The sequence below is a fragment of the Chiloscyllium plagiosum genome, unplaced genomic scaffold, assembly GCF_037043375.1.
Source record: "Chiloscyllium plagiosum isolate Xiang-an unplaced genomic scaffold, Cpla_swu_hap1 HiC_scaffold_5, whole genome shotgun sequence".
Classification (NCBI taxonomy): Eukaryota; Metazoa; Chordata; class Chondrichthyes; order Orectolobiformes; family Hemiscylliidae; genus Chiloscyllium; species Chiloscyllium plagiosum.
The window spans coordinates 98,167,016-98,311,194 of record NW_028270143.1 but is presented as its reverse complement, the minus strand read 5'-3'; the positions used below and the strand labels follow the sequence as shown (position 1 = coordinate 98,311,194).

General features: G+C 43.0%; 1 protein-coding gene across 4 annotated transcripts; it reads left to right on the top strand.

Moving 5' to 3' along the window:
- The first annotated feature begins 32,673 nt into the window (after nucleotides 1-32,673).
- Nucleotides 32,674-109,135, top strand: cul2 (cullin 2). Of its 4 annotated transcripts, none has more exons than XM_087987525.1 (21): nucleotides 32,674-32,897; nucleotides 35,887-36,012; nucleotides 54,527-54,629; nucleotides 59,263-59,357; nucleotides 71,302-71,407; nucleotides 72,273-72,355; nucleotides 79,014-79,110; nucleotides 79,703-79,813; nucleotides 79,910-80,084; nucleotides 83,450-83,574; nucleotides 87,735-87,842; nucleotides 89,975-90,034; nucleotides 91,220-91,348; nucleotides 91,593-91,679; nucleotides 92,670-92,825; nucleotides 96,382-96,459; nucleotides 97,305-97,371; nucleotides 99,382-99,584; nucleotides 102,544-102,645; nucleotides 106,318-106,434; nucleotides 108,439-109,135. In XM_087987525.1, the coding sequence occupies exons 2-21, from the start codon at nucleotides 35,894-35,896 to the stop codon at nucleotides 108,568-108,570; spliced, it is 2,253 nt and encodes a 750-aa protein (XP_087843651.1). In that variant the 5' UTR covers nucleotides 32,674-32,897; nucleotides 35,887-35,893; the 3' UTR covers nucleotides 108,571-109,135. The 4 variants fall into 4 exon arrangements, with proteins under 4 accessions (XP_087843651.1, XP_087843653.1, XP_087843652.1 ...); XM_087987527.1 differs by having other exon boundaries at nucleotides 32,675-32,897; nucleotides 79,910-80,072; XM_087987526.1 differs by having other exon boundaries at nucleotides 32,677-32,897; nucleotides 79,910-80,072; nucleotides 83,447-83,574.
- Nucleotides 109,136-144,179: the final 35,044 nt, after the last annotated feature.

The window sequence follows — 144,179 nt, the reverse complement described above, 5'->3', positions numbered from 1 at the left end:
TGTGTGTGTGATCCGGATTGAGAGAGTGTGTGTGTGTGATCCGGATTGAGAGAGTGTGTGTGTGTGTGATCCGGATTGAGAGAGTGTGTGTGTGATCCGGATTGAGAGAGTGTGTATGAGTGTGTGATCCGGATTGAAAGAGTGAGTGTGTGTGTGTGTGTGATCCCGATTGAGAGAGTGAGTGTGTGTGTGTGATCCGGATTGAGAGACTGAGTGTGTGTGATCCGGATTGAGAGAGTGTGTGTGATCCGGATTGAGAGTGTGTGTGTGTGTGTGATCCGGATTGAGAGAGTGTGTGTGCGATGCGGATTGAGAGAGTGTGTGTGCGATGCGGATTGAGAGAGAGTGTGTGTGCGATGCGGATTGAGAGAGTGTGTGTGCGATGCGGATTGAGAGAGTGTGTGTGCGATGCGGATTGAGAGAGAGTGTGTGTGCGATGCGGATTGAGAGAGTGTGTGTGTGCAATGCGGATTGAGAGAGTGTGTGTGTGCAATGCGGATTGAGAGAGAGTGTGTGTGCGATGCGGATTGAGAGTGTATGTGCGCGATGTAGTTTGAGAGTGTGTGTGTGCGATGTGGATTTAGAAAGTGCATGCGCAATGCGGATTGAGAGATTGTGTGTGCGTGATGCGGATTGAGAGAGTGTGTGTGTGCGATGCGGATTGAGAGCGTGTGTTCACGATGCGGATAGAGAGTGTATGTGTGCGATTCGGATTGAAAGAGAGTGTTTGTGCGATGCGGATAGAGAGAGAGTGTGTGTGCAATGCAGATTGAGAGATTGTGTGTATGCATGATGCGGATTGAGAGAAAGTGTGTGCGCGATGCGGATTGGGAGAGTGGGTGCGCGATGCGGTTAGAAAGAGTGTGTGTGCGATGCGGATTGAGAGAGTGTGTGTGCGCGTTGCGGATTGAGAGAGTGTGCGTGTGCGATGCGGATTGAGAGAGTGTGTGCGCGATGCGGATTGAGAGAGTGTGTGTGCGTGGTGCGGATTGTGAGGGAGTGTGTGTGTGATGCGGATTGTGAGGGAGTGTGTGTTCGATGTGGATTGGGAGTGTGTGTGTGCGCGATGCGGATTGAGAGAGTGTGTGTGCAATGCGGATTGAGAGATTGTGTGTGCGTGATGCGGATTGAGAGAGAGTGTGGGTGCGATGCGGATTGAGGGTGTGTGCGATGCAGATTGAGAGAGTGTGTGTGCGCGATGTTGATTGGGAGAGAGTGTGTGTGCAAAGCGGATTGAGAGAGAATGTGTGTGATGCGGATTGAGAGAGAGTGTGTGCGCGATGCGGATTGAGAGAGTGTGTGTGAGTGTGTATAATGCGGATTGAGAGAGTGTGTGCGCGCGATGCGGATTGGGAAGTGCGTGTGCGCGATGCGGATTGGGAGAGACTGTGTGTGGAATGCGGATTGAGAGTTTGTGTGTGCGTGATGCAGATTGAGAGAAAGTGTGTGCGCGTTGTGGATTGAGAGCGTGTGCGCACTGCAGATTGAGAGAGTGTGTGTGCGCGATGCGGATTGAGAGAGTGCATGTGCAATGCGAATTGAGAGTGAGTGTGTGCGATGCGGATTGAGAGATCGTGTGTGTGCGATCCGGATTGTGAGAGTGTGTGCGCGATGCAGATTGAGAGAGTGTGTGTACGATGCAGATTGAGAGAGAGTGTGTGCGCGATGCACATTGAGAGAGTGTGTGTGCGATGCAGATTGAGAGAGAGTGTGTGTGCGATGCAGATTGAGAGTGTGTGTGTGCGCGATGCGGATTGGGAGGTGTGTGTGCGCGATGCGGATTGGGAGAGACTGTGTGTGCGATGCGGATTGAGAGAGTGTGCGCGATGCGGATTGAGAGATTGTGTGTGTGCGATGCGGATTGTGAGAGTGTGTGTGCGATACGGATTGAGAGTGTGTGCGCGCGATGCGGATTGAGAGAGTGTGTGTGCGATGCAGATTGAGAGAGAGAGTGTGTGCGCGATGTGGATTGAGAGAGTGTGTGTGCGATGCGAATTGAGAGTGTGTGCGTGCGATGCGGTTTGAGAGATTGTGTGTGCGATGCGGATTGTGAGAGTATGTGTGCCCGATGCGGATTGAGAGAGTGCGCGTGCGATACGAATTGAGACTGTGTGCGCGCGATTGAGTGAGTGTGCGTGCGATGCAGATTGAGAGAGAGTGTGTGTGCGCGATGCGGATTGAGAGAGTGCGTGTGCGATGCGAATTGAGAGTGTGTGCGCGCGATGCGGTTTGACAGATTGTGTGTGTGCGATGCAGATTGAGAGAGAGAGTGAGTGCACGATGCAGATTGAGAGAGAGTGTGTGTGCGATGCGGATTGAGAGAGTGTGTGTGCGATGCGGATTGAGAGAGAGTGTGTGTGCGATGCGGATTGAGAGAGTGTGTGTGTGCAATGCGGATTGAGAGAGAGTGTGTGCGATGCGGATTGAGAGTGTATGTGCGATGCGGATTGAGAGATAGTGTGTGTGCGATGCGGATTGAGCGAGAGTGTGTGTGCGATGCAGATTGAGAGAATGTGTGTGTGTGATGCGGATTGGGAGGTGTGTGGGCGCGATGCGGATTGGGAGAGAGTGTGTGTGCGATGTGGATTGAGAGAGTGTGTGTGCGCGTTGTGGATTGAGAGAGAGAGTGTGCGCGTTGTGGATTGAGAGCGTGTGTGTGTGTGATGCGGATTGAGAGAGTGTGCGCGCGATGCTGTTTGAGAGAGTGTGCGCGCGATGCGAATTGAAAGAGAGTGTGTGCGATCTGGACTGAGAGAGAGTGTGTGTGCGATCGGAATGAGAGTGAGTGTGTGTGCGATGCGGATTGAGAGAGAGTGTGTGTGCAATCCGGACTGAGAGAGACTGTGTGTGCTATGCGGATTGACAGAGAGTGCGCGTGCGATGCGGATTGAGAGATTGTGTGTGTGTGCGCAATGCGGATTGAGAGAGAGTGTGTGTGCGATGCGGTTTGAGAGAGTGTGTGCGATATGGATTGAGAGAGTGTGTGTGTGCGATGCGGATTGAGCGAGAGTGTGTGTGCGATGCGGATTGAGAGTGTGTGTGCGCGATGTAGATTGAGTGTGTGTGTGTGTGTGCGATGCGGATTGAGAGATTGTGTGTGCGCGATCCGGATTGAGAAAGAGTGTGCGTGCAATGCAGATTGAGAGATTGTGTGTATGCATGATGCAGATTGAGAGAGGGTGTGTGTGCGATGCGTATTGAGAGAGAGTGTGTGTGCGATGCGGATTGAGAGAGTGCGTGTGCGATGCGGATTGAGAGAGTGTGCGTGTGCGATGCGGATTGAGAGAGTGTGTGTGCGCGTTGCGGATTGTGAGAGTGTGTGCACGATGCGGATTGGGAGAGTGTGTGTGCGATGTGGATTGAGAGATTGTGTGTGTTCGATGTGGATTGGGAGTGTGTGTGTGCGCGATGCGGATTGAGAGAGAGTGTGTGTGCGATGCGAATTGAGAGAGAGTGTGTGTGCGATGCGGATCGAGAGTGTGTGTGTGCGATGCGGATTGAGAGAGAGTGTGTGCGATGCAGATTGAGAGAGAGCGTGTGTGCGCGATGCGGATTGGGAGGTGTGTGTGCGCGATGCGGATTGGGAGAGTGTGTGCGATGCGGATTGAGAGTTTGTGTGTGCGTGATGCGGATTGAGAGAGAGTGTGTGCGCGTTGTGGATTGAGAGCATGTCCGCACTGCGGATTGAGAGAGTGTGTGTGTGTGATGCGGATTGAGAGAGTGTGTGTGCGCGATGCAGATTGAGAGTGTGTGTGCGATGCGGATTGAGAGAGTGTGTGTGCGCGATGCAGATTGAGAGAGTGTGTGTGCGATGCAGATTCAGAGAGAGTGTGCGTGTGCGATGCGGATTGAGAGAGTGTGTGTGCGCGTTGCGGATTGTGAGAGTGTGTGCACGATGCGGATTGGGAGAGTGTGTGTGCGATGTGGATTGAGAGATTGTGTGTGTTCGATGTGGATTGGGAGTGTGTGTGTGCGCGATGCGGATCGAGAGATTGTGTGTGTGCGATGCGGATTGTGAGAGTATGTGTGCGCGATGCGGATTGAGAGAGTGCGCGTGCGATACGAATTGAGACTGTGTGCGCGCGATTGAGTGAGTGTGCGTGCGATGCAGATTGAGAGAGAGTGTGTGTGCGCGATGCGGATTGAGAGTGTGTGCGCGCGATGCGATTTGACAGATTGTGTGTGCGATGCAGATTGAGAGAGAGTGAGTGCGCGATGCGGATTGAGAGAGAGTGTGTGTGCGATGCGGATTGAGAGAGAGTGTGTGTGCGATGCGGATTGAGAGTGTGTGTGTGCAATGCGGATTGAGAGAGAGTGTTTGTGCGATGCGGATTGAGAGTGTATGTGCGCGATGTAGTTTGAGAGTGTGTGTGTGCGATGTGGATTTAGAAAGTGCGTGCGCAATGCGGATTGAGAGATTGTGTGTGCGATGTGGATTGGGAGTGTGTGCGCGCGATGCGGATTGAGAGAGTGTGTGTGCGATGCGGATTGAAAGATTGTGTGTGCGTGATGCGGATCGAGAGAGAGTGTGGGTGCGATGCGGTTTGAGAGTGTGTGTGCGATGCGAATTGAGAGATAGTGTGTGTGCGATGCGGATTGAGAGAGAGTGTGTGTGCGATGCAGATTGAGAGAATGTGTGTGTGTGATGCGGATTCGGAGGTGTGTGTGCGCGATGCGGATTGAGAGAGTGTGTGTGCGCGTTGTGGATTGAGAGAGAGAGTGTGCGCGTTGTGGATTGAGAGCGTGTGTGTGTGTGATGCGGATTGAGAGAGTGTGCGCGCGATGCTGTTTGAGAGAGTGTGCGCGCGATGCGAATTGAAAGAGAGTGTGTGCGATCTGGACTGAGAGAGAGTGTGTGTGCGATCGGAATGAGAGTGAGTGTGTGTGCGATGCGGATTGAGAGAGAGTGTGTGTGAAATCCGGACTGAGAGAGACTGTGTGTGCTATGCGGATTGACAGAGAGTGCGCGTGCGATGCGGATTGAGAGATTGTGTGTGTGTGCGCAATGCGGATTGAGAGAGAGTGTGTGTGCGATGCGGTTTGAGAGAGTGTGTGCGATATGGATTGAGAGAGTGTGTGTGTGCGATGCGGATTGAGAGAGAGTGTGGGTGCGATGCGGATTGAGAGTGTGTGTGCGCGATGTAGATTGAGTGTGTGTGTGTGTGCGATGCGGATTGAGAGATTGTGCGTGCGCGATCCGGATTGAGAGAGAGTGTGCGTGCAATGCAGATTGAGAGATTGTGTGTATGCATGATGCAGATTGAGAGAGGGTGTGTGTGCGATGCGTATTGAGAGAGTGTGTGTGCGATGCGGATTGAGAGAGTGCGTGTGCGATGCGGATTGAGAGAGTGTGCGATGCGGATTGAGAGAGTGTGTGTGCGCGTTGCGGATTGAGAGAGAGTGTGGGTGCGATGCGGATTGAGAGTGTGTGTGCGCGATGTAGATTGAGTGTGTGTGTGTGTGCGATGCGGATTGAGAGATTGTGCGTGCGCGATCCGGATTGAGAGAGAGTGTGCGTGCAAAGCAGATTGAGAGATTGTGTGTATGCATGATGCAGATTGAGAGAGGGTGTGTGTGCGATGCGTATTGAGAGAGTGTGTGTGCGATGCGGATTGAGAGAGTGCGTGTGCGATGCGGATTGAGAGAGTGTGCGATGCGGATTGAGAGAGTGTGTGTGCGCGTTGCGGATTGTGAGAGTGTGTGCACGATGCGGATTGGGAGAGTGTGTGTGCGATGTGGATTGAGAGATTGTGTGTGCACGATGTGGATTGGGAGTGTGTGTGTGCGCGATGCGGATTGAGAGAGAGTGTGTGTGCGATGCGGATCGAGAGTGTGTGTGTGCGATGCGGATTGAGAGAGCGTGTGTGCGCGATGCGGATTGGGAGGTGTGTGTGCGTGATGCGGATTGGGAGAGTGTGTGCGATGCGGGTTGAGAGTTTGTGTGTGCGTGATGCGGATTGAGAGAGAGTGTGTGCGCGATGCAGATTGAGAGAGAGTGTGTGTGCGCGATGCGGATTGAGAGAGTGTGCGATACGAATTGAGAGAGAGTGTGCGTGTGCGATGCGGATTGAGAGAGTGTGTGTGCGCGATGCGGATTGTGAGAGTGTGTGCACGATGCGGATTGGGAGAGTGTGTGTGCGATGTGGATTGAGAGATTGTGTGTGTTCGATGTGGATTGGGAGTGTGTGTGTGCGCGATGCGGATCGAGAGATTGTGTGTGTGCGATGCGGATTGTGAGAGTATGTGTGCGCGATGCGGATTGAGAGAGTGCGCGTGCGATACGAATTGAGACTGTGTGCGCGCGATTGAGTGAGTGTGCGTGCGATGCAGATTGAGAGAGAGTGTGTGTGCGCGATGCGGATTGAGAGAGAGCGTGTGCGATGCGAATTGAGAGTGTGTGCGCGCGATGCGATTTGACAGATTGTGTGTGTGCGATGCAGATTGAGAGAGAGTGAGTGCGCGATGCGGAGTGAGAGAGAGTGTGTGTGCGATGCGGATTGAGAGAGAGTGTGTGTGCGATGCGGATTGAGAGAGTGAGTGTGTGCAATGCGGATTGAGAGAGAGTGTGTGTGCGATGCGGATTGAGAGTGTATGTGCGCGATGTAGTTTGAGAGTGTGTGTGTGCGATGTGGATTTAGAAAGTGCGTGCGCAATGCGGATGGAGAGATTGTGTGTGCGCGATGCGGATTGAGAGAGTGTGTGTGCGATGCGGATTGAGAGCGTGTGTGTGTGATCTGGATTGAGAGAGTGTGAGTGTGTGTGATCCAGATTGAGAGAGTGTGAGTGTTTGTGATCCGGATTGAGAGAGTGAGTGTGTGATCTGGATTGAGAGAGTGTGAGTGTGTGTGTTCCGGATTGAGAGAGTGTGAGTGTATGCGTGATCCAGTTTGGGAGAGTGTGAGTGTGTGCGTGATCCGGATTGAGAGTGTGTGTGTGTGTGAGATCCGGATGAGAGAGTGTGAGTGTGTGTGATCCGGATTGAGGGAGTGAGTGTGAGTGTGTAATCCGGATTGAGAGAGTGAGAATGTGTGTGTGAGATCCCGATTGAGAGAGTGTGAGTGTGTGTGATCCGGATTGAGAGAGTGAGCGTGTGATCTGGATTGAGAGAGTGTGAGTGTGTGTGATCCGGATTGAGAGAGTGTGAGTGTGTGTGTGATCCGGATTGAGAGTGTGTGTGTGTGATCCGGATGAGAGAGTGTGTGAGTGTGTGTGATCCGGATTGAGAGAGTGTGTGTGTGTGTGTGTGTGAGCTCCGGATTGAGAGTGTGTGAGTGTGTGTGATCCGGATTAAGAGAGTGTGAGTCTGAGTGTGTGTGTGATCCTGATTGAGAGAGTGGGTGTGCGATCCGGATTGAGAGAGTGTGTGAGTGTGTGTGATCCGGATTGAGAGAGTGTGTGCGTGAGATCCGGATTGAGAGAGTGTGTGAGTGTGTGTGATCCGGATTGAGAGAGTGTTTGTGTGTGATCCGGATTGAGAGAGTGTGAGTGTATGTGCAATCCGGAGTTTGAGAGTGAGTGTGTGTTCCGGATTGAGAGAGTGTGAGTTTTTGTGATCCGGATTGAGAGAGTGAGTGTGTGATCTGGATTGAGAGAGTGTGAGTGTATGTGATCCGGATTGAGAGTGTGTGAGTGTATGCGTGATCCAGATTGGGAGAGTGTGAGTGTGTGTGTGATCCGGATTGAGAGTGTGTGTTTGTGAGATCCGGATGAGAGAGTGTGAGTGTGTGTGATCTGGATTGAGAGAGTGAGTGTGAGTGTGTAATCTGGATTGAGAGAGTGAGAGTGTGTGTGAACCGGATTGAGAGAGTATGAGTGTGTGTGTGATCCGGATTGAGAGAGTGTGAGTGTATGTGATCCGGATGAGAGAGTGTGTTTGAGTGTGTGACCCGGATTGAAAGAGTGAGTGTGTGTGTGTGTGTGATCCCGATTGAGAGAGTGTGTGTGTGTGATCCGGATTGAGAGTGTGTGTGTGTGAGATCCGGATTGAGAGAGTGTTTGTGTGAGATCTGGATTGAGAGAGTGTGAGTGTATGTGTGATCCAGATTGAGAGAGTATGAGTGTGTGTAATCCGGATTGAGAGAGTATGAGTGTGTGTGTGATCCGGATTGAGAGAGTGTGAGTGTGTGTGATCCGGATTGAGAGAGTGTGTTTGAGTGTGTGATCCGGATTGAAAGAGTGAGTGTGTGTGTGTGTGTGATCCGGATTGAGAGAGTGTGTGTGTGTGTGATCCAGATTGAGAGAGTGTCTGTGTGTGAGATCCGGATTGAGAGAGTGTGAGTGTGTGATCCGGATTGAGAGATTGTGTGTGTGTGATCCGGATTGAGAGACTGAGTGTGTGTGATCCGGATTGAGAGATTGTGTGTGTGTGATCCGGATTGAGAGAGTGTGTGTGTGTGTGATCCGGATTGAGAGACTGAGTGTGTGTGTGTGTGTGTGTGATCCGGATTGAGAGTGTGTGTGTGTGATCCGGATTGAGAGAGTGTGTGTGTGTGATCCGGATTGAGAGAGTGTGTGTGTGTGTGATCCGGATTGAGAGAGTGTGTGTGTGATCCGGATTGAGAGAGTGTGTATGAGTCTGTGATCCGGATTGAAAGAGTGAGTGTGTGTGTGTGTGTGATCCCGATTGAAAGAGTGAGTGTGTGTGTGTGATCCGGATTGAGAGAGTGTGTTTGAGTGTGTGATCCGGATTGAAAGAGTGAGTGTGTGTGTGTGTGTGATCCCGATTGAGAGAGTGTGTGTGTGTGATCCGGATTGAGAGAGTGTGTGTGTGTGAGATCCGGATTGAGAGAGTGTTTGTGAGAGATCTGGATTGAGAGAGTGTGAGTGTATGTGTGATCCAGATTGAGAGAGTGTGAGTGTGTGTAATCCGGATTGAGAGAGTATGAGTGTGTGTGTGATCCGGATTGAGAGAGTGAGTGTGTGATCTGGATTGAGAGAGTGTGAGTGTGTGTGATCCGGATTGAGAGAGTGTGAGTGTGTGTGTGATCCGGATTAAGAGTGTGTGTGTGTGATCCGGATGAGAGAGTGTGTGAGTGTGTGTGATCCGGATTGAGAGAGTGTGTGTGTGTGTGTGTGTGAGATCCGGATTGAGAGAGTGTGAGTGTGTGTGATCCGGATTGAGAGAGTGAGTGTGAGTGTGTAATCCGGATTGAGAGAGTGAGAGTGTGTGTGTGAGATCCCGATTGAGAGAGTGTGAGTGTGTGTGATCCGGATTGAGAGAGTGAGCGTGTGATCTGGATTGAGAGAGTGTGAGTGTGTGTGATCCGGATTGAGAGAGTGTGAGTGTGTGTGTGATCCGGATTGAGAGTGTGTGTGTGTGATCCGGATGAGAGAGTGTGTGAGTGTGTGTGATCCGGATTGAGAGAGTGTGTGTGTGTGTGAGCTCCGGATTGAGAGAGTGTGAGTGTGTGTGATCCGGATTAAGAGAGTGTGAGTCTGAGTGTGTGTGTGATCCAGATTGAGAGAGTGTGTGTGCGATCCGGATTGAGAGAGTGTGTGAGTGTGTGTGATCCGGATTGAGAGAGTGTGTGCGTGAGATCTGGATTGAGAGAGTGTGTGAGTGTGTGTGATCCGGATTGAGAGAGTGTTTGTGTGTGATCCGGATTGAGAGAGTGTGAGTGTATGTGCAATCCGGAGTTTGAGAGTGAGTGTGTGTTCCGGATTGAGAGAGTGTGAGTTTTTGTGATCCGGATTGAGAGAGTGAGTGTGTGATCTGGATTGAGAGAGTGTGAGTGTGTGTGATCCGGATTGAGAGTGTGTGAGTGTATGCGTGATCCAGATTGGGAGAGTGTGAGTGTGTGTGTGATCCGGATTGAGAGTGTGTGTTTGTGAGATCCGGATGACAGAGTGTGAGTGTGTGTGATCTGGATTGAGAGAGTGAGTGTGAGTGTGTAATCTGGATTGAGAGAGTGAGAGTGTGTGTGTGAGATCCGGATTGAGAGAGTGTGAGTGTGTGTGAACCGGATTGAGAGAGTATGAGTGTGTGTGTGATCCGGATTGAGAGAGTGTGAGTGTATGTGATCCGGATGAGAGAGTGTGTTTGAGTGTGTGATCCGGATTGAAAGAGTGAGTGTGTGATCCCGATTGAGAGTGTGTGTGTGTGTGTGATCCGGATTGAGAGACTGAGTGTGTGTGTGTGTGTGATCCGGATTGAGAGTGTGTGTGTGTGATCCGGATTGCGAGAGTGTGTGTGTGTGATGCGGATTGAGAGAGTGTGTGTGTGTGTGATCCGGATTGAGAGAGTGTGTGTGTGATCCGGATTGAGAGAGTGTGTATGAGTGTGTGATCCGGATTGAAAGAGTGAGTGTGTGTGTGTGTGTGATCCCGATTGAGAGAGTGAGTGTGTGTGTGTGATCCGGATTGAGAGACTGAGTGTGTGTGATCCGGATTGAGAGAGTGTGTGTGATCCGGATTGAGAGTGTATGTGTGTGTGTGATCCGGATTGAGAGAGTGTGTGTGTGATCCGGATTGAGTGTGTGTGTGTGTGTGTGTGTGTGATCCGGATTGAGAGTGTGTGTGTGTGATCTGGATTGAGAGAGTGTGTGTGTGATCCGGATTGAGAGTGTGTGTGTGTGTGTGATCCGGATTGAGAGAGTGTGTGTGTGATCCGGATTGAGTGTGTGTGTGTGTGTGTGTGATCCGGATTGAGAGTGTGAGTGTGTAATCTGGATTGAAAGAGTGAGGGTGTGTGTGTGAGATCCGGATTGAGAGAGTGTGAGTGTGTGTGATCCGGATTGATGGAGTATGAGTGTGTGTGTGATCCGGATTGAGAGATTGTGAGTGTGTGTGATCCGGATGAGAGAGTGTGTTTGAGTGTGTGATCCGGATTGAAAGAGTGAGTGTGTGTGGGTGTGTGTGATCCCGATTGAGAGAGTGTGTGTGTGTGATCCGGATTGAGAGAGTGTGTGTGTGTGAGATCCGGATTGAGAGAGTGTTTGTGAGAGATCTGGATTGAGAGAGTGTGAGTGTATGTGTGATCCAGATTGAGAGAGTGTGAGTGTGTGTAATCCGGATTGAGAGAGTATGAGTGTGTGTGTGATCCGGATTGAGAGAGTGAGAGTGTGATCTGGATTGAGAGAGTGTGAGTGTGTGTGATCCGGATTGAGAGAGTGTGAGTGTGTGTGTGATCCGGATTGAGAGTGTGTGTGTGTGATCCGGATTGAGAGAGTGTGTGTGTGTGTGTGTGTGTGTGAGATCCGGATTGAGAGAGTGTGAGTGTGTGTGATCCGGATTAAGAGAGTGTGAGTCTGAGTGTGTGTGTGATCCAGATTGAGAGAGTGTGTGTGCAATCTGGATTGAGAGAGTGTGTGAGTGTGTGTGATCCGGATTGAGAGAGTGTGTGCGTGAGATCCGGATTGAGAGAGTGTGTGAGTGTGTGTGATCCGGATTGAGAGAGTGTGTGTGTGTGTGATCCGGATTGAGAGACTGAGTGTGTGTGTGTGTGTGTGTGTGATCCGGATTGAGAGTGTGTGTGTGTGATCCGGATTGAGAGAGTGTGTGTGTGTGATGCGGATTGAGAGAGTGTGTGTGTGTGTGATCCGGATTGAGAGAGTGTGTGTGTGTGATCCGGATTGAGAGAGTGTGTATGTGTGTGTGATCCGGATTGAAAGAGTGAGTGTGTGTGTGTGTGTGATCCCGATTGAGAGAGTGAGTGTGTGTGTGTGATCCGGATTGAGAGACTGAGTGTGTGTGATCCGGATTGAGAGAGTGTGTGTGATCCGGATTGAGAGTGTATGTGTGTGTGTGATCCGGATTGAGAGAGTGTGTGTGTGATCCGGATTGAGAGAGTGTGAGTGTGTGTGATCCGGATTGAGAGAGTGAGTGTGAGTGTGTAATCTGGATTGAGAGAGTGAGAGTGTGTGTGTGAGATCCGGATTGAGAGAGTGTGAGTGTGTGTGATCCGGATTGAGAGAGTATGAGTGTGTGTGTGATCCGGATTGAGAGAGTGTGAGTGTGTGTGATCCGGATGAGAGAGTGTGTTTGAGTGTGTGATCCGGATTGAAAGAGTGAGTGTGTGTGTGTCTGATCCCGATTGAGAGAGTGTGTATGTGTGATCCGGATTGAGAGTGTGTGTGTGTGTGTGTGAGATCCGGATTGAGAGAGTGTTTGTGTGAGATCTGGATTGAGAGAGTGTGAGTGTATGTGTGATCCAGATTGAGAGAGTGTGAGTGTGTGTAATCCGGATTGAGAGAGTATGAGTGTGTGTGTGATCCGGATTGAGAGAGTGTGAGTGTGTGTGATCCGGATTGAGAGAGTGTGTTTGAGTGTGTGATCCGGATTGAAAGAGTGAGTGTGTGTGTGTGTGTGTGTGTGTGATCCGGATTGAGAGAGTGTGTGTGTGTGTGTGATCCGGATTGAGAGAGTGTGTGTGTGTGAGATCCGGATTGAGAGAGTGTGAGTGTGTGATCCGGATTGAGAGATTGTGTGTGTGTGATCCGGATTGAGAGACTGAGTGTGTGTGATCCGGATTGAGAGATTGTGTGTGTGTGATCCGGATTGAGAGAGTGTGTGTGTGTGTGTGATCCGGATTGAGAGACTGAGTGTGTGTGTGTGTGTGTGTGTGTGTGATCCGGATTGAGAGTGTGTGTGTGTGATCTGGATTGAGAGAGTGTGTGTGTGTGATGCGGATTGAGAGAGTGTGTGTGTGTGTGATCCGGATTGAGAGAGTGTGTGTGTGAGATGCAGATTGAGAGAGTGTGTATGAGTGTGTGATCCGGTTTGAAAGAGTGAGTGTGTGTGTGTGTGTGATCCCGATTGAGAGAGTGTGTGTGTGTGTGTGTGATCCCGATTGAGAGAGTGAGTGTGTGTGTGTGATCCGGATTGAGAGACTGAGTGTGTGTGATCCGGATTGAGAGAGTGTGTGTGATCCGGATTGAGAGTGTATGTGTGTGTGTGATCCGGATTGAGAGAGTGTGTGTGTGATCCGGATTGAGAGAGTGTGAGTGTGTGTGATCCGGATTGAGAGAGTGAGTGTGAGTGTGTAATCTGGATTGAGAGAGTGAGAGTGTGTGTGTGAGATCCGGATTGAGAGAGTGTGAGTGTGTGTGATCCGGATTGAGAGAGTATGAGTGTGTGTGTGATCCGGATTGAGAGAGTGTGAGTGTGTGTGATCCGGATGAGAGAGTGTGTTTGAGTGTGTGATCCGGATTGAAAGAGTGAGTGTGTGTGTGTGTGATCCCGATTGAGAGAGTGTGTATGTGTGATCCGGATTGAGAGTGTGTGTGTGTGTGTGTGAGATCCGGATTGAGAGAGTGTTTGTGTGAGATCTGGATTGAGAGAGTGTGAGTGTATGTGTGATCCAGATTGAGAGAGTGTGAGTGTGTGTAATCCGGATTGAGAGAGTATGAGTGTGTGTGTGATCCGGATTGAGAGAGTGTGAGTGTGTGTGATCCGGATTGAGAGAGTGTGTTTGAGTGTGTGATCCGGATTGAAAGAGTGAGTGTGTGTGTGTGTGTGTGTGTGTGTGATCCGGATTGAGAGAGTGTGTGTGTGTGTGTGATCCGGATTGAGAGAGTGTGTGTGTGTGAGATCCGGATTGAGAGAGTGTGAGTGTGTGATCCGGATTGAGAGATTGTGTGTGTGTGATCCGGATTGAGAGACTGAGTGTGTGTGATCCGGATTGAGAGATTGTGTGTGTGTGATCCGGATTGAGAGAGTGTGTGTGTGTGTGATCCGGATTGAGAGACTGAGTGTGTGTGTGTGTGTGTGTGTGATCCGGATTGAGAGTGTGTGTGTGTGATCTGGATTGAGAGAGTGTGTGTGTGTGATGCGGATTGAGAGAGTGTGTGTGTGTGTGATCCGGATTGAGAGAGTGTGTGTGTGAGATGCATATTGAGAGAGTGTGTATGAGTGTGTGATCCGGTTTGAAAGAGTGAGTGTGTGTGTGTGTGTGATCCCGATTGAGAGAGTGAGTGTGTGTGTGTGATCCGGATTGAGAGACTGAGTGTGTGTGATCCGGATTGAGAGAGTGTGTGTGATCCGGATTGAGAGTGTGTGTGTGTGTGTGTGTGATCTGGATTGAGAGAGTGTGTGTGTGATCCGGATTGAGTGTGTGTGTGTGTGATCCGGATTGAGAGTGTGTGTGTGTGTGATCCGGATTGAGAGTGTGTGTGTGATCCGGATTGAGAGAGTGTGTGTGTGATCCGGATTGAGACTGTGTGTGTGATCCGGATTGAGAGAGTGTGTGTGTGATCCGGATTGAGTGTGTGTGTGTGTGTGTGTGATCCGGATTGAGAGTGTGAGTGTGTAATCTGGATTGAAAGAGTGAGAGTGTGTGTGTGAGATCCGGATTGAGAGAGTATGAGTGTGTGTGTGATCCGGATTGAGAGAGTGTGAGTGTGTGTGATCCGGATGAGAGAGTCTGTTGAGTGTGTGATCCGGATTGAAAGAGTGAGTGTGTGTGTGTGTGTGATCCCGATTTGAGAGTGTGTGTGTGTGATCCGGATTGAGAGAGTGTGTGTGTGAGATCCGGATTGAGAGAGTGTTTGTGAGAGATCTGGATTGAGAGAGTGTAAGTGTATGTGTGATCCAGATTGAGAGAGTGTGAGTGTGTGTAATCCAGATTGAGAGAGTATGAGTGTATGTGTGATCCAGATTGAGAGAGTGTGAGTGTGTGTGATCCGGATTGAGAGAGTGTGTTTGAGTGTGTGATCCGGATTGAAAGAGTGAGTGTGTGTGTATGTGTGATCCGGATTGAGAGAGTGTGTGTGTGTGAGATCCGGATTGAGAGAGTGTGAGTGTGTGATCCGGATTGAGAGATTGTGTGTGTGTGATCCGGATTGAGAGACTGAGTGTGTGTGATCCGGATTGAGAGATTGTGTGTGTGTGATCCAGATTGAGAGAGTGTGTGATCCGGATTGAGAGACTGTGTGTGTGTGATCCGGATTGAGAGAGTGTGTGTGTGTGTGATCCGGATTGAGAGAGTGTGTGTGTGATCCGGATTGAGAGAGTGTGTATGAGTGTGTGATCCGGATTGAAAGAGTGAGTGTGTGTGTGTGTGTGATCCCAATTGAGAGAGTGAGTGTGTGTGTGTGATCCGGATTGAGAGAGTGTGTGTGTGATCCGGATTGAGTGTGTGTGTGTGTGTGTGATCCGGATTGAGAGTGTGTGTGTGTGATCCGGATTGAGAGAGTGTGTGTGTGATCCGGATTGAGTGTGTGTGTGTGTGATCCGGATTGAGAGTGTGTGTGTGTGATCCGGATTGAGAGTGTGTGTGTGTGTGATCCGGATTGAGAGAGTGTGTGTGTGTGATCCGGATTGAGAGAGTGTGTGTGTGTGAGATCCGGATTGAGAGAGTATGAGTGTGTGTGTGATCCGGATTGAGAGAGTGTGAGTGTGTGTGTGAGATCCGGATTGAGAGAGTGTGAGTGTGTGTGATCCGGATTGAGAGAGTATGAGTGTGTGTGTGATCCGGATTGAGAGAGTGTGAGTGTGTGAGATCCGGATGAGAGAGTGTGTTTGAGTGTGTGATCCGGATTGAAAGAGTGAGTGTGTGTGTGTGTGTGATCCCGATTGAGAGAGTGTGTATGTGTGATCCGGATTGAGAGAGTGTGAGTGTGTGTGATCCGGATTAAGAGAGTGTGAGTCTGAGTGTGTGTGTGATCCAGATTGAGAGAGTGTGTGTGCGATCTGGATTGAGAGAGTGTGTGAGTGTGTGTGATCCGGATTGAGAGAGTGTGTGCGTGAGATCCGGATTGAGAGAGTGTGTGAGTGTGTGTGATCCGGATTGAGAGAGTGTGTGTGTGTGTGATCCGGATTGAGAGACTGAGTGTGTGTGTGTGTGTGTGTGATCCGGATTGAGAGTGTGTGTGTGTGATCCGGATTGAGAGAGTGTGTGTGTGTGATGCGGATTGAGAGAGTGTGTGTGTGTGTGATCCGGATTTAGAGAGTGTGTGTGTGATCCGGATTGAGAGAGTGTGTATGAGTGTGTGATCCGGATTGAAAGAGTGAGTGTGTGTGTGATCCCGATTGAGAGAGTGAGTGTGTGTGTGTGATCCGGATTGAGAGACTGAGTGTGTGTGATCCGGATTGAGAGAGTGTGTGTGATCCGGATTGAGAGTGTATGTGTGTGTGTGATCCGGATTGAGAGAGTGTGTGTGTGATCCGGATTGAGAGAGTGTGAGTGTGTGTGATCCGGATTGAGAGAGTGAGTGTGAGTGTGTAATCTGGATTGAGAGAGTGAGAGTGTGTGTGTGTGAGATCCGGATTGAGAGAGTGTGAGTGTGTGATCCGGATTGAGAGAGTATGAGTGTGTGTGTGATCCGGATTGAGAGAGTGTGAGTGTGTGTGATCCGGATGAGAGAGTGTGTTTGAGTGTGTGATCCGGATTGAAAGAGTGAGTGTGTGTGTGTGTGATCCCGATTGAGAGAGTGTGTATGTGTGATCCGGATTGAGAGTGTGTGTGTGTGTGTGAGATCCGGATTGAGAGAGTTTGTGTGAGATCTGGATTGAGAGAGTGTGAGTGTATGTGTGATCCAGATTGAGAGAGTGTGAGTGTGTGTAATCCGGATTGAGAGAGTATGAGTGTGTGTGTGATCCGGATTGAGAGAGTGTGAGTGTGTGTGATCCGGATTGAGAGAGTGTGTTTGAGTGTGTGATCCGGATTGAAAGAGTGAGTGTGTGTGTGTGTGTGATCCGGATTGAGAGAGTGTGTCTGTGTGTGATCCGGATTGAGAGAGTGTGTGTGTGTGAGATCCGGATTGAGAGAGTGTGAGTGTGTGATCCGGATTGAGAGATTATGTGTGTGTGATCCGGATTGAGAGACTGAGTGTGTGTGATCCGGATTGAGAGATTGTGTGTGTGTGATCCGGATTGAGAGAGTGTGTGTGTGTGTGATCCGGATTGAGAGACTGAGTGTGTGTGTGTGTGTGATCCGGATTGAGAGTGTGTGTGTGTGATCTGGATTGAGAGAGTGTGTGTGTGTGATGCGGATTGAGAGAGTGTGTGTGTGTGTGATCCGGATTGAGAGAGTGTGTGTGTGATCCAGATTGAGAGAGTGTGTATGAGTGTGTGATCCGGTTTGAAAGAGTGAGTGTGTGTGTGTGTGTGATCCCGATTGAGAGAGTGAGTGTGTGTGTGTGATCCGGATTGAGAGACTGAGTGTGTGTGATCCGGATTGAGAGAGTGTGTGTGATCCGGATTGAGAGTTTGTGTGTGTGTGTGATCCGGATTGAGAGAGTGTGTGTGTGATCCGGATTGAGTGTGTGTGTGTGATCCGGATTGAGAGTGTGTGTGTGTGATCCGGATTGAGAGTGTGTGTGTGATCCGGATTGAGAGAGTGTGTGTGTGATCCGGATTGAGAGTGTGTGTGTGATCCGGATTGAGAGAGTGTGTGTGTGATCCGGATTGAGTGTGTGTGTGTGTGATCCGGATTGAGAGTGTGAGTGTGTAATCTGGATTGAAAGAGTGAGAGTGTGTGTGTGAGATCCGGATTGAGAGAGTATGAGTGTGTGTGTGATCCGGATTGAGAGAGTGTGAGTGTGTGTGATCCGGATGAGAGAGTCTGTTGAGTGTGTGATCCGGATTGAAAGAGTGAGTGTGTGTGTGTGTGATCCCGATTGAGAGAGTGTGTGTGTGTGATCCGGATTGAGAGAGTGTGTGTGTGAGATCCGGATTGAGAGAGTGTTTGTGAGAGATCTGGATTGAGAGAGTGTGAGTGTATGTGTGATCCAGATTGAGAGAGTGTGAGTGTGTGTAATCCGGATTGAGAGAGTATGAGTGTATGTGTGATCCAGATTGAGAGAGTGTGAGTGTGAGTGATCCGGATTGAGAGAGTGTGTTTGAGTGTGTGATCCGGATTGAAAGAGTGAGTGTGTGTGTATGTGTGATCCGGATTGAGAGAGTGTGTGTGTGTGAGATCCGGATTGAGAGAGTGTGAGTGTGTGATCCGGATTGAGAGATTGTGTGTGTGTGATACGGATTGAGAGACTGAGTGTGTGTGATCCGGATTGAGAGATTGTGTGTGTGTGATCCAGATTGAGAGAGTGTGTGATCCGGATTGAGAGACTGAGTGTGTGTGTGTGTCATCCGGATTGAGAGTGTGTGTGTGTGATCCGGATTGAGAGAGTGTGTGTGTGTGATCCGGATTGAGAGAGTGTGTGTGTGTGTGATCCGGATTGAGAGAGTGTGTGTGTGATCCGGATTGAGAGAGTGTGTATGAGTGTGTGATCCGGATTGAAAGAGTGAGTGTGTGTGTGTGTGTGATCCCAATTGAGAGAGTGAGTGTGTGTGTGTGATCCGGATTGAGAGAGTGTGTGTGTGATCCGGATTGAGTGTGTGTGTGTGTGTGTGATCCGGATTGAGAGTGTGTGTGTGTGATCCGGATTGAGAGAGTGTGTGTGTGATCCGGATTGAGTGTGTGTGTGTGTGATCCGGATTGAGAGTGTGTGTGTGTGATCCGGATTGAGAGAGTGTGTGTGTGTGTGATCCGGATTGAGAGAGTGTGTGTGTGTGATCCGGATTGAGAGAGTGTGTGTGTGTGAGATCCGGATTGAGAGAGTATGAGTGTGTGTGTTATCCGGATTGAGAGAGTGTGAGTGTGTGTGTGAGATCCGGATTGAGAGAGTGTGAGTGTGTGTGATCCGGATTGAGAGAGTATGAGTGTGTGTGTGATCCGGATTGAGAGAGTGTGAGTGTGTGAGATCCGGATGAGAGAGTGTGTTTGAGTGTGTGATCCGGATTGAAAGAGTGAGTGTGTGTGATCCCGATTGAGAGAGTGTGTATGTGTGATCCGGATTGAGAGAGTGTGTGTGTGTGAGATCCGGATTGAGAGAGTGTTTGTGTGAGATCTGGATTGAGAGAGTGTGAGTGTATGTGTGATCCAGATTGAGAGAGTGTGTGTGTGTGTAATCCGGATTGAGAGAGTATGAGTGTGTGTGTGATCCGGATTGAGAGAGTGTGAGTGTGTGTGATCCGGATTGAGAGAGTGTGTTTGAGTGTGTGATCCGGATTGAAAGAGTGAGTGTGTGTGTGTGTGATCCGGATTGAGAGAGTGTGTGTGTGTGATCCGGATTGAGAGAGTGTGTGTGTGTGTGAGATCCGGATTGAGAGAGTATGAGTGTGTGTGTGATCCGGATTGAGAGAGTGTGAGTGTGTGTGATCCGGATGAGAGAGTCTGTTGAGTGTGTGATCCGGATTGAAAGAGTGAGTGTGTGTGTGTGTGATCCCGATTGAGAGAGTGTGTGTGATCCGGATTGAGAGAGTGTGTGTGTGATCCGGATTGAGTGTGTGTGTGTGTGTGTGATCCGGATTGAGAGTGTGTGTGTGTGATCCGGATTGAGAGAGTGTGTGTGTGATCCGGATTGAGTGTGTGTGTGTGTGTGTGATCCGGATTGAGAGAGTGTGTGTGTGATCCAGATTGAGAGAGTGTGTGTGTGTGTGATCCGGATTGAGAGACTGAGTGTGTGTGTGTGTGTGTGTGTGATCCGGATTGAGAGTGTGTGTGTGTGATCCGGATTGAGAGAGTGTGTGTGTGTGATCCGGATTGAGAGAGTGTGTGTGTGTGTGATCCGGATTGAGAGAGTGTGTGTGTGATCCGGATTGAGAGAGTGTGTATGAGTGTGTGATCCGGATTGAAAGAGTCAGTGTGTGTGTGTGTGTGTGATCCCAATTGAGAGAGTGAGTGTGTGTGTGTGATCCGGATTGAGAGAGTGTGTGTGATCCGGATTGAGAGTGTGTGTGTGTGTGTGTGTGATCCGGATTGAGAGAGTGTGTGTGTGATCTGGATTGAGTGTGTGTGTGTGTGTGTGTGTGATCCGGATTGAGAGTGTGTGTGTGTGATCCGGATTGAGAGTGTGTGTGTGTGATCCGGATTGAGAGAGTGTGTGTGTGTGATCCGGATTGAGAGAGTGTGTGTGTGTGTGATCCGGATTGAGAGAGTGTGTGTGTGATCCGGATTGAGACAGTGTGTATGAGTGTGTGATCCGGATTGAAAGAGTGAGTGTGTGTGTGTGTGTGATCCCAATTGAGAGAGTGAGTGTGTGTGTGTGATCCGGATTGAGAGAGTGTGTGTGTGATCCGGATTGAGTGTGTGTGTGTGTGTGTGATCCGGATTGAGAGTGTGTGTGTGTGATCCGGATTGAGAGAGTGTGTGTGTGATCCGGATTGAGTGTGTGTGTGTGTGATCCGGATTGAGAGTGTGTGTGTGTGATCCGGATTGAGAGAGTGTGTGTGTGTGTGATCCGGATTGAGAGAGTGTGTGTGTGTGATCCGGATTGAGAGAGTGTGTGTGTGTGTGAGATCCGGATTGAGAGAGTATGAGTGTGTGTGTGATCCGGATTGAGAGAGTGTGAGTGTGTGTGTGTGATCCGGATTGAGAGAGTGTGAGTGTGTGTGATCCGGATTGAGAGAGTATGAGTGTGTGTGTGATCCGGATTGAGAGAGTGTGAGTGTGTGAGATCCGGATGAGAGAGTGTGTTTGAGTGTGTGATCCGGATTGAAAGAGTGAGTGTGTGTGTGTGATCCCGATTGAGAGAGTGTGTATGTGTGATCCGGATTGAGAGAGTGTGTGTGTGTGAGATCCGGATTGAGAGAGTGTTTGTGTGAGATCTGGATTGAGAGAGTGTGAGTGTATGTGTGATCCAGATTGAGAGAGTGTGAGTGTGTGTAATCCGGATTGAGAGAGTATGAGTGTGTGTGTGATCCGGATTGAGAGAGTGTGAGTGTGTGTGATCCGGATTGAGAGAGTGTGTTTGAGTGTGTGATCCGGATTGAAAGAGTGAGTGTGTGTGTGTGTGTGATCCGGATTGAGAGAGTGTGTGTGTGTGATCCGGATTGAGAGAGTGTGTGTGTGTGAGATCCGGATTGAGAGAGTGTTTGTGAGAGATCTGGATTGAGAGAGTGTGAGTGTATGTGTGATCCAGATTGAGAGAGTGTGAGTGTGTGTAATCCGGATTGAGAGAGTGTGTTTGAGTGTGTGATCCGGATTGAAAGAGTGAGTGTGTGTGTATGTGTGATCCGGATTGAGAGAGTGTGTGTGTGTGAGATCCGGATTGAGAGAGTGTGAGTGTGTGATCCGGATTGAGAGATTGTGTGTGTGTGATCCGGATTGGGAGACTGAGTGTGTGTGATCCGGATTGAGAGATTGTGTGTGTGTGATCCAGATTGAGAGAGTGTGTGTGTGTGTGATCCGGATTGAGAGACTGAGTGTGTGTGTGTGTGTGTGTGTGTGATCCGGATTGAGAGTGTGTGTGTGATCCGGATTGAGAGAGTGTGTGTGTGTGATCCGGATTGAGAGAGTGTGTGTGTGTGTGATCCGGATTGAGAGAGTGTGTGTGTGATCCGGATTGAGAGAGTGTGTATGAGTGTGTGATCCGGATTGAAAGAGTCAGTGTGTGTGTGTGTGTGTGTGATCCCAATTGAGAGAGTGAGTGTGTGTGTGTGATCCGGATTGAGAGAGTGTGTGTGTGATCCGGATTGAGTGTGTGTGTGTGTGTGATCCGGATTGAGAGTGTGTGTGTGTGATCCGGATTGAGAGAGTGTGTGTGTGATCCGGATTGAGTGTGTGTGTGTGTGTGAGATCCGGATTGAGAGAGTATGAGTGTGTGTGTGATCCGGATTGAGAGAGTGTGAGTGTATGTGTGATCCAGATTGAGAGAGTGTGAGTGTGTGTAATCCGGATTGAGAGAGTATGAGTGTGTGTGTGATCCAGATTGAGAGAGTGTGAGTGTGTGTAATCCGGATTGAGAGAGTGTGTTTGAGTGTGTGATCCGGATTGAAAGAGTGAGTGTGTGTGTATGTTTGATCCGGATTGAGAGAGTGTGTGTGTGTGAGATCCGGATTGAGACAGTGTGAGTGTGTGATCCGGATTGAGAGATTGTGTGTGTGTGATCCGGATTGAGAGACTGAGTGTGTGTGATCCGGATTGAGAGATTGTGTGTGTGTGATCCAGATTGAGAGAGTGTGTGTGTGTGTGATCCGGATTGAGAGACTGAGTGTGTGTGTGTGTGTGTGTGTGATCCGGATTGAGAGTGTGTGTGTGTGATCCGGATTGAGAGAGTGTGTGTGTGTGATCCGGATTGAGAGAGTGTGTGTGTGTGTGATCCGGATTGAGAGAGTGTGTGTGTGATCCGGATTGAGAGAGTGTGCATGAGTGTGTGATCCGGATTGAAAGAGTCAGTGTGTGTGTGTGTGTGTGATCCCAATTGAGAGAGTGAGTGTGTGTGTGTGATCCGGATTGAGAGAGTGTGTGTGATCCGGATTGAGAGTGTGTGTGTGTGTGTGTGATCCGGATTGAGAGAGTGTGTGTGTGATCCGGATTGAGTGTGTGTGTGTGTGATCCGGATTGAGAGTGTGTGTGTGTGATCCGGATTGAGAGTGTGTGTGTGTGATCCGGATTGAGAGAGTGTGTGTGTGTGATCCGGATTGAGAGAGTGTGTGTGTGTGTGATCCGGATTGAGAGAGTGTGTGTGTGATCCGGATTGAGAGAGTGTGTATGAGTATGTGATCCGGATTGAAAGAGTGAGTGTGTGTGTGTGTGTGAGATCCCAATTGAGAGAGTGAGTGTGTGTGTGTGATCCGGATTGAGAGAGTGTGTGTGTGATCCGGATTGAGTGTGTGTGTGTGTGTGTGATCCGGATTGAGAGTGTGTGTGTGTGATCCGGATTGAGAGAGTGTGTGTGTGATCCGGATTGAGTGTGTGTGTGTGTGATCCGGATTGAGAGTGTGTGTGTGTGATCCGGATTGAGAGAGTGTGTGTGTGTGTGATCCGGATTGAGAGAGTGTGTGTGTGTGATCCGGATTGAGAGTGTGTGTGTGTGTGTGAGATCCGGATTGAGAGAGTATGAGTGTGTGTGTGATCCGGATTGAGAGAGTGTGAGTGTGTGTGTGTGATCCGGATTGAGAGAGTGTGAGTGTGTGTGATCCGGATTGAGAGAGTATGAGTGTGTGTGTGATCCGGATTGAGAGAGTGTGAGTGTGTGAGATCCGGATGAGAGAGTGTGTTTGAGTGTGTGATCCGGATTGAAAGAGTGAGTGTGTGTGTGTGATCCCGATTGAGAGAGTGTGTATGTGTGATCCGGATTGAGAGAGTGTGTGTGTGTGAGATCCGGATTGAGAGAGTGTTTGTGTGAGATCTGGATTGAGAGAGTGTGAGTGTATGTGTGATCCAGATTGAGAGAGTGTGAGTGTGTGTAATCCGGATTGAGAGAGTATGAGTGTGTGTGTGATCCGGATTGAGAGAGTGTGAGTGTGTGTGATCCGGATTGAGAGAGTGTGTTTGAGTGTGTGATCCGGATTGAAAGAGTGAGTGTGTGTGTGTGTGATCCGGATTGAGAGAGTGTGTGTGTGTGATCCGGATTGAGAGAGTGTGTGTGTGTGAGATCCGGATTGAGAGAGTGTTTGTGAGAGATCTGGATTGAGAGAGTGTGAGTGTATGTGTGATCCAGATTGAGAGAGTGTGAGTGTGTGTAATCCGGATTGAGAGAGTGTGTTTGAGTGTGTGATCCGGATTGAAAGAGTGAGTGTGTGTGTATGTGTGATCCGGATTGAGAGAGTGTGTGTGTGTGAGATCCGGATTGAGAGAGTGTGAGTGTGTGATCCGGATTGAGAGATTGTGTGTGTGTGATCCGGATTGGGAGACTGAGTGTGTGTGATCCGGATTGAGAGATTGTGTGTGTGTGATCCAGATTGAGAGAGTGTGTGTGTGTGTGATCCGGATTGAGAGACTGAGTGTGTGTGATCCGGATTGAGAGTGTGTGTGTGATCCGGATTGAGAGAGTGTGTGTGTGTGATCCGGATTGAGAGAGTGTGTGTGTGTGTGATCCGGATTGAGAGAGTGTGTGTGTGATCCGGATTGAGAGAGTGTGTATGAGTGTGTGATCCGGATTGAAAGAGTCAGTGTGTGTGTGTGTGTGTGATCCCAATTGAGAGAGTGAGTGTGTGTGTGTGATCCGGATTGAGAGAGTGTGTGTGATCCGGATTGAGAGTGTGTGTGTGTGTGTGTGATCCGGATTGAGAGAGTGTGTGTGTGATCCGGATTGAGTGTGTGTGTGTGTGTGTGTGTGATCCGGATTGAGAGTGTGTGTGTGTGATCCGGATTGAGAGAGTGTGTGTGTGATCCGGATTGAGTGTGTGTGTGTGTGTGATCCGGATTGAGAGTGTGTGTGTGTGATCCGGATTGAGAGAGTGTGTGTGTGTGTGATCCGGATTGAGAGATTGTGTGTGTGTGATCCGGATTGAGAGAGTGTGTGTGTGTGAGATCCGGATTGAGAGAGTATGAGTGTGTGTGTGATCCGGATTGAGAGAGTGTGAGTGTGTGTGTGAGATCCGGATTGAGAGAGTGTGAGTGTGTGTGATCCGGATTGAGAGAGTATGAGTGTGTGTGTGACCCGGATTGAGAGAGTGTGAGTGTGTGAGATCCGGATGAGAGAGTGTGTTTGAGTGTGTGATCCGGATTGAAAGAGTGAGTGTGTGTGTGTGTGTGTGATCCCGATTGAGAGAGTGTGTATGTGTGATCCGGATTGAGAGAGTGTGTGTGTGTGAGATCCGGATTGAGAGAGTGTTTGTGTGAGATCTGGATTGAGAGAGTGTGAGTGTATGTGTGATCCAGATTGAGAGAGTGTGAGTGTGTGTAATCCGGATTGAGAGAGTATGACTGTGTGTGTGATCCGGATTGAGAGAGTGTGAGTGTGTGTGATCCGGATTGAGAGAGTGTGTTTGAGTTAGTGATCCGGATTGAAAGAGTGAGTGTGTGTGTGTGTGATCCGGATTGAGAGAGTGTGTGTGTGTGATCCGGATTGAGAGAGTGTGTGTGTGTGAGATCCGGATTGAGAGAGTGTGAGTGTGTGATCCGGATTGAGAGATTGTGTGTGTGTGATCCGGATTGAGAGACTGAGTGTGTGTGATCCGGATTGAGAGACTGAGTGTGTGTGTGTGTGATCCGGATTGAGAGTGTGTGTGTGTGATGCGGATTGAGAGAGTGTGTGTGTGTGATCCGGATTGAGAGAGTGTGTGTGTGTGTGATCCGGATTGAGAGAGTGTGTGTGTGATCTGGATTGAGAGAGTGTGTATGAGTGTGTGATCCGGATTGAAAGAGTGAGTGTGTGTGTGTGTGTGATCCCGATTGAGAGAGTGAGTGTGTGTGTGTGATCCGGATTGAGAGACTGAGTGTGTGAGATCCGGATTGAGAGAGTGTGTGTGATCCGGAGTGAGAGTGTGTGTGTGTGTGTGATCCGGATTGAGAGAGTGTGTTTGAGTGTGTGATCCGGATTGAAAGAGTGAGTGTGTGTGTGTGTGTGATCCGGATTGAGAGAGTGTGTGTGTGTGTGATCTGGATTGAGAGAGTGTGTGTGTGATCCGGATTGAGTGTGTGTGTGTGTGTGATCTGGATTGAGAGTGTGTGTGTGTGATCCGGATTGAGTGTGTGTGTGTGATCCGGATTGAGAGTGTGTGTGTGATCCGGATTGAGAGTGTGTGTGTGTGATCCGGATTGAGAGAGTGTGTGTGTGTGATCCGGATTGAGAGAGTTTGTGTGTGATCCGGATTGAGTGTGTGTGTTTGTGTGTGTGTGATCCGGATTGAGAGAGTGTGTGTGTGATCCGGATTGAGAGAGTGTGTGTGTGATCCGGATTGAGTGTGTGTGTGTTTGTGTGATCCGGATTGAGAGTGTGTGTGTGTGTGATCCGGATTGAGAGAGTGTGTGTGTGTGTGTGATCCGGATTGAGAGAGTGTGTGTGTGATCCGGATTAAGTGTGTGTGTGTGATCTGGATTGAGAGAGTGTGTGTGTGATCCGGATTGAGAGAGTGTGTGTGTGACCCGGAATGAGTGTGTGTGTGTGTGTGTGATCCGGATTGAGTGTGTGTGTGATCCGGATTGAGAGAGTGTGTGTGTGATCTGGATTGAGAGAGTGTGTGTGTGTGATCCGGATTGAGAGAGTGTGTGTGATCTGGATTGAGAGAGTGTGTGTGTGATCCGGATTGAGAGTGTGTGTGTGTGATCCGGATTGAGAGAGTGTGTGTGTGTGATCCGGATTGAGAGTGTGTGTGTGTGTGATCCGGATTGAGAGAGTGTGTGTGTGATCCGGATTGAGAGAGTGTGTATGAGTGTGTGATCCGGATTGAAAGAGTGAGTGTGTGTGTGTGTGTGATCCGGATTGAGAGACTGAGTGTGTGTGATCCGGTTTGAGAGAGTGTGTGTGATCCGGATTGAGAGTGTGTGTGTGTGTGTGAACCGGATTGAGAGAGTGTCTGTGTGATCCGGATTGAGTGTGTGTGTGTGTGTGTGATCTGGATTGAGAGTGTGTGTGTGTGATCCGGATTGAGAGAGTGTGTGTGTGATCCGGATTGAGTGTGTGTGTGTGATCCGGATTGAGAGAGTGTGTGTGTGTGATCCGGATTGAGAGTGTGTGTGTGATCCGGATTGAGAGTGTGTGTGTGTGATCCGGATTGAGAGAGTGTGTGTGTGTGATCCGGATTGAGAGAGTGTGTGTGTGATCCGGATTGAGTGTGTGTGTTTGTGTGTGTGTGATCCGGATTGAGAGTGTGTGTGTGTGATCCGGATTGAGAGAGTGTGTGTGTGATCCGGATTGAGTGTGTGTGTGTTTGTGTGATCCGGATTGAGAGTGTGTGTGTGTGATCCGGATTGAGAGAGTGTGTGTGTGTGTGATCCGGATTGAGAGAGTGTGTGTGAGATCCGGATTTAGTGTGTGTGTGTGTGTGTGATCCGGATTGAGAGAGTGTGTGTGTGATCCGGATTGAGTGTGTGTGTGTGTGTGTGTGATCCGGATTGAGTGTGTGTGTGATCCGGATTGAGAGAGTGTGTGTGTGATCTGGATTGAGAGAGTGTGTGTGTATGATCCGGATTGAGAGAGTGTGTGTGATCCGGATTGAGAGAGATTGTGTGTGTGATCTGGATTGAGAGAGTGTGTGTGTGTGATCCGGATTGAGAGAGTGTGTGTGATCTGGATTGAGAGAGTGTGTTTGTGATCCGGATTGAGAGTGTGTGTGTGTGATCCGGATTGAGAGAGTGTGTGTGTGTGATCCGGATTGAGAGTGTGTGTGTGTGTGATCCGGATTGAGAGAGTGTGTGTGTGATCCGGATTGAGAGAGTGTGTATGAGTATGTGATCCGGATTGAAAGAGTGAGTGTGTGTGTGTGTGTGAGATCCCAATTGAGAGAGTGAGTGTGTGTGTGTGATCCGGATTGAGAGAGTGTGTGTGTGATCCGGATTGAGTGTGTGTGTGTGTGTGTGATCCGGATTGAGAGTGTGTGTGTGTGATCCGGATTGAGAGAGTGTGTGTGTGATCCGGATTGAGTGTGTGTGTGTGTGATCCGGATTGAGAGTGTGTGTGTGTGATCCGGATTGAGAGAGTGTGTGTGTGTGTGATCCGGATTGAGAGAGTGTGTGTGTGATCCGGATTGAGAGAGTGTGTGTGTGTGTGTGATCCGGATTGAGAGAGTATGAGTGTGTGTGTGATCCGGATTGAGAGAGTGTGAGTGTGTGTGTGTGATCCGGATTGAGAGAGTGTGAGTGTGTGTGATCTGGATTGAGAGAGTATGAGTGTGTGTGTGATCCGGATTGAGAGAGTGTGAGTGTGTGAGATCCGGATGAGAGAGTGTGTTTGAGTGTGTGATCCGGATTGAAAGAGTGAGTGTGTGTGTGTGATCCCGATTGAGAGAGTGTGTATGTGTGATCCGGATTGAGAGAGTGTGTGTGTGTGAGATCCGGATTGAGAGAGTGTTTGTGTGAGATCTGGATTGAGAGAGTGTGAGTGTATGTGTGATCCAGATTGAGAGAGTGTGAGTGTGTGTAATCCGGATTGAGAGAGTATGAGTGTGTGTGTGATCCGGATTGAGAGAGTGTGAGTGTGTGTGATCCGGATTGAGAGAGTGTGTTTGAGTGTGTGATCCGGATTGAAAGAGTGAGTGTGTGTGTGTGTGATCCGGATTGAGAGAGTGTGTGTGTGTGATCCGGATTGAGAGAGTGTGTGTGTGTGAGATCCGGATTGAGAGAGTGTTTGTGAGAGATCTGGATTGAGAGAGTGTGAGTGTATGTGTGATCCAGATTGAGAGAGTGTGAGTGTGTGTAATCCGGATTGAGAGAGTGTGTTTGAGTGTGTGATCCGGATTGAAAGAGTGAGTGTGTGTGTATGTGTGATCCGGATTGAGAGAGTGTGTGTGTGTGAGATCCGGATTGAGAGAGTGTGAGTGTGTGATCCGGATTGAGAGATTGTGTGTGTGTGATCCGGATTGGGAGACTGAGTGTGTGTGATCCGGATTGAGAGATTGTGTGTGTGTGATCCAGATTGAGAGAGTGTGTGTGTGTGTGATCCGGATTGAGAGACTGAGTGTGTGTGTGTGTGTGTGTGTGTGTGTGATCCGGATTGAGAGTGTGTGTGTGATCCGGATTGAGAGAGTGTGTGTGTGTGATCCGGATTGAGAGAGTGTGTGTGTGTGTGATCCGGATTGAGAGAGTGTGTGTGTGATCCGGATTGAGAGAGTGTGTATGAGTGTGTGATCCGGATTGAAAGAGTCAGTGTGTGTGTGTGTGTGTGATCCCAATTGAGAGAGTGAGTGTGTGTGTGTGATCCGGATTGAGAGAGTGTGTGTGATCCGGATTGAGAGTGTGTGTGTGTGTGTGTGATCCGGATTGAGAGAGTGTGTGTGTGATCCGGATTGAGTGTGTGTGTGTGTGTGTGTGTGATCCGGATTGAGAGTGTGTGTGTGTGATCCGGATTGAGAGAGTGTGTGTGTGATCCGGATTGAGTGTGTGTGTGTGTGTGATCCGGATTGAGAGTGTGTGTGTGTGATCCGGATTGAGAGAGTGTGTGTGTGTGTGTGATCCGGATTGAGAGATTGTGTGTGTGTGATCCGGATTGAGAGAGTGTGTGTGTGTGAGATCCGGATTGAGAGAGTATGAGTGTGTGTGTGATCCGGATTGAGAGAGTGTGAGTGTGTGTGTGAGATCCGGATTGAGAGAGTGTGAGTGTGTGTGATCCGGATTGAGAGAGTATGAGTGTGTGTGTGACCCGGATTGAGAGAGTGTGAGTGTGTGAGATCCGGATGAGAGAGTGTGTTTGAGTGTGTGATCCGGATTGAAAGAGTGAGTGTGTGTGTGTGTGTGTGATCCCGATTGAGAGAGTGTGTATGTGTGATCCGGATTGAGAGAGTGTGTGTGTGTGAGATCCGGATTGAGAGAGTGTTTGTGTGAGATCTGGATTGAGAGAGTGTGAGTGTATGTGTGATCCAGATTGAGAGAGTGTGAGTGTGTGTAATCCGGATTGAGAGAGTATGACTGTGTGTGTGATCCGGATTGAGAGAGTGTGAGTGTGTGTGATCCGGATTGAGAGAGTGTGTTTGAGTGTGTGATCCGGATTGAAAGAGTGAGTGTGTGTGTGTGTGATCCGGATTGAGAGAGTGTGTGTGTGTGATCCGGATTGAGAGAGTGTGTGTGTGTGAGATCCGGATTGAGAGAGTGTGAGTGTGTGATCCGGATTGAGAGATTGTGTATGTGTGATCCGGATTGAGAGACTGAGTGTGTGTGATCCGGATTGAGAGACTGAGTGTGTGTGTGTGTGATCCGGATTGAGAGTGTGTGTGTGTGATGCGGATTGAGAGAGTGTGTGTGTGTGATCCGGATTGAGAGAGTGTGTGTGTGTGTGATCCGGATTGAGAGAGTGTGTGTGTGATCCGGATTGAGAGAGTGTGTATGAGTGTGTGATCCGGATTGAAAGAGTGAGTGTGTGTGTGTGTGTGATCCCGATTGAGAGAGTGAGTGTGTGTGTGTGATCCGGATTGAGAGACTGAGTGTGTGAGATCCGGATTGAGAGAGTGTGTGTGATCCGGAGTGAGAGTGTGTGTGTGTGTGTGATCCGGATTGAGAGAGTGTGTTTGAGTGTGTGATCCGGATTGAAAGAGTGAGTGTGTGTGTGTGTGTGATCCGGATTGAGAGAGTGTGTATGTGTGTGATCTGGATTGAGAGAGTGTGTGTGTGATCCGGATTGAGTGTGTGTGTGTGTGTGATCTGGATTGAGAGTGTGTGTGTGTGATCCGGATTGAGTGTGTGTGTGTGATCCGGATTGAGAGTGTGTGTGTGATCCGGATTGAGAGTGTGTGTGTGTGATCCGGATTGAGAGAGTGTGTGTGTGTGATCCGGATTGAGAGAGTTTGTGTGTGATCCGGATTGAGTGTGTGTGTTTGTGTGTGTGTGATCCGGATTGAGAGAGTGTGTGTGTGATCCGGATTGAGAGAGTGTGTGTGTGATCCGGATTGAGTGTGTGTGTGTTTGTGTGATCCGGATTGAGAGTGTGTGTGTGTGATCCGGATTGAGAGAGTGTGCGTGTGTGTGTGATCCGGATTGAGAGAGTGTGTGTGTGATCCGGATTAAGTGTGTGTGTGTGATCTGGATTGAGAGAGTGTGTGTGTGATCCGGATTGAGAGAGTGTGTGTGTGACCCGGAATGAGTGTGTGTGTGTGTGTGTGATCCGGATTGAGTGTGTGTGTGATCCGGATTGAGAGAGTGTGTGTGTGATCTGGATTGAGAGAGTGTGTGTGTGTGATCCGGATTGAGAGAGTGTGTGTGATCTGGATTGAGAGAGTGTGTGTGTGATCCGGATTGAGAGTGTGTGTGTGTGATCCAGATTGAGAGAGTGTGTGTGTGTGATCCGGATTGAGAGTGTGTGTGTGTGTGATCCGGATTGAGAGAGTGTGTGTGTGATCCGGATTGAGAGAGTGTGTATGAGTGTGTGATCCGGATTGAAAGAGTGAGTGTGTGTGTGTGTGTGATCCGGATTGAGAGACTGAGTGTGTGTGATCCGGTTTGAGAGAGTGTGTGTGATCCGGATTGAGAGTGTGTGTGTGTGTGTGATCCGGATTGAGAGAGTGTCTGTGTGATCCGGATTGAGTGTGTGTGTGTGTGTGTGATCCGGATTGAGAGAGTGTGTGTGTGATCCGGATTGAGTGTGTGTGTGTGTGTGTGTGATCCGGATTGAGAGAGTGTGTGTGTGTGATCCGGATTGAGAGTGTGTGTGTGATCCGGATTGAGAGTGTGTGTGTGTGATCCGGATTGAGAGAGTGTGTGTGTGTGATCCGGATTGAGAGAGTGTGTGTGTGATCCGGATTGAGTGTGTGTGTTTGTGTGTGTGTGATCCGGATTGAGAGTGTGTGTGTGTGATCCGGATTGAGAGAGTGTGTGTGTGATCCGGATTGAGTGTGTGTGTGTTTGTGTGATCCGGATTGAGAGTGTGTGTGTGTGATCCGGATTGAGAGAGTGTGTGTGTGTGTGATCCGGATTGAGAGAGTGTGTGTGTGATCCGGATTGAGTGTGTGTGTGTGTGTGTGATCCGGATTGAGTGTGTGTGTGATCCGGATTGAGAGAGTGTGTGTGTGATCTGGATTGAGAGAGTGTGTGTGTATGATCCAGATTGAGAGAGTGTGTGTGATCCGGATTGAGAGAGATTGTGTGTGTGATCCGGATTGAGAGAGTGTGTGTGTGTGTGATCCGGATTGAGAGTGTGTGTGATCCGGATTGAGTGTGTGTGTGTGATCCGGACTGAGAGAGTGTGTGTGTGATCCGGATTGAGAGTGTGTGTGTGTGATCCGGATTGAGAGTGTGTGTGTGTGATCCAGATTGAGAGTGTGTGTGTGTGATCCGGATTGAGAGAGTGTGTGTGTGATCCGGATTGAGTGTGTGTGTGTGATCCGGATTGAGAGAGTGTGTGTGTGATCCGGATTGAGAGTGTGTGTGTGTGATCCGGATTGAGAGAGTGTGTGTGTGATCCAGATTGAGAGAGTGTGTGTGTGATCCGGATTGAGTGTGTGTGATCCGGATTGAGAGAGTGTGTGTGTGATCCGGATTGAGTGTGTGTGTGTGATCCGGATTGAGAGTGTGTGTGTGTGATCCGGATTGAGAGTGTGTGTGTGTGATCCGGATTGAGAGAGTGTGTGTGTGATCCGGATTGAGAGAGTGTGTGTGTGATCCGGATTGAGAGAGTGTGTTTGTGATCCGGATTGAGTGTGTGTGTGATCCGGATTGAGAGTGTGTGTGATCCGGATTGAGAGTGTGTGTGTGTGATCCGGATTGAGAGAGTGTGTGTGTGATCCGGATTGAGAGAGTGTGTGTGTGATCCGGATTGAGTGTGTGTGATCCGGATTGAGAGTGTGTGTGTGTGATTCGGGTTGAGAGAGTGTGTGTGTGATCCGGATTGAGAGAGTGTGTGTGTGATCCGGATTGAGTGTGTGTGATCCGGATTGAGAGAGTGTGTGTGTGATCCGGATTGAGAGTGTGTGTGTGATCCGGATTGAGAGTGTGTGTGTGTGATCCGGATTGAGAGTGTGTGTGTGTGTGTGATCCGGAATGAGAGAGTGTGTGTGTGATCCGGATTGAGAGAGTGTGTTTGTGATCCGGATTGAGTGTGTGTGTGATCCGGATTGAGAGAGTGTGTGTGATCCGGATTGAGAGTGTGTGTGTGTGATCCGGATTGAGAGTGTGTGTGTGTGATCCGGATTGAGAGTGTGTGTGTGTGATCCGGATTGAGAGTGTGTGTGTGTGATCCGGATTGAGTGTGTGTGTGTGATCCGGATTGAGTGTGTGTGTGATCCGGATTGAGAGCGAGTGTGTGTGTGATCCGGATTGAGTGTGTGTGTGATCCGGATTGAGAGCGAGTGTGTGTGTGATCCGGATTGAGAGCGAGTGTGTGTGTGATCCGGATTGAGAGCGAGTGTGTGTGATCCGGATTGAGAGAGTGTGTGTGTGATCCGGATTGCCAGGCGGCCAGGGGTCGCTCTCCCTCTGCCTGTGTGAGTGCGGGCGCCGCCGTTGCCGCACACACAGACAGACAGACAGACAGACACTGACACAGACACAGCGACAGAGGGTGAGACGCCGCTGGGAGCTGCCCGGCCCCAGAGCTGAGCGGCCGCCGTGGATTCCGTGAAGACGATCCGGTGGAGGCCGGGCTCGGACGGTGAGGAGCCGCCCGGCGGGGTTTCGGGCTTGGGTTTGTCCGCGGCCTCGGACCGGTTCTGTGGAGCCGGTGTCCTCCTGGGCCCGAGAGGAGGGCAGCGCAGGGCAGTACCGGAGATGAGGCCTGTCCGCCCTCGGTGTCAGCTTCACGGTGACTCGGCGCCTTCGAGCTGCTCTTGGGCCGGACCCGAGCGGTTAGGCCCCGGGGCTGAGGGCACGGGAGGGTACGGCAGGGGAGTGGAGCTGGCTCAGGGAGCCTGTGCTTCGGGCCCTGGGGAGGGGCGGAGAGGGAGGCTTTGGGGGGCCTGGGCCGGGCTCCAGAGAGAAGCTTCGGGGCAGCTGAGAATTAATCCCCATTTCCCACTTCAGCCCTGACTCTGACAGCACTCTCCCCCCCCCCCTTCATTCCCCATCACCCCACATTCCCCATACCCGCCAAATCTGCTCAGAGATCCCCCTCCACCCCATCATCCTCCATAATATCCAGCTCCAAACCCTTTCAGCACCTCCCATCATCAATCCCCAATACCCACTGCCAGTCCCCCTTCGCCATCATCAATCCCCCTTACCCACTGTCAGTCCCCCTTCTCCATCATCAATTCCCCTTACCTGCTGCCACTCCCCCTTACCCACTGCCAGTCCGCCTTCTCCATCATCAATTCCCCCTTACCCACTGCCAGTCCGCCTTCTCCATCATCAATTCCCCCTTCCCCACTGCCAGTCCGCCTTCTCCATCATCAATCCCCCTTACCCACTGCCAGTCCCCATTCCCCATCATCAATCCCCCTTACGCACTGCCAGTCCCCCTTCTCCATCATCAATCCCCCTTACGCACTGCCAGTCCCCCTTCTCCATCATCAATCCCCCTTACCCACTGCCAGTCCCCCTTCTCCATCATCAATCCCCCTTACCCACTGCCAGTCCCCCTTCTCCATCATCAATCCCCCTTACCCTCTGCCAGTCCCCCTTCTCCATCATCAATCCCCCTTACCCACTGCTAGTCCCCCTTCTCCATCATCAATCCCCCTTACCCACTGCCAGTCACCCTTCTCCATCAACAATCCCCCTTACCCACTGCCAGTCCCCCTTCGCCATCATCAATTCCCCTTACCCACTGCCAGTCCCCCTTCGCCATCATCAATCCCCCTTCTCCATCATCAATCCACCTTACCCACTGCCAGTCCCCCTTCTCCATCAATCCCCTTACCCACTGCCAGTCCCCCTTCTCCATCATCAATCCCCCTTACCCACTGCCAGTCCCCCTTCTCCATCATCAATCCCCCTTGCCCACTGCCAGTCTCCCTTCTCCATCATCAATCCCCCTTACCCATTGCCAGTCCCCCTTCTCCATCATCAATCCCCCTTACCCACTGCCAGTCCCCCTTCGCCATCATCAATCCCTCTTCCCCATCATCAATCCCCAATACCCACTGCCAGTCCCCCTTCTCCATCATCAATCCTCCTTACCCACTGCCAGTCCCCCTTCTCCATCATCAGTCCCCCTTGCCCACTGCCAGTCGCCCTTTTCCATCATCAATTCCCCTTATCCACTGCCAGTCCCCCTTCTCCATCATCAATCCCCCTTACCCACTGCCAGGCCCCCTTCCTGATCATCAATCCCTCTTCCTGATTATCAATCCCCCTTACCCATTGCCTGTCCCCCTTCTCCATCATCAATCCCCTTCCTCTTCATCAATACCCCTTCCCCACTGCCAGTCCCCTTACCCACCATCAAACTCCTTTCCCCACTGCCTGTCCCCCTTCCCCATCATCAAATCCCCTTACCAACTATCAGTCCCCCTTCCTGATCATTGACTCCCCACTTTCCCACCCTCGACTCCCACTTCTCCACCCTCGACTCCCACTTCTCCACCATCGACCTCCACTTCCCCATCATCAATCCCCCTTACTTGCCACCTCGGAAGAATCATAAACTGTGAGGAGGACAGTGTTAGAGTCCAAAAGGACATAGTTTGTGGCACAATTCTCAAGGGGTCGGAAGGGTGCAGGATCAGAGAGACCTAGGTGGATATGAGCACAGATAGTTCCAAGTAGTAAGATAGGTGGAGTGAACACCCCTTCCCCACCGTCAAACCCCCCTTTCCCCGTCACCAAATGTCCCCCTTCTCTCCCATCAGTTCCCTCTTCCCTGTCATCAGTACCTCTTTCACTTCATATGTGCTGCCCCTCCCATTAATCCTGCTGCCCCACCATCCATCTTTCTCCCCCACAATCAATTTCCCCTTCCCCATCATCAATCCCTTGTCCCCATCATCAGTCCCTCATACCTGAGCATCAGTCTGTCTATTCATCATTATCATCACTCCCTCATCATCATCCTGCCCCGAGTCTTTAGTCTCTTAATCCATCATGAACCTCCACCCCCGTATCCCATCCCAGACTGCTCCTCTCTCCTCAACCCGGTCCCCCACCACCCAACCCAGTCCCTGGCACCCACTCTGGTCCCCCATCTTTTCCTTGTCCGGTCTCTTCCCCCATACAGTGTTTCCTAACATGATCTCTTTTCCAACTCCTGCCCCCTTCCTTGGTCTCTCCCCCACCCTGGTGTCTTCCCTGGTCTGTTCCCCCATCAACCCACCATCTCTCCCTGACCTGGCCCATACCCACCCGACCCACTCTCCACTAACCCTCACTTCCAATCTTCTCAAAACCCTTGTCACCTTGCCATCTTCTCTAACATAGAACACAGAACGTTACAGCACAGTACAGGCCCTTCAGCCCTCGATGTTGCGCCAACCTGCGAAATTAATCTGATGCCCATTTAACTTCCCCCATCCTGAGCATCTATTATTCTCTCCAGCACTTAGTGCCCTAGTCTCCTACCCACCTCTCTGCCTTCCTCCTCTACCTTGAGCTAAAAGCTGGAACTGTAAATAATCTCTTTTAAATTAAGTCCTAAATTCATTTATGATATATTTTCTTTAAATTTGAAAACTTAATTGCAATTTCACTTTTCTTTTCAAATGCAGTCATAAAATGTCCCTGAAACCACGTGTGGTGGATTTTGATGAAACATGGAACAAACTCCTGACAACAATCAAAGCAGTTGTCATGCTGGATTATGTTGAGAGATCTACATGGAATGATCGATTCTCGTATCCTTCATTTCTTAATGGCAAAATGAAAGATTTATGATTTTTCACGTAATATCAGTGTTTTAAAATGATGGAATGGTATAATAGTTGCTGGTCATCAAAAATGTTTGGACATTACTAGAAGCTAAATGGTAATCACAGAAATGTTATGATGCAGAAGGAGGCCACTTAGCCCATCTTGTCTGCACCAACTTGTTAAATGAGCAATCTCCCACTTTTTCCCCTACTATTGGAAGTTATTTTTATTCAAATAATCCACCAACATCCTCCTGAATGTCTCAGTTGAACCTGCTCTCACTACACTTCCAGGCAGTGCTTTCTATACTTCATCTACTCACTGAGTGAAAAGGATTTTCCTCACTTCATCCTCATTTCCTTTGCAGATCACTTTAAATCTTTGCCTTCTTTCTGCTTTACCCTTTACAAGCGTGAACAGTTTCTCCGCATCTACTTTTAACTTTTGAAAACTTGTATCAAACTTCCTCTTAGCCTTCTCCCTAAAGAGAACAGTTCTTCAGTCTGTCCTTGTAACTGAAGTTCCTCACTCCTAGAACTACTCTTGTAATTGATTCTGCATTCTCTTGAATGCATTCTTATCTTTCCTATAATGTGCTGCCTTGAACTCAACGTTCCAGCTGAGGGCTAACAGGTATCTTACACAAGTTGTGTTCCCATCTTGCTTTTGTACTCTATAACCTATTAATAAAGCTGAGGATACCGTATGCTTTACTGCTCACTCCACTATCTTACCACTTGGAACTATCTGTGCTCATATCCACCCAGGTCTCTCTGATCCTGCACCCTTCCGACCCCTTGAGAATTGTGCCACCAACTATGTCCTTTTGGACTCTAACACTGTCCTCCTCACAGTTTATGATTCTTCCGAGGTTTGTGTCACCTGCAAACTTTGAAATTGTCCCCTGCACAGCAAGATCCCGATCATTAATTATATATCAAGAAAAGCAAGGGTCCTACTATTGACCCTTGGGGACTCCACCACAAACCTTTCTCTAGCCCAAGAGATATCCACTGTTCATTACTCTCAATTTTGTATCCACATTTCTACTGACACATTTATTCCATGGCCTGTAACTTTCCTCACAAGTCTGTATTGTGGCGCAGTATCAAACACCTTCTGAACGTCCATGTGCATGTGTCAACAGCTTTACCTTCATCAAGCCTTTCTGTTGCCTCTTCAAAAAATTCTAACAAATTTTTTCAAGATGATTTCTGTTTTAGAAATCCACACTAAATTTTCCTAATCAGCCCAAATGTTTCTATGTAACTCCTAATTCTATTCTGAATAATTGACTCAAGAGGCTTCCCCATCACTGAAGTTAAACTGACTGGCCTGTAATTGCTGGGCTTATCCTCACAGCCTTTTGGCAACAAGGCCATAATATCTTCAACTTTCCAGTCTTCTGGCACTTCCCCTGTGTCTGAGGAAGACTGAAAGACTGTGAGAGTGTCCCCGCAATTTCCACTCTTAGTTCCTTCAGAATCCTTGATGCATCTCATCCAGTACTGCTGCATGAACTTTCAGTACCAGCAGGCTATCCAACATTTCAGCCTGATTAATTTTGAATACTTCTAGTGACTGAGCTCCCTGCTCTGTCACCATAGCCTGGATAGCACGTCTGCCTCTTTGGTAAAGTTAGGTGCAATGTATTCATTTAACAGCTCAGCTGTGCCCCTTGCCTCCAGATATAAATCCCCTTTCTCATCCCTAATCAACCCTGTTTCTCCATTTACCACGCTTTTACGATGTTTATGGCTGGGATGACTTTGGCACACCTCTTTATGTTGGCTGCCATTCTTTTCTTATAATTCCTCTACTTTATCACATTCCCACTGAGCCTTTGTAATTTCTCTTGATTCTCAATTTTATTTTTGACCTGAAACTTGTTGGAAGCACACTTTTTCTTCATTATTTTAATTTATAACTCCTTTGTAATCAAGTGAGTTCTGGATTTATCTGTTCAAACTTTCCCTTTTGAGGCAATACACCTTGACTGTTTCTGAACCATCTCCTCTTTGAAGGTAGCCCATTGTTCAGTTACCGTTTTTCCTGCCAGCCTCTCATTCCAGGCAATCCTAACAATTCTGATCTTATCCCATTGAAGCCCACTTGCCGCCATTTGATTTTCTTACCGTGGATTGTTGTATCTCATTCACCACTATCATCATGAACCTTACAATACAATGATTAGTGTCTCCTAAATATTTCCCAACTGACACTTGATCCACTTTGCCCACCTCATTTCCAAGACCAGGTCCAACCTTTTTGTTGAACTGGAAACATGGTGCTTTAGGAAGCTCTCCTGTGCCCGATTCTGGAATGCCCTCGACATCCAGCAGATGCCAAGTATCTCAGTCTTTGTTTGGGTTATTGAAGTCTGCCATTATAACTTGTCCATAATGTTGGCATATCCCTATAACTTCCTGCAGATTTGTTCTTATATGTCCTTTCCATTCGTACGTGGTCTATACCTAGCAATGTGTTCGTACCCTTTTTGTTCTTTAGTTCTCATCAAATTGATTTAATGTCTGGACTTTTGCAAGATCCTTTTGATCAGCATTGCAATACCTATCTTAACCAACATTGCCTCCCCTTCACCTTTCCTTACTGTAATATCTTGTTGAATTTCTTGTACCCAGGAGTATTTAACATCCAATCTTGCTCTTCCTTGAGCTAAGTCTGTCTTACCGCCATAACATCAAAATTCCACGAGGCAATCTGCACCTGGAACTGCTGTGTTAGCATATTTACTGTACTTACTACACTATGTATATTCACATACATGCTTAGTAACCCTGTCGGCAATGGCAATGTCAGCAACTATTGTAGCTTCCGTTAGTGGCAGAAATGTTTTGTGTAGCAAGAATTTTTAAAATGGTTTCCTCAGCAATCTTCACTCAAAACAGTTGTGAATCTTTTCTCTATCCTGGTGTGTTGTTGGTGGTCCATTAAATACATTTAAGATGAAGAGAGGTAGACATTTGGAATCTCAGGCTATATGGGGAGCAGGTAGTGAAGTGGAATTGAGGCAGAAGATTCGCCCTGGTCATATTGAATGGCAGAGCACTCTTGAGAGGCTATATTCTGTACCCCTGCTCCTATTTCTTATACTGTTATGAATGTATGTTATAATCATGTGTATTTGTTATCTTAACATTTGGGCGGGGTTTTTTGGAAACTATTTTTTGTTCTTTGGAGTATCTTTTTAATCTCCTTTTTGCTCCAGGATCTACAGATCGGCAAAACAAAATATTGCAAATGCCGGAGACTTAAAATAACAGCAGAAAATACAGGAGAAACTAAAGTTCCTTTGATCCTGTCCACTTGGTCAATTTCCTAACTTGATCAGTAATTTGCCTTCAAATTTGTGAGCATTAACTTTAGCTGACAGCCACTTATGAGAAATATTAACAAGCGCCATCTAGAATTCCAATTAAACAACATTGATAGATATTCCCCTTCCCATTTAATTCACTCCAAAAAATTAAACCAGACTACCTCAGACATCTTTACAAATCGACAGTGACTCTCTGATCAGCTGAAAATGTTTAAGTCATTCCTTCACCCACTTTTACCTGCAGACTCTCACCATTTTCCCAATGGACTAAATGATCATAACTTCCTGTTTTTTTTCCCTCTCTCTCTCTCTCTCTCTCTCTCTCTCAAGTAGCAGAGTGACTGGGAATTTTGAGTTTTAATTTAGAAACTGAGGAAATAAAATTTTCCCGTGCTCTTTCAGTATTACATTCTCAAAAGTGGTCAACCACAAAACGAAATCACCAGTAGAAATGTACTTCCAAATATATTTCCAACGTCACAGACTGGAAATCCAGCCTGTCGTTTACAAATAGTTATCTGAGGTGCTTAATTGGTTTCTTTTCAGTTTTGGTTATGTATGATTGAGGTCATTTGAAAACAAGAAGGGGAAGGCACCAAACTGTACGAATAAAAACAAAACTGTGGCCTATGTGTAGAAATAAAAATAGAAAGTATTGGAGAACTGTGGCAGGTCTGGCAGCATCTCCAGAAAGAGAAGGAGGGTTAATGTTTCAAATCCAATTTGACTCCTCTTCAGAACTGAACATTTTCTGACATTGGAAGTATATTGAGAATATATTTCTGTTCATCATTTTGCTATATTGTAGACTTTCATAAATGTAGTACTGAAGAGGTGAAGGATTATTTAACCTAAATATAACTTTTCAGTTATTTTACTTATTCCCAGTCATTTTCCATCCTTAATGAGAGAAGGAGAGAGAAAGATATGCCAGAGAATTATAGATCATTATCTTATCAGTAGGAAATGGCTGAGTTTGTAACTTAAAGTAGGTTGACTGGATGTGCAGACCAGAACCAAAGAAAATTATAGCACAGACAGAGGCCTTTCAACCCATTGTATCAGTGAGCTGAGAGGCTAAAAACGAATCAGCTGACCATTGTAATCCTGCCTTCCAACTCCTTATCCATCGTCTTGCAGGTTATAGCAAGATCACTGTAACTCATATACTATGGTCCTTGATTCCCCCGACTTAAGGAAATAATTTTCTTGAAATTACCTGACCTGTGGAAATCACAAGTTCTATTTAAACAAGTTCAGGGCTTCCATCTCAACCAGCGCTGGGCAGCAAACTTTAGTTTTTGCTCATGTCCTCTCTCATTCTTCTTGAAATCACCTTTAGTTTGTATCCCTTGTAATCTCTGATAGGGGTACAGGTCTTTTCTGACTACACTATCTGGGCCTCTTAAGTAACTTTCCTGAGTAACTCACTCTCAGGAAAGACCTCCTTGCCGATTCAATATATTTTCATAGCTGCAACTTTCAAGCTCTGGTGAAATCCTTTGAAATTTCCTCTGCATTGTTTCCATGGCAGTTTGTCTTTCCTGCAATGCAGCATCCAGAACTGTACACAAAATTCCAGGTGTGGCTTAACTAGCTAATTTAGATAGTTCCGGCATTACGCTCCTGCTTTTGTATTCTGTACCTCATCCAATGATGGAAAGCATTGCACATGCTTTCTTTACCATCCAAATGCATGTCCTGCCACCTTCAAAAACTTGTGGTCATGAACTCCAGTGTCTCACATTTCCCCCACCCACATTGGTATCCTGCCATTTGTCATGTTTTCTTTATCTTTGTTTGTCTTCCCTAATTGCATTGTCTCATATTTCTCCAGATTTAATTTGCCACTTCTTCCACTATGTCCAAAATGCTTACCTGTTGTGACCTTACCATTTAACTGGCTTCATTTCCTAAGATTAAATCCAGAATTATGCCCCCTTTGTGTGGGATGTTCCATGCTGGCTAAAGGATTTCTCTTGAATGGTGTCCACGGATTTAATGTCCTCTGTGCTTTTCACACTGTTTATATCCCAGTTGATATTTAGGGTAGTTAAAATCCCCAAACATTATTGCCCTATTTATTGTAATCAAATATTTGCCTATATAAATGCTCTTCTGCCATCTCCCACTATTTTTGAGGGTATATTGTACATTCCAAGTAGTGTGGCTGCCCCTTTTTTAAAGAGTTCAGTCCATGTGGTTTAATTTGATGCTTCATTAGCATATCAGCCCTCTTCACCGTTGCAATTTGATTCCTTAACCAAAAATGCTATCAGAGAGACCCAGCATGGATTGTGAAGGGTGGGTCATGCCTGAGGAATCTGATTGAATTATTCAAACAAACTGATTAAAATAGTGAGAAGGAAATATTGCTTATTTGGAACTTTTGAAGGTACTTTTTAAAGTGCTTCATAAGGGACAGCCAGCTAAAATGGATTCTTCTGGATTTGAAGGTCAGTTAGGAACTTGGCTGTCTGGAAGGAGTCAAAGATTAAGGATGGTCCTTTAGGAACATAGGAATTAGGAGCAGGAGTAGGCATTCAGCCCTTCGAGTCCGCTCCACCATTTAACATGATCCTGGCTGATCTTATCCTGGTCTCAACTCCACTTTCCTGCCTGCTCCCCATAGCTGTTTATCCCAACTTTAATCAGAAACACATTTATTTCTTTCTTGAATCCAAAGAGTCTCTTCCTGTGCTGTATGAGTACGATTGGTTGATTCTGCTTCCACTGCACTCTGGGGCAGGGAGTTGCACAGATTCATAACCCTCTGAGAGAAGTAGTTTCTCCTCATCTTAGTTTTGAATCTGTCTCCTCTCACTCTGGTGAACCTTCTCTGAACTGTCTCCAGTGTCAGCCCATCCTTCCTCAAATAAGGAGACCAAAACTGGACACAATACTGACATTGCTAATCAAGGACAGTATTACGGTGGTAGAAAGGACGTGGAGGACTTGTCTACTGAGGTAGTATGGACTGAGGTTAGAAACCGAAGAGGAGAGGTCACCTTGTTGGGAGTTTTCAATAGGCTCCCAAATAGTTCCAGAGATGTAGACAAAAGGATAGCAAAGATGATTCTCGATAGGAGCAAGAGTGACAGGGTAGTTGTTGTGGAGGACTTGAAATTTCCAAGTATTGAATGGAAATACTATAGTTCAAGTACTTCAGATGGGTCAGTTTTTGTTCAATGTGTTCAGGAGAGTTTCCTGACACGGTGTATAAACAGGCCAGTGGGGGCAAGGCCACATTGGATTTGGTACTGGGTAATGAACAAGGCCAGGTGTTAGATTTGGAAGTAGGTGAGCATTTTGGCGATAGTGACCACAGTTCGGTTATGTTTACTTTAACAATGGAAAGGGATAGATATATACCACAGGGCAAGAGTTATAGCTGTGGAAAGGCAATTCTGATGCTATTAGGCAAGATTTAGGATGCATTGGATGGGGAAGGAAACTGTAGGGGATGGGCACAATTGAAATGTGGGGCTCATTCAAGGAACAGCTGCAGTGTGTCCTTGATAAGTATAAAGTTAAAAATCACACAACACCAGGTTATAGTCCAACAGGTTTAATTGGAAGCACACTAGCTTTTGGAGTGACGCTCCTTCATCAGGTGATAATGAAGGAGCATCGCTCCGAAAGCTAGTGTGCTTCCAATTAAATCTGTTGGACTATAACCTGGTGTTGTGTGATTCTTAACTTTGTACACCCCAGTCCAACACCGGCATCTCCAAATCTTGATAAGTATGTATCTGTCAGGCAGGGAAGAAGTTGGCCGAGCGAGGGAGCCGTGGTTCACTAAAGAAGTTAAATCTCTTGTCAAGAGGAAGAAGAAGGCTTATGTTAGGATGAGGTATGAAGGCTCAGTTAGGGCGATTGAGAGTTACAATTTAGCTAGGAAGGACCTAAAGAGAGAGCTTAGAGGAGCCAGGAAGGGACATGAGAAGTCGTTGGCCGTTAGGATCAAGAAAAACCCTAAAGTTTTGTACAGGTATCTCAGGATTAGAAGAATGACTAGAGTAAGATCAGGGCCAATCAAGGACAGTAGTGGGAAGCTGTGCGTGGAGTCAGAGGAGGCAGGGGAAGTACTAAATGAATATTTTTTGTCAGTATTCACACTGGAAAAAGATGATGTCATGGAGAATACTGAGATACAGGCTATGAGACAAGAGGGGATTGAGGTTCACAAGGAGGAGGTGTTAGCAATTCTAGAAAGTGTGAAAATAGATAAATCCCCTGGGCCAGATGGCATTTGTCTTAGGATTCTCTGGGAAACCGGGGAGGAGACTGCAGAGCTTTGATCTTTATGTCATCATTGTCGACAGGAATAGTGCCAGAAGACTGAAGAATAGCAAATGTTGTTTTCTAGTTCAAGAATGGGAGTAGCGACAACCCTGGTAATTATAGACCAGTGGGCCTTACTTTCGTTGTGGGTAAAGTGTTGGAAAAGGTTATAAAAGATAAGATTTTTAATCATCTAAAAAGGAATAAGTTGATTAGGGATAGTCAACATGGTTTTATGAAGGGTAGGTCATGCCTAACAAACCTTATTGAGTTTTTTGAGAAGGTGACCATACAGATGGATGAGGGTAAAGCGGTTGATGTGGTGTATATGGATTTCAGTAAGGCATTTGATAAGGTTCCCCTTGATAGGCTATTGCACAGAATTGAGGGTGATTTAGCGGTTTGGATCAGAAATTGGCTAGCTGAAAGAAGACAGAGGGTAGTGGTTGATGGGAAATGCTCATCCTGGAGTTCAGTTATTCGTGGGGTACCGCAAGAATCTGTTTTAGGTCCATTGTTGTTTGTCATTTTTATAAATGACCTGGATGAGGGCATAGAAAGATGGGTTAGTACATTGCGGGCAACACTAAGGTCGGTAGAGTTGTGGATAGTGCTGAAGGATGTTGCAGGTTATAGAGGGACATAGGTAAGCTGCAGAGCTGGGCTGAGAGGTTACAAATGTAGTTTAATACAGAAAAGTGTGTGGTGATTCACTTTGAAAGGAGTTACAGGAATGCAGAGTACTGGGCTAATGGTATGATTCTTGGTAGTGTAGATGAGCCGAGAGATCTTGGTGCCCAGGTACATAGATCCCTGAAAGTTACCACCCAGGTTGATAGGGTTGTTAAGAAGGCATATGGTATATTAACTTTTGTTAGTAGAGGGATTGAGTTTCGGAACCATGAGGTCATGCTGCAGCTGTACAAAACTCTGGTGTGGCCGCACTTGCAGTATTGCATACAGTTCTGGGTCACCACATTATAGGAAGGATGTGGAAGCTTTGGAAAGGGTTCAGAGGAGATTTACTCAGATGTTGCCTGGTATGGAGGGAAGGTCTTACGAGGAAAGGCTGAGGGACTTGAGGCTGTTTTCGATAGAGAGAAGAAGGTTAAGAGATGACTTAATTGAGACATATAAGACAATCAGAGGATTAGATAGGGTGGACAATGAGAGCCTTTTTCCTTGGATGGTGATTGTTAGCATGAGGGGACATAGATTTAAATTGAGGGGTGATAGATGCAGGACAGATGTCAGAGGTAGTTTCTTTACTCAGAGTAGTAGGGAATGGCTTGCCTGCAACAGCGGTAGATTCGCCAACTTTCAGGGCATTTAAATGGTCATTGGATAGACATATGGATGAAAATGGTAGGTTAAGTGAGCGTCAGATTGGTTTCACAGGTCGGTGCAACATCAAGGGCCAAAGGGCCTGTACTGCGCTGTTATGTTCTATGTTCTAATATTCCAGGTGTAGTCACAGCAATGCCTTATGTAATTATAACAACACTTTTTTTCTTTTATAATCCAGGCTTTATGCAATAAATGCCACTATTCCGCTTACCTTTCCTATTATCTGGTATAGCTGCATATCTACTTTAAGCGATTCATGTACAAGGTCACCTAGGTCCCTTTGGAATGATGCACTTTGAATCTGTTCCCACTTAAGTAATAATTTGCCTTTCTATTTTTCCAGCCAAAATGGAAAACCTTGCAATTATCCACAGCAAACTTCATCTGCCACGTTCTCACCCATTCTCCCAGCCTATCAATATCCATCTATAAACTCTAACTCCTCATCACAGCCTGCTTTCCCAACTATTGTAGTGTCATTTGCAAATTTTGTTATGTTACACCTTTATCTGCATGTGTATCATTTATATAGATTGTAAAGAGTTGAGGTCCCAAAACTAAACACTGTGGTACCTCACTAGTTATAGTTTGCCATCCAGAGAAAGGCACATTTATCCCTATTCTCTGCTTTCTATCAGTCAGCCAATCCTCTGTCCAAGCCAATACTCTACTCTTAGCCCCTGGGATCTCACCTTCTGGATCAATCTTTTATGTGGTATCTTGTCAATGCCTTCTGGAAGTCTACATATCCCACATGCACTGGATCCCCATTATCCACCTTGCTAGTTACATCCTCAAAGAACTCCAGCAATGTTGTCAAACATGATTTGCCCTTCATGAAACTGTGCTGACGCTGTTGAATTGAGTTATGCTTTTATAAATATTCAGTTATTTCCTTCTTTATGATTGACTCCAGCAACTCCCCACTACAGAGGTCAACTAGTTGGTCTATAGTTTTCCACTTTTTGCCGATCTCCTTTTTTGAAGAAGGGGGTCACATTATCATGTTTCCAATCTAACGGTCCTTTCCAGACTCCAGGAAATTTTGGAATATCATAACTTATGCATTGACTATCTGTGCTGCCACCTCCTTTAATACCCTCAGGCGCAGGCCATTAGGCCTCAGGGAATTATCTGCCTGTAATCCTACCAGTTTACTTAATACCTTCTCCCTCATTATAGTAATTTCACAAAGTTCCTCTGTGGTAACTACAATTTTTGGGAAGAAATTATTATGTTTCACTTTGAAACCAGAGACAAAATATTGGTTTAGTACCACTGCCATTTCTGAGTTTCCCATTATTACCTCATCATTTTCATCCTCTAAAGGACTAACATTTATTTTCTCTTCCTTTTTATATATTTATGGGAACTTTTGGTATGTTATTCTTGATGTCCTTGTTAAGCCATGGATGATTTTTCACCTGTTTATAATTCCTCTTTCTGTCAGGGTTATATTTTAATTGAGAAGTATTTAGTATCTCCCTAAATATTTGCCACTGTTCATCAACTGTCCTCGCCTTTAATATTTTTGCCCAAACAACTTGGGCCAACTCCTTCCTCAAGCCTGTATAATTACCATGGCCCAACACTCCAACTCTCATATGTGAGTCTGTCCTCAGTCTTTCAGTCCGAATTTGAAACTCTTGCATGTTGTGGTCACTTCTTCCTAGAGAATCCTGAAGTACAAGACCATTCATCAATTCTTCCTTCTTACGTAATACCAAATCTAAAATAACCAGTTCTCTGGTTGTCTCCATGACATGTTGCTCAAAAAAAAAACAAATCCTCATACTCTGTGAATCCTTCTTCGAGGCTACTCTTGCCAAGTTTATTAATCCAATCAACATTCATGTTCAAATCATCTATAATTACTGCTGTGCCTATCAGGAATCCCTCCAGTGTGGAAACAGTCCCTGTGGAGCTGTGGAACTTATTTAAAAGTTTTGTACCTAAATGCACACAGTTTTTGGAATAAAGTTGATGAGCTGACAGCACAAACAGAAACAAATGGGTTTGAGCTGGTGGGGATTACTGAAACGTAGTTACAGAAGGATCAGGACTGGGACGTAAATGTCCAAGGGTACTCTGTATTCCGAAAGAAAAGACAAGGAGGAGGTGGAGGTGCTTTACTGGTTAAGGATGATATCAAGAAATGTGCTTGTAATTATTGAGTGACTGACTATCACTGCTTGCCTGAATTGTGGAGTCTGGTAATATTCTGTACTTGGGCTTCAGTCATTTACTATACTGTATTGATTAACCGTTATGATAATTCAACAGCAAACCACATATCGAAATTTGTGATGACATAAAATAAGATGACTTTGTAAATTACATAGATGGAAGTCTAAACTGCAAAGGGAGATTGATAAATTAAGTAAATAGGGAATTTATTGAAACAGCAGAAGATGCTTGAGCAGCTACACAGCTTACTTCTGTTCCTTTGTTCATATACAAAAAAAAGTCAACAACAAAAGGAAGCGAGTGACTGTTTTCTTAGGTAGTGTGCAGATTTTCTGTTTTGCAGCAAGAATATAATGAATCAGGCTGTGACTAGTGCATACTACAAGCATCAGTACTTGGGTACCCGGCTGTTCAGAAGATATATCGAAGATTTGGCTGAGGAACCGCATATAATATTTCCAGGTTCAGGGATGACAAAGTCAGGTGGAAATGACAATGAGGAAGATACAAAGCGGCTTCGAGAGATTTGGACAGACTTGATGAGAGGGCGAGAGCAAGGCAGATGGTATATCATGTGGAAAATGGGAAGTTATCAATCTTCGGAAGGGTAGATGTGCAGAGTATTTCTTAGAAGAGTAAGAATTTAGGAAGTGGAGATGTACCAAGGGATCTGGGCGACGTTCCCTCTAAGGAATGTGGCCACTCAGGTGCTGGGAAGTTCCATGAATGCCGAATGGTGTGCCGACACATTGGCATCTGCTTGTGGCATGTTGAACCCAGGTGTTCTCGTTAGTAAGATTCTGAAGGCTGTTATGGAGGTTCAGCAGGAACTTTGAGGTGAATGGTGTGCTAGTCTTCATTGCAAGTTGATTTAAATAGGGGTGTAGCAAGGTTTTCCTTTAACTGTTTTGAACTTTTGTTCAATTGAACCTGGAGTACTGTGTGCACTTTTGCTCCCCTTACCTTAGGAAGGATATTATTGTAATTGAGAGTGCAACAAGTGTTCGCTTGACTTGTTCCTGGGACACTAAGGCTGTTGTCTGAAGAGAGATTGGGAAAACTGAGCCTACATTCTCTGCAGTTTAGAAGAATGAGAGGTGATCTCATTGAAACTTACAGCATACTTAAGAGGGTTAGAAAACGTTGATGCAGGTAAGATGTTTCCATTCGTTAGAGAGTCTCGAAACAAGAGACAATTTCAAATAAGGGCCAAGCCTCTTAGGAGTGAGCTGATGATTTTGTTTACTCAGAAGGTTGTGACTCTTCGCAATCCTCTGTCCCAAAGCTCAAAATTGAATGTATTTAAAGTAGAGATTTAAGGATTTTTAAATATCAGTGACTAAAAGGAGAATGGCAATAGTATTGGAAAATGCATTGAAGTGGATGATTAACCACCGTGGGCGGCACGGTGGCCCAGTGGTTAGCACTGCTGCCTCACAGCGCCTGTAGACCCGGGTTCAATTCCCGACTCAGGCGACTGACTGTGTGGAGTTTGCACATTCTCCCCGTGTCTGCGTGGGTTTCCTCCGGGTGCTCCGGTTTCCTCCCACAGTCCAAAGATGTGCGGGTCAGGTGAATTGGCCATGCTAAATTGCCCGTAGTGATAGGTTAAAGGGGTAAAGGTAGGGGTATGGGTGGGTTGCGCTTCGGCGGGTCGGTGTGGACTTGTTGGGCCGAAGGGCCTGTTTCCACACTGTAAGTAATCTAATCTAATCTAACCATGATTGTATTGAGTGGTAGAGTGAGCTCAGTAGGCTGTTCTCTAGATTAGAGTCTAGATTAGGCTGTTCTCTATTCTGGAGAAAGTGAGGTCTGCAGATGCTGGAGATCAGAGCTGAAAATGTATTGCTGGAAAAGCGCAGCAAGTCAGGCAGCATCCAGGGAACAGGAGAATCGACGTTTCGGGCATAAGCCGTTCTCTATTCTACCTACTCCCATTCATTTGCTCACAATATCTTTGCTATTATAGTTTCTTTAATCTGCTGGACACTTACCACTGTCTTGTTTCTGGAGGAAATCGATTTTGTTTGAATTATAATGAAAGAAAGATAGTAGATAATTAGAAGCCTAGCCTAACAAATGCCTTTTTAATGCTAACTTGAAAAAACAATGTGCTACATCTTTTGTGAAGCTGAAATAATATTTTAAAGTCCAGCATTTTGTCATCACGAAAATAAAAGTATCAAAGAAATGTGAGAAATATATTGCCTGTGTTGTGGGGAAAATCAGCAGCCTCAGAGTCAGAGTTGGGGTTCAACAACAGAGTTTATTGTACAAGGAAATATCGGAGCTCTGGGGAGAGAGAGACACCAACAGCACAGTGGTCAGCTGTGAGTCTTCTCTCAACCAGGAGCAGATGTCGAGATACTTTTATACATTTTGTGATATAATAGGTCAGTGATGAGGTTATTGTCTCTGTAACATAGTTTGTTTGTTGTAAACTTTGCAGAATCGTAAATAGTTTTGGTGCAGTCATTGTCAGTTCCAGTGCATCCTTTGTTAATTTCAGCGCAGTCATTGTCAGTTTCAATGTCTGCGCGGAAGTCCATTGCTGTAGTAATGGGCACTAATCACTCTTCCTGAGAAGGTCGATTACTGCAGCCTTAATTATCACTCTGTATCAAACTATTAGCACTTCTGTCAAAGCTGTCGGCAGACACTTCAGCGGGCAGTATACACTATTGATGTGTCCTCTCTCCCCCACCTGCCTTAAACTAATCAACTACGTTGTGAGTGCATTGTACTGGCATTCTGCTGGCCCCAGGCAGTATCTATGTTTGCTCTGCTGTCTCTCTGCATATTGTGGTCTGACGGCCATCCTGTGTGTCAAGTGGCCAACTTACGGTTCAGCGGCCATCTTGCGTGTCTCCCCTCTTTGTGGTCAAGGAGGTGACTTTGGACATCTCCCGCAGACCACCCAATTTACATGTAGAGGTGGGTCATCTCTAGGAGGTCTTCCTCCTGAGGGGTATTATGGAGTGCCAATTTTGTTGGGGGCTCTTCCATGGTAACACTTGCTGCTGGTACATTTCTGGTCAGTATCGCATTACAGCAGAGCTTTAAACACCAGAGGCCCACACAGAATGCCAGCATGAGTGCAAATGAGGAGAACTATCCCGTGTGCCAAGATTGATCTATCAACCAATTTAGCCTACTGTCTGTAATTGTGGCTCCCTGTCAAATTATCTAGTTGGTCTCGGATATTCTTGACGGCTTCTGTAATGTTTTAAGAGTCATCAATAACATGGGTGATACAATTGTGACCAATAATTGTACAAACTCCTCCTTGCTGTGCTAATTGATAATCAACTACGTAATGCATCTGCTATGTGGAGAGTCTGAGTTCAGCCAGCTCTGTACTAATTGCTTCCAGAGCTTTGACATATTATTGCCTAAGATAGTCAGGCCACATACAAGGTAATTTCAGCTTTTAGCGTTGACAACCCCTGCTGCGCCTCGCAAAGATAGAGATCCCAAGAATCCATAGCTCAATGATGACCCCAAAGTGGTGGGCACCTGCCAGTCTGCACAGGACCCCTGACTGATGGAGCGGGCCACTATCCTTCTCCGAACATGTCCCTCGCTGGGGCATGGTACAGTAAGGGGTGCAGTTGTCCCTACCGTGAACAGGTTTGGGAGGTCTGGTGTGTCTGTCGTATAAGTCCCCTTAAATAGAAAAACAAATCCCTTAACCGCTCCTGTGTCTACTAGCATTTCACATTATCTCCCTCCTATCACTGTGGCACATAAATTCTCCCTCTCCCTTACCCTCACGAATGGGGGCATCTAGTTGTCAGCTCTGCTGACCTTGGGATTCTTGCGGTTCCACAGTGTTCCAGATGGTATTGAGGGGTGCCCCATGCCTTTCCCAGCACCCTGCTTCTATGTATCCTATTCTCTTGCAGTGGCTGCAGTATTTTGCATTGTTCCCTGCTCTATTCCCTCCCTTTGGGGCCCTACATTCTCGAGTAAAGTGTCCCTGTCAGCCACAGTTGTGGCAGGATAGTTTTATTCCACTCTTGTCTCCATTCCAGTAGTCCACTTTGTCAGGTCTTGCCTTTATCGCAGGAGCTTCTGCCTCCTGCACCCCGCTAGCCCACTCAACCAGATCATAATAATCCTGGGACATTATTACTTCCATTTTCAGGATGGTTTGGTGGGCACTAGAGAGCCAATATCTAAAAGCTTGGATGAATGCCTCGTTTCCCCCCCCACCAATCTGGGTTCGCTTGCCCTGAGCATTCCTGATAGACCCTAAATAATCGTTCCCCATATTCAGAGGCTCCTTTCCCTTGAAGTTGCTTATTGATCATGATCTGCCCCAGTTTGTGGGAGCATTTCCAAACACCCTCTGGATTTCTTCTTTAAAATTGGCGAAGGGGACCTGCTGGGCATCTATCTCAGCTGTAAGGGCAAAGGCATGTGTCTACCGTCATCCCCTAAAGTCTTAGGCTGCTGTGGCATCGGGTCTGCCATCTACCTGAATCCATTTATCTCCTGGGCAAGCTCACCCGGACCAGCTGGTGTATGTCTCTCAGGTGTAGTTGGTGCCCTACCTATACACTATCCAGCTCTTCCCAGAATCTGGTGTTTGCACTTCTAGGCTGTAATTTGCCCAGGGAGGCCATAATCTGCTGCCTCTCCCAGGGGTGAAGTGTTTATAATTCACTTTGGGCTGTGAGTCTGTTCCTCCTCTGGTAACCAGTGCTAAGTTATACTCTTGCACAGTTCAACTAACAGAGGGAGCAGTTGGTCCCTTCTGGATGGTTTCAGAGGAGGGAAGAGAGTCAGTCTCACTTTCCTCCTGTACTTTTTCTCATCTTTGCTCTCGCTCCTTTATCCTATCCCCCAGCTCCTCAATTTGTTCTTGGCTTTTTCTCCACCTGCTAGTGGAGACACCTACTTGTTCAGTTAGGCCTGCTAATTGGTACACTAACATTACCCCTATCTTCTTAGTTTTATTTTGTTTTTGTTTATCTATACAGTCTCTCTGTTTAGCTGATGTCTGGGATGGATCCCAACCACTTTTCTTCATTTACTCTGTCAACCTTGTATGTCTCAATAAGGGGACCTGCAGTATCCCCCTTAAAACTTTGATCTGCCATTTAGCAGATTGTGTACTCCTGGATACCACCAACAGTAAAGTGTACCGAACCAGTCGGGACTTCTCTACCCCCGGCCAATAATATTGTCCCAGCACCGTCTGTATAGCTGCAGTAGCCTCTGAGCAAGGTGTGCTCTCTACCAATGGGAGTTCTCTAACCTCCCGGCCGCCGCTACTAGTCGGTACCTACTAGTCAGCTGGGAATGCTGGCTTAGTAGGGTGTGCTGTCTACCGGGACTTGTATTACCCACCTCTACTGACCCAACTTCTCCTGATAGGCCCAGAAGCCTACCTCTAGCCCAGTGTGCTCTCTACTAGTGAGACTCTTTACCCTCCTGGCCACCGCCACTATTCAAGCTCTGTTGTTCTACCATGGACTGACAGTGTATCACAGTTACTCACAATGTCCATGCTCCCCACCTTGGTAATGTGCACTCCACTGAGGTTTGGCTCTTGGTCAGAGTGATCAGCTACTCTTCCCCACCACATTGGAAATTACAAACGCAAACAGCACCCAACTTTTAACTTAAATTCTAACTGGACTCTGCGTCGTTTGCCCCAACAGAGTCCAATGTTACCTGACTTTGCCACTTGTGCTTCACAACTCCTAGTGCCCTTGGTGCCTCAATTCCCACTTCAAATCCCAACCTTCATGGGGGGGGGGGGGGGGGGGGCGAGGCGAGGCGAGGCGAGCTACCCCTCTTAACATCCAGTTTAGGGCAGAGTCTTTGAGACAGGCACTACCTTGTCCTCTGGCTGTTTCAGCACAAGCAGCAGATTCTTACAACAGTTAATACAGTTAAATACGTATTCTCCATGGATATGCACTGAAATTTTTTTTAACTACGCACTTTAGCAAACCAGACATTGCAATTGGTATGCCTTTTAAATTGTGTCATTGGCCTGGTCTGACTCTTCCCATTTGCAGATTCTTACCCCGGCTCCCCGATTCTGGCCTTCAACCAGGGCAACAGTAATAAGAACTCAGCTCACAGTACCAATTGTTGTGCGGAAAATCACCAGCCTCGGAGTCAGATTCGGGGTTCAATGGCAGAGTTTATTGTACAAGGAAATACCGGAGCTCTGGGGAGAGAAAGACACTAACAGCACAGTGGTCAGCTGCGAGTCATCTCTCAGCCCAGAGAGGATTTCAAGACACTTTTATACATTTTGTGATATAATAGGTCAATGATGAGGTTATTATCTCTGTAACATTGTTTGTTCGTTGTAAACTTTGCAGAATCGTTGATAGTTTCGATACAGTCATTATCATTTCCAGCACAGCCATTGTTAATTTCAGTGCTGTCATTGTCAGTTTCAATGTCGGCATGGAAGTCCATTGCTGTAGTAATGGGCACTAATCGCTCTTCCTGAGAAGGACGGTTGCTGCGGCCCTGGCTATGATCACTTTGTATTGAGTCCGTATCAAACTCATCGCATTTCTATCAAAGGTGTTGGCTGAACCTAGACACTTCAACGGACAGTGAACGCTATTCATGTGTATTTTCTCCCCCACCCGCCTTAAACTAATCAACTAGGTTGTGAGTGCATTGTGCTGGCATTCTTGTGGTTCAGTGGCCATCTTGTGTGTCCATGTGCCTAGTGTCAGCCTGCCCGTGCCGTCTCCCACTTTTCCTGGCATTGTAATTAAGATAATACATTCACAACTTCATGGTGAACCATGCACAGGCAATTTGTGAAAAATAATAGGGTGTGTATAGGTCAAAGTTGAAAGCAGATCAACAAGTGATCTGTTTGTTTGATTGTAAATAATGAAAAGATTTTGAATTTTATTTATAAGTACAGTAAGAAAGTAAGTAGCAGGAATTTAATTAACAGCTCCTAAATTATTATGTAATATGCAGATTTTGTACATACTGAAAGAAGCAGTTATCAATGCAAATAACTAATTGGTGGGTATCAAATAAACCATATATAATTCAAACTAAAAATAACTCAATTGCTGATTAGCTTGTGAAAAGACTATGTTGGCTGAAATATAAGTAGCAATGAAAATTGTTTTTTTTTTGCATCGTTTGTGTACAAGTTCTTTTTGGTTGGGAAAAGACAAATTTCAGTCCTCACCAGGCACAAGTTTAATAAAAGTTTAGTTTGTAAGCTGTATCTCAAGAAATCATTCATAAAATTTAAGATTTACTTTTGATGATTATTAAACATGTTTTGTTAACTATTTTCCCCTGCCTGTTGCAATGAAGACCCTTAATATTCTCTTCAGAGACATTTATGCTTTGTGTGTTGCCTACCCAGAACCTCTGGGAGAACGACTCTACACAGAAACAAAAATCTTTCTGGAAAATCACGTCCAACATTTGTACAAGGTAATTTTTTCAGTTTTATCACCTTTACTGTAAACTTTAAATGGTTGCATTCAATGCATAAAGTGCAGAGCAAGAAAGTAATGTGGAGCCAAATCTTCCTTTCAAGGTCAGGAACCTGACACCTTGAATTTTTCCAAGGCCCTGCACCATTTTAGAATCTGTAATACAATGTAATATTCTAAGTATTAGCCAGTCACGTTGCATTTTGGGAAGCCAAATGCAATTGGAACTTTACAGTAAATGGCAGGACCATTAGGCGCATTGATATAACAGAGGGATATTAGGTGCAACTCCATTACTCCCTGAAAGTGGTAGGACAAGTGGATAAAGTAGTAAAGAAGGCAAGCAACATGCTTACCTTCATCAGTTGGGTTATTTTAGAGAAACGTTGGCAGGTTACAGATGTATAAAACTTTAGTTGTCACATTGGTGTATTGAGTGCAGTACTGGTCACCACAGTGTAGGAAGGATGTGGAGTCTTTGACGAGGGTGCAAAAGAGCTTTACCAGGCTATTCCCTGGTTTGGAATGCATTAGCTTGGATTGTTTTTGCACAAGCTTTTTTCGCTGATGGATGACCTGACAGAAGGACTTAAAATTATGAAAGGTATAGATAGGGTGGATAGTCAGGGTCTTTTTCCCAGAGTGGCAATGTCAAACACTCGGGGGCATAGGTTTAAGGTGAGACGGCGAAAGTTTAAAGGAAATGTGCAAGACTTTTTTTTTACACAGAGGGTGGTAGGTGCTTGGAAAGTCTTGCCAGGGGAGATGGTAACAGCAGATATAGAAGCAACATTTAAAAGATATTTAAAACAGACAGGCAGGGAATAGAGATACAGACCATGTGCAGGCAGATGCAATTAGTTTAGAGTGATATCATGGTGACTGCAGACAATGAACTGAAGGACCTCTTTCCCTGCTGCATTCTATATTTACTAATTGGCCTGCAGCCGAGTTCAGTGCCAGTTAGGGTGTGGGTATAGCTCACAATAAGCACAGCAGGATAATTTAAGAGGCAAACAACAGTTTCATCTGACCTTTGAATCAGGGAGACCAGGTGTAGAAACCATTCCTCTGCAGTGTCACAGTTTGCTGATTCCTCCCTTGAGCTCGTAGATTCATAGAGATGTACAGCATGGAAACAGACCCTTTGGTCCTACTCGTCCATGCTGACCAGATATCCCAACCCAATCTCATCCCACCTGCCAGCACCCGGCCCATATCCCTCCAAACCCTTCCTATTCATATACCCATCCAAGTGCCTCTTAAATGTTGCAATTGTACCAGCCTCCACCACTTCCTCTGGCAGCTCATTCCATACACGTACCACTCTCTGTGTGAAAAGGTTGCCCCGTAGGTCTCTTTTATATCTTTCCCCTCTCACCCTAAACTTATGCCCTCTAGTTCTGGACTCCCCAATCCCAGGAAAAGACTTTGCGTATTTACCCTATCCATGCCCCTCATAATTTTGTAAAGCTCTATAAGGTCTATAAACTTCAGCCTCCGACGCTGCAGGGAAAACAGCCCCAGCCTGTTAAGTCTCTCCCTTTCAAGTTTCACAACATTGTTCCGATAGGAGGGAGACCAGAATTGCTCTGATCATAGCTGGACTGTACAAGAGATAAGTCTTCTCTTCCTCTGGAAGAAGAGCTCAAGTGAACCACACAAAGCAGGCATGTCCAAAGGTGACCCTAGATTTCCCACAGCCTCAAGTTCCTTTCAAATTCAAGCCCCTCTACCCTAGTTGTAACAATTCTATGCCAATGTATGAGTTTACATTGCCCCTTTTATATACCATTTTCACAGTGCTGTTATGAGTACTAATGTCTCTCCACTGTGTTTCCAACAGCTCAACACAAATGTGTTCCAGACTCTCTCTGCTCCCCTTGCTTCCCATGCGAAAATTGTAAACTGTTCTTCCCATGTTCCAAACATAAATGAGTTCAGCAAGCAATTAATTGGAAGTGTGCAAGTTACCAGCTCCCCATCCCAACTTACCACCCTTTCTTTGAAAATCTAATTGTGTCACTGAGGTAGTTGCAACCACTGACATCTCCAAAGGCATGATTTTCAGTCTAAGTCTCAACTCATTGGGAGATTGAAAATTCAACCCATCAATTCTTCAATTTATTTGATTTCCCCAAGTATGTCAAAATGTAGATAAAACTCGCATTTTGTTAAAAACCTTCAAAAGTAATATTAAGATGTTTAAAATTGTCATCTATGTTATTCATCTGGTTGTTTGTGTTCCACAGCTGATGCTTTTACAGTCCTTATAGGATTACAATCCGAATATTTAATCTTGTTTGTCAGTACATTTCCACAATTGCTCAGATTCGCTCAAAAATGAGGTCAATTTCCCTTTAAATCAAGGACCTTTGTCTTTTAAAAACTTGTCATCAGATGAACTCATCACCAATTGATACCATTGTTATTTTTCCCAATTCCATACTGAATAAAAAGTCTTTTTTTGTCTCTGCTAAATTAAATGGTGCAAGTTACCCAACTATTAATGTGTTTCACTTAGTCTTGGCACCCTGGACTATGGAAAATAATAATTTCCCCTGATTTCCCTTTAATGATTTTTACTCTGGGATTTAAATAGGAAATGTTTATTGTTTTTGCTCCATTCTTTTGTCAAGAAGTGTCTTTTGTGATTGGGGAAATCCATTATTCACTCTTCTCTAGTCCAAATTTTTTGAATATTGGACTGCTGTAAAATATAAATCGAAGTGAGTAAACATATTTTTGATTGATGCAGAAAAAGAATGAGTAAAATATTTTGTTTTGTCAAACCAGAGTCTGAGCTGTGCTAATTTATCTGAAAGGAGATTACTAAAATAGATGTATTATTGGGATCACAGCTATTTTTCACCTTGCCCTCAGAACCACTACATTATGAGTAGGATATAGTATATAGTTTCTTTTTACAGCACAGAAACAGACCATTTGGTCCACACTGATGTTTATGTTCAACTTGAGTCTCCTCCTAGTTTTCTTTGTCTAAATTTGTCGTTCTTTGCCTCTATTGGTGGCACGGTGGCTCAGTGGTTAGCACTGCTGCCTCACAGCGCCAGAGACCCTGGTTCGATTCCCACCTCGGGCGACTGGCTATGTGGAGTTTGCACATTCTCCTCATGTCTGCGTGGGTTTCCTCTCAAAATCGTAAAGATATACAAGTCAGATCAATTGGTCATGCTAAATTCCCATGGTGTTAGGTATATTAATCAGGGGTAAATGTAGGGTAGGGGAATTGGACTGGGTGGGTTACTCTTAGGAGGGTCGGTGGGGACTTGTTGGGCCAAAGAGCCTGTTTCCACACTGTAGGGAATCTAATTTCCTTCTCACTTCTGTTGGTTTTTACTTCAATCACATGAGGCAATGAACTTGATGTTCTCACTGTTGTCTAGGTCAGTATGTTTTTTTCTGAATTTCTTTGTGGCTTTTACCCAAAAATAATTCAATGATTTAAAACTGGGACAAATGCTGCAAGCAAACTCTAAATCTGCATCATATTTATTGATGTCAGGAGGTATTCTAGGTTGATTCTGGAGTTGAGAGGGTTGGCTTATGAGGAAAGATTTAGTACACTGGGAATATACTCTTTGGAATTTAGAAGAATGAAGGGGATCTTACAGAAACATAAAAATTATGAGGAATAGGTAAAATAGAAGCAAGGATGTTGTTTTCACTAGGGTGTGAAACTGGAACTAGGGGGCATAGCCTCAAGGTAATGGGGAGTAGTTTCAAAACTGAGTTGATGAGGAACTTCTTATCCCAAAGGGTTGTGAATCTGTGGAATTCCTTATCCAGTGAAGCAGTTGAGGCTATCTTGTAAAATGTTTTTAAAGCAAAGATAGATTTTTGAACAGTAAAGGAATTAAGGGTTATAGTAAGCGGCCGAGTAAGTGGAGCTGAGTCCACAAAAAGATCAGCCATGATCTTATTGAATAGCAGAGCAGGCTTGAGAGGCTGGATGGCCTACTAGTGCTCTTATGTTCTTATGTCCTACCAAAACTCATAGTTGGGCAACTATCAGAATCCAGTGAAGTCATGACTTTAATACCTTGAAACTGCAGTATATGTTTACAATGATCCATGCATCGGTAGATAAGCATTGCTAAACAACCAATGCAGAATATACTGACTGCTCCACTTTCCTATGAAACATGCACACCAGATAGACATAGTAATGCTTCCAAAATTTATAAGTCACCAAACTTTGTAAAAATAGTGCAGAGGTACTAATTTGTCTGGTTCCACATTATAACTGTTTTGAAGCAGAAATGTTCCACAAAAGTGACTCAGAGCTAAATAAAGATATGAACATAGCAAAAGTAGTCGTGCACAGTACTAAAGCATTAAATTTTACAAATTCAAAGTACTTTTTACAGTGTGCTTTGCAATTTCACCAAAATCTCCAAAATTCATTATCAACAGAGATTCTGCAGTAAGTTGCCAATCATGACTTAGAAATAGAACAATAGAAACAATAGAAATAAGTGCAGACGTAGGCCATTCTGCCCTTCGAATACTTGTACTATTTACATTCATCCAAATCATCCAGTTGCCCTGATCTTAGAAATAATTTTGTCATTGAAAAGGATATGTCCTTGATATACTTTTATTTACAGAAAGTTCTGGATTCCGAAGAACAGATTTTGACTATGTACCATAAATATTGGGAAGAGTACAGTAAGGGTGCTGATTATATGGACTGCTTATATAGGTAAATAACTTTATCTTCTATACAATTCAAAGTGAATTTTTTTTCTTTCAAGGCATGTGTTGAAGTTGACAATTGAATTGATTTTAAAACATTTATTTTGTGCTCTTACTTAGTAAGAGGAAGATCTTCATGATCTGAGCAGCAGCTGTGTATATATATCATTTTCTTCCGCCTGTGATTTCTAACTTGATGACATTAATGTTAGACCTCTTTCCCTAATTTGTCAAGAGTGTGAGTGGTTTGTTGTTCCAGAAGCAATCTGCTCATCAAATGTTAGCCTGAAGAAACAGTTTAATTCAACCTATAAATCCACAATGCCATTCCTTGAACCACTGTGATTTACTCTGCATCTATTTTTTAAAATTATATTGAAATCTAAAACATATTCTTTGTGAATGCTTCAGATTGTGATCTGTAACCAGCACGTGCACAAGTTATTGAAAGTGGCAGGATAAGTAGAGAGAACAGTAAGTAAAGTGTATAGCATCCTTAGCTTTATGAGTGGGAGCATAAAATACAAGAGAAGGGAGGTGATGATGAACTTGTACAAGACACTTGTTAGACTTGTGGAGGTTGTAGAATGTTATGTACAGATCTGTGTGCCATATTATAGAAAATATGTAAATCACTGGGGAGAATGCAGAAGCAATTTGCAAATGTGTCTAAATACTGATAGGTTCCATGGACTTGAGGGATGCATCCTACGATATTAACTGAACGAGCTATAGAGATGGTAGATGCATTGCTGGTAACGTTCCAGGAATCTTTAGCTTCTGGAAAAGTCTGAGAAAATTGGAAAATTGCCAATGTAACATCTTTATTTAAAAGGAAAGGAGACAAAAAAAAACAGACGCTGTGAAATGGTTAGATTAATGTTCTGTTATTGGGAAAGTATTAGAGTCTATTATAAAGGATGTAATAGAACATCCTTAATACGATCAAGCAGAGTATGCATTGCCTCATGAAGAGGAAATCATGCCTGACAAATTTACTAAATCTTTGAGGAAGAAACAAGCCAAATAGATGAAGGCCTAACAATGGATGTAACATATTTGGATTTTCCAAAGATGTTTGGTAAGGTGGTACACGTTAGGCTATTAAGATGATCCCATGGTGTTGGAGGTGGTATAGACAATTGACTAGAAAGCAGAGAGTTGGCATAAGGGGGCCATTTTCATGTTGGCACTCTACAACTAATGATGTGCCACAGGAATTAGTGCTGGGGTCACAAGAAAGTAAATGTACTGTGCATACTATATATGAACAAAACTATGTGGAAAGACAAGTGATAATGGTAATACCGAGACTGCTGCGGGATATAGACAGGTTAAGTGAGAATAGTACCAGGGTTGAGAAACTTTGCAACGAATAGAGTCATAGAGATGTACAGCACAGAAACATCCCTTCAGTACAACTTGTCCATGCCAACCAGATATCCGAATCTAATGTAGTCCCATTTGCCAACACTCGCCCGATATCCCTCTAAACCTTTCCTATTCATATACTCATCCAGATGCCTTTTAAATGTAATTATTATCAGCCTCCACCACTTCCTCTGGCAGGAGGAAGATACACACACACCCCTTCTGTGTGAAAAAGTTGCCCCTTAGGTCCCTGTTAAATTCTTCCCCCCTCACCCTAAATCTGTGCCCTCTAGTTCTGGACTCCCCCACCCAGGGAAAATGCCTTGTTTATTTACCCTTTCCATGCCTCACATGATTTTATAAACCTCTATAAGGTCACCCTTCAGCCTCCAACACTCAAGGAAAAACAGCCCAAGCCTATTCAGCATCTCCCAATAGCTCAAACCTTCCAATCCTGCCAACATCCTTGTAAATCTTTTCTGAACCGTTTCAAATTTAACAACATCTTTCCAATAGGAGGGAGACCACACATTCCATTATTCCAAAATTGGCCTAACCAACGTCCTCTCAACTCCGAAACTCAGTGTTCTGACCAAAAAAGGAAAGCATACCAAATGCTTTCTTCACTATCCGAATTACCTGTGACAACACGTTCAAAGAAATGTGAGCCTGCACTCTAAGGTTTCTGTTCAGCAACACTCCCCAGGACCTTACTTGAAGAAGTTGTCTGTTCTTGTAGGTAAGACAGCAAAGAGGACATTTGATAGAGGTTTTCAAAACCATGAGCTGAATACAGAGGGAGAAGCTGTTCCCAGTCATAAAAGAAAAAAGAATGAGAGAGCATAGAGTTAAAGTGATGTGCAAATGAAGCACCAGTGATGTGAGAAAAAAAATGTTTTCAAGCAGCAAGTAGTTAGGGTATGGAATGCACTGACTGGAAATATTGTAAGACTGGGTACCACTGAGGTATTCAAGAAGATGATTATTTGGATGCACATGGTGGTCAGGGATATGGTGAAAAGGCATGAAACTGGTGCTAGATAATAAAACCAGTGCAGGCTGTCACAATTCCTTAATTCCTGATTTAAGACTTGTAGCTGCCAGAAATGTTCTCTAAGCAATTCAACTGTGCTGCAACCTGAAATTTGCCACATAATCGGTCACTTTAAATTTCTATGTTTGTTTGACTGCACAAGTAAATTTAAGGAAACCATAAGTCTCAAGAAATTACTTGCACACACACTAAAAATTGATGAGAGTCTTTGGCTATTGAAGATTCTTTGAAGGATGTTGAGGTTAAGTACTCATTATAGTGTACCAACCTCTGCTCTTGTAGCCGTGCTGGTACGGCCAGTGCAATCACATATTTGGCCTATAGTTATGTCTCGATATTGCTGATAGGATGGTAGTGCCATTAAAATTCTTAGGGGTCACTTGGAACTTGTTCGTGACTGTTGTTGCTTGGTGCACATGTAGTGCAAATGTTGCCTACGCGATTTTAAATGCAGGTTTTATTAAATTGTGAGCAGTTGAAAATTTGATGTGAAAAACACTCTGATGTGATTTGTGTTGTTGGAACAGTCCTTGAGCCATCGTACAGTGGTCCAATGGTTAATCTTGTATACCAGCTTTGAATTTGTGAGAGATATAGGTAAAGTCGATAGGAGGAGCTTGTTTCAATTGGCAGAGATTTCAAAAACCAGGAGTCATAGATTCAAGCTAACGGACAGATGGATTGGAGGGGATGTGAGGAAACATATTTTTATGCAGAGGATGGCGGGTGTCTGGAATTCACTGCCTGAGTTGGTGGTGGAGGCAGAGACCCGAAACTCATTTTTAAAAAGTATCTGGATGTGCACCTTAAGGCTTCAGGTCTGTGAGCCATGTACATGAAGATGGGATTAGAAAGGGCATCTGGGTGTTTTTGGGTCAGCCTGTACAAGCTGGGCCAAATAGCCCCTTTCTGTGTTGTGTCAGTTCTGTGATTCTGTGAAAATGGAAATATGCAATAAAACCAACAACAGAAAATTCTGGAGATGGTCAGAAGGTCTGTGTGGAAAGAGAATGAAATCCTTGAATTGAACACAGAACTCCAGCCCTGGTCCACCCAAGATGCCAAAATGTTTTAGCATCACTTTGCTGCTTTTGTGTTTTGTCTCTATTACTACTGCTTAATTAAGAGCCTTCTTATCTTGCCCTGACCCTTTGAAATATTTTGGCACACGCCTCTGTGTTGCACCTTAAATATTGTGCTGTTAAGTCATCTTATCCTTATTTTTCTTTCCAAACTACATCACTTCGCACTTCACTGCACTAAATTTAATTTGTCAGCTGACTTCTCTTTTGCCAGTCCTATCTGTTAAACAGCAATGTTCTATCTCTGTACTGTTTGATGCAGGCTTTCCTATGTTTTTTGAGATTAGATGAGGATTTTCTCTCTTCTGGCAAAATGGAGGTTTTCTCACTTTATGTAGCTCAGATGGAGGTTTCCCACTGTTTTTTGCAGACAAAATGGACACTTTCCCATCTATCATTGCCAAGACATAATGCACATCGCTTTCCCAGATGTTAGAATCTTTATAAATCTTTCCGCCACCTCTTGAGTTGAAATTATTTTTCTCCTGGCTTTATCACAAAATCTCATGTTAAAATTTTTCTGTCAGTGTCTGTCTTATAAATATTTTAAATTAACCTTTAATTGCCTGAAATCTGCTCTGCAGTGTTTCCCATATTACAACCAAAATATTAATTATGTTCAGAGCCCTTGACGTAACTGCTGTAGTTGTCCCATATGGTGTCCACTTATGATGGCATCCGTGCTCACTGTGAACAATAAGTTTTCCTTTTTAATTTTTGTCCTTCCCAGTTTGGTCCTGAGTGCTGTTAATTTGAAGTTTTCCCCTTGCCTACAGAATTTTTTTAACTTTATTCACAGAACTGAACCTCAAATTGGGTCAACCCTGAAAAGTCCTCATTCTGTTGGGATGCTGTAACTGCCAAGTTTGACTGAATTTTTTTTTCTCTCTTATTAGCTCACAGTTTCTCCTGCATCTCTTATCAGATCTGGGGTGAAGATTTTAGCCAGAAATTATACTTCTACCTTGCTGTTCCTTCCATGTGATGTGCTCTCCTGTTTCAAATAGATTTTTTTCAGCGTTGTTACCTTGAGACTTTTGAGCAACTAAACTCATCACAGAGTACCATGTTGTAAGTGCTGCAGAACCAACCACTGCCAACTAATAACTGGGGCCACAGTCACAAAAGGGATATTATTAAGCTGAAGAAGGTTTAGAAGAGATCTACCAGGATGTTGTCAGGAATGGAAGATTTGAGTTAGAAAGAAAGGCTGGATAGGCTGGAACATTTTTCATTGGAATGAAGGAGGTTAAGAGGCGACCTTCTAGAAATCTATAAAATAATGAGGGGTATAGATAGAGTTGTCTTTTCCCAAGGATTGGGGATTTCAAGATGAGGGGGCACATTTTTAACATGAGAGAGAGAGATTTAAAAAATACGAGGGGCAAATGTTTTGCACAGAGGGTGGTTCATGTATGGAATGAACCTCCAGAGGAAATAGTGGATGTGGGTACGATTGCAATGTTTAAAAGCCATTTGGATAAGTGCATGAATAGGAAAGGTTTGGAGTGATACTGGCCAGGAGCAGGCAGATGGGACTCGTTTAGTTTGGGATTGTGTTCAGTATGGACTGGTTGGACTGAAAGGTATGTTTCTTCGTTGTGTGACTCTGTGACTCAAGAATGTGGCCTTTTTGCTCTTTCAAATAAAACTTTAAACAAGTTGGACAGTCATCTTTTCTATACTGCATTTAAGGACCTGATTGGTTAACCGTAATAGAGAATGAATCATCAGTGAATATTAGGAAGAAGAGGCAATCGTCTTATGAACAAGATGTAGTTTATTGCATGTTAATAATAGATACAAGTTAATACGCTAGTTAGACATATTTGGTAAGGCAAACAGGTGCTAGGGTGACGCATTTGACCCTTTTGGGAGATTGAGATCGACTTTTCAATTCTCCACCCAAGACATCATCAGATTAAAGGAACCCACTGCAGTCTCCAGCACTAACTCAGGACTTCCTCAAGTCTATTCCTGTCCTTCCTGAAACATAGAAAGTAGAAGCCAGATTAAGCTTTTTGACCTTCGCTCCCACCCAGCCAATCAGTATGATCAAGGTGAATCATCCAACTCAGTACCTGTTTCTGCTTTATCCCTGTACCGTTTGATCCCTTTAGCCCTAAGAAATGTATCTAACTCCTTGAAAACATTCATTATTTTGGCTACAACCAATGTGTCAGAGAATTCCACAGGCTCACCACTCTCTGGATGAAGAAATTCGTCTTCATATCATACCACTCTGTATCCTTAAAGTATGAGCCCTGTCCTGGATTTTCTGGTCATCAGGAGCATCCTTCCTGCATTTACCCTGTCTGGGTCTGTCAGAATTTTATACTTTTTTTTATGAGACACCCCCCTCATTCTTCTAAGCAATAGTAAATATCATCCTAACCACACTCTCTTCATATTTCCTGTCCTGGAATCAGTCTGGTAAACTTTTGTTATACTCCGTCCATGGCCAGATTATCCTTCCTCAGATAAGGAAACCGAAACACACACAGTACTCAAGGCATGGCCTCACTATGGTCCTGTACAGTGGCAGCAAGACATCCTGCTGTTGTACTGAAATCCTCTCGCTATAAAGGCCAACAAATCATATGCCTTCTTCATTGCCTGCTGCACCTGCATGCTTACTTTACTAATCCATTGCCATTTAGATAATAATCATACTACCAAAGTTGATAAACTCACACTTATCCTCATTATATTTCATCTGCCACACATGTACTACTCACTCAACTTTACTAAGTCACACTGAATCATCTCTGCACCTACCTTCCTGCTCATTCTCCCACCCAGCTGTGTTGTTTGCTAACTTTGAGGAATTGCATCTAGTCACCTGATTTAAGTTATTAATATATACTGTTATTAGCTGGGATCTAAGCACTGATCCCTGTGATCACCCTTTAGTCACTTCCTACCACTTAAAAAGAAATCTGTTTATTCCTGCTGTTTGTTTCCTGTCTGCCAACCTGTTCTCTATCCATGTTAATAAACCACCTGATTCCATGCGGTTTAATTTTACCCGCTGATCTCTTACGGAATGCCTTCTGATGCGTAAACCAAATCCACATCAATACATTACTAGTTTGTGTAATGTAAAAACTTTGATATTGTGCCTCATCTAACCATTTCTATATCAAAGAAAGACCAATGGGCCTCAAACCTTTCCCTACAGAATACCACTGCAAAATTTCCTCAAGTTTGGAAAAATCTTTCACAACTACTCTCTGCTTTCTGTCTCTCGGTCAGTTTTGTAAATGCACCATTTTTTTTCTCCTTTACATCCCTTAACGTGATACGTTTTTTCTTCCCCTCGCAACCTTTTAATTTTGCATGTTTTCTCGGTTATTAGAGAACATCGAATCCATATCAAGTTCACATGGACCCTCCTAAGAATATCCCATCTAGACTCAGCCCCCCACCTATTCCTGTAACCCTGCATTTCCCATGTTAGTTCGCCTAACCTACACATTCCTGGACACTATGGGGATATTGAGCATGACCAAAGCATCTAACCTGCACATCTTTGGACTGTGGGCGGAAACTGGAGCGTCCAAAGGAAACCCACACACATACTGGGGCAATGTGCAAACTCCAGAAAGACAGGCGCCAAAGGCTGGAATCGATCCAGGTCCCTGGTGCTTTGAGGCAGCAGTGCCTAACACTGAACTACTGTGTTGCTGCACATGGTTACGGATTATTTTACCTGTTTAAAGTATGGACAGTTTGATGCACTGCCATGCTGCAGTTGTGACTCTCAACATCCTGGAAGTGATTAAGCAGCTTGTAAGGCTTTGCAGAGCAAAATTAACAGGTAGAGACAACTTCTGCTATAGCATATTTCAGACTGTTTTGTAGGATTGGAAAGGAAATTGAATGTTGGCCTTTATTCCTGAGTATCAGCTCAGTATAGTTACATAGGGCTTCAATGAAACAACACCTAGAGTTACCATGTGCAATTTTGGTTTTCTTACTTAAGGAAGAATATAATTGTATTGAAAACAGTTCTGAGAAGATTCGCTCAGTTGATATCTGAGCAGGTTTGGGGCGGCACAGTGGCTCAGTGGTTAGCACTGCTGCATCACAGTGCCAGGGACCCGGGTTCGATTCCAGCCTTGCGCGACTGTCTGTGTGAAGTTTGCACATTCTCCTCATGTCGGCATAGGTTTCCTCCAGATTCTCCGGTTTCTTCCCACAATCCAAAGATGTGCAGGTTAGGTGAATTGGCCATGTTAAATTGCCCAAAGTGTTCAGGGATGTGTTGGTTAGGTGCATTGGTCAGGGGTAAGTATAGGATAATGAGGTAGGGGAATGGGTTTGGGTGGGTTACTCTTTGGAGGGTCGGTGTGGACTTGTTGGGCCGAAGGGCCTGTTTCCACATTGTAGGGATTCTAGAATTCTAGGACTATACTCATTGTAATTTAGAAGAATGAGAGGTGAACTTGTTGAAACCAGAAAAGTTCTGAGAGGACATCACAGGCAGGATGATTCTTTTTGTGGAATTTGAGCTGGAGGATATAGATTAAAAATAAAGTGCATCCCATTTAAGATAGGGATGAGGAGGAGTTGCTTCTCTGAGTGGGCTTTTAGACTTTGCGCTATGAGCAGTGGAGGCAGTCATTGAATGAATTCAAGGCTGTTTTAGACAGGTTTTTGATTGACAAACGAATCATGAGTTACAGGGGCTAGACAGACAAATGGAGTTAAGGCTCCAGTCAGGTCAGCTGTGGTCTTACTGAATTGCAAAACACGCTCAAGGAGCTGCCTGGCCTACCCCTGCTCATACTACTTCTGGTCATTAATGCTGAATTGATTATTTGCCAAATTGTCAGAAAATGTTGATTCTGGGAAACTAATTAAACCAATGCATATGTGTTTTAATTAGATTCGGGCACACTTTCACAACGAGATAGAAAATTACTGTAGTAACTGTTATCTGTTTGAGAAGTATGTAATACTGTTCCAAGCATGTTAGAACTTCATGCATCCAAACAATCAAAGAAAAACTGATGTTTAAAGTGCTAGGATTTGCAAGTACAGTGCTGCAATCCAATATGAAGGGTCTTTGAAAGGTGAAACAAGTAACTGATCTTATGCTTGTATGTTTATAGTAGATTAAATACAATTCATAGAGTTCTTCAGAGTGTAAAGTACAATACATTGACACATGAGATGCAGTGAGGTCCTCTCAAGATCTGCTTCATTTCCAATAAAATATTTGGTATGTTTTTTCTTTGTTTATTTTGAAACCAGCTTTTCTTCAACCATCTAACCTCCTGCTTACAGTCAAAAAGGCAAATGTGTAGCTTACACTTGGATCGTCATTGGCACTCATAGCATTAACTTCCATTTATGTAGCACCTTTAACTTTGAAAAATGTTTGAAAATGCTTCATAGAGATTTCAGATGCTGCACAAAACATGGTATAACAAGAAATGACTAAAATATTAGTCAGAGGTAGTTTTAAGGAGGGTCTCAAAGCGGGTGAATGAGGAAAGAAAAGGGTTTTGTTAAAGATTATGAGTGCTGGGACTTGAAATATTGATGCTGCTTTCTCCCCACAGATGCTGCCAGACCTGCTGCGTTTCTCCAGCAATTTCTGTTTTTCTTTCTGATCTCCAGCTTCTTACAGTCTTGATTTCTTTACTGATAAAAAAAGTCTGTCTATCTCAGTCCTAGAGTCACAGTCTCTACAGTCCTCTGTGGAAAAGAATTCCGCAGATTCACTACCCTCTGAGAGAATAAATATCTCCTCTATCTTCCACAGGTGACCCCTTAGTCTGAAAAGTACAGTATTTGTGATATGAACGGAATTCAAAGGCATTGGTTTCCCCAATTCTTAGGCAGATGAAATTTTAGCTTGTCTAAGATGGAATATTGAGTAACCAGTCTAATAATACAGAGGTTGTAGTTTGTTCAAGAGTGGGAGGGTGGGATTGATGTTAATCCATATCTGTGGGAGATGTTAAACAGGGACAGCATATCGGTGGGAAAGGAAGGGAAGAGACTTTCGAAGGACTCCACAGAAACTGATGATCTATCTATGACTGGATAAGAGTACAGCTAAGCAATATGATCAGCAATTCAGTGGAAATTAAGTCAGAGGGAGCAAGCAATGTTCTGGTCGACAAGGTAAGCTTGAAACCTGAAGTAAACATAAAAGAATGCTGAAGAAATCCAGAAGGTCTGGCATCATCCATGAAGAACCAAACAAGTTACCATTTTGAGTCTGGTCTGACTCTTCTTGACAACGTATGGACTATTTCTTCAGAAATAAGTGAATGTGGACAATTCCAAGTGCAGTACTTCAGGAAAGATAAAACCCTTAGAAAGGGTACAGAAGAATTTTGTCAAGATGTTCCCTGGGTGAGATACTTTAGTTGAAAGTAGAAGGTTGAAAGATAACCTTGTGGAGGCTTTCAAGATGAGAGGTTTTGATACTGTAGAGGGAGAAAATCTCTTCCTTTTGATGAGTGGGTCAAGAACCAATCGTCATCAATTTAAAATCTTTCCAGAATATCTAGAGAGGAGACGACAAACGTTTTTCATGAATCATTTACATTGTAGGATGTGGGAATTGCCCATAAGACTAGTGCCCATCTGGAATTGACCATAAGAAGGTGGGTTTTCAATTGTTATAAACAATATGATGAAGGGACTCAGTGTAGATGTGTTAGGTAGTGTGTGCGAAGAGTTTGACTCTGCAGCAATGGAAGCACAGCGATAAAACCATTTTCCAGTCTATTGTCCAACAGGAAAAAATATGTGGTTTCTTACAACATAGGCGTTTTGCGTGCTTGCCTTCATTATTGAGTCCTTTGACTATAGGAGTTGGGAAGTCATGTTGAGGTTGTGCAGGACATTGGTGAGGCCTCTTCTGGAGTACTGTGTCCAGTTATGGTCACCTTATTATAGGAAGGATATGATTAAGCCAGAGATGGTCCAGATGAAATTTACCAGGATATTGCCAGGATTGGAAAGTTTGAGTTATGAAGAAAGTCTGGGATATTTTTCACTGGAGCAAAGGAGGTTTATAAAATCATGATGGGTATAGATAGAGTAAATGGTAGTTGTCTTTTCCCTAGGATGGGGGATTTCAAAACTGTGGGGCATATTTTTAAGCTGAAAGGTGAGAGGTTTAAAAACGACAAGAGGGCCAAATGTTTTGCACAGAATGGTTTGCGTGTGGAATAAATATCCTGAGGAAGTGGTGGGTATGCGCACAGTGACAATGTTTAACAGACACTTAGGTAAGTACATGAAAAGGAAAGGTTGGAGGAATATGGGCCAGGAGCAGGCAGGTGGGACTAGTTTAATTTGGGATTATGTTTGGCATGGACTGAAGGGTCTGTGTCTGTGCTGTATGTCTCAATGATTCAATATATAAAAACTCAGTCATCTTATACTAGCCAGTCAAGATTGCATTGTTCTAGAGTATTTTTAACGATTGATCTGTCAAATGATTCATTGACCATAACGAGGGTGGAAGACCTACCATTGGAATTCTTCCCATTTCCCTTGAAATAGGTTGAATTGTCAGTATCCCAAATAATCCTAGTTCAACAGCAGGAAGTGTTTTAGTACTCCATGCCAGTGTCAAAGATTTATCAATGAATAAGAACTAGCCCATTAAGCTTCAACTGTATAGTCCAACAATTGAGACTTAGGATGTGTGATGGGACAAGTCCTATCTGGAACAAATCTGAAATGTGCCATGTTCCAAACTATGATGTATAAAGATGGGGATTACCACCTTTACTTTTAAGCACAAACTTACATTTGATGTTTTATGGATGAGTATGAAGAAAATAGATTCTAAGCCAAGAAGGTTGTTAAGAGTGACCAATACATTATTCGAAGCGGTGGTTTTTCAGGAGCATTTTAGAGGAGGAGAGTTTCTAATGTAATTATTAATTAGCAAGGCAGTTGGTGGAATTTTGGATTGCATAGTTGTAGAAGCTGAAAGAAGCAGAGATTTTGTGCAGGCTGTAAAGTTTGTGCTTAGTTCAAATCATCCTTGTTCAATATAAAACTCTGCTGCATCTTTGGCTAACTCGTGAGATATTTGCCTGTGTATTTATGCTGTAGTCAGGAATTGAATCAAATGATTGGTAGAACAGTACTGGTACATAAGTTGAGCTGTTGCATATTGATGGTCCAGCACACACCACAGAAACATTGTATAGTGTCTTTTTAATTCTTATTATTAAATTAACCAACTAATTAGTATGGTTTCTAAAATAATGTCAAGATTAAGAGTCCTGGCTTGCATCTCTGGGATCACTGACATAGCTGGATGCAGGCTGAGAACTACAAATGTAGAGAACAAGATTTGATCCAGTTATTCGTTTGCCATGACCAGGTATATATATGTCATTGCATACTTTATATATTCCTGCAGACAGGCTTGACATTTCTAAAATTTGCCATTTGCACAGATATCTCAACACACAGTTCATCAAGAAAAACAAATTGACAGAAGCTGACCTGCAGTATGGATACGGTGGAGTAGATATTATTGAACCACTGATGGAGATAGGAGAGGTAAGCTCAGCCAGATAAAAAAACGTCCAATTTGAATTGAAGTATTGGTCTGATCAATATGTTTATTTGAAACTTCTGCTGGGACAGTAACTGAAACTTTGACGGGTAAGCGTAAGTCAAAGCTTTTAAACTCCTGGTTGCATAAGTTACATAAATGTGCAATCATCTATATGTAGTGGGGTGGTTTGTATTGATGTTCAAAGTAAAGTCACAGGGCAATGTCTTTTAAAATAACAAGCTCTCAGGCCTGACAAAATGCGTGCAAATCTCTTCAGAGGTATTATATATGTGATAGTCCCTTATGTCATTGTTGTTTTTCAAGCAATTTTCAGAATAAAACCTATAGGCCTGTATGTTCCTCTGTATGAAGTGATTTAATCATTGTATCCTTAAAAAAAAATCTTTGTTTGATGTTCGTCTCTTTCTATTCCTTGCATGGTCAACATTCTGTAAATAGCTGCTTTCGGGCAGCAGTTTTGATATTCTGTTATCATTGTCTTGCTGTTTTCAGGCAAGGGAAAGTTGACTCCTTTAACAGTTACTGCATCTGGGCATTTATATTTCCAATGGAGCCCCTTCATCTGACTTGTATAACTTTGAGACAAGAACGTTATAATGTCTGTGCAAAAGGAAACAGCTGAAGCAAGAAATGTTAGAACTGAACAAATGAAATTGAATTATACAGTATGTTTTTAAATACATATTGATTTTCCATTTTAAATATTATAGTTTGTCTCTTTCTCACATTTTTCTTCTTTCTCTCTCTCTCTTTCTGCACCTCCACCTCCGAATCTATCTTTGGCTTCATATTTTAGAAAATTGATGTATTCAGCTTAATTCCAATTAAAAACTTTTGCATTTCTAGCTAGCTCTGGACATGTGGAAGAAAATGATGATTGAGCCATTACAAACTGTCCTCATCCGAATGCTCCTCCGTGAAATAAAAAAGTGAGTGGGTATCAACTAACTTTAAATTGCTTTTCTTGTTCAGAAATGCCAGTGACCTAGTAACATGAATAGCTTTTGTGAAACATGACAGGTTCCAGTTTTGTGGTATTTCTATTTCAAGCTTGAGATCTATGGCTTTAAGATATTTCTAACATGATAGCAAGGTAGGAGCTATGACCCCATAATTCTTTAATAATCTAATCTGCAATCAATGGATTTGACAGCTTAAAATTAATGTAGAAGAATGGAAGATGCTCACTTCAGAAAGCTGCAATACAGCCAGACCAGTGGTATAACTGTTACTGCTTTCAATCAGCTATTTGGATATTGTAGGGAACAGCTGGATCATTGCCATTGAGATAAATGAGTCTTTTTCAAGTTGGCAATGGAGTATCGCAGGGATCAGTGACGAGTCTACATTCATTTGGAAAAAATATTAATTGATCTACACCTTGACATGCAGTCTGGCAGCGTAATGTAAGTTAGCCATGCAGTGAAGATGGTGGCAGTAATCATGAACTTGTTTAATTCATGTATATATAGGATAAGTGGGATAGAACTTTAATGTGATTTTGTTATTACTGTGCTGAACCAAGAGGAGCAGCCTGTGTAGGAGATGAGAGTGTGGTGTTGGAAAAGCACAGCAAGTCGGGCAGCACCCGAAGAGCAGGAGAATCGATGTTTCAGGCAAAAGCCCTTCATCTGTTTGCCCGCAACGTCGATTCTCCTGCTGCTCGGATGCTGCCTGACCTGCTGTGCTTTTCCAGCACCACATTCACGATTCTAATCTCCAGCATCTGCAGTCCTCACTATCGTTTGTGTAGGAGATGGACTGCCTATATGGTAGCAAGTAGTGATGGTGCTGTAAGAGCAACGTCATCAAGTCAAAGATGACAAGGCAGTGGAGGAAAATGCCCCAGATGATCACTTAAAGGAATATATAGATAATACCAGTGATTATTTTGAAGAAAAGTTAATTGTGTAGATGAAGGTTGAGAGCAAATGGAAGTGCTTCAGACAGGCTGTTAAATACTGAATGGAGAAGGTGGGTTGAATTTTAACCGTGACATGCTGATCCCGATGGTGAAACAGGAAGTGAATGCCATTTCTGCTCTCTTTCTTTTTGATGTTCTTTCAACCAATTCAAATTAACACTACGTGCCAGACAACATACTCAAGAAAGATGCCAATCAAGTGGCACAGAAGTGAAAGCTGTCGAAGCTGACAATGCTGCAGTTACAGTCAGGTTATGAAAGAGCTTCTTGATAAACAGTGAGGCTTCTCATTACAGTTGCAACTTGCCTGCTCAACTCCATTCATTCACAACATACTTTGGAAGGTTTTGAAATTTAAATTTCACTTGTCAGTATTGTATATACTCGTGTAAAAGTCAAATTTTTAGACTATTTTTTACGGTTAAATTTAGGGGGTCGACTGTTACATGGATACTACTTTTGAGGGCTGAAATTCATGCTACAGTCCAAAATACTGTATCATTAGTAGAAGCCCAATTGATCTCTAAATGAATAAAGAAAAAACACGACTAATTACAGTAATTACCAGATAGAGACAATAGAAACAAAAATGAATTTGTAAGTTTTCATTTATACATAAAGTGAAGTAGAAATTTAATGTAGCTTTAAATCACAATTACGATGTACATTTTAAAAGGCCAAATACAAAAGTTCATTAAAATCATGCATAATCACACTGTTAAACATCTTCAGTACCGAATAAAGCTTGATATTCAACAGGGAGAATGATATCATCGTATGGATCCTCTTCATCTTTGCTGTCTGTAGTTAGAGTTAGCACATCATCTGCTGCTGCTTCTTTATCTATGTTGTTACAACATAGCGGTGAACCCTTCAGTTAATTAAACCAAACACCCAGAAAAGCTCACCTCGCCTCATAATCTGTTAAAATGTAAGTGTCAGCCAACTTCTCAAGTTCCACTGTTTGAAGAAAATAACATCAATTTATTTTTTTAACCCCAAAAAGTGAACATTAAAGAGCAACTATTCACAATTCTAAGTCCCCCTTTCTCTTAACTGCGTATTATCTGCCTCCAACTCTCTAACAATATACTGTTCCATTAAGACACTTATTAAACTTACATCAACTTAATTTCAAAACCACACAACGCCTATTGTCTTCCACTTCTGTCGTCTTCTGACTGAAGATCTCCCTGGGTTGTCTTCTTTCCTTTTACTGCGAATATGTTTCGTATGAAAAGGTACCTTTGATAGAGAGTGTTTCCTAATTTCTTGGAACTGTGTTGATGGCAGTTGTTCTGTCTCCAATTTTCAAAATGTCTGCATTTTTATATCCCCAACATCGGATCATGTTGGTTCGATGTTGGCAAAACAATAATTTCAAACTCAATTGGGTTTTAATGTCCTGGGGCATAATTTAAACCAATTCTTTAAATTTGAATTGTTGTCAAAATAGCAACCAACTCAGTTATCCATTTCACAGCCAAATGTTATATGTTTTCAATTTTCCAGTGCACTCTGAGACTGCTATCCAGTCATCACAGGTGCTTGTCAGCCCTCAGTTCAGAACAGCATTCACTGTATCTTAAAGGTACAGTCCATGCTTTCAATTTCATAACAATGTCATCTCATAAATAATTGATCTCTGTACTGTCCAATGCATTCGAAATTCCACATTTCTTGAATGCTTTGAAAATAGTCTCAGCTTTTATTTCCTTCCATGAATCAACGATCCATTCACAGATCAGTGGCAGTGAAGGAGCCCACATACTGCCTCCTTTCATGTATGTTTTTTCTCCATCATGCATCCAGTTATTCCACTTCATTCTCGCCATGTCCTTAAATGTCTTATTGATACCAACACCTGTTGGTTGCAAAGCTCTTCTAAGTCCACTAAGAATGACAGCTATGTCAGTGTTATGTGATCGGATGTTGTCAACAACATTCTTCACTAGATGTGATCTAAACTGGTCCCTTGCGTAGTCCACCAGGTCAGAAATTCCAAACTTCTTTTATCTATTTTCTACATCCATCTTCGTCTATCCAGCCTTGTGGGTGCATATGGAGGACAGTTCCTTTTGGAAATTTCTCCTTTGGCCAAGTTTTTCTCTGAAAAACAGCTATTGGTTTTAACTTAGTGCCATCAGCCATACAAGAAAGAACTAAAGTAAACCAACTTTTGTCATGGCCAGTGGTTTTCACCAATACTGTTGGTTCTCCTTTTTGGTTCACAGTTCAACTCTCCGGCATGTCGAGAATTATAGGCATTTCATCCATGTTTCCGATACATGATAAGTTGTCGGCCTCCTTCTGCCAATTTCTGATTAAAGACTGGTGGAACTGTAATATCTGATTTTCTAGTTCAGCGGGCAGCTTTTGTGCAGTCTTAGTTCTCTGCTGAAGTACAAAGACATGTCTTCTCATGAACCTTATGCACCATCTCGCACTTGCATTCAAATCTGAAATTCCATCCTTTGATTTGTTTTGTGCATGGATTCAGATGGCTTCATGACTAACACCATTTCCACTTTGACGATTTTCGTGTACCCATTCAGAAACTTTTTTCTCCAATTGTGGCCACCTGCTAGGTTTATCTCTGTTGGCACACTTTCATTTCAGCATTGTCTGAAATTGATTTGATTTCTTTCTCCAGTCTCTGACAAATTTCTCTGTAACACAAAATTCTCTTGCTGCTACACAGGTGTTTGTCTTCTCTGTAACTTCAGTAACTTTCAGTTTAAATGCTGCTGTATATTTTTTGTTTTTTTTCTAGAGGGCATTCTTACACAAAATGAAGAAGAAATTTCAAAACCTCAACTAGGTATATGACTGTATTCCACGAGGTTGGTTGTCACCTGACCCTGACCTGATGTGTCTTAAACCTTTGCACCAAATTGGTATGAATTGTACATCATATCACATAATAGCAGAAAAAAAAATTCATTTCCTCAGCATAACATTTATGTACGGGATAATACCTTGACTTACAAATGTTGATCTGTTACCTATGAAGAACTAGGGTTGCCTTTTACATAAAATCTGGAATTTTCCATGTTTCTTGACCAAAAATAAGATGAGATCGACTTCTTTTCAATCAAATCGTGGGTGGCACAGTGGTTAGTACAGCTGCTTCATAGCGTCAGGGTCCCAGGTTCAATTGTAGCCTTGGGGGAGTTTGCACATCCTCTGCGTGAGTTTCCTCCGGTTTCCTCCCACAGTCCAAAGATGTGCAAGCCAAGTGAATTGGCCATGCTAAATTGCCCGTAGTGTTAGGTGCATTAGTCGGAGCAAAATGGGACTGGGTGGGTTACTCTTCGGAGGGTCGGTGTGACTGGTTGGGCCGAAGGGCCTGTTTCCACACTGTAGGGAATCTAATCTAATTTACAAAATATACGGAATGTCACACATTACATTGGACTAATCTGATTCATTGCTATTAGTTGACACCAGCCTGGCAGTCCCTGATCTTGCATGTCATGTCTCCTGCTCTTGTAGATTCTGTAAAATATCCTCTGCAAGAAAAAAATGATCTGGACCATGGCTGGTGTCAACCAAGGCCTGGAATCATGGGTCCGAGTAAACAATCTTGACTTTGCAGAGATGGAAAAAAAAAGCCATTACTTGTCTCTGTGTAGAGAGAGTATGCAATTGGAGCTGAACGTTCTTCATTCAGGAGTGGAATGTGTTGTCCTTATTCTCCAGGGGGAAAAACTGATTTGGTTGGAGAGAGAGGGAGAGCAGTGTTTCCTCATTAATGCTAAGGGATAGCTGGAAGTAGTTGTCTAAACTCTTAGTGTGTTGACACCCATTCACAACTTAGGATTAAAGAGTAGTGAGTTAGAATGTATTTAGTAATATGAACCTGTTTGATCTAAAGGCCTAGAAACTGAAATCCTGTAAATGGGAATGCAGCAAATTTTGTTATAATCGACGCCTTATGAATCGGCAGTCTTGATAAACTGGCAAGAATTATAAACCTCAAATACTTCAAGTTTACTGTATTGTTCTGTCCAAACATGGTAGTTCTCTTATGTATCTACCTCCAATGCAAATATAATTGTTGTTCAAATGAATTGCCACGCAAAATATCAACAGTTTATTCAATTTCGAGTCAATTTCTCCTCAAATACCGCGATATCCAAGTAATCAGTTGAGGGTGCGAGTAAGAAGGCCTTCTGCCAGTAAGTTTTATTTAAGGCAAAGTTGCATTTTTGTTTAAGTGATATATACTTTAGATAAAGTATAACAGTGATGCAGACATCCCCTGCATTATATTTCCAATGCTTAGCGTGTGTTTAATATTGATCATGTGGACTCCTTGTTCAGCCAGAATATTTGATCAGATGGCACACTCCTGGTCCCATGGATGCCAAATAATAGAAGGTTTACTGTATTTTGAAAAACACTGATTGCAGTAACTTATCAAAGATAAATAGAAGTATTTATTTTGCATTCTAACCAGCATTCCCTCTAATGTTCTTTCTGGCTGCATGGACCTCTGGGCTCTGTGTGTAGCAGGGACTTCCAGGACAGTCGCTATCGCCAAAGCCAGTCGCTGTGTTCCAAGCTTTGGAGCAGCTGCACGTGCGCACAGCCAAGAGAGAACGTTAATGCTGTCATGTAGATTGAAACGCATTGAAGCAATTCACATATTTGACTTTCAAGTCTAGCATTTTCAGAGAACCAAATACAGCAGTATGCTTTGCATCGCAGTGAGCTGAATGACTTTGGACTTGTTGAGCAAGACACGTTAGCAAAACCACGTGCATGCTGAATAAGATAGGGAATCTTGTTTGTCCTACTAAGCATGCATGTTAGCCCTGAGCTTAACGTTTCATCAAGTTGCATTCAATGCAGCATTGACGTAAGTAAAGAATCAGCCTCAGTGCTCGGTCCTCAAATGCTGGAGTGCGATTGAATACAATTTTCTGACACTGAAGTTGGACAATTACCAGATAACTGCTTCATGGTCATTGTATGTTTCTTGAGTTTGCTTTAACCATTCAAGGTTAATTAAATATCCGCTTTCAGCAAATAGGTTCTCAAAATGCTCTTATGTTCCTGTAACAAGAGGACCGTTTAGGACTGAGATAAAGAGAAATGTTTTTACTCGGAATGTGGTGAATCACCACTCCAGAAGCCTGGAGAAGCTCTTTGAGTATATTTAAGATAGAGGTTGAGAGATTTATAAGGTCATAAGATGTGGGCGCAGAAGTAAGCCACTCAACCCATCCAGTCTACTGCCCCATTCAATGGATCATGGCTGATCTGATAATCCTCAACTCCGACCTACTATCTTTCCCACATAAACCTTGATTCCCTTACCGATTTTAAATAAATGTCTATCTTGGCTTTGAATGTAGTTAATTACCTAGCCTAAATGGCCCTCTATAGTAAAGAATTCCACAGACTTACTGCCCTCTCAGAGAAGAAAGTCCTTCTCATCTCTGTCTTAGATTTCTAATTAACAATGGCATGATGGAGGTGAGATGGGTAAAGGCATTGAAGTGTTCAGGAGGCCATGATTGTATTAAATGGCAGAGCAGGCTCGACAGGTTAAATGGCTGACTTCTGTTCCTATCAAATATACAAATCAAACTAAGGTAAATTTTAAAAGCAACTTGATGCAATTCTAAGGTTTCTTTTGTTCCATTGTAATGTAGTGATCGCTGTGGAGAGAATCCAAATCAAAAAGTAATCCATGGGGTTATCAACTCCTTTGTTCATGTTGAACAGTACAAGAAAAAGTTCCCCCTTAAGGTAAGAAAAGCCTGGAAATTATATGTTAATAGTGAGGAATACATTTTAATCTTCTAACCACTGAGCCACTGTGCTGCCTTCAGAATGGCTATAATTCAGTTTAAGCAAAGTGGAAGAAACTGTCTGATATTTGCTGGCAGCTCAACATAAGCTACTAAACTTGTACGCTGTCTGTATTCCAAAATGCGCATGTCATTTTTGTATCTGCTGAAACTGGAAGTTTACATTGGACATTAAACGGTTCATTGCACTTGGAGACACTGAAAGTACTGGTCATAGATTCATGATGATATACAGCAGACCCTTCGGTCCAACTCGTCCATGCCAACCAAATCCCAACCTAATCTAGTCCCATTTGTCAGCACTTGGCCCAGATCCCTTGCACGTTTGCATACATGTTTTAGTTTACTGCCTGTCTCATTCAGTAATATTATCTATAACTAATTTAGGAAAAAAAGAAAAGATATGTGCAACAAATTGCTCAATTAATGTTCAAATTTCTGACTTTCACCAAATTCACATTTTGAAATACTAATTCCTTGTTGTTTTAAGATTTTGTAGGCACTCTAAGTAATCGTTCTTTCAACTTCAGTTTTATCAGGATCTCTTTGAAGGTTCATTTCTAACAGAAACAGGAGAGTATTACAAACAAGAAGCTTCAAATTTACTTCAAGAGTCAAACTGCTCACAGTATATGGAAAAGGTATAATTTAAAGTTGTACTTGCATTAAGTGGCTTTCAGTGATGCAAATTGGGTTCCAAATCGCAGAGAATGTTCAATACACTCCTGTTATCGCAGGTTTTAGCAAGATTAAAGGATGAGGAAGTTCGATGTCGGAAATATTTGCATCCTAGCTCCTATGCCAAAGTAATTCATGAATGTCAGCAACGAATGGTAGCAGACCACCTGCAATTTCTTCATGGGGAATGCCAGAATATCATTAAACAAGAAAGGAGAGAAGGTGAGAAATATGGTCAGTTTCCAGTCCACTACCTAAACAGCTTGTTGACCAAATCGTTTGTTGGTCTGTACAAATTTGCCTGTTGTTGTATCTGACATCTGGGTTGATGTCAGATGGTCTGTCTGGTGTTATTCAACTTTTTCATATTTTCATGTCTTGCCAGAGTATTTCAGTATTACGAGTCAATCACCTTATCTGCCTGGAGTTGCACTTGGACGAGGAAATAAAGAAAAAGATGGGTTTTTAAATGTTCCAGCAGCTTCGTGATCATCTTACATGAGACTTTATAAAAGATTTCTAGATTAATGAAAGTAAAATAGGAGTAGGTAGGCTGTTCAGCCCCTCAAGCCTGCTGTGTTAATCAATAGAATCATGGCTGATTCAGTGCTCCTCACACTCACTTTCTTTCCCTTTCCCTGTAACCTTTGATTCCCCTACAGATCAAAAATCCATCTATCTCAGCCTTAAATATACTCAATGGCTCTACTCTCACAGCTGTCTATGGCAAGGAGTTCCAAAGAGTCTCAACTGTCTGAAGAAAGTCCTCCTCATCTCAGTCTTAAATTGGCACCCTATTATTCTGAGGCGACATCCTCTGGTCCTAGACTCACATGAAGGAAACATCCTCTCAGGGTAGCCCCTTAAGAATCTGATATGTTTCAATGAGATCACCTCTCATTCTTCTAAACCCCAATGAAGGGAGTCCCAACCTGTTTTACCTTTGCTCATAAGACAATCCCTCCAGACCAGATCCTGATGAACCTTCTCTGAACTGCCTCCAGTGGCCATATGCGTTTTCTTAGTTCAGGAAGCCAAAACTGTTCCCAGAATTCCACCTGTGGCCTGAGCAATGCTGTGTATAATTTTAGCAAGAGCTCCCCATTTTCTTAATCCATCCCCAGTGTTGCAGCTTTCTGCAGGCTTCCCCCTTTTAAATAATATAGAGAAGATAAAATAATAAAAGGGAACGTTGATTTGGAACATGAGTCCAGGCCTCAAGATTACTAATCTATAAACCTAATTGCTGTGTACTTCCCAGCCCAACCTTGTACTTCATGAGAATTTGACACAATCCCAAGTAAATCCAAATGATTTATTCCATGATGATGGCAGAAAAACGGTTGGAATGTAGGTATTGAAAGAATTTGCACTCTAAATCCCTCCATGTCTGCCTCCTCAGGACCTGTTGTGAAGCCTACATCAATTAGCAAACTTTCGGTTTCCTGCCCTGGTATTTTACTGTGTGACTTGGGGTTAAACTTAGTTTGATAATTCTCCTGTGAAGTCCTTTGTCATGCCTTACTATCTTAAAGGTGCGATATAAATACAGGTCATTAGGAAACATAAATTAATAAAAATTGAACTTCATCTTTCTAAAATATTTTATACTTCTCACACTGTCATATACTTTTCATAGACTTACATTTTAAATCAGCAGTATGAAGAGAAATCACTCTTCTTCAAAGATATAATGATATCAATCAATTAAAATATGCACTTGTCCAACTGACGTTTTCTTGAATTAATAAAGCATTAAATTTGTTATAGGTTCATGGACTCCTAGCAAAACTGGAAATGGGTATCAGGAGGAAAACCCTCCAGTGGTTAGAGTCATAACTGACACATAGGAAGGTGGTCATGGTTGTTGGAGGTCAGTCTTCTCAGCTCTAGGACATCTCTGCAGGTGTTCCTCAGGATAGTGTCCTAGCCCCAAACATCTTCAGCTGCTTCATCACTGACCTTCTGGCCATCATGAGGTCGGAAGTAGGGATGTTAGCCGATGGTTGCACAATGTTCGGCACCATTCACAACTCCTCAGACGCTGAAGCAGTCCATGTTCAAATGCAACAAGACCTGGACAATATCCAGGCTTGGGCTGATAGGTGGCAAGTAGCATTCGTGCCACACAAATGCCAGGCTATGACCATCAACAACAAGAGACTATCTAACTGTTGCCTCTTGACATTCAATGGTTTTACTATCACTGAATCTCCTATTATCCACATACTGGGAGTTATCATTAATCAGAAATTCAACTGGACTCACCACATAAATGCAGTGGCTACATGAGCAGGTCAGAGGCTAGGAATAGTGCAGCAAATAACTCACCTCCTGACTCCCCAAAGCCTGTCCACCATCTACAAGGCACAAGTCAGGAGTGTGATGGACTGGTCTGGATGTGTGCAGCCTCAACAACACTCAAGAACCTTGACACCATCCAGGACAAAGCAACCTGCTTGATTGGCACTGCATTCACAAGCATCCACTCCCACCACCACTGACGCAGCACTGTGTACTGTTTACAAGGTGCACTGCAGAAATTCATTAAATATCCTCAGACATTGCCTTTCAAACCCGTGACCACTTCCATCTAGAAGGACAAAGGCAGCAGAAATATGGGAATGCTACCACCTTCAAGTTCCCTTCCAAGCCACTCTGAATCCTGACTAGGAATTATATTACTGTTTCTTCACTGTCATGGGGTCAAAATCCTCCAATTCATTTTCTAATTCCTTTGTGGGTCAACCACAGCAAGTGGACTGCAGTGGTTCAAGAAGGCAGCTCACCACCACCTACTCAAGGGCAACAAGTGACGGGCAATAAGTGCTCACCAGCCAGCGTCACCCACATCCCACAAAAATGAAGAGATTTTTAAAAGGTTCAAATGACTAAGCCAGTTATATCATAATTTACAAGTACTGTCTTGAAGAAGATGTAACTTTATAATGCCGTTATAATCTAATTGAAACCTGGGTCCCTCTTGCAAAATGTTTGGACAACCATATCACTATTGAGAGTGTTTGAACAAACTGAATTCGAAATGTATCAGTGCTGTTCCCCCCTCAGCACTGTCAACATTAATCTCTTTAGAATACACATCAAGATTGTCAGTGCCCTTGAAATTTTACCTTGCAAGTCGGCTCTGCTTTTAAAATCAATGTTAACCTGCCACTGATGCACTGCTTTCTGTAACTTCCTTCACCACTAGAGGGCAGTCAACCACAGAGCTGTCTGGATAAAATTGGAAGGTTTCCTTCTCTGAAGAATGTGAATGAACCAGTTCTGTTTTTCTGATGATCCCACAGTTTTCATGGTCATTTTTACCATCAGTAACAGTTTTTAAATTCAAAGTCTTAAATTTGAACTCAGATTCTCAAACTGTTATAGTGAGATTTAATCTCTCATACTTTTGGATCATAAAACCTAGCATCTAGGTTATCGTAAAAATAATCACGATAGTACTTTTTTGTTGACATGTTCATTATAGCAGACTGGCAAATTTCACCACCTTTATTGTAGGATTGTTGAATTGCGTAAATGCCAATAAAGATGAGCAATTTCCTCTTTCTTCCTACATCCTTTTCACCTTCCAGCAGACATGGCAAATATATATACTTTGCTCCGTGCTGTCTCAAACGGTTTACCTCATATGATTCAGGAGCTGCAGAATCACATTCATGACGAGGGCCTTAGATCCATCAGTAACCTCTCTCAGGAAAACGTGAGTATTCCACTGAACGATTTCTTCACCTTTATTTGTAAGATTAATAGTTTGTTCTGGGCGAACTGTTAACTATAAAGTAGCATCTCAGTTTGTCATAGGTACTGTCTGGCTTTCAGTCTTCGGAGGTATACTTTCCTTAGAAGGTGGGGTGACATTCACACAGCTTTTCTTCAAGTGATTTCTGCAGTCATAAAGCCACCCCAAAACATTTAACATCCAGTGAAGTACTTCCAAAAAATCTTGTCACTTTTGCTGGGAATGTGGCAGCCAATTTGCGCTTAGCAAGTTACCACAGTCAGTGATAAAAACTGAAGGTGCTTTCTCCCTCTAAACCTGCTTCTGTCTTTATTTCAGATCTCCAGCATCTGCAGTATTTTGATTTTATTTTAGTCCACAAACTGTAATGTGATAATGACTAGATAATCTGCATTTTATTTTGGCCATGGAGGGATAAATATTGACCAGATCACATTGAAATTTTGTTTCTTTTCCATTCCTAGCTTTATTTCTTTTGTATTAAATTTTCTCTTCAAAAGAAAATAAGTTGTAGAACAACCTCCTATTGCCACGTTCACCTTTTTAAAATTTGTTCATGGCTGGGCCGAGATTTATTGCCCATCCCCATTTGCCCTCAAGAAGGTGGTGGGTGAGCTGCCTTGTTGAATCACGATAATCTGTTTAGTTTTAGGTAAATCCACAACACCTTCAGAGAGGAAGATTTTGACTCTGTGATTCTGAAGGGACAGTGATAATGTTTCCAAGTCAGGATGGTGAATGGCTTGTGGGGTGAGCATGCATGTGGTTGTGTTTCCATGCACTTCGAGTTGCTCTTGTCCTTCCAGATGGTAATGGTCGTGAGTTTAGAATGTGCTGTCGAAGGAAGCTTGGTGAATTTCTGCCATGCATCTTGTAGATGATGCACACAGCTGCTGCTGAGTGTCAGTGGTGGAGGGAGTGAATGTTTTGTGGATTGGTGTCAATCAAGCGAGTTGCATTGATCTGGATGGTGTGAAGTTTTTTTGATTGTTGTTGGATCAGGAACTAATTTGGGCAAGTGGAGAGTATTCCACACTCCTGACTTGTACCTTGGAGGTAGTGGACAGACTATGAAATTTCAGGAGATAGGTTACTTGCCACAGGACTCCAAGTCTCTGACCTGCTTTTGTAGCACTTATATCGCCAGTCCAATTCAGTTTCTGGTTTAGTGGTAACCCCAGTGAAGGATTCAGCAGCAGTAGTGCTATTGAATGTCAAGCAGTGGTGGTTAAATTGTTTTGTGTTGGAGATGGTCATTGCCTGGCACTTGAGTGATCTGAATGTTCCTTCCCATTTGTCAGCCCTGAATATTGTCCATGTCTTGATATGTTTGAACATACTGTTTCAGTATCTGAGGAGATCTGTAGTTATTGGGTTTTCCCAGTACCTCAAATGTATACAAATATCTTTTTGTATAAGTGAGAAATGCGTTGTCCTCCGTAGGTAAAAAGAGTGTACAGAATCAAACTGCTGTAGTGACTATGTATGTATATAAAGATTTTTCATGTATAAAATATATTTCTGAAGTTAAAAAAGATGGCACTTTAATGTGGGAGTGTATGTGTGCGCGTGCGCATGCATTTGTTAATGTGTAGCCAAAGGGTTAAATTGAGGGAAAATTTAAAAAGTTTAAGACAGAGGAACATGCAATGGCGAAGGCTGGTGATACAGGTAATGATAACCAGAGTGTGACAGGAAGGAACAGTCAACAAACATAAGAGTGCACCAGCAACTAGTATAAGAGTAGGTTAAAAGACCAAATTTGAGACTGTTTATCTAAAAGATAGATGAATTGATGATGCAAATAGGAGTAAAGACTATGATGTGATGGTCATTACAGAGACATGTTTGCAAAGTGACCAAAGCTGGGAACTAAATGCAGTATTGGTGTACTTAAGTTTTCAGAATTATCGGAAGCAAGGAAATAGAGTAACCCTTAATAAAGGACGAGATCAGCACAGTAATGAGAAATGATCTTCGCTTGATAGATCAATTTGTCGTGACACTGATCTCAGTATTGGTCAAGTGAAGCTCATTGCAGTGGAACAGCTCCCTCTATTCTTTTTGCCACACATTCAATTCTCTAACCTTATTGACCTTACCCCAGTCTGCCTAAGGCTGAGGCAGGAATCCAGTGATTGTTATCAGGGTTTATCAGGGATTACCTCTTCTGTTTCTCCAATGGCATCATTAGTAGCGCAACATGTAAAATTCTCTGGTTTCCTGGATAAATAAATGGGAGGAAATTTGATGACCAAGAGTGTGAACATTATTTATGGTTGTGTCAGTTGGAGTTGTTGAAATATTTCTGTTACGACAAATGAAGCACAATTATCCTGAGAACTGACAAAGGAGGAGATAATGACATTTCAGCTGGATTATTTTTCTGAATACATTTTCTTTTGTAAAGGCAAACGTACAAGCATCATTTAAAGCTCCATTTGTAGCTTGTTGGCAGTGTAGGGAAAGCATTTAAGGATGTGTCCAGGTAAAGTAACAGGTTCACATTTGTTAAAGACTTCTGCCCTAGCTATTTTGGTGCAATTTCAGCAAGATTATATAGCTTTATTTAAAAGGGAGCAACCACGTGTTTTTGCTAAGGGAAAGTAGGAGAAAAAGAATGAGCAAAACTCAGACAGTTGTACACCAAAGTGAAGAATGAAACAAAATGGGGGAGAACAGGAGACAGTGAAATCTGAATAGAAAAATAAAAAAGAATTAGCCCATAAAGCATGACATTTGAAATGACTTAAGTAAGGAATTCCACTGGAGTTCAAAGGATCTAATCTTAAAACAAAGTACACTGTAAACCAGTTTGGTAAATGTGCAGTTCTAGTTCCTTTCATAGTGCTTTGATAAACTTTTCCCTTCTTGCTCTGAAGTGCTAAATCGTGCCGAATGCAGATAATTGGGTTTCAGAGCTTCATATCAATTGGCAAAATAGTTGATTTTCACCAGTGGACTCCATTGATTAGTGTTTGCAGCCTATTTGACAATATGGATTGACCCCGTGATTAGGAAGTAGATGGGGTGTTGGCTTTCATCGCAAGGTGAGTGGAGTATAAAAGTCAGCAAACTTTACTGCAGTTGGACAGAACTTTGATAAAACCACATTTGGAGTATTGTATACAGTTGTTGTCATCTTATTTCAAAAAACATTTCATTGAATTGGAAGCAGTTCAGAGAAGGTTCACTCAACTCCTGGATTGAAAGGCATATCCTATGAAAAATATTAATCCAATTGCGCCTTCCCCCATCAGAGTTTAGATGAATGAGAGGTGATCTTATATAAAAAAAAATGAAGTTCCTGAGGTGATGCGTTAGGTAGATATTGGGAGGATGGTTTCTTTTGTAGAGAAGACTAGAACTAGAGGAGATGGTTGAAGGATAAGAGGTCTCCCATTTAAGATAGCGATAAGAATTTTACTTTCCCTGAAAATCTTTTATCTGTGGAATTATCTTTCCCAGAAAGTAAAAGAAGCCATAAAATCATAGAGCCATATAGTACAGAAGAGACCTGGTGGCCCATCAAGTATGTCCTGCCAAAAAGATACTACTATCTACATTGGTCCCCCTTTCCCACACTAGGCCCATAGTCTTTAATGTTATGACACTGCAAACGCTCATCTAAGTACTTTTTAAAGTCAAGTCATTGAATACATTTGAGAATGAGTTGCACTGAACAAAAGAGATGAGGTTTTTGGGGAGCGGTCGGGAAAGTGGTTTTGAGATATGGTTAGATCCTGATTAGCCTACTCCTTCCCCAGAATCCTGGGTTCCCGATAGAGTCCAGCACATTGTGGCCTGATGACCATGTACTCATCCTTTTCAACAGACCAGTGCACAAGAATTGGCAGTGAGGATTCTGACTGACTTACTTGCTCCTTTCACCCCCCGCCAACTGAAAAGAAAAGTGGGATAACATCTAAAACTTAACTTCTTTTGTATTACTGATTGTGGTGTTATAGATTTATTATCTGAATCGGCCATTGATGGAAATAGCCTCAGTTTTATAAACCGAATTGCCCATCGTGTGTAATAATCCAGACCCCAGACCAATAGCTGTGCAGTTTTGATTTTAACTTTATTTCCTAGATTAAACTTATTCTCCTTTTGACCAGATGCCTACACAGTTTGTGGAATCTGTTCTTGAAGTTCACAGTAAGTTTCTTCAACTCATCAGTTCAGTCCTTAATGGTGATCAACACTTTATGAGTGCACTTGATAAGGTAAGTTACTTTAAATCAGAATTTTTTTTTTTTTGAAAGCTGGTATCTCTGCTTTGTTGTGTCTGTTAGCAGACCCAGTGTGAGTGATTTTACACTCCTGGTGGAAGATGAACAAACGTCTCTGATAGTTCAGAAAACTTGGAGAAATGTTTTAAAATATCTTTTTTTTTTCAAAGACAATCCTGAGTGGCATAGGGATTGAGTAATGTTAAATTTCTTCAGTTAAATAAGCCAGTTATCAATTGACAGTGTTTTGTGCAATGCAAAGTACCTAAATGAAGATAAGAATTGCTGACATTCTCACCTTGGTCTTTCAACGTGAAAGGCCTATTGAAATTGCATTGAAAACGAAGCAAGAATAAAGATTTTAAAAATACATTGTTCTTTTATGTGTAACATGTTTAACTTGTTCAGGGCTGACAGTTGTGTAATGGTAGGATAGTGCCCTCAGGTGGTAGAATTATAGAATAATTTTTGATTTTAAAATGTATGTGGTACTGGAACAGAAGCAGCTCACTTAACCCTCCAAGCCTGTTCCGTGATCCAGTGAGATCATGACCGATCTGTGGCCAGCTCCATAAACCTGCTTTGGCCCACATTCCTTCATATTTTTGTTGAACAAAAATTTATCTGTCAGACTAAAAACAAATGACTGTTTGTGGAAGAGTGTTCCAAACCTCTACTACCCTTTGTGTAAAAAGGTGTTTCCTAACATCTGAATGTCTGGCCCTAAACATCAGAAAATTTCCCCTAGTTCTAGAATGCCCTCCAGTGGAAATAGTTTATTGTCCTCTGCCCTGTTTCTTTCCTGTTAATATCTGGAAAACTTGAATCAGAACATCTCTTAATCCTCTTGAGAAAACAGGCATGATTTGTAACTTAGCCATACCTTGAGTCCAGGTATCATTCTTGTAAATCCATGCTGTACTTTATCCTTGCTAAGGTGTAGTGCCCAGATCTGCTCACCGTACTCCCAAGTGCAGCAGTTCAAGGGGACCGTTCAGCAAACCTTCTAAAAGGCAACTAGGAATGGACAATGAGTGCTGACTTAACACGAAAAAGCCACATCCCATGACTGACTGAAAAAAAACCACTTGGATTTCTGTTAGATCACAAAACAGTTATTAAGCTGTGAGAGTTTCTAAGTTTTCATGAGAATTTACAACCTGTACAATATTTTGAGAAAGTGAATTGTGTTGTTATCAAAGACTGTAATGATTTTCAGTTCTCCTATCCAGTGGATAGTACACTAAGTTGAAGGAAGTTCTGTTTAACTTAACTTTCTAATGCAGTGTATTTACATTCAGAATCTCTGAAGTGTACTGCACAAATATGAATTATTTTCATTTACATCCTTACGGTCTCAGAGTAAGCCATCCCATCTTATATCATTTAGCTCAAAGTCAAGTGTTAGTTTGTGGGTGGATGCAAGCTCACAGCACAATCTCAAGACTGACCTAACAATTTTAATGCTGTATTCTTACAACTGAAAATGAGATAGGACTTTTTCTCTCTTAGAATGAACTAGATTTGAGGTAATGAAAGAGAAGACCTTTGTCACTTCTGTACCTTATTTCCTGCTGAGGATGGTTGGTTTTCTTTCCTCTGAGTTTGGCAGAGCATGTGCCATAAGACATAGGAACAGCCCTTCCAGTCTTCCCCACTATTCATTGAGATTATGGCTGATATGATCATCCTAAACCATGCCTTTTCCCTAACCCATGATTCCTTTACTGTTTACAATCTATCTCAGCCTTGAATACATTTAATGGTCCAGCCTCTACAACTCCGAGGTAAAGAAATCCACAGATTCACTACCCTTTGAAAGATGAAATTCCTCCTCATCTCTGACTTAAATGGGCAACCACCTATTCTGAGTTTATGTCCTCAGGCTCTTGGTTCTTCCACAAGGGGAAATAATCTTTTCACATCTCCCTTGTCAAGTTCCCTGGTAATTTTGTATGTTTCAATAAAGTTGCCTCTCATTCTTGTAAACTCCAATGAGTTTTTCTGCACTGCTTCTGAAACTCAGTCAATATAATTGTGTACAATTGAGGAGAAGAACAATGATCAATTAGAGAGTTGCCAACTTGTTGAAATGCTGTTTGAGGAATTTGTTTTTTCTCTTGTAGGCCCTAACATCAGTAGTAAACTATAGAGAACCCAAATCTTCCTGCAAGGCTCCAGAGTTGGTGAGTATGGCAAACGTTAATGTCCACAATATTTTTTGTCCAATTCTCAACTGGCATTTTAGAAGTACAGGAACCAAGGTTCTGGATAAGTATTTGGAATGCTGACTTATCTTGCAATCAAACTTCACAAAACAAACCAAAGGCAAAATGCGAAAGATGCTGGAACCTGAACAGAAGTAGAAAGTACTGTAACACTCTGCAGGTCAGATAGATCGATGGAGAAAGTAGACTCGTTAATAATTCAACTTCTGTTTTTGTTTCTCCCAAAATGGGATGCAACATAGTTTATTCCGCAGTCCCCAAGATCAAGAGAGATGTCAATTATACCTGAACGCCCCTTGGGCCTCCTCACTGCTTTCATAATTCTGAAACACAATTTTAATACCACAGACCCCAGAAAGACACCACATTGAATCCTTAATGAATTGATCTCATCGAATTGTGAAATTTCATGGGCCAATAAGAGCCAATTCAGCCTGTTGTGTCACTGTTGGGCGAAAAGAGCTGTCCTCCCTAACAACACTTTGCATTTCTTCGTCTGTAGCCTTGTAGGCTATGGCACTTCAAGTTCATATCCAAGTACTCTTTAACTGTGATGAGGGTTTCTGCCTGGACTATCCTTTCAAATAGTTTCAGATCACTTTCTCCATCGAGTTGAAAAGATTTCTCCTCAATGTCCTTCTAACTCTTCTACATTTGCTTTAAATCTATGGCCCCATAATTACTGATCTCTCTACTAAGGAAAACTAATCCTTCCTATCCACACCATCTCAGTTGAGGCCACAGAAGGGATAGGATAATTAGACAATCACTTTTTAGTGAGATTTTCCGATTACTGCTTATTTCAGAGATGAAGATAGGATTGTACGTGGCTGTTATGTTGCTCATTTTACACCCTGGTTGTCAGTAACCATTAACATTCATTCAGTCTGTGGGCCCACATATGAATATATACTTTCACTGACTGACATCAGCCACAGAAACGGAAAATAAACCATTACTGTCAGAACAGAAGGGGAAAACATGGGGATGAGAGTGGAGTTTGTTTTTCTTTGCTTGAACCTCATGTGAAATCACTGGTGTGGATAGAACCAAATTAGTGTACAGAATATAATATTAGAAATGAAACTGGCGATGATTGATGTTAGAAAAATAACAGGTTTCTGAATATAACTTTGCTTACAGCTAGCTAAGTACTGTGACAATCTGTTAAAGAAATCTGCAAAAGGAATGACTGAAAATGAAGTTGAGGACAAACTGACCAGCTTCATCACAGTTTTCAAGTACATTGACGATAAGGATGTCTTTCAAAAGGTAAATAGCAGTTCTGTTTGATTACGGCAGGACTAGACAATATTTTGCATTCCTTCAACTTTAACTTATTTGATTACAGAGAAGTTAATATATTGAATAATTAGAAATTCATAGTTCATGATAGAGTCACATGATCAATATGTCTCCTAAGTATTTTCATCTAATTTCTCACTTACAATTTCTCAATTGTGTGTTCAGGTATCTCTGAATCCAAGTTTTCAATTTACCTTTTCTCCAACCTCAGTTCTATGCCAGAATGCTGGCGAAGAGATTGATACATGGTCTTTCTATGTCTATGGATTCTGAAGAAGCTATGATCAATAAGCTCAAGGTTTGTACTATGTCTTTAAAAATAAATTGAAGTATGTCTCAAATCCTGGTAGAGGTACTTTGGGGGCTGTTCATTTCTCCTTTTCAAATCTAGTTCTGCGAATGCAAAGGGCTTAGTATTCAGTAGCTAACTTAAAGCAAATAATGGTACTTTTTTTTAAAATGGAGTTTAACTTGACAGAGAGTTGTATGAAGAAAAATTATTTTGGGGCCTACTATAATGTTAATCATTAGCTTACCTTCTACAAGAGCTTATATCATAAATATTGACAAGGTATTGTCCCATCATTTAATTTAACTTTGGAGAGAAATGGTTCAGTGCAATAAAGTCTTGAATGCTTGTATTATTTCAAACTACAATCAAGGTGACTTTATGGGCCGTCTTTTTATTTCAGATGGCAGTGTTTTCCACTCTGTCGCCTGAAGAGTTGGCAGGGAACACGTCCCTGCCGATCACAGCAGCCCCATAACTGTTTTAGGAGGTGTTAACTGGCTGGAGACAGGAATTCGGCCCCTCACTTGACTGTAAGCTCTGTATTCTGAGCAGCAGTGGGCAGGGCTGGCATTACAAGCAGTCGCCAGATTGTAAGACCTGCAATCCTGCAGTAGATAGGCCCTGGTGGGCAGAGGGGTCTCACGGCAGAAAAGAGAGGTGAGGCCTGTGAGGGTTAAGGGATTTGCTGGAGCATCCTAGGATGGAGAGAGGATCCATGGGTGTCAGAACTTTGAAGAGGTGAGGCTTCTGATGTGGCAAGAGAGCTCTTGAGTTGAGTGAATGCTCCTCAGTCCACCACATGTCAAGTCACAACCTTTCTCTGAACTCCTGTCACTGGCCTCAAAGTTTTAATGCCTCAGTTAAGGGCCTTGCCTGCAAATCCACTGATAGAGGATTGTCTAATATGCCTTTATAACAATCTTTTAAAAGTATCTATATGACTGTAATAGCACACTGCTTTGAGGAAGTAACACCTCTTTTACTCTTTCTACGCAGCAAGCCTGTGGTTACGAATTCACGAGCAAGCTTCACAGGATGTACACTGATATGAATGTCAGTGCTGACCTAAACAACAAATTTACAGCCACTTTTTTAAGGCAACAGGACACTGTAATAGATCTTGGAATCAGTTTTCAGATCTATGTACTTCAGGTTGGTTCGATCACAGGTTAACTCAAATCAAGCACATTCACTCTCAATTTATCCTTTTCTGGTGATGTTTCTTGAATAGGGAAAACATATGAAACACTCTCAAATGTATCAGCCTAAAGAGGAGGGAAATAGAGTTTGGGTGTAAGTTTTCAAGGAACATAAAAACTGACTGTAAAAGCTTTTCAAAATATGTCAGTAGAAAATATTGAGCAAAGATAAATGTAAGTGTTTTGCAGTCAGAAGTGGGGTATTTATTACAGGGAAAAAATAAATGGCAGAATAATCAAATGTATATTTTGGTTCTACCTTCTCAAAAAGGGCACATAATTTCCAGAAGTATTAGCAAGCCAAGGGCCAAGAGAAGGGGGAGAACATTAATAAGAAATCAGGATTAGTTAAAAAAAAAGTAAGGTGCTCTTGAAAATAATGGGGTTGTAAATCCCCAGGATCTAGAGCAGTTCCTACAGATTGGAGGGTGGCAAATGTAGTCCCACTATTTAAAAAGGAGGAAGAGAAAAAATAATTACAGATCAGTTAGCCTAACATATATGATGGGCGAGAAAGCTCGAGTCTGTTCCAAAAAATGTGACAACAGAGTACTTGGAAAGTATTAATGGGATTGGGCAAAGTCGGCATGGCTTTATGAAAGTGAAATCATGCTGCACAAAAATGTCTGGGTGGGTTGGGCTTCGGTGGGTCGGTGTGGACTTGTTGGGCTGAAGGGCCTGTTTCCACACTGTAAGTAATCTAATCTAATCCAATCTAAAAAATCTAATGGATTTTACTTGAGGATGTAACGAGTGTAATAGATGAGGGAGAACCGGTGGATGTGGCATATATGGATTTCAAGAAGGTTTTTGATAAGGTCAGACATTAGAAGTTAGTGAGTAAAATTAGAGAACGTGTGATCTGGCATGAATTGTGAATTGGTTGAGACCAGAAGCAGAGAGTGAGAATAAATGTGTCTTTTCCCCAGTGACAGGCAATGACCAGTGATGTACTGCAGGGATCAATGCTTGAACCCTAGATATTCACAAATTATAAATGACTTGGATTAAGGAACCAAATCCCTAATTTCCTAGTTTTCTGGCAACATGAAAGCTAGGTGGGCATGTGTCTTCAAACTGGAGTAGACAAGTTGAGTGTGTGGGCAAACATATGGCAGATGCAGTATCATGTGGGTACATGTGTAGTTACACACTTTAGTGTGAAAGAACAGAAAGACATGGTATTGTTTAAATGCTGCTATATTGGGAAATGTAGACATACAAAGGGATCTGGAGTGTGTCCTTGTCTTCCAATGAAAGTAAAGGGGCAGGTGCAGCAAGCAGTTAGGTAGGCAAGTAGAATGCTGGCCTTCATTGCAAAAGGATTTGAGTTCAGAAATAGGGATGTCTGGCTAAGTTATATAGGGCTTTGTTGTGACTACACTTGGAGTATTGCATGCAGTTTTGGTCTCCCTACCTAAGACAAGATATATGTGTCATCAAGGAAGTGCAGCCAAGTTTCACCAGGGGATGGCAGGATTCTCATATGAGGAGAGATTCATTTTACTGGGATTCATTGACTGGAATTTTTATAAAATTGAAAAATGAGACGATTGAAAAGTACAAAATTCTAACTGGGCTAAATAGACTTAGATGCAGGGAGGGTGGTTTCCCTGGTTAGGGCCTTGAGAACAATGGGTCACTGTCTCAGAGAATTAGAGAAGGCCATTTGAGATGAGATGAGGAAACATTTCTTCACTCAGGATGGTCATCGGGTGAAATTTGATACCACAGACGTGATGGAAGCCAGACCACTGAGGGTATTCTAGAAAGAGACTGATACTTTTTTTCAGATATTAAAGGCAACAAGAGGTATGGAGAGAAAGTAGGAATATAGCATAGGGATATTAAGGTCGAGGATCAGCCATGATCATATTGAATGGCCTACTCCTGCTGCTTGTTTCGATGTGTTTTTGAAGCATGATTTCCCACGGCAAGTTTCAATAAATTTTCACTGTGCAGTATCTAAAATCTTGGAGAGTTCAAATGTATAGTAACCAGGCATTACTGTAATTGTAATGCGAAGGTGAGAAATGTGGTGACATGGCATACTAGTTTTTGAAAGCTTTTTGAAATGTCTCTTCTGTTAAATACATGATTATTTGGAGAGTTAATTTGCTAAGTTTGTCCAAGTTTCTTTGTTTGTAAAGTGACAGAATCAGGATTGTTGGTTTGAATTGATTATGTCAGTACAAGTAAGATATTGACCTTTTGTTGTCTGTAGAGTTTTGTTGCACTTGAATGTATTCACTTGGAGCTGGCATGGTGTTGATTTAATTCAAATGGATAACTTTCAGTTTTTATAAATTTGTTCCAATACTTGCAATAATACCCTCAACTTCTTTGAACCTCCCATCGTGGACATGTTAATGCACATGAATCACTGTTTGATCGAGCAGGACGTCCATTGGACATGTGGGTGCTCCTCAAAGAGGCATTAAATCCTGATTGTCCAACTCATGGTATCGAAATTTCCACACTCCGAATAAACTTAACCAAAGACCAAAATTGTTTCTTGATTAGGGAGATGTGTAGTCATCAATTAGCAGATAATGCATTTTGTCAAAGGTGAACAAAAGCAAAAATATTGCCACTTTTTCTGAAGTGCCAAAAAATAAGGACTAATATACTGAGGGTATTCTTGCATTGTTAATGTGGCTACAACTTTAAGGGAGATGTTCCGAATTATCTTTGAATATTTAAAAGATACATTTTCTTTGAATAGGTACTCTGCATCTGAACATTAGTTATTTAACTTCCTTCATACTTGTCTAAAAGGTTGTTTGGATGTGTTACTATGAGACATGTTTTGAGGTATTCCACCTTAATAAAATACTGTATAAATATATCATTTTTCTTAGGACAAGCTGTTTTCCAGCTGTACATGTAATTATAAAGGCAGCAGACCATATGATTCCGAATGTATAAAATGTCGAAAAACCTTCTGCATTTTGTACTAAAGACAATTCAATTCTGTAAGACTATGATATAGTGCTAGGAGAACTGAGAGAAAAGCCGAGAGCACTTAGGTTTATCTTTTTAAAAGGTGGTATTTTACAGGATGTCTCAGGTGTATGTAGAATACAAAATTTTTTTTAAGAGAAAAAGCTGAAAATTAATTGAAATTCATCTTTGACTGTAGAATAAGGGGCAAAGATTTAAAATGTTGAAAAGCACAATTAGTTTGGTGCCATAAGTTGTCTTTTACGCACAAATAAACTTCTGAATTGGATAAAAGAAAGTCGTTTGAAATAACTGTGATGGGAGCTGAGATGTGATAGCAAGTTGGGTGACTTACGATTAAGATGGCTTTCTTCTTACCTATATACAGGATGAATTCAATGTCTCCTCTTTGAAAAAAATGATCTTTAATATGAGATAATATTGTCACCTGTTTTAAGTACATTTTTACTCGAAATTTAAAATATTCTGAAAATTAACTCTAAATTATAACATTTACTTGCTGATTTTGATGGTGCAACCTTATTTTGTGCTTTTAATTATTTTAGGCTGGTGCATGGCCGCTGACTCAAGCACCTTCATCTACATTTGCCATTCCTCAAGAATTGGAAAAGAGTGTGCAGATGGTAGGTTAGTAGGTGGCGCAGACTTTGAAATTTAAGGATGGAGTTAAATTGGCACATTGTCTATGCCACACGAATCTCCTGTGCAATTGCTTGTGCAGTTTAAAGTCTATAATCATTTTAAAAGTCTGTAATTATTTTGAAGGCTATAATTGTTTTAAAGTCTATAATCATTTTAAAGTATGAAATAATTTGAAGTTTGCTAAGCTGACATTAAAGCCACTACTAAATAAGTCACAGGTGAGCCGAGTTTTATGAAAATAAACTTGGTGGGTTTCTGCAGGACAGCTTGAACATTGACCATGTTACAGCTCTTGTCTATCAGAGGTGGATGGCGTACATATTGAGGCAATGTCGCTGGCTAAACAATTAGCACTGATTTGCTTAATTTTGCTGTATTCAATACAGGAGGAAGGCAGAAAGTAAGCAACTTCAGCCAGTTAGCCTAACATCTGTCATCAGGAAACTGCTGGAATTATTAAAGACGCTATAGCACTGCAGTTAGAAAATCTTGATGTAATTAGGCACAGTGATTTTGTGAAACGAAAATTGTTTTTAACTAATTTATTACTGTTTTTTGAGGAAGTAAAAAGCAAAAAAGTCAAAATATGTCAGACATTAGTAGGGCAAGTTTTTGACCTGTATTCACCTTAATGTTGCAGAACTTGATTTCAAAACAGAAGGGATAGGCTTTCCTTCCCCACTTGAAAATATATTTCTTCTGGGTTTTTTATTTAAATTAATAGTCATCTTCAAGTTTTCATCAACATCAGTACAGAGTTTTCTAAAAATGTAATCAAAGCAAAATTTTAGAATATTGTCTGATGTAATCATATTTTCTATTGCAGTTTGAAGTGTTTTACAACCAGCACTTCAGTGGTAGGAAACTTACTTGGCTGCACTATCTATGTACAGGTAAGGTCACAAATCAGAATACATCAGTATCTTCATAAACATGTCTCCCTCCACAGATCCTGCCAGATTTGCTGAGTTTCTCTAGCATTTTATGCTGTTGTTTTTTAATAAACCTCTCCCTGTTCTCCTCTCATCAGAAAAGAAGATATTTATGAATGTCTCAGGACTTCTGTTTTACAGTTTATAGACGTGTCCTTTTCATTCTAATATATTTGCATTGACCACAATTGAAGCAGACTTTGCACATTTGTATCCCTTTGCTATTTGTGTACAAGTTACTCATCAGTTATAGGAGGGCATTTGATTTTTTGGCATTAGAAGAGTTAAAGAGAATTTTGGGAAGCTATATTTCATACAAAGTTGCAATTCAATTCTCACTTTTTCCCAATATATCTTCTTTTTTTCCTTATTAATTGCAAACATATTCAGTGGTGAGTCTTGTCCTTATACTCATTGAGGTTTTATGTATAAAACCTAAAAACAAAATGTTGGAGAGGCCTGGAAATCTAAAAGGAAGACAGAAGTTAGTAATTGTTGCTGCTGTATAAAGCAGAAACTTACCGAAATACGCAGCAGTTGATGGCATCATCTGTGGAAAGAGAAACGGAAACAATGTCTCATTGAAAGACCATCAACCTGAAATATTGACTCAGTTTCTCTCCAGAGATGCTTCCTGACCTGCTGGTTATTTCTAAAATTTTCTGTTCTTGTTGAAAAATGTCCAAAGTTGAAAAACTCCTTCCTACGTTATGATTTGGAGGAAAAGGATATTCCTGGTCATTGTCTTAACTGTGCATGAGGATGTGAGGTTTTAACAAATTAATTTCCAGTTTAAGTCACCCAGTTCCCATCATGTTCTTCAACATGTCCCATAACTAAAGGCATGTTGGACATTTGTAATGTCAGAAACAATATCTTTTTCCTGTTAATTCTCGACTTTCCAAATTTCTAATAATTATTAGAAAAGACCACAAGTCTCAGGTTGTGTCTATGAGACTGTATGAAGAACTGGTCCAGTCCAGTTGTGTTCACCATGGGCAGAGTGGGAAATAATAAAATTTAGATTGGCTACTGGACATGTACATTAGAGAAAAGAGAGCCTCAGGGACAATCTTATTGGTTTGTTGGGCTGTAGATAAAATTGGCAAATGATAGGTTTTAATAATCTCTTTTCAACAAGTGGATGAGTCACCAATCTATGAGGAATGGTGAACTGACTTTTTTTTTAAAAAGGTGTTGCACAAACTGGTAAAAATCAAATACAGGCCTTATCGCAGGAATGCCTGGAATGGTCTTTCGTGTGGTACTGTGAGACATGAACTAATCATTTTAGAAACAGTTAAATGTTGAGGTTGGTAAAAACAAGGACTGCGGATGCTGGAAACCAGATTCTAGATTAGAGTGGTGCTGGAAAAGCACAGCAGTTCAGGCAGCATCGAAGAGCAGGAAAATTGACATTTTGGGCAAAAGCCCTTCATCAGGAATAGAGGCAGAGAGCCTGAAGGGTACCTCCACCTGCAGGCACTCTGCCTCTATTCCTAATGAAGGGCTTTTGTCCGAAACGTCGATTTCCTGCTCCTCAGATGCTGCCTGAACTGCTGTGCTTTTCCAGCACCACTCTAATCTAGAAAATGTTGAGGTTGGGCAATCAGTCATTTCTCTGGATGGATCAGATAAATGGGTCGATTGGGCTCCCTCATCTGTTTGTAATTTTTAAAGAAGGTGAACGTATGGAATTGCCTCATGGTCACTCTATTGGGTTGTTACATTTGGCCTATTCGAAAATGAATTGGAGATACTTGGCAGGAAGAACTAAATATCTGGTTTCTTCTTTGCTGTTTAGTTTGATTACAGTGAACACTTCACAGCTTTATGTTTTAATTTGACTATCCAGAAGGCTTTGAAATGTATTTTAGGACAACTGTTTCTCAGAATATGAAAACTTTTGGAACTAATTTTGCATCTATTTGTTTTCTCTTATGTGGTTTTTGTTCTTTTGTCTGGAAAAAGGTGAAGTAAAAATGAACTACTTATCCAAGCCTTATGTAGCTATGGTTACCACATACCAAATGGCTGTGCTGCTGGCATTTAACAACAGTGAAATAGTCACTTACAAGGAGCTACAAGACAGCACACAAATGAATGAAAAAGAACTTACCAAAACCATTAAATCCTTACTTGATGTAAAAATGATCAACCATGATTCAAACAAGGCAAGTATGTTGATGAAATGGTGATAACACCTAAATTCGATACAGTTTATTATTCTTTCTTGTTTAAATACTGATTTGAAGGAATTAATGTATAACTACTTGTTTTGATGGGTTTGAAATGCTGGAAATACTTAGTAGTCTGTGCAACATTTAATTTTTGGCATAGTTGTTCACTTTCTAAATCAATTTAGAGAAAGGCTCAGATTAATGGAAATAAATGCTTTATACAGTTGGAAGGAATATTTCAGCTTCTTGCGATGGATAAAGCACAGATGAGGAAGGTCTTAAGTTTGATATGGCGTGGTACTGAGTCAACTGATTCTTACGAGGTTATGTTGGGAAAACATCCCGTTTCCTCAGTCCCTCAGGACGAGGGCAATGTATCCAAGGTTTCCGTTCAGTGAGCCTCCGGTGATGCACTGTTAGTGACCCACTTTCTATTGATGTATTTAGGTATACTTGAGTTGGTGATGTCATTTCCTGTAGTTATGCTATTTCCTGTTCTTTTTCTCAAAGGGTGGTAAATGGCGCCCAAGTCAATGTGTTTATTGATAGAGTTCCAGTTGGAATGTCATGCTTCTAGGAATTCTCGTGCATGTCTTTGTTTGGCTTGTCCTAGGATGGATATGTTGTCCCAGTTGAAGTGGTGTCCTTCCTCATCCGTATGTGAGGATACTAATGAGAGAGGGCCATGTCTTTTTGTGGCTAGTTGGTGTTCATGTATCCTGGTAACTAGTTTTCTGCTGTTTGTTACTTCAACAAGCCACCACAGCAGCACAGAGGAACTACGAAGAGCAGAGGAAAATTACCTATACCGTGTATTCAAAAAGAACGGATATCCAATGAATACAATCCACCGATTTCTCAGCAACAAACCCAACCAAGCAGACAAGACGCGCCCAGAAACTCTAGCCACACACTCCAAATCAAAGACATCTTGGAAATGACTGCCAGACTACTCAGACCTCTTGACATCATGGTAGTCCACAAACCCACCAACACACTAAAACAGCAGCTAATGAACTTGAAAGACCCTATACAGAACAACAAGCAAAACTAATGTCATTTATAAAATATCTTCCAAGAACTGTAACAAACACTATCTTGGACAACAGGCAGAAAACTAGCCGCCAGGTTACATGAACATCAACTAGCCACAAAAAGACATGACCCACTCTCTCTAGTATCCTTACATACAGATGAGGAAGGACACCACATCGACTGGGATAACACATCCATCCTAGGACAAGCCAAACAGAGACATGCACATAAATTCCTCAAAGCATGGCATCCCAACTGGAACTCCATCAACAAACACATTGACTTGGACCCCACTTACCATCCTCTGAGAAAAAGAACAGGAAATGACATCACCAAACCAAGGAAACCTAAGCACATCAATAGAAAGCGGGTCACTAACACCAGTGCTTCACTGGACGTTCACTGATGATGTTACCTAGTATGGTGACAAAACATCTGAAAATAAACCTTCTAGCTCCGCGAGCAAACTTACATCCAGAACTTCAACCTGAGGTACAAATCTTATCAAAACTCGCAAACTTAGGTAAGCCACCAGGACAACAGATTATTTTCTAGTAACTCTGAAAAATGGAATGGCCAAGTATTATTTAAATGATGATAGATTGGAAACTGTTGATATATAAAGGAACCTGGGTGCTCTTGTATGTTGGTCACTGAAAGCAAGCATGGAGATGCAGCAGACAGTTAGATGGCAAGCAGTACATTGGCCTTCATTGCACGAGGGTTTGAATACAAGAGCAAAGTAGCTATACGAGGCTTTGCCTAAGGTTCAGCAGCCTGATTCCTGATATGGAAGGTTTCTCATACAAGGAGGGATTGGGTTGACTGAGTTCACTGAGTTTAGAAAAACGAGGAGGGGAATCTTATTTAAATATTCAATTCTGATCGAGTTAGACAGACTCGATCCAGGGAGAATCCAAAGCAAGTAGTCATGGTCTCAGAATTTAGAGTAGGCCATTTTGGACAGAGATGAGAAAGGATGAAGAAACCTGTGGAATTCTCCACCACAGAAGACTCTGAAGGTCAAGTCGCTGAATACTGGGAGAGAGCAGGAGTATGACATTAAGATGGAGGATCAGCCCACGATCATGTTGAATGACTGCGTAGGCACAATGGGCAGGAGTAGGCCATTTGGCCCCACTTCCTATGTTTCAAGAACAAGTAAGAGGAAATGTTTAATTTTTTTTAGATTAGATTAGATTCCCCACAGTGTGGAAACAGGCCCTTCAGCCCAACCAGTCCACACTGACCCTCCAAAGAGTCACCCACCCAGACCCAATTCCCTCTGACTAATGCACCTAACACTATGGACGATTTAGCATGGCCAATCCACCTGACCTGCACATCTTTGGACTGTGGGAGGAAACCGGAGCAGCCGGAGGAAACCCACGCAGACACAGGGAGAACGTACAAACTCCACACAGACGGTCACTCAAGCCTGGAATCGAACCTGGGACCCTGGTGCTGTGATGCAGCAGTGCTAACCACTGAGCCACCATGCCGCCCCGATTAGATTAGATTCCCTACAGTGTGGAAACAGGCCCTTCGGCCCAACCAGTCCATACTGACCCTCCGAAGAGTAGCCCACCCAGACCCATTTCCCTCGGACTAATGCACTTAGTACTATGGGCAGTTTAGCATGGCCAATTTACCTGACCTGCACATCTTTGTGACTGTGGGAGGAAACCAGAGCACCCAGAGGAAACCCACGCAGACGCGGGGGGAATATGCAAACTCCACACAGACAGTCGCCCAAGGCTGGAAGCGAACCTGGGACTCTGGTGCTGTGAGGCAGCAGTGCTAACCACTGAGCCACCGTGTTGTCCTAACTATTGCAAATAAGGATAAAAAGACATAGTGCGCAGGTTGTCCATTGCTTTATAAAGTCATAATTGTGCTTGTGTTTTCCTCACTGCAGGAAGATGTTGACTTGGATTCAGTTTTCTCTTTAAATATGGGTTTCAGCAGTAAAAGAACAAAATTTAAAATTACAACTTCCATGCAGAAAGATACACCGCAGGTAAGCAGTTTATTTTATTGGATGATCATCTTTATAAAAGAAGTTATTATCTGCTTTGAACAAATTATGAAAAAATACAATGTTACATCGTCACTTTAATTATATTTAATCTTAAAGGTTATTTCAAAGTGTAGTATAACACAATATGCCATTCAGCCTCTCATGCCTATGCTAAATGGTTAGCTATGTAATAAAATTATTTTCTTCCAAGTATGTATTTCGTTACTTTCTCAAAAGTTGCTATGAACCTGCTTCCACTAAACTTCCATGCTTTCTAACCACATCAGAACAACCTGCTGCGTAAAATTAGAATGTTTCTTTGCTAGACTTAAATCTTAAATATGTGCCCTCTGATTGTTGCCTTCTCTGCCACTGGAAACAGTTTTTCCTAATTCACTCACTCAAAACTGTAGGAATTATGAGGGAAAAATGAGAAGGTGACCTAAATTGAATAATAGCTGTGGCCAGTAACTTATGAGTTTGAGCATAATTTATTTATTTTAATATTCTTTGTGTGAATAAAACTGACAATTTCATATAATTTATTTTCGAAAGCCTCTCAACTTATCCTACCACATTCAAAGTTTTTGTATGTACATCTCTGTTCCTCAACCTTTAAAACCTTACCATTTATTTAATAGTACCTTTCCACAATCTTTCCACCAAAATCATAGATTAATTCAGCACACAAGACTGTGCCAACAGGCCTGCATTAATCCCACTTTCCAGCATTTAGCCCATAGCCTGGAGTGTTCAGACTTTTCAAGTGTTCATCCATGTACTTTTTAAAGGTTAAGGTTTCCTGCCTCTCCTGCCCTCCCATCAATGATTCCAGGTTTCCAACATCCTCTGGGTGAAAAAGAATTTCCTCGCATCCCCTTCAAACCTCCTGCCCTTCAACTTAAAATTATGCCCCCTTGTTATTAAGTTGATTTAGTATGATTTATTTTTGTCGCATGTACTGAGATACAGTGAAAAATGTTGTTTTGCCTATTAACCAGACAAATGATACCTGGCATAAGTACATTGTGGTAATAGAACAGAATACAAAATATAGTGTTACAGCTGTAGAGAAAGTTCAACATTAATATATGAGAGGTCCATTCTTAAGCCTGATAACATCTGGGTAGAAGCTGTTCTTGAATCTGTTGCTACATGTTTTCAAACATTTGTATCTTCTGATAGAAGAGGGTGTAATCACAGAATCATAGAATCCCTACCCCGTGTGGACGCAGGCCATTGAGTCCACACCAGCCCTCCAAAAAGCAGCCCACCCAGACCCAGCCCCTGCCCTATCCTTGTAACCCCATTTCTCGTGGCTAATCCACTTAGCCTGCTCATCTTTGAACTGTGTGAGGAAACTGGAGCACGCAAAGGAAACCTGCACAGAATGTGCAAAGTCCACACACCCAGTTGTCTGAGGGTGAAATCAAACCAAGGTCCCTGGCACTATGAGGCAGCGGTGCTAGCCAGTGTGCCACCCTGTGGGAGAGAGTAGAACCAGGGTGGGAGGGCTCTTTGATGATGTTGGCTGCTTTCCCGAGGCAGCAGGAAGTGTGAGCGGTGGTCAGTGGAAGGAAGGCTAGTTTGGGTGATGGACTGGGCTGTGTTTACAACTCTGTAATTTCTTGTGGTCTTGGGCAGAGCAGTTGCTATACCAAGCTGTGGTGCATCTGGACACTCTATGGTGCATCTATAAAAATTGGTAAGAGTTAGTGTTGAATTTCCTTAGCCTTCTGGGGGCTTACAGATGTTGGTGTGCTTTCTTCACTGTGGCTGGACCAGGATAGATTGTTGGTGATATTTACTCTTCAACCACCTCCACCTCAGCATCGTTGATACAGACAGGGGCTTGATTGTGGTACAGCAATCGCAGTTCTTTCAGTTTTCACCTGTAAACTCTTCCTCATCACAGCCTCCTTTCCCATCTGTTTTGCTGTGTTACGTTCTGTCCCTGCTTGAGATAATTTCTAATAGTTGAGGTCCAAGAACTGATCCCTGCAGCACTCCACTCATATACCATCCAGATAAGGACCCATTTATCTCAACCCTCTACTTTCTGTCAGTCAGCAAATTCTTTGTCCAAGCCAATACTCTACCCCTTACCCCCTATCCTTCTGGATCAGTTGGTTACGCAGCACCTTGTCAAATGCCTTCTGTCCAGATACACCCTACCCACTGGATCCCCATTATGCACCTTGCTGGTTACATCCTCAAAGAACTCCAGCACATTTGCCCAGCCTGTTTTGGCCTTCGTGAAACCATACTAACACTGGTGAATTTAGCTTTGTTTTTCTAAGTATTCAGTTATCTCCTCCTTTATGATTGACTCCCAAAACTTTTCCCACTACAGAAGTCAAACTAACTTGTCTGTAGTTTCCCATTTTGGCCTATCTCCTTTTTTACATGAGATTGTCACATTGCATATTTCCAATCCACAGAGGCCTGTTTGTTGGATCCTCAGTTAGTGAGAATGGGCATCTCCAGAAACATGCATAGGCTGCAAAAGCTCAGGAAATAAACAGAAAACACAGAGAAGGTTGCTGGCTTCATTACTTTGCAGTGAAGTGGCATTCAATATAAACTCAGCCTGATATATCTAATTTAACTGATGAGCACATAACATTATTATGAATTCATTTTGTTAACCGCAAAACTTGTGATGAAAAATCTGGACATTATGGACCAGTTTTATGTACTGAGAACAGGCAGTATTTGGCACTGAATAGTGATCAGAGGCAGAAAAGTATTCACTTATTCTCTAATTGTTATGTATAGAGGTTAAAAAAAATCTGGTCAATTGAGCTAAAGTAAAAGACACATGTTAGATCTCAGTTGAAGTATGGTGTACAGTTCTGGGTGCGACATTAGAGGTAAGAAGTGAATACATTGGAGAGACAGTGCAGAAGTGATTTACAAGAATGGTTCCAGGGATGAGGAACTTCAGGTTATGAGGATAGATTGAAGAAGCTGAGATGGTTCTTTTTGGAAAGTTGGCTAAGAGTAGATCTGATAGAGGTTTTCAAAATCTTGAACAGGCTGGATAGAGAAGAGTGAGAGCAAGTGTTCCTGCTTCGAAAAGAACAAAAAGCAGAGAGCATAGATTTAAAATACCTCGGTGCTGGCAGTTGGGGCTAGATTGGGTTGGGCTATCTGGTCGGCATGGACTGGTTGGACCGAAGGGCCTGTTTCCATGCTGTACATCTCTATGACTCTGATTCAAAGTGAAATGCAAAAGGAACAAGGGTGAAGTGAAGACTTTTCTTCCACCAGGCAATGGTTAGGATATGGAATGTAGTGTCTTCGTAGTGTAGTGGAACAGATTCAGTTCAGGCATTCAAGACAACATTGGATGATTATTTGGATGAAAATAATATGCAAGGGTATGAGAAAAAAGTGGGAGGTTGGTACTCGCTAATGACACATGTTTAAAGAACCAAGCAGGCTCAATGGCCTCCTTCTGAGCGATAATAAATCTGTGATTCTATTTACAAAATATAAGTTACTTTTAGTTGCTTTTTTGATTTTGATTTGATGACGAGATTAAGAAATGCATTATTTTAAAATTAATCATTTATACCTGTTAAATGCATAGTGAAAGTACTAAACTCATCACAGAGATCTGATGAAGCAGTCATGTTAAGTTTCTCGTTCTTGCTTTATCGCTTTCAGGAGATGGAACAAACTAGAAGTGCAGTCGATGAGGACAGGAAAATGTATCTGCAGGCTGCTATAGTCCGCATCATGAAAGCACGCAAAGTGCTGCGACACAATGCACTTATTCAAGAGGTAATGTTTCTTTTTGCGTAACCAAAATGTTAGCAAAAATTTGTTCAATGCATAAAACAAATTGAAGATATTTGATCTCTAAGTGGAAATGTGTTGTTGCTCAGGGCCATATAAATGGATAAGAACAGTGTCTTTCACTTCTGGCACCCAGATTTAAATGTAGACCGACCTAATGGGGTGGAAGTCTCCTCTTTCTCTGCCAGCTCTTAAAAGTTGATGTCAAATTAATTTAAGCAGATCCATATGTGTTCCAGGTAAGTGCACAGCTTGAAAGTAGTTGATGCATTTGGAATCAAAGCATATTTGTGAGACTGAATAAAGTCACTTAAATCTTTATCTAAACTGCTATAAATCCACCAAGCAGTGCTTAAGAACTGGCTGAAAAAGTAGGACAAGTGTTCCATTCCAGGGCGCTGACATTCTATACCTTGTGTTAATAAATTGACATGCCCACCCAAAAACATTTTCAACAGAAACCCTGTAATACTCCAGTACTCCTGGCAGGTAAGCAGAAAGCAAATCCATGTAGTTTCTGATTAGCTGTGATGGATAGATTCTGACGAATGATGATCATCAATTCTGACCCTTGTGCCATCAATTTGTGTTTTTCAACTCGTAAAATATAGTATTCCTCCCAAGATAATCACTAGTTACTTGATTTTAATTCCTGGTGCATTCTCTGCATAATAGATGCACAGTTACACACTTCATGAAGAGTCCAGCCTAATTTTCATAGAGATAGTAATTTTGTTCACCATGTGTTTTTCACTAATGTTCATGTTCTTCCTGGAAGGAAACTAATTGTGAATTAGTTACACACTCTGTTCACAATTTCCTTCTGTATATATTCTTTTGATGCCAAATATCTGGGAAGTAAGACCAATTTTAACCCTTATTAGTGACACGCTTAACTTGTGTTGGGGAGGTGTGCAATACCGCTGCAGTTAACTCATTAGTTTTTGTTTTCCTAAGGTTAGCAAGCCCCTGGCAACAAATGTTGGGCCGTGGGCCCGATCGTCCAACTGAGACTGATAATTACAGTCACACACATGTTTCCTCTCATTCCAAGTCACATTGTGTTGATCATGTAAATAGCTAAAACCCTGATTTAGCAAAGTTTTTAAAACAAAACTAGTGCCATAATCTCTTTACTGTTTGTGGGATCATGCATTGTACATGTTGGCTGCTATAATTCACAACGTTAAAACAGAAACCACACTACAAAATAAAAACTAAAAGAACTGCAGATACTGTAAAACAAAAATAGAAGTGGCTGGAAAAGCTCAGCAGGTCGAGCAAAATCTGTGAGGAGAAATCAGAGTTAATGTTTCGGATCCAGTGACCCTTCCTCAGAATCTACAAAATAATATCTTTGGTTATGAAGCACTTTGGGATGTCCTGAGGTTGAGATTAGATTTTAGATTAGATTCCCTACCGTGTGGAAACTGGCCCTTTGGCCCAACAAGTCCACACTGACCCTCCGAAGAGCAATCCATCCAACCATTCCCCTACATTTACCCTTGACTAATCCACCTAACACTATGGGCAATTTAGCGTGGCCAATTCACCTAACCTGCACACCTTTGGGCTGTGGGAGGAAACCGGAGCACCCAGAGGAAACCCATGCAGACACGGGGAGAATGTGCAAACTCTACACAGACAGTTGCCCGAGGTGGGAATTGAACCCAGGTCCCTGGCGTTGTGAGGCAGCAGTGATCATGAAAGGCACAAGATAAAATTCAATATTTTTCCTTCAGAAATTAATCTCTAGAGGGATAAATCTAAAGCAAAGGTAAAAATGAGAAGATAATAGAAACAGTCAGCCAGTCAGTGTAAAAACAGAAATGAAGATCACCATTTTAATGCAAAAAAACTTTTTTACTCAGAAATTAATTGACTTATTGTTCATAGTCAGCATTTTCTTCTCAAATTTTCCTCTCTGCTATCTCTTCAGAGGGATTATTTTTCATAAAGACTTCCTAACATTTGTTCTCTTCTTAACAGGTAATCAGCCAATCAAGAGCAAGGTTCAACCCTAGTATCAGCATGATCAAGAAGTGCATTGAAGTCCTCATTGACAAACAATATATTGAGCGTAGCCAGACCTCAGCAGACGAGTACAGTTATGTAGCATGATACAAGCTGTTGGTGTTTGGCTTTGTCCGAGTATGGGTGCAGACACCTGCTGTGTCACTGATGTATACCTGTGAGATGAAGCAGAGCTGTGCCTCCACCAGGTTCTTCAGTCCATTACCTGGCAGCCCTTTCTCTGCTGTTTACAGTGCCACATTGCAAGTGTCAATGCCTATAGATATCCCAACTTGTCACCGTGACATTGCTGTAAGGGGGAGTGCTTTGGTGCCATGTTTATCTCACAGGTGCAGTTGATATATTTTAAACATAATTTAAAACTAAACACTGTAACATGGCGATAAAATAATTGTGTTTACACTGTAAAGTTTTCATCCAGGACTGCAGATAACAAATATGGCACGTGTTCCTTCACAAAATAAAGCCTGTATACTACCTGAGGTAGGTTTCAGTGAACTAGACCATTACATCAGTGTTCTGTGCAGATTGCCCAGATGAACCGATCTATGTGTATCAAAAATGCAGTTTTCCTGAACTGTCTCTGCAGGAACATCATGAGGAATGTCTATACCAGTTTGCACTTCCATTAAAGGGATTTTTTTCAGATTGATTTCTTTCAGTGTTTCTCGTGTGCATTGATGATTGTCATAAGCCCTCCAAAGCCTTAATTATTCAGCCTGAGTGCTGCAGGGTGTTTTTTTGGGCAGGTAATTGCCTTTTTGTCTGGCGAAGATGTCTTTCATAATATTTTCATAGTCTTGGCCCGGATCAACTCCATGTGCAACAAAGCGAATCTATTAAATGCATTTTAAAAATTATATGAAGCAATTGATGCTGGAGAATCCATGGCTCATAGCAGCCAGGACAAAGAGGAGGTTGTCTCTGCTGCTACCAGTCTCGATCAACCTTTCCCTCTCCCACTCCCTTCCAGTGGGGAAAGTGATTGGTCCCACCAGCCATCCCCATTGGATATTACAATTGAGACTAAAGAACTAATTGAGCTGGGTAGCCATCACTATGCAATTTCACACTTACTGAACTGTTATATGTAAAGATCCACAAAAATGATCCCATTACAACAATTCTGATCTATCATATTTAACCACACCAAACATCTAAAATAAAATCTGTCCAGTAAACATATCTAATTAACTTACAGATACCTATTGTTAACATCCAACAAAAGATGAATCTGCCACTTGCTAAATCAGGAACTTTGCATGAATTTTTTTTAATTGAACTTATTTGATTGAATGAGGTCAGATGACTAGTTTGTAAATTGACTGGTGTCTTTGAGGTTTTCCGGACTTCAACCCTGCATGGTACTGACTGAGTTTTTCTTAAAAGAGAATTGGCTATCTTTTATTACCAATAGTGTCCGCAATCTCTTTAAAACTTTTTTTAAACTGTTTGGTGTGCCCTTTGTATTACCAGGAGCCAAGTGCAGCTGGAATAGTGAGGAATAAAACTGTTTTATTACAGTTTGAGTGTGGCTGTTCTTGCCCTCTGAAAAAACTTCTGTTGCAAATGCAGTTTTAAATTCTGAATGTAATTAGAACATTTTGTCTTTTCTTTGTTAATTTGGGAAAGCTCATCTGCGAAGCAGGCTCTTACTACATCGACTGACATCCACTATCTGCCTACCATCCCCAACTCCATCATTAATGACTGGAGAGTAAGTACAGGAGAGCCATCTACTTTGCAAAATAAAGTACATATTTTGCACGAGAGTGTTGCAGTTTGACGTATCCAACACACTATGCCCTGGAGCGGCCAAAAGAGGCCACAATAACTTTCCAAAAGTAATTTTTGTGCAGAATAGACAGGAGTGTTCCTATCAGTTTGGGCAAAAAGCCCTTGGGCCCCTTACCTCTGGTCCTGCCTGTGCTTGCTAGCATTGATGCAAGTTACTACCCTCATCATTGTTCTAATTTTATGTAGGAGTCAATTCTCTTACTCCATCCTGGCATCATTCCTGCCAATTACTCAAATTAAACTGGAACTTTATGCTTAGCTTCCCAAGGGAGGTTTCCCTACCACACAACGCCCTTCCCCAGTTAAAATTGACCCCATGGTTTTTGTTTTAGTCCACCCCAACTGCTTTGAATTTATTTTATTCTGTGATGCTGTATTGGCGTCCTGAATATAGACTGAGAACTGTCTCAGGAATTAAATTGTTGTGTTTGTGTAGCAAAATGGTGTTTGCATATCTACATTCTTTGTAAAGTGTCATCTTTCTGACTGTCATTTCCGATACAATGTAATTCTCCTGATTGTAGGCTTTCGTTCAAGTCCTTTTCTCACATGGTGCAGATTGAACAAAATATAAAGTGATCTTTGTTGTTTTCTATAAGATTTGTTACTTCCATTTTATGGGATCAGTCAAATGTATAAACTAAGCAAATACCATTTCATTGCTGGTGAGAGGGTTGTAGTTGAGAGAAAAACTCTTCAAATTCTGATTTCTATATGTGTTGGCGCAAGAGGAAACTCATCAGTTATATAAAGGTACTGAGGCATCTCTGTGATATAAAAGGCCTGTCGAAATAACTGGATTCATTTGCTCTGCCCATTGAGGAGGGACTTGTTGGAGCTCTGTAATAGTTTTAGCCCACAATATTTTAACAGCCTCCAACCAGCAAAACACAAAAGCCATATTAGTTGAAGCGGTGGACGGGATTTATTACAACAATGATTAGAATGTATTCATTGACAGCTACAATTAATGCCATGTTAAACTAGCAGTTTCAGTGAATTTTGTAATCAATTTGATGATTAGTTTTTTTGTAATTAGATGATTTAGAGTCTCTGTTCTTCCATACCTTCCCAAAACTATTTTCTGACATTAATATTGTATGAGATACTTGCACCAAAGATAAAGGTTCCCTATTCAAAATTGTCAGCAATTTTAGGAAGCAGGAACAACTCTCCCTTGAGATGGATGTTTTTGAGTTTGGAAATGTGAGGATGTTGCCTCTCTGTGGCGTGTTGACTTTGAAAGTTATTGTTTCAAAATTGAAATTGGAGAGGCCTTGGAACTGACTAAACTATATTTCTTATTGTAGTAAGTAAACACATTGCCCAATGTACCACTAACTTACTCCGGTTAAAATATCTCTGACTGAGTTCTTGGTTTGTTTTCATTTAGTCGCATTCTGAAACAGTAGTTTGGACAGTTTATAACTGGTTTCACTTTTCATGGGTCGAGGAAAGGTTGGAGGGGCGGGTATTGGCAGTGATTGTCGTCAGGAGAAAGTTTGTGAATGTGTACAAATAGAGAATGAAAATATGATCAGTTTTCCTCTCCGCAGTTGAATAATCTAGCAGAGTCCACTTGACAATGAAGAATACCTGTGAGCTACCAGTGGACTGGTGGTACCAATGGGACCTTACACCACCAACAAACAGGGAGAGAAAATTGAACAATAATCTAAATTTCAACAATCTGAGTGACGTCCAGAACTAATCCTTACCAACTCAATGCCACAAATAGATGACAGGATGTCCATATTCAGGGTCGTTATTAACTGGACTGCAACATCTAAAGGATTGTATTTCAGAACTGCTAAGTGAAAGTGATTGCAACTAAAAATAAACTGGTCTGCTGTGGCCTTTAAAAAAAAAGTACCTAAATGATTTAGTATTCTTTCATTTTCTGAAATGTTGATTTTCATGTTTCATCCAAGCAAATGTCATTATTTTGAAAAAGAAAACGTTACATTCACAGTTTCAGCTGAAGGGGAGAGTGAGGGCTGATTTCTTTGTCTTCCTTCATTAAAAGTTTGAAGTTATATGCCATAAGACTTTTTGTACTAGATAATTTGGTATTTTTTGCCAGTGCTCAAATTTTAGGAGTTATTTCCTTCACTGTGAAGCATCTTGGGATCTCCTGAGAGATTAAATGATACAAAGCAAAATGATATTTTATCCATTGGGTATTTCAAATGCATGGATTTTGTAAAGCTAACCAACTTGTGTATTTTTTTTCATCAGAGAGATGAAAGAATGTGAAGAGTTCAAACTACTATTTTATTTGAGTATCCATCACACTAACAATTAAATGGATTGGTTATTATAATACTATTATTTGGAGATGCTTGTATTTAAAATTACTGAACAACGTGCCCTCCTCCAGCCCACACACACTCCCACTCCTCCAACATGAGAATGACATTTCAGCTGAGTTGAAAATTGCAACAGATTTCTTGTAGAAAAATGGAGGGGACTGCAGATGCTGGAGAAGTCAGAGTTGAAAAGGGTGGCGATAGAAACCTCATCTCTGCTGCTCCTCAGCATATTTCTGGTATCTTACCAAGATGATTGTTTTTCAGTTTGGAGCAGAGATGACAAAATGCAGTTCTCTGACAATGGGGCCAATCTAGTGAGCACCTTAGTTCATAAGAACTGTGTGAGTGTACTGGCAGGTTCAAGATAAGTGACTTTCCCCTTCCTCTTTTCCTAAATCCAAAAAAAGAGTCATAGGGAAAATGTCTGAAGCCCTCATTAAAAGAATTATAAAAGACACTTAGAAAAAAACCTTATCGGGGACGTACAACATGTTTTTGTGAATGGAAAATTATGTTTAAATAATTTATTGCAGTTCTTTAAAGAAGTGCTGTGGATAAAGGTGGATGCACTGTACTTAGATTTCCAGAATCCATTTGATAAGGTGTCATCATAAAGGTCATTGTGAAAAATAAAGTCTCATGGCATAGGAAACAACCTATTGGCATTAGTAGCCATCAAGAAACACAGCAGGGATAAATGGGTCCATTTCTGGAACACATGATGATGAATGGTATGCAGAGGTATCAGTTCTGGGGTCTCAAGCTACAATTTATATACATGACTGGATGAAGAGACTAAAGGTTGCTAAACTTGCAAAATACCCAACAAAAATTGGTAGTAAAGTACATTTTGAAGATGGCATTAATAGGCTACAAAGGGATAGGGGTAGATTAAGATGCAAAGATCTGTAAAGATGGAGTATAATGGAAAAATTGAATTGTCCATTTTGGCAAGAAGCATTAAAGAAAAGCAATTTTTCTAAATGATGGCAAGATTGTCCAGCCTGGAGGTATGGAAGGATCTCTGTGACCTATTGTATAATTTGAAAAACCTTAATGTGTTGTTTTAGCAAGTAAGTAAAAACACAGATAAAACACTTTCATTTATTGCAGAGGAAATTGAATAAAAGGTAGGGAGATTTGTTTCAATTAACAGGGCCACTGAGACTACATCTGGATTAATGTATACAGTATTGGTCTCCTCACTTAATGAAAGATGTAAATGTGTTGGAAGCAGTTCTGAAGTTTGCCAGACTAATATCTGAAATGAGAGAATTGCCTTCTTAACAGGAAAAAGTTGGACATTAGGTTTGTATTTACTGGAATTTACTTAGATTACTTACAGTGTGGAAACGGGCCCTTTGGCCCAGCAAGTCCACACCGATCCTCCGAAGAGCAACCCACCCAGACCCACTCCCCCAAACCTTCACCTAACACTACAGGCAATTTAACATGGCCAGTTCTCCTAACCTGCACATTTGTGGACTGTGGGAGGAAACCGGAACACCCGGAGGAAACCCACGCAGACACGGGGAGAATGTGCAAACTCCACACAGACAGTTGCCTGAGGCAGGAAATGAACCCGGGTCTCTGGCGCTGTGAGGCAGCAGTGCTAACCACTGTGCCACCGTGCTGCCCACTAATTGAGCAAGAGGGCAACTCAATTGAAACATACAAGATCCTGAAGGATCTAGAAACACCTGGAGTATTGCACATAGTTTTGGTGGGTGGCACGGTGGTTAGCACTGTTGCCTCACAGCGCCAAAGACCCGGGTTCAATTCCCGCCTCAGGCGACTGACTGTGTGGAGTTTGCACGTTCTCCCCGTGGGTTTCTTCCGGGTGCTCCGGTTTCCTCCCACAGTCCAAAGATGCGCAGGTCAGGTGAATTGGCCATGCTAAATTGCCCATAGTGTTAGGTAAGGGGTAAATGTAAGGGTATGGGTGGGTTGTGCTTCGGCGGGTCGGTGTGGACTTGTTGGGCCAAAGGGCCTGTTTCCACACTGTAATCTAATCTAATATTATCTAAACTTAAGGACATAGAGGGAGTGCAGCTGATAATTCCAAGGTTGTTGCTGGGGATCACAGGAATCACTTCTGAGATTGGTTCAGCTGGGTTTGTATGCACTGGAGTTTAGTAGGATGAGAGGGGATTAGATTGAAATATACAAACTTGTAACCAGGCTGGACAGATTTAATACAGAAGGATTGTTTTCTGGGTTGGGGAGTCTCGAATCAGAGACATAATCTCATGATGTGGGGTAGACACTGAGAACTGAGATGAGGAAAAGATTCTTCACTTGAAAAGGTAATGAACCTGTGGAAATCTACCAAGTCACTGAACATATTCAAGAAAGATATAGTTTTACTTTAGATGTTGAAGGTATCAAGGAATATGGGGAGAAAGCAAGAATATGGCACGGAGATAGAGGATCAGCCATGAACATACTGAATAGTAGAGCAGGTTTGAAGGGCCAAATGGCCTACTAATAAGTTGTATATTAAAGTGGATGTATAAAATATTTGTCTTGGGAAAAATAGGAGAAGTCACTATCATAACAAGGGATGGTCACAGAGTCGTCATAAGGAACTACAGCACAGCCAAAGGCTCTTCAGTTAGTTAAAAACAACCATCTAACTAATCCCATTGTCCAGCGTTTGGCCCATAATCTTGGTATTGCAAGAGCACATCGAAATACTTTTAGATGTTGATGGTTTCTGCCTTTTCCACCTTTACAGACAATGATCCAGGTTCCCACTACTCTCGGAGAATTTGTTTTCCTCACATCTCCAAACACTCTGATTTTTGCCTTAAATCAAAGCCCTCTAGTTATTAATTCCTTCATCAAGGGAAAGTCCTTTCCTGACTACTCTATCTACTCCCCCCATAATTTTATGTCTACCGATCATGTCTCCTCTCAATCTCCTTTCCTGAAATGAAATCTACCCCAGTGTGCCTAATAGAATCATATATAGTACGGAAACAGACTCTTGAGTCCAACTAGTCTATGCTGACCGTGTTCCCAAACTAAACTAATCCCGCCTGCTAGAACTTGACCCATATCCTTCCAAACTTACCCATAAACATTGTAACTGTACCTGCATCCACCACTTTCTCTGGCAGTTCATTCCACATACGAACCACTCTCTGTGCAAAAACATTGCTCCTCATGTTCTTTTTCAATCTTTCTCCTCTCCCCTTAAAATGATGCCCCCTCACCAAAAAGAAAGGACCCTTGTCATTCAATTTATTTATGCCCCTCATGACATTATAAACCTCAATAAGGTGATGTCAGGCCTCATTTATTTGCTGACGACATCCCTTTGTACCTCACCCATCATCACCACCACTCTCATCTCCTCTCTGTGTCGTCAGCCTGCTTATCCAATGTCTGGATGAACTGCAATTTCCTCCAATTAAATTTTGGGAAGAATTGGTTTCTGTCCCCATCAGAAATTTGGTTCTTTCACCACCAATTCTATCTCCTTCTTTGGCTTCAAAAAAACTCAAGCTGTTTCTCATTTCAGAACCCTAAATAAATCAATGTAGCTGGAAAGTAGGACATTGTTATGACCCCAGATAAGATGTGATCTTTTACTGAACCACAAGCACGCAGTGCTAGAAATCTGGTTTGAACTACAAAACAGGAATTTACATATAACACAACTTGAAAACGTTCAAAGAACAGTCCAATCAATCTTAAATCTATTACTTTACAAGATTCCAGCACCAGAGAGAGTTCCCTGCTCTCTCATCTTTAGGTTTAATGTCATTCCTTCAATTCCTTATCTTGAGAATAAAAAAGCTTCTTCTGCTTGATTATTCATACAAAAGAATTTCAACGTTCTCAGTTTCAAATGACCTCTTCCCACCAAACACTTCTGGCCTGATAACTAAAACCCTGACATAGAGACGTCCAACTTCTTCATCAGTCTGAACTAATTTCTTTCTCCAGAATAAATAGTTCTTTCATTTAACTTTAACCAACTCAGCTGCAAACTGAACCCAAAAGTTATCCAATCTATGGGCTTTTCGCTTTGAAAAAAAATTAATTTGCAATTCTTATACACAAGAATAAGCTGATGCTTTTTAACGTTTATTTTCTCTGATGATAAAACTCAATTCAAACAAATTTGCATTATCATTCTCGGAGCTGTCATACTGGCTTAAAAAAATCAAATCTCCTGAAAGACTAACAAGTTAATCATTAGTCTCACTAATGCATACAGACCAAAACCCACATGTCATTTGTTCAAAATCTAAACACTTAAAATAAATGTTTTAATATATATAAATCATACACCTTCCATCGTAATATAAAAATGGAGTTGGATCGCTCTGGAGGGGAGCTCATGTCCTTGAATCAGAAAAAACAATTATACTTTCTTTAATTATGCTATTTGCAAGAGAAATTTTGAGTGGAATCATTGTTTGTTTTTGGATGAATCTACTTTTTTTTTCATTCAGCTATGAACTGCAATAAACTTGTTCAAAATACTGAATCCTCTGGTTGACAATAGCCACAAGAGGGAGATGCACGACAGGCATGACTTTGTCTATTCATTGAATTACAAATCTAATTTATTCCATTGTGTTGGCTCTAATACAAATGAAAGAGCACTTGTATTTAAGTTTTTTAAAACATCAATTCTCAGGATGTATGGTGACACTGGCAAGGCCAGCATTTATTGCTCATGCTTAGACAACTCAGTAAATTTCTCAGCTACTCCAGGGGTTATTTTTGAGAGTCTGGAGGCACATACAAGTCAGACTGGGTCAGGAGAGTAGGTTTCCTTCCTGAAAGTTATTAATTTTTGACATTATTGTGCTAAATGGATTTTGAAATGACAATTTGATAAGTTCATGGTCATGATGACTGATATGAACTTCTTATTCCAGATTTATTTAATCAACTGAATTTAAATTCTGCAGCCAATATGATAGTATTTGAGCTGATTTGAGTTTATTCATTCAAGATTATTAATTCAGTGCTCTGAAATACTAGTCTCGTAACATAATCAGTTGGTCAACACATACTGCAAAAACTACATAATAGTACGTACGCAAATGTCTATATTTTTTTAAAAACTAAATACCTTGACTGAACAGCACTGAGTGTTCATTATATATTGGCATAACTCAGACACAAGGGGAAGATTTGGTGGGTTTGTAAGGGGTACCCATAAAATGCCTTTCGTAAGACCTACCACCAAACCTTCTCAGGATGTTTACATCCAACAGTATGTTTGAATTTGAGGTTCCCTTTAAAACAGTGTTCCATTGGTATTTCATATTTATTGTTTCCTGTGTAGCATGAGACCTCGTTTAATTGTGTTACAGTAGCAACTAGTTTTCTGCAAACATATAAAAAAATTACAAGGTGCCTGTTATGAGTGCAATAAGATGTTTTTGTTCTTGGAAGGAATGAAAATGACCTTCACATGGAAATGGACAAGGGACCATCAAAGAAGCTATCCCAGTGTTTTTGGTCAAAACGTTTCAGACAATTGATTGACAGCATATGCTACCAGAACTGGGTACATCAACAAGTGCTCAGAGATAGAGAGCAGGCCTCATCTGGCAGACCATTAAACCATAAGAAACAGGAACAGGGTTAGGCCTTTCAGCCCCTTGAGCCCGCTCCGTGAAACATTAGGGTCATGGTGGATGCGACATGCCTCACTTTCACTTTCCTGCCCTTTCCCTGTAAACCCTTGATTCCACTATTGATCAAGAATCTATCTACCTCAGCCTTAAATATAGACAAGGACTCTACCCCCACAACTTTCTGTGGCGAGAAGCTCCAAATACTCAAAACTCTCTGGAAGAAGAAATTCCTCCTCATCTCAGTCTTCAATTGGCACCCCTTTACATATGAGCCTATGCCCTCTGATCCGAGACTCTCACGTGAGAGGAAATACCTTGACCCTGTCAAGCCCCCCCTTAAAAATCCGATATGTTTCAATGAGATCACCTCTCATTCTTCTAAACTCCAGTGAGTAAAGTCCCAACCTGCTTAGCCTTTGCTCGGGAGACAATCCTTGCATATCTATGGGGATCATCCTAGTGGACTTTGTCTGAACTGTCTCCAATGAAATGATATCTTTCCTTGAATAAAGGGACCAAAACTGCTCACAGTATTCTAGTTGTAATTTCAATAGCACTTTGTACAGTTACAGGAAGACTTCCTTACTCCCATACACCAACCTGCTGAAATAAAGGCCAATGTTCCATTAGTTTTCCTGATTACCTGCTGCACTTGTGTGCTAGCTTTCTGTGTGCTGGTATTCCCAAGTCCCCTTGTGTTGCAATTTTCTGCAGTTTTTCTCCTTTTAAATAATATTCTATTGTTTGTTTTCCTTCCAAAATGAGTAACTTCGCATTTTTCCATATAATACTCCATTTGCCAACTTTTTACACATTTACTTAACCTATCAATTTCATAGTTAACTGTTGTACCTTCCTGTTACCTGTTGCAACCTTCCTTTCCACATACTTTGTGTGTCTGAAAGTTTGGCCACAGTATATTCATTTCTTCCTCCAAGTCATTTTATATATTGTGAACAACTTGTTGTTAATGCTGTAACTTTAGCAGGACAAAGCAAAACAACAAGGTAATCTGCTATCTACAATTTAAACCAAAACATCTTTGATCATTACCCTCTACACAGACAGACAAACAGACACAGTTCAGGAATAAATTTTTAAAAAGAGAAAATTGTAATTTGCCAGTTCAAAAAAACAGCTTCCATGCAATCCTTGGATAATGAGTTGTTCACAGGGAATGACTATATATATATATATATATATATATATAAACTATTCACTTATTTCTTATTGACTGGGATTATTTTCTCAGAACATTGAACACTGGACAGAAAACAAGAAGAGACTATAAAGACAACAGCAGTCCTAAAGCTTCCAAAAATGACTCTGCATCTGCCAAACCGAGAACCAGTTTACCCTCTTCTTTTCCTTTTGAATCAATATTTTTCTGTGGTTGGTTGGTGCCGTCAACAAAATCCCACTGAGAAAAGTAAGAAGAAGACTTTGTCAGTGTTAGAGTAAGAAGATTTACCTTGGAGAGAGGCAATCAGAGAAGCTGCAGTGATGTCAGTACCACTCAAGTAGTCATTGTCCAAGCAATATCAGAACTGAACGCCAAAGACTCAAAGCACATCCCAGTGTGCAGTAGGGTCCAGCATCTTTGTATGTCAGGGTAAAAGGGAGTTCTGCCAAGAGTACCCAGCGATTAATAATGCCTACGTCTCTGAGGGAAAACATTCTTCATAGAATCCACAGTGTTCACTGGGGAATAGTGAAGCCTAGCACTCATGCACAATTATCTGTCCAGTGGTCAAGAATTTCCAAAATAATTGAAGGCTTCATATTGTCCTGCGATGCTTGTGCAATTAAAATGCCAACAGAATCTCTATTTCCAACTAGTTTCCCAGACTGGCCTTGGCAAATGTTGTGACTTGATCCCTTGACTTAACAGGAAAAGTCTACTTGATCACAGTGAATTATCCTAGATGGTTAGAAGCTGCCCGATTCCACGATGTGACAGCTGGAATAGTCATACGAGCATTAAAGACTACATTTTCAATTCATGATTTTCCAGAATAATTGTCTTTAATAATAGTCCACATTTCCTGAATGAGTAATTCAAAACATTTGCACAAGACAATGAATACAGTCACATTACTAGTTCTCTCTCTTCAGAGAGGTAAAGCATTAAAATGTTAATGACTACGAGTAACAGTGATTGGGATTTAGCTTTGCTGAGTTATGGAGTAACATCCTTAAATAACAGATTTTTCCAGCAGAGTTACTTATGGGCTGAAGGTCAAGAACATCAATTCCATTGTTGAAGCAGAATGAAAACTAAATATTACATCAAATGACTATGACAGAGTAGGAAATATAGAGAACAACCCATAAGAAAAACACAAGAACTTGTAAACTCCAGGTGTAGAGTGAAGAGTTTCGTAACATTATCATGACAACAGGTATAAAATCTGAAGGCATGGTCTTTTTAAAACAAAACTGAATATCTTCAGTCTCATCTCATTCAAACTCCATTGTCTATATAGGAAACTAAAAAGGCTGCAAGAACAACAGAATGTGAGTGATGTTCAAAGTGGAATAAAACGACAAACTAGTAGAATTCATGGTTTTGGAAAGTGCTATCACAGGAGCCTCAGTGAGTTGTTGTGGTGTATCTTGGAGCTGGTGCACACTGCTGCTACTGTACGTCACTTATGAAGGGAGGGAATTTTGAAGGTGGTGTGTGTGATGCCAATCAACTGGGCTTTGCTCCAGACGGTGCCAAGTTCATTGAGTGTTTGGAGCTGCGCTCATTCAGAAAAGTGAAGAGGACTTCGTCATACTTGTCAAACAAAAACTTGTACTATAATACGCAAAGCTTTTGTGCTCTTAAAATCATGCCCTTCTCAGCACCACTACAAAAACCCAAGTTTCATAGCAACAAAATAATTTGTATCTCACAACTGTTTTGCTTTTCCTTTCCACTCATTGTGTCCTATTATCTTAGCTGTGACTTGCTGAGTTTTCATCAAAGTCTATTCTATTTCCCTCCCACCATTGAAGGCAGCTCTATCTCTTCGTCCTTCCAAGACACATTCACGCTGTTTGATTCTTAGAAAATTCCCAGCTTCAGCTACTTAAAATGATCCAATCCACACCCCCATTCCTCCTTCCTTCCCTGCCCTTCTAAAAATGTGTGATGCTGGAAAAGCACAGTCGGGCAGGCAGCATTAACAAGCAGGAGAGTCAATGTTTTGAGCATAAGCTCTTCATCAGGAATGGTGGGGGTGGTGGACAAGAGGGCTGAGAGTTAAATGGGAGGGGGAGTGGGGCTATGGATCTGGTAGCTGGGAATGCGATAGGTAGATGGAGGTGGGGGTGTTGGTGATAGGTTGGAGGGGAGGGTGGAGCGGATAGTTGGGAAGGAAGATGGACAAGTAGGACAGTTCAAGAGGGTGGTGTGGAGTTGGAGGGTTGAATCTGGGATAAGGTGAGGGAGGGGAATGAGGAAACTGGTGAAATCAACATTGATCCCATGTGTTGGAGGGTCCCAAAGCAGAAGATGAAGAGTTCTTCCTCCAGTAATTGGGTGGCTAGAGTTTGGAGGTGGAAGAGGCCCAGGACTTGTGTGTCCTGGCAGAATGGGAGGGGGATTTGAAGTGTTCAGCCACTGGGTTTGTTTAGTGCGTGTATCCCAGAGATGTTCTCTGAAACGTTCTGCAAGTTGGCGTCCTGCCCTCCCAATTTAGAGGAGACCACACCGAGAACACAGACACAGTAGGTGACGTGTGGCAGTACAGGTAAATTTCTGTCGGATGTGGAAGGATCCTTTGGGGTCTTGGATGGAGGTGAGGGGGGGAGGTGTGAGTGCAAGTTTTACACCACTTGTGGTGGCAGTGGAAGGTGCCGGGAGTGGAGGATGGATTGGTGGGAGGCGTGAACCTAACAAGGGAGTCACAGAGGGAATGGTCTCTGCAGAACGCAGATAGGGGTGGGGAAGGAAATATATCTTTAGTGGTGGGGTCTGTTTGTAGGTGGCGGAAATGGCAGAGGATGATGTGATGTATAGGAGGTTGGTAGGGTGGAAGGTGAAGACCAGGGTGGGTTCTGTCCTTGTTGCATTTGGAGTGGTGAGATACAAAGGTGGAGGTACAGGAAGTGGAGGAGATGTGCTGGTAGGGCATTATTGACCACATGTGAGGGGAAATTGCAATCCTTGCAGTAGGAGGCTATCTGAAATATTTTGGAGTGGAATTGGTCTTCCTGGGAGCAGATGTGGCAGAGGCGGAGGAATTGGGATTAAGGGATAGTGTTTTTACAGGAGTCACGGTGGGAGGAGGTGTAGTGCAGGTAGCTGTGGGTTCAAAGTAGATGTCTGTGTTGAGTCGGGCACCAGAAATGGAGAGGACGAGGTCCAGGAAGGGGAGGAAAGTGTCCAAGATGCTCTAAGTCAACTTGAGGTCAGGATGGAAGGTGTTCGTGAAATTGATGAACTATTCAAGCTCCTCATGGGAGCACGAGGTTGCTCCGATACAGTCATCAATGTAACGGAGGAAAAGGTAGAGAATGGTGCCCAGTGTAGCTGTGGAAGATAGACTATCCACTTACCTGATAAAGAGGCAGGCATAGCTGGGGCTCATGCGGGTGATCATGGCTACCTCTTTGGTCTGAGGACCCTCTGACAAGGACATGCAAGTCCTGGACTTGCTCCACCGCCAAATTGTAGCCACCCGACCACTGGAGGAAGAACGCCTCAACTTCTGCCTTGGGACCCTCCAATCACATGGGATCAATGTCAATTTCACCAGTTTCCTCATTTCCCCTCCCTCACCTTATCCTAGATCCAACTCTCCAACTCGGCACTACCCTCTTGAACTGTCTTACTTGTCCATCTTCCTTCCCACTTATCCGCTTCATCCTCCCCTCCAACCTATCACCATCAACCCCCCCCCCCACCTTAACCTACCTATCGCATTGCCAGCTACCTTTCCTCCAGCCCCACCCCCTCCCATTTATCTCTTAGCACCCTGGGCCCCCCCTCCGCATTCCTGATAAAGGACTTACACTCGAAACGTCGACTCTCCTGCTCCTCAGATGCTGCCTGACCTGCTGTGCTTTTCCAGTGCCACATTTCTTGTCTCTGACCTCCAGCATCTGCAGTCCTCACTTTCTCTCTGTTTCCTTCTAAGTCCAGAAGACTGATTGGTAGTCAAAGGCTATTGCTATATGGAGCTAAACTACAGATTTTGAAAGTCTAAAGCACTCAGCAAGTCAGGCACAGCATCTGTGAAGGGAAGTGTCAAGTTGACATTTCAGTCATAACATTGCATCAGTGCTTCCTGATTAAAGGTTACACTGAAACTTTAACTTGTCACTTTTCTCTGAAAAGTACAAACACCTCAGGCTCCAAACCAGTACTGCCTACACAGGGATGAATGCAAACATACAATATCTGAATGGAGTCAGTGAGCCACATTTGGCCCATACGTTAAATCTTGAAGATTTCTATCAATGCATTGTTGGTCTTCAGTACTTTTAACAGAAAGCTATACATAACTAATGGTTATAATAAAACTAGTAAAGTATCTTAGTTTTTCTAATGTTTACAAATATGCTGAGTTACTTCGAAAATACAAGATTCTAATCGATATGTAACTGTGAAGGCCTTGTGTCCATAGCACATCCTTTCTAATCCAAATAGAGTCATAGAGATGTACAGCATGGAAACAGACCCCTCGGTCCAACCCGTCCATGCCGACCAGATATCCCAACCCAAACTAGTCCCACCTGACAACACCCGGCCCATATCCCTCCAAACCCTTCCTATTCATATATCCATCCAAATGCCTCTTAAATGTTGCAATTGTACCAGTCTCCACCACTTCCTCTGGCAGCTCATTCCATACCTGTACCACCCTCTGTGTGAAAAAGTTGCTCCTTAGGTCTCTTTTATATCTTTCCCCTCTCACCCTAAACCTATGCCCTCTAGTTCTGGACTCCCCGACCCCAGGGAAAAAAATTTGCCTATTTAAATGATCAAAATTAGCAAGGAAGTCAGTTGTATTTTTCTGATTATGCAATCTGGGATGTTTAATAATGTTGTAAATGGCAGTTGTCGTTGATAACTTGCCTCACCCCAAAGGCTGGAGCAGAGGATTTGCCTCAACAACTGAAACATACTTAATTTTAGACAATGTTCGTTCAGATTACTTTCTGAAATTAACTACCTTAGAAGGATAGGTCAAGGAAGAGTCAGCTCCACCTTAGCAGATAAAGTTAAAAATCACACAACACCAGGTTACAGTCCAACAGATTTAATTGGAAGCACACTAGCTTTCGGAGTGACGCTCCTTCATCAGGTGGTAGCGGAGGGCTCAATCCTAATCCACTAACACCTGATGAAGGAGCGTCGCTCTGAAAGCTAGTGTGCTTCCAATTAAACCTGTTGGACTATAACCTGGTGTTGTGTGATTTTTAACTTTGCACACCCCATTCCAACACCGGCATCTCCAAATCTTAGCAGATAAACACTGTAACCATGCTCCAAACTAGTCCAGAGTCATGATGCAATTAGTTTATGATTTTAAAAAATAAGATGCTGGTTGAGATGGTTACTTCACCAGGACAGGAGATGAACCAATTAACATGAAATGTGTCAGGGCTGATTCCTCAATTAACCTCAATATATCTTCCCTCAGGGGGAAATGGTCATTGGCATCTCACTGGTAAGCCCATAAGCTGTAGGAACAGAAGTAGGCCTCATGGGGAGGTGATGGCCTAGTGCTATTGTCCCTGCACTGTTAATCCATAGACCCAGTTAATGCTCTGGGGACCTGGGTTTGAATTGCACCATGGCAAAATATGGAATTTGAATTCAATAAATATCTGGAATTAAGAATCTAATGACTATTATAAATTCAATGCCGATTATCAGGAAAAACCATCTGGTTCACTGACATCCTTTAGGGAAGGAAACTACAATCCTTACCTGGTCTGGCCTACATGTGACTCCAGACTCACAACAAAGTGGTTGACTCTCAACTGCCCACTGGGCTATTAGGGATGGGCAATAAAATCTGTCCTAGCCAGTGATGCCCTCGTCCTGTTAAAGAACTTTAAAAAATTTAGTCCATCAGGTTGCACTGCCATTTAATAAATTCATTTTTCTCATACCTCATGATCCTCTTACTGATTAAAACTTCATCTGTTTCAGCTTTGAATATATTCAACGACTCAACCTCAACAGCCCTCAAGGGTAGTTAATTCCTTTTTGATTAAAATCTAAGTTCCTTGAAAATACACGATGTGGAGGAGCCAGTGTTGGACTGGAGTGGACAAAATTAAAAATCAGGCAACACTAGGTTATAGTCCAACAGGTTTATTTGGAAGCACTAGCTTTCGGAGCACTGCTCCTTCATCAGGTAGCTGTGGAGCAGGACCATAACACACAATTTATAGTAAAAGATTACAGTGTAGTGCAACTGAAACACTATATTGAACAAACCGAGATTGCTGTTAAGTATTTCATTTTTTAAAATGAGTTGAAGGTTTCGGTTCATTAATATGTAAATCCAAGAACTTGTTCAAGTCACATTCTCAAGATAACTTAAGGTTTTATTAAAAAAAAGTGACATCTCAGCTCAGTCAATGCAGTAAAGGTGTGAGGTTAGAGTCTGTCTGTATCCCAATCTCCCAGCCTGTTGGAGTAACCACCTCAACCAGCATCTTATTTTTTAAAACCATAAACTAATAGACTGGTTCTATTGCCAAAGTGGAAGTTACAAAATGTTGCATGGATTGTCTGCCTGCATTGACTTACTGCAGATTGTGCATTTTTTGAGTAATATAGAATGTATCTGCCAATATAAGTGTAGTGGGGATGTGTATGGTGGCTCAGTGGTTAGCACTGCTGCCTCACAGCACCAGGGACCTGGGTTCGATTCCTGCCTCGGGCAACTATCTGTGAGGAGGTTGCACATTCTCCCCGTGTCTGCGTGGGTTTCCTCCGGGTGCTCTGGTTTCGTCCCACAATCCAAAGATGTGCAGGTCAGGTGAATTTGCTATGCTAAATTGCCCTAGTGTTCAGGGATGTGTAGGTTAGGGATATTAGACAAGAAGAAAAGTGGAGTAGGGGAATTGGTGTGGATGGGTAACTCTTTGGTGGGTTGGTGTGGACTTGTTGGGCTGAAGGGCCTGTTTCCACACTGTAGGAATTCTATGATTATAATTCTATAAATACAAATTCACCCTATAGACTTATATGTGTGTGCTCATGCATGACAGAGAGAGTGAGTGTGAGTGCATGTGAGAGAGGTGTGTGTGCAAATTGGTAAAGTGTGTGTTGTGTGAGTGTGATGGAGTACAAGCCTGTGAGGGGGTGTGTGCGTGAGTATGAGGTGTGTATGTATGTGTATGAGAGGTAGCATGTGTTTGAGAGAGGGTCTGCATGAGTGTGTGTGTGTGAGACAGAGAGAGTGTATTGTAGTGTATCACCTGTAGTGCCACATGACCCCAAGGTCCCGGCTGAGGCCATTCCCGTGGGTACCGAACTTGGCGATCAGCCTAAGCTCGACCTCTCTGCATTGTTGCCTATCCCAAAGTCCACCTTTGAGGATGGTCACCCGAAGATCCGAGACCGAATGTCCCTGACCGCTGAAGTGTTCCCTGACTGGAAGGGAACGCCCCGTCTGGTGATTGTTGTGCTGAGAGAGAGTGTGGCAGGGACAGATATACTGCAGCTTCTGAACCCAGCAACAACTGCCACTGAAAAACCAGAATTAAAAATCCTGGTTCTGGGAGATCTTGACACCACCCATTCAGACTGCATCTAATTTTCCAACCTTGGGGGAAAAAACCCCAAGGCCTCACAAACTGTTTACTAAGGACTTTGAAACAGACTGATCAGCACTTCTGATCTTAACCTTTCTTAAAAAAAAATGAACAAAATATACCTCTTTTAAAGCCATAGTATTGCCACGCTAGGTTTAAGATTATGGCTAGCTTCAATTTCAGATAAATATTTATGCATTGAATTTAGGGTTGAAACTAAACTCCTCCCTTTGTCTGGTGAGATTTGGACCAACATCCTCAGAATATTAGCCTGGAGGACAACAAACCTGTTGATGTTACTTCTGTATTATCATCTCCCCTGTACAACCGCTGAATCCCACACGAGCTGACACCAATCTCTATCTCTGAAGTGGGTCTTCAGTGTATAAAATTAATTTGCAGAGCTCTCCACAAAGGGCATACACCACTGATGAGACCTCCAGAAGTGTTTACAATGCCACCATAAATTTGTGGCTTCCTCACACTGCATGCTAAGGCACTTGAAACAGCAAACGTTGCATTTGTTTAAATTCTCAAGTATTTTCAAATGGGCCAGCAGATATATGTTTTTACACCTGGAAGTCATTCTCCACCTGTATCCACACCAGGAAAAACTGCAACGGGAGGAAATGGAGGTGGAATTTCCACATCTGGATCTTGCCAGCTAGATTAGATTCCTTACAGTGTGGAAACAGGCCCTTCGGCCCATCAAGTCCACACCGACCCTCCGAAGAGCAATGCACCCAGACCCACGCCCCCCCCCTACATTTACCCCTGACTAATGCACTCAACACTACAGGGAATTTAGCAAGGCCAATTTACCTAACCTGCACATCTTTGAAGGAAACCCGCACAGACACAGGGAGAATGTGCAAACTCCACACAGACAGTTGTCCGAGGTGGGAATTAAACACAGGTCCCTGGTGCTGTGAGGCAGTAGTGCTAACCACTGAGCCACTGTGCTGCCCAGTTATTTTTATAGATCCACAGTGTTTGCACAACTCAGTGAATATCCTGCCTTTAGGGTCCACCATTATATCTTTCATAGTTGAACTGTCGGTCCACACTCACTTTTGAAAAACTCGACACTTGGGCCAGGCAACAGATCTCAGTCCGCCTTTGAGATTGCACAGCAATGTTGGATCAACACCTTTCACAGGGGAAAAAAGGAGGGATGTCAATTTTACTTTTGCAATATTAGCTTTTAAAGGAGCAGCCAAATTTTTATTCAGGAACTTCTAACACAAAAATGTCAGTATATAATACACTATCAAAGACAGAAAAATAACATGAAGAAAATTCTCTGAATATTTGAGCATTATTAATGAAAATGTTGTGGTGAGCCAACTCCTAGACTTGGGGTCCACCTGGACATGTTTATTAGGTTAGGAGCTTCAGGGCATTGACAAAATAATGTTGACGAAACAATCAATGTAAACTGCCCTCCTGGACCAGATCTCAGACACCCGAGAATGTTTAACTTAATGAGAAGGGATATAGTTCAAATTCCTGTTAATTATTCTGGAGCTCCATAAGAACAGAAATACAGATCCTTTATCCAAGGATAGACAAGGGCCTGCATAATTCCAATATTCAGTGATAAAAGTTATAATCTTGGGATTTGCAAACTGGTCTACATACTCAAGCATAAAACATAAGCTGCTGTGAGCAAGGATTCAGAACCAGTGACAAATGGACTGGAATTCTCCTAAACTGAAACATTGTGGAATGGAGTTGAAGTTCCATGTTTGAATGGTGCTAGAGGAGGGCACTCCAACCGGAGTTCCTCCACTCCTTCTGTTTATTTCTTGTTTCTTTCTCTTTTTCTCATCCTTTTTCTTTATTTTCCCCCTTTTGGTGTTTTTCCCTGCTTGGCGTCCACCTCCCCCATAGCAAGTCCCAGCCTTGTCTCACGGTGGGTCTTGGACTGGTCTCTTGGCAGTTCATGGTTGGTCTCGGCCTGGTCTCTCAGTGGCTCTCAACCTCGCTGCTTGGCAGTATGTTGGCCGGTCTCTTAGCGGCTCATGGCAGTGTCTCCACTCGGTGTGTGAGTGGGTCCTGCCGAGGCAACGGGGAAGATCAGAGAGGCAGAACTTTCAGCAGCACTAACGGTATCTGGGGCATCGTCATCAAGAACAGAAAGCTGATGTATCCTGGAGCGCAAGGTAAACAGAGGACTCATCAAAGACTGTCGAACATTTAACTTTATTCCTTTATTTACCTGGTTTAAATTACAAAAAACTTTAATGTTAACTATTACCTTTGTTTCTACTTATTCTATGAAGTAATGGTTAACTTTTTAACTCTTGTTCCTCTTACTACTTTGCACCTATGTTTTTCATACCTTGGTTCCACGCGTGGCAACATTATATACTTTTCACTGTATTCCTGTACTCCTCTCCTTGAGTATGTGTGACAATAAAATCTAATCTAAGTTTTCTGCCCATGGAAAACTGTGTTAAAAGAGGCTGTGGTTAAATGAGATTCATTATGCTTGATTCTTTGAATATGCTTATGTGCTGATGACCTTCCATCAATTTTGTAGAAAGTGTTCCCATGTACATTTAATCTTCTCTCCCTTATGATGTTTAGATTAACTCATGTACTAAACTAGTTACATACATATATCAGAATTTTTATCTTTTGTGAATCTTTCACTTTTCCCATTTAGTGTCAAACATAATTGTGCTTCCTCTCCCAATATACTTAGAGTTCTACCTCATATCTGTTGTCTGTTGTGTGCACACATTGCCTTCATCTTCTTAGATATTGCTGTCATGTTTTTATATGCCTATCGAGTAGAATTTTTGAAATAACATTCAGTTTGTTTGGTGAATCACGGATATTTGCCATTTCCTTGAACGTTAAGATCTGATGACATTTTTATCTTTGAATAAAGCATGGACCAGCTGAGAATGCTAATCCTGACACACTGAGCTTGTATGCTCCAATAGTATTGGTCAATGACAATCCATCAGTAATATTTCATTTTCTGTCTTGAATTAATAGATTTCATTTGGGGTAGTCATTGAATCACTCCATAAGGAGTCAAGTAAGAAAGCTACTGACTTCCTACAAGTAGATTAGGACATAATAATTTTGCAATAACCCTACTGCCTGTGTATTTACTCCCCCACCCTTCATCCCAAGCTTAGAAAGTGAATATCCATCCTTGAGGATTGGTCTCATCTTGAGTGTAATATTTGAACAGACATTACCAGTAATTGAGTATGCTAATGTGTCAATTGCCATTGAGCTCTTATTGAATTACTGCAAAGTGAGGATGCCAAATTAGGTTAGCATCAGCTCAGGTCCATGCTACACTGATATATCACCAATGACCACTACCAAATAAAATTGGACATAGTACACAATACAGAGACAATGGTAAACAGTACTTGCACAAATCCATTAGCTAGGATATAACATCAACGAGTAGATATCCAGAGATTTCAAAAATGACATTGGCGCAGAATTTATTGTCAGTGCTGAAGCAAGGCTGCTATTCTCTCAACTTTGAAAAAAACATGCAGTCATAGAGTCATACAGCATGGAAACAGACCCTTTGGTCCAACCAGTCGGTGCTGAACATAATCCCAAACTAAACTAGTCCCACCTGCCTGCTCCTGGTCTATATCCCTTCAAACCTTTCCTATGCATAAACCGATCCAAATGTCTCTTCAACATTGTAATTGTACCCACATCTACCACTCTGTCAGGAAGCTCATTCCACATGTGAACCACATGCTCCTCGTGTCTTTTTAAAATCACTCTCCTCTCTCTTTAAAAATGTGTCTCCTCATCTTGAAATGCCCCATCCTGGGAAAAGACAAACACATCCTATACCCCTCATTATTTTATCACTCAGAGATCCAGAAATCTCTGTGTTATGCGGCTCATCTTCCATGATGTGCAATTGATTATATTGTAGTTTAATGGAATTTCCCAAAATTCAATTATCATGATGTCATAAGAAGCCAGTTATATCAAGGGATTCTAACAGTCAACCAGAGAATTAAAAGTTTGAATAATCAAATCACTTTCTGAAAATTTTACAGAGAGTGAAATGAGGACCAAGACATACAAAGGGAATTATGGTAAAAATTGAAATGATATGAATAACTAATTGAAAATTAATTATTTTTAGAAATCAGTTTGAAATGTTAAGTGAATAATAATAATGGAGGCATTTAAAAACATTGAAAAATATAATGCTGCAGTTTGGGGGCTACATTGGTTGATGTGTTATGGGAGGCAAATTCAGGATTCTATTCCACGTAGCTGGGTTGTAATAGTAATGTCCTGGTCAAGTTTGAACTTAATCTTCAGTTTAATGTTGGACTGCTCCTAGACACAGATCTTGCTTTTGTATCCATGGTGACATAGAGAATGTACTATGAATGTATACGAATTTCTAACAGCCTCATGATTGGTGCCATCATTGGTTATATCTGACACTTCATAATGTATGCCTGGTGCTGGGTGAAACATCAACTCATTCTTGCATGGAGGCATGATTTGTAGACTTAGGATTTTAGAAGCACTCAAGAAATAGGGTGGTTATGGTCAGGAATTTTAACTTTCCAAACATAGACAAGGACTGCCATAATATTAAGAGTTAAGATGGACAGGAATTTGTTAAGTGTGTACAAGAAAATTTTTTGATTCAGTATGTGGATGTACCTATTAGAAAAGGTGCAAAACTTGACCTACTCTTGGGAAATAAGGCAGGGCAGGTGACTGAGGTGTCAGTGGGGGAGCACTTTGGGGCCATCAACCATAATTCTATTAGCTTTAAAATAGTGATGGAAAAGGATAGAGTGGATCTAAAAGTTCTAAATTGGTGAAAGTCCAATTTTGACGGCATTAGGCAAAATCTTTCAAAGGCTGACTGGGGGCAGATGTTCGCAGGTAAAGGGATGGCTGGGAAATGGGAAGCCTTCAAGAATGAGATTATGAGAGTATATTCCTGTCAGGGTGAAAGGAAAGGCTGGTAGGTGTAGGGAATGCTGGATGACTAGAGAAATTGTGGTTTTGGTTAAGAAAATGAAGGAAGCCCACGATAAGTATAGACAGGAGAGATCGAGTGAATCCTAAAGGCAGGAGAAGTATACTTAACAAGGAAATCAGGAGGGCATAAAGGAGACATGAGATAGCTTTGGAAAATAGGGTTAAGGAGAATCCAAAGGGATTTTACAAATCTATTAAGGACAAAAGGGTAACTAGGGAAAGAATAGGGCCCCTCAAGGATCAGCAAGGTTGCCTTTGTATGGAGCCGCAGGAAATAGAGGAGATACTAAATGAGTATTTTGCATCAGTGTTTACTATGGAGAAGGACTTGGGAGGTATTGACGGTAGGGAAATAGATGGTGACAACTTGAAAAATGTACATATTACAGAGGAGGAGGTGCTGGATGTCTCAAAATCCATAAAGATGAATAAATCCCCAGGACCTGATCAGGCATACCCTAGACCTCTGTGGGAAGCTAGGGAAGTGATTGCTGGGCCTCTTGCTGAGACATTTATGTCATTGATAGTCACAGGTGAGGTGCTGGAAGACTGGAAGTTGACTAATATGGTGCCACTATTTAAGAAAGATGGTCAGGACAAGCCAGGGAACTATATACTAGTGAGCCTGACATCGGTCGTGACCAAGTTATGAGAGGGAATCCTGAGGGACAGAATTTACATGTATTTGGAAGGGCAAGGACTGATTATGGATAGTCAGCACGGCTTTGTGGGAAATCATGTCTCATGAATGATTGAGTTCTTCGAAAAAATAACAAAGAGGATTGATGAGGGAAGAGCGGTAGATGTGATCTATATGAACTTCAGTAAGGCGTTCGACAAGGTTCCCCATGGGAGACTGATTAGCAAGGTTAGATCTCATGGAATACAGGGAGAACTAGCCATTTGGATACAGAACTAGGTAGAAGACAGATGGTAGTGGTGGAGGGTTGTTTTTCAGACTGGAGGCCCGTGACCAGTGGAGTGCCACAAGGGTTGGTGCTGGGTCCACTTTTTTTAATCATTTATATAAATGATCTGGATGTGAACATAGGGGGTATAGTTAGTAAGTTTGTAGATGACACCAAAATTGGAGGTGCAGGAGACAGCAAAGAAGGTTACCTCAGATTACAACAGGATCTTGATCAGATTGGCCAATGGTAAGAGGAGTGGCAAATGGAGTTTAATTTAGATAAATGTGAGGGTGCTGCATTTTGGAAAAGAAAATCAGAGCAGGACTTATACACTTAGTAGTAAGCTCCTAGGGCGGAGGCGGAGTGGGGAGGGGGGGGGGGGGGGTGGAATCCAGAAGTAGAGGGCATAGGTTTAAGGTGAGGGGAGAAAGATATATATGGGACCTAAGGGGCAACGCAGAGGGTGGTGCATGTATGGAATGAGCTTCCAGAGGAAGCTGTGGAGGCTGAACCAATTACAACATTTAAAAAGCATCTGGATGAGTCCATGAATAGGAAGGGTTCAGAGGGACATGGGCTGGGTGCTGGCAAATGGGACTGGATTGGGTTGGGATAGCTGGTCAGCATGGACGAGTTGGACCAAAGGGTCTGTTTCCATGCTGTACATCTCTATGACTCTATGACTCTAATTTGTTTGCCTCAGTCTGGATATTGTCAACCTTGTGGGCAGCCATAGCCCAGTCATCTGTACACAGAAGCTCACTGATTACTATCACAGGACTTTGGTGAAGATACTCACTCTGGAGAAACTGAACCGTTTAACTGATTGGAATCTCATGTTGTTGCTTGCAGACATATCTCTGTTGGCTTCCTTGAGCATTGCACCAATGAAGGGATTGCGTCAGGGAACTGGTTTATCAACATGGATGATAGCCAAGTCGTATTATCACTAGATTGTTTTTCCAGAGACCCCTGTAATGTTGCAGGGACCTGGGCTTGAATCCTGCCATGGCAGATGATGGAATTTGAATTCAATTAAAATCTGGAATGAGGATTCTATTGAGCACACAGCTGGTTCATTACTGTCCTTTCAGGAAGGAAATCTGCCATCCCTACCTGGTCTGGCCTACATCTGACTACAGACCCACAGCAATGTGGTTATTGGTCAGAGTATTGAGTACAGGAGTTGGGAGGTCATGTTGCGGCTGTACAGGACATTGGTCAGGCCACTGTTGGAATATTGCGTGCAATTCTGGTCGCCTTCCTATTGGAAAGATGTTGTGAAACTTGAAAGGGTTCAGAAAAGATTTACAAGGATGTTGCCAGGGTTGGAGGATTTGAGCTATAGGGAGAGTCTGAACAGGCTGGGGCTGTTCTCCCTGGAGCGTCGGAGGCTGAGGGGTGACCTTATAGAGGTTTACAAAATTATGAGGGGCATGGATAGGATAAATAGACAAAGTATTTTCCCTGGGGTCAGGGAGTCTAGAACTAGAGGGCATAGGTTTAGGGTGAGAGGGGAAAGATATAAAAAAGACCTAAGGAGCAACTTTTTCATGCAGAGGGTGGTACGTGTATGGAATGAGCTGCCAGAGGGAGTGGTGGAGGCTGGTACAATTGCAACAATTAAGAGGCATTTGGATGGATATATGAATAGGAAGGGTTTGGAAGGATACGGGCTGGGTGCTGGCAGGTGGGACTAGATTGGGTTGGGATATCTGGTCGGCATGGACGGGTTGGACCGAGGGGTCTGTTTCCATGCTGTACATCTTTGACTCGATGACTCCAAACTGCCCTCTAGGCAATTAAGAATGGGCAATAAATGTTGGCCTCCAGTGTGGTGCTGGAAAAGCACAGCAGGTCATGCAGCATCCAGGGAGCAGGAAAATCGACATTTTGGGCAAAAATATTAGCCTAGCCATTGACACCCTCATTCCTGTTAATGAATTAGAAAAGTCATCATGCGGTAGAGACTGAACTTTGAAAAATATGCTCAGAGCCAAAATGTCATAGATGAGGTTGGCTCACAATGCCAGAATGTTTAGTTATGTCAGTGAATAACATGCACAGAAACTGATGTTGCCCTCTGCATGTCTCTTATAGATCACAAGAATTTCTTGCTCGGTCAACTCACTCAACTGATTGTCTGCTGTGCCGGGATTGGGTGTTGGGGGATGGGGAGTCTGCAGTTCACCCTGTGGCAGTGCATTTAATAACAGACCACAACTGAAGAATTTTAATGTTAATCTGTGTTTGTGTTAATTCCTGAAGTTGTCAGATTCAGAGGTGGGATGAATGCTGACAGTTCACATTCAAGAACGCACATTGGACCAAAGAAAAAGTATCCAGTATGACAGACGACATGTAAACACAATTATGACATAATACACTGAAAATAGAAAGAGTAAATCCTGGAGAAACTCAACAGGTCTGGCATTGTCTGTGGAGAGAGAGAGAAACAAAGTTAATATTTCAATTTCAATTGACTTAAAGAAGAGTCATATCAAATCCAAAACCTTAACTCTGCTTCTCCCCCTAAAGATGCTGCCAGATCTGTTGAATTTCCCTTGCATTTTCTCTTCCTTTTTCAGATTGCCAGAATTCGCAGCATTTTGCTTTTATTTAATATGCTTAAAAGTTGCATTTATATAGTGCTTTATTACATTTTTTCAGAAATGCCAAAAATGCTCACACAGAAAGAGTTACTTTGAACAGCCTATGTGCACTCTCTGTGAACATAACACAAGACAAATGCCTCCATAGTTGAGGTGTTGTGGCATGTAATAGACCTTCAAACCTCCATGTGAGTTAATATCTTCAATGAAGGAAGAGACAAGCCCTGGAGAAAACAAGCAAACTAAAATTCTATGATTTTATAGGGGCCTATGGAGGTAGGGTGGGAGAGTGGGACTGGCTGGCTAGCTCTTTTGGGAGCTGGTGCAGACACAATGGGTCGAATAGCCTTCTTCTGTGCTGTAAAATTCAATGATTCTTTAAGTAAGAGGAGAAAATCACTTGGAAAGAGTATTGGAGAGATGCAGTAACTCGCGTAGCTGCACCTGGTAAAAAAAACAGAGTAAATTACCTGCTTCACTAGGACCCTCTGCAAAAATACACTAAACTGCAACCTACTTGCTCCAAAGGGTCCTAGGAAGGATCACTTACCTGGAAGCAGTCACAATCTACTCCACCAGACCATCGGACCACTCAAATGTAAGAAACCTGTGAGAAAGCGGGGTAAGCATGCCAGCATGCTAGTAAGTTTGAGACTATGTAGTTTCAAGACCCCCCTTCCTAGCTTACTCCTGGCAAATATACAATCTCTGGAGAACAAGATGGATGAACTCAGATCACGGCTCAGCTTCCAGCGTGAACTGCAGGACTGCTGCGTATGCTGCTTCACAGAAACCTGGCTCAACCTATCGATTCCCAACTGCGCACTTCAGGCTGCTGGTTTTTCTATCCATTTTATGGACTGTAGAGCATCCTTGGGTAAGATAAAGGCTGGAGGGGTTTGCTTCTTAATCAAGAACTTGTGGTTCATGGACTTTGCAACCCTGGGCAGCCATTGCTCCCCAAACTGTGAATTCCTCATCATCAAATACTGCCCCTTCTATCTACCTTAGGAATTCACTGCTGCTATATTAACTGCAGTGTACATCCCACCACAAGCAAAGGTTGAGGAAGCTCTGGATGTGCTGTACTCCACCACTAACACCCTGGAGATGGAACACCCCGAGGCCCTGTTTATTGTAACTGGCAACTTCAATCAAGTCAATCTCAGGAAGGTGTTGCCCAAGTACCACCAGAACATTACCTGCCCCATCAGGGGCCTGATCATTTTAGACCACTGTGAAAGATGCCAACCACTCCATTCCCCCACCCCATTCCAGGAATTCCAACCACAATGCCGTGTTTCTTCTCCAGGCTTACAGGCAAAAGCTCAAATAGGAGACCCCCTCGCAGATACAGGTCCAGTGCTGGTCGGAGGAGGCAGAGGATCAACTCTAGCACTGTCTGGAATTGGTTGATTTGGACGTGTTCAAACAGTCCACAGGTACCTTAGATGAGTACGCCACCACTGTCACAGACGTATCAGCAAGTGTGTGGAGGATTGCATACCGAGGAAGTCAATCCAGGTGTTCCCCAACCGGAAACCCTGGATGAACCAGGACATACAGAACCTGCTAAAAACCAGGCGTGAGGCCTTCAGATAAGGAGACCCACTCAAATATAAGGAATCAAAGAATGACCTTCACAGAGCCATTAAGCCAAGGACCAATACCAATCCAAACTAGAGGCCCAGATACACAGAATTACATCACAGTTTTCCTTTGTGTGAATCCAAGGAAAGTGATGGGACCAGATGGAATACCAGGCCGTGCACTCAGAACATGTGCACGTCAACTAGCAGAGGTCTTCTCGGACATCTTCAACCTCTCCCTGCATCAGGCCACTGTCCCTGCCTGTCTCAATTAGTGTACACATTATTTTAATTCATTTAAAACTTGTGCATTGGTATTGTGCATCAGCACAATGTGTTCAAGGACCAGCGTATTTGTTATATTTTCAATTGTTAGTTGTTTTGTTCCAAGTATATAAACATGATATAGAATGTCTGAATTAACATTTCTGTGGATTTTTGCTCTGTCTGAGCGAGCGTTTTTTTTCTGAGTCGTAGAGGGTGTCTGGCTGTGTAACTATCATTATACTGTCAGCTTCACCTATCAAATAAGTGCTAACTTTTTGTTACATGGTCCGTATTTGAGGAATTGAATTCTGAAACTGCTCATTTTTATGTGAAAACAGAAAATCAGTAGCCTTTGTTATTTTCACATAACTACAAAAGGTCTCTGTTCAATTCATATTCCAATCCCTTAGTGATAAATTGTTACAGCATGGATTATGGATAAATCATTGACATGGGGGAGGCACAGTGGCTCAGTGATTAGCACTGCTGCCTCACAGCGCCAGGAACCTGGTTTGATTCCAGCCTCAGGCAACTGTCTGTGTGGAGTTTGCACGTTCTCCCCGTGTCTGCATGGGTTTCCTCCGGGTGCTCCGGTTTCCTCCCATAATCCACAGATGTGCAGGTCAGGTGAATTGGCCATGCTAAATTGCCCATAGTGTTAGGCGCATTAGTCAGGGGTAAATGTAGGGGAATGGGTCTGGGTGGGTTACTCTTCGGAGGGTCGGAGTGGAGTTGTTGGGCTGAAGGGCCTGTATCCACATTCTAGGGAATCTAATCTAAACTATGTTATGACTGTGCAGGTTCTCTGCCAAGGCAAATTAGCGAGTCCCACTCCCCTGTCCTTTGCTTGTTGCGCTGCAAATTATTTTCTCCTCAGGTAGAGTCATAGAGATGTACAGTATGGAAACAGACCCTTCGGTCCAACTTGTCCATACCGACCAGATATCCCAGCCCAATCTAGTCTCGCCTGACAGCCTCCGCGCCTACTTCTCCAACCAGTACTCCCGCCCACCCTCTGACGACCCCTTCTCCCACCTCCAACACACCCCATCCACCTGGACACCCCGTGCTGGACTCTTACCCGCCCTCGATCTCATCCTCATTTCCCCTCCTCCCACCTTTTCTCAGTCCCAACCCTCAGCCTCAGCACCGCCTTCTTGACCTGCAATCTTCTTCCCGACCTCTCCGCCCCCACCCCCTCTCTGGCCTATCACCCTCACCTTAACCTCCTTCTACCTATCGCATTCCCAACTCCCCTCCCCCAAGTCTCTCCTCCCTACCTTTTATCTTAGCCTGCTTGGCACACCCTCCTCATTCCTGAAGAAGGGCTTATGCCCTAAACGTCGATTCTCCTTCTCATTTTATGCTGCCTGACCTCCTGCGCTTTTCCAGCAACACATTTTTAAGCTCTGATCCCCAGCATCTGCAGTCCTCACTTTCTCCTAGTTGATTTTAACCTACTGCGAATTCTCTTGCAAGGATGCCGTCCTTGAAGAAGCTCTCTTCCTCCCTCTACAAGGATTTCAGTGAGTCCCTCTCTCACCGCACCCCCCTCTCACTGCACCCCCCAGGTCATCTCCTCTGCCCTGAAGCTCTTCAGCCGCGTCTCAAAAAGGCTCGCTACCACAGTCACATCTCCTTCCTCAGCACCTGTCTACGGAACCGACTGACCCCGCATGGACTCCGGACTACTTTCAGACCAACAAAATTTGGACTCAACCAGGACAACCAGTCCCTTCCACAAATCGAAGTCTCCAGCAACCGACCTCCCTCCGGATCCTCTGCTCCACGCTTGCAGCCATGCGCTGCTACCTACATTCCCTACAGTCAAGCCCTGCCCCAGCTCAGGACAACACAGACCTGCAAAGGTCCTTTACTCTTCTTCATCCACAGAAGAATCCATACACTAAACAAACAGTTCTTCCTAGCCATATCGGAAATTAAAGACAGTAAATACCAAAAACTTTCATGTACTTACCCCCACACTCCGGATTCCTCAACCGTTCCAGATTCTTCCATCGGCCTCCGGAAGCGCTCGAACGCCATCAACCACACGGCTGCTGCACAACCGCCGCCGCGAACCATGACATCACTTCCGCCCCACCAACCATGCAACCTCCGCGATCGCCGCCCAGACAACCACCTCCATGATTGCCAGGAAGACCATTACCGACAGATTCGCAGCCTCTGCAGGGTCCACAGCCACCGGGAACAACACCGTTTCTGCATTCGCCGCAGACACTTCCGCCCCTGGAGTTGAAGTCGCGGCATCTACTTCCGCCCCCAGTGACGTCACTCGCCTACACACCGACCACGCTGAATGTGTCTCCGCCCCTGTGCCGATCTCCGCCCCGAGGCAATCTCCGCCCCGTGCCGATCTCCGCCCCCATTCCTGCCCCCACTCCCAGCTCCAGCCCCACACCAGGTCCTAGCTCCCAGCCCTGCCATATTTTCACCATCCCTCCAGACCTCCCCCTCTCTGAGGATGAAAGATCAATCCTCAGCAGAGGCCTCACCTTCATCCCCCTATGCTCCTGGGTTAACGAATTCAACACACGGCGAGACGTCGAACAATTCTTCCGCCACCTTCGCCTCTGTGCCTACTTCTCCAACCAGTACTCCCGCCCACCCTCTGACGGCCCCTTCTCCCACCTCCAACACACCCCATCCACCTGGACACCCCGTGCTGGCCTCTTACCCGCCCTCGATCTCATCCTCATTTCCCCTCCTCCCACCTTTTCTCAGTCCCAACCCTCAGACTCAGCACCGCCTTCTTGACCTGCAATCTTCTTCCTGACCTCTCCGCCCCCACCCACACCCCCACTCCGGCCTATCACCCTCACTTTAACCTCCTTCCACCTATCACATTCCCAATGCCCCTCCCCCAAGTCCCTCCTCCCTACCTTTTATCTTAGCCTGCTTGGCACACCCTCCTCATTCCTGAAGAAGGGCTTATGCCCAAAACGTTGATTCTCCTTCTCCTTTTATGCTGCCTGACCTCCTGCGCTTTTCCAGCAACACATTTTTAAGCTATCACCTGACAGCACCCAGTTCCTATCCCTCCAAACCCTTCCTATTCATATACCCATCCAAATGCCTCTTAAATATTGCAATTGTACCAACCTCCACCACATCCTCTGGCAGCTCATTCCATACACATACCACCCTCTGCGTGAAAAAGGTGCCCCCTAGGTCTTTTTTATATCTTTCCACTCTCACCCTAAACTTATGACTTCTAGTTCTGGACACCCCGACCCCAGGGAAAATACTTTGTCTATTTATCCTATCCGTGCCCCTCATAATTTTGTAAACCTCTATAAGGTCACCCCTCAGCCTCCGATGCTCCAGGGAGAACAACCCCAGCCTGTTCAGCCTCGTCCTATAGCTCAAATCCTCCAACCCTGGCAACATCCTTGTAAATCTTTTCTGAACACTTTCAAGTTTCACAACATCTTTCCGATAAAGAGACCAGAATTACTTATCCAATTTCCTTTTGAAAGCCAACGTTGAATCTCCCTTGTTACAATTTTGGAATATTGTGTTCAATTCTGGTTTAAGGTGACAGGGGAAAGATTTAAAAGGGGCCCAAGGGGCAATCTTTTCATGGAGAGGGTGGTGTGTGTATGGAATGAGCTGCTGGAGGAAATGGTGGGAACTGGTACAATTACAACATTTAAAAGGCATCTGGGTGGATATATGAATAGGAATTGTTTAGAGGGATTTTGGCCAAGTGTTGGCAAATGGGACTGGATAAGCTTCGGATATCTGATCGGTGTGGAGGAGTTGGACCAAATGATCTGTTTCCACGCTGTATTCTAAGTGCGAGGTTTTACCATTTAATACTGGATGTGGAGGCTGGATCACTGCAAGTATTTAAAGGGGAGGTAGATAGAATTTTGAAATATCAGGGAGTTGAGAACTTAGACAATCTGGGACTAAAAAGGAGGGCGTTGGGCATATCAACTCTTTTGAATGGTAGAGCTGACTTACTTACTATTTTCTTCTAACCTGGTTGCCATGTTTTGAAACTGTGATTTGATATAAGGTAAAATTAAGCATGAAGGGGGTGTCATGTGACTTAATCTGAATTCTATTGACAGTAATTCTGGGTCGGGGCAGGGGGTCGTGGTGGAGTTTGATTGTTAAATGCTATTTCTTGAATCAATATTCTCTGTTCACCTCAAAACTCCAGCAGTGTAATTAAACACTATTTACCCTTAATAAATTCTGCCTTTCCTCAGCTAATTTGCTTCTTCCCAAGTGCCAAATCATTTTATCCTGAATTACTGTTTCTAGGTTTATCTTTATATCTTTTATTGAACAATAGTGTAACATGTGCAGTTTTCCAGTCCTCGAACACCACTTCCCAAGGAAGATATCACCCACGATCAATAAAAGAAACCTGGTTATAATCACATTGCTGTTCGTGGAAATTTGCTTAATGCAAATCAGCTGCTGTTATAAAACTATGTAATACATTACAACAATAACTCAAAGGAAGGTAATCTCCCCATAGAATTACCAAGCCATACAGCACTCTCTCATTAGATAGGGACAACCTGAGGGTTACCATATGATTTTATATTCCCGACAGGGTGGAAACAGGCCTTTCGGCCCAATATGTCCACACTGGCTCTTGAAAGAGTAACTCTCTGACTAACGCACCTAACAATTTGGGCAATTTAGCATGGCAAATCCATCTAATCTGCGCATCTTTGGACGGTGGGAAGAAACCAGAGCACCTGGAAGAAACCCGCGCAGACACGGGGAAAATGTACAAACTCCACACGGACAGTCACCCAAGGCTGAAATGGAACCTGGGTCCCTGGCACTGTGAGACAGCAGTGCTAACCACTGAGCCACCATGCCACTCCATAATCTCAGGTGAGGGAAGAGGTTGAGAAGGAGGGTCCTTCATGGTATCCCCACCCAGTATGAGAATTGAACCTATACTTTTAGCAGCACACCACATTGCAAACCAACCGTCCAATCAACTGTGCTAACCAACCCCACAACAGTAACTACGACATCTCCTTCAGACATTGGCAGAAACGCCCATTGAGATATTCAATGGTTGTGAAAAGTACTGTATATTTGCAAACATTTTCTGATTAAACAATTTGCGGCTTGAGTTACAGCTGCCACCTGCCCCAGTCCTATATTAACTCTTTAAAACACATTTCCACTGATTGTGTCTCCCTGTTAACCCACTGATGGTAATGAGCTACATCTATTTTGGTTCTATTGCCCAGAGCTCCTTCTCCAATCTCTCTGTCTCTCTGTGTCGCAAAAAATCTCCACAAACCGTATCCCTTAGATCACTAACCTCATTCTTTTTGATTTTGTTTTTTCTTCCTTATATGTAAAAAAGCATTTATTGGGCCAGCATTTATTGCTTAACCTCCGTTGCCCTGGAGAGAATAGAGCAGAGTGGTGCTGAAAAAGCACAGCAGATCACGTAGCATCTGAGGAGCAGGAAAATCGATGTTTCGGGCAAAAGCCCTTCATCAGGAATGGTGGTGAGTTGTCTTCTTGAGCTGCTGCAGTTTATATGCTATCGGTAGACCCGCAATTCTGTCTGTTAGGGAGTTCCGGGATTTGGACTCAAATTCATTGAAGAAATGGGTGTATATTTCCAAGTCAGGATGATGAGTGGCTTGATTCAACATCAATTTACTTACATAACATTTATATGTTATGTAAGTAAATTGAAACAGTAAGTCTGTGTTGTTGTCCACAGATGCTGAGTTTTCTGTTTTTATATTAATTTCTTATATCTGTTTGTGAGATCCACCAGAGTTTTCTTTTTGGTGAAGAAACGTGATTCTGAAGAAGGGACTGAAGAACCGAAGAAGGGACCCTTGACTTGAAATTCTAACTCTGTTTTCTCTCCACAGATGCTGCCAGACCTGCTGAGTTTCTTCAGAAATTTCTACATTTGTTTGTGTCAGATCTCCTGCATCTGCAGTACTTTGTTTAATTTACATATGGAGACAGGGGGCACAGCTGAGGGACTAAAATTGGAAAGGCAAGGATTGATTAGGGATAATCAACATGGTTTTGTGCGTGGAAAATCATGTCTCACAACTTGATTGAGTTTTTGAAGAAGTAACAAAGAGGATTGATGAGGGCAGAGTGGTAGATGTAATCTATATGGACTTCAGTAAGGCATTCAACATGGTTCCCCATGGGAGACTGGTTAGTAAGGTTAGATCTCATGGAATATAGGGAGAACTAGCCATTTGGATACAGAACTGGCTCAAAGGTAGAAGATGGAGGGTGGTGGTGGAGGGTTGTTTTTCAGACTGGAGGCCTGTGACCAGTGGAGCGCCACAAGGATCGGTGCTGGGTCCACTACTTTTTGTCATTTATATAAATTATTTGGATGTGAGCTTAAGTGATATAGTTAGTAAGTTCGCAAATGATACCAAAATTGGAGGTGTAGTGGACAGTGAAGGAGGTTTTCTTGGATTACAACAGGATCTTGATCAGTTGGGTCAATGGGCTGAGATGGGACAGATGGAGATAAATTTAGATAAATGTGAGGTGCTGCATTTTGGGAAAGTAAATCTTAGCAGGACTAATACACTTAATGGTAAGGTCCTAGGGAGTGTTGCCGAACAAAGAGACCTTGGAGTGCAGGTTCATAGCTCCTTGAAAGTGGAGTCACAGGTAGATAAGATAGTGAAGAAGACATTTAGTATGCTTTCCTTTATTGGTCAGAGTATTGAATACAGGAGTTGGGAGGTCATGTTGTGGCTGTACAGGACATTGGTTAGGCCACTTTTGGAATATTGCATGCAATTCTGGTCTCCTTCCTATC

Excerpts from the sequence above, each read along its gene's own strand:
- cul2 (XM_087987525.1), top strand. The coding sequence starts at position 35,894 with ATGTCCCTGAAACCACGTGTGGTGGATTTTGATGAAACATGGAACAAA. Across the intron at positions 54,630-59,262 it reads ACGTCCAACATTTGTACAAG|AAAGTTCTGGATTCCGAAGA; the intron begins GTAATTTTTTCA and ends TTTTATTTACAG. Across the intron at positions 99,585-102,543 it reads TCAACCATGATTCAAACAAG|GAAGATGTTGACTTGGATTC; the intron begins GCAAGTATGTTG and ends TCCTCACTGCAG.